The sequence below is a fragment of the Eulemur rufifrons genome, chromosome 24 (assembly GCF_041146395.1).
Source record: "Eulemur rufifrons isolate Redbay chromosome 24, OSU_ERuf_1, whole genome shotgun sequence".
Classification (NCBI taxonomy): domain Eukaryota; kingdom Metazoa; phylum Chordata; class Mammalia; order Primates; family Lemuridae; genus Eulemur; species Eulemur rufifrons.
In genome coordinates, this window is record NC_091006.1 from 13,703,899 (window position 1) to 13,806,754 (window position 102,856).

Sequence of the window (102,856 nt, forward strand, 5' to 3'; positions counted from 1 at the left end):
CTCATCCTCCACCCGCGCCGCTTGCATCACCCAGTCCCAACTTCTTCACCTCAAGTCAAGTGGTTTGTGAGACGCCTTGACTGCAAATTCCCAAATGGCCACACGGTGGTGGTGTGGACCTATTTTCCCAGCCCAAATCCCCCCCGCGACCCCCCTCCGCCCACCCCGCGCCCCAGCCGCACCCCCTATTTCCAGAGCTGAACTCCTAGAACACATCAGGCCGTTTCCAGCTTCCCTGCTTTTGCTCAAGCGGTTTCCGATGCCTCTCGTCACTCGATGGTAATAGGAGCACAACAAATGCTTCATCCCTGACCGCCCCTGCCCAAGCTCGCTGGGGGGTGTCCTCCGGAACACAGCCGGCAAATTGGGCTTGGATCGCCCCTAGCTTGTCGCCTGTTTGTGCTCAGGACACTCTCGAGGGAGGGCTCAGGCCCGACCCTTTTCTGGGTCCCCAGAATCGCCCAACAATCCTTCCCGAGGCCTTAGGATGCCCACGACCATTTTATTAATCGTCTAACCTAGTAAGAGAGGGATCATCGCCCACATTTTACGGGAGGATTGAGGGGACTGAGGTGCAGGGGAGGAAAGTGCAGGCAGCTCTGGTGCACTAGGAGAGGATTTGAATTCGGCTCTGGAAGCTCCAGACAAGAACCAACCAACAAAATGCCACGCCTTCTCTCGCCGCCGTAGTACTTTTACTATCGTTCCATTGGTTGGAACCCCATCACGTGATCGCACCTAGCAGCAAGGGCTCCTGGAAAATGTAGTTCAGTTGTGTGTCCAAGGGCAAGAGACTGAGTGAATGCTCAGCCAGTCGGTCAAATCCGGCCCACAAGGCCTCGCGATGGGACCCGCGTTCCTTCTATGATCTTATCTCGCACCTTCTCCTCCTCTTCACTCAGCTTCAGGCATGCTAGCTTCCTTGCTGCTCTTTGAATATGCCAACATTATTCCTACCGCCGGGACTTTGCACTGGGTGTTCCCTCTGCCTGGAACGCCTTTCTTTCCTCCAAATGTCCTTATGTATTCTTCCCTCACATCCTTTATGAAAGGGGCGGCCTTGCAAAAATAACAGGAAAATACCTAATCTCACATAGGAAAATCCCTAATCCCACAATTTCCCCAGTAACGGTTAAAGAGCAATCCTACGAGTTCTCTCATTAAACAGGTACCCTGCAGGAGTTCTGTTTTGCACAACTTCTGAAAAGAGCTGAATGAACGGAAAAGAGATGCAAATCTCTCTCTTTCAATTTTTTTTTTTTTTTTTTTTTTTTTTTTGAGAATCTGCTTTTACAGAGTTCCTGAGTAAACAGCAGGAGAAGGAACTACACCCTCAACTATATCTCCAGGAGAGAGTCACATCTCCTGTGATAATCCCTTCTCCAAGGGAAGGAAACCAAGTCTTGGACTTTGACATCCTTGCGGTGTTTGGTATCTACCTGCTGCTGCTTGTGTTATCAACTGACAGCGTGGCTATTTTTTTTTTTTCCTCTTCATCCCTTTTAAATTCAGCGAACCACTTGGCTTTGCTGCTGGCATCTCCCTTCTCTTTCTTTGGGATGTCATGTTGTCTCTCTGCTCTCTTCCACCACCCCCTTTCTCTGTCTCTCTTTCTCTCTCTCTCTTTCACTCTCTCTGTCCTTCTGAGAGGATAAAATAAACTTCTTTTTACTTTTATATTTGTTAATCTCTGTGTGAGAAATCTTTCTCCACCTGCTCCGTGAGCATCTACTAGCTTTTCCATCCTAGCACTTTATGTCTGGAAGTTTTATTCAGGAGAGAGGTATTTTATTTCCACAATAACTAAGAGTAGATGCTATCATTGACTGGACTTGCAGCCTACTCTCTTTTATATAAAATTGCAACTGGGCCAGGTGCAGTGGCTCACATCTGTAATCCTATCTCTTGAGTTCAGGAGTTTGAGACCAGCCTGAGCAAGAGAGACCCTGTCTCTACCAAAACCGGAAAAATTAGCCAGGAGCTGTGGTGTGCGCCAGCTACTCGGGAGGCTGAGGCAGGAGGATCACTTGAGCTCAGGAGTTTGAGGTTGCTGTGAGCTATGATGACATCACTGCATTCTAGCTGGGGCAACAGAACAAGACTCTGTCTTAAAAAAAGTAAAATAAAATAAAATAAAATAGTAATTTCTAGCAGGATTTTAATATACCCTGAATTTTCCTGAGGTGCAACTCATATTATATACATATATATATATAATATGTAATTATAGTTTGTCTTATTGACAACTTCATTAAACTGGACCACAATTTTGGAAAAATTGCATTATCTACAGCAATGCTGCCTAAGGTGTTTGAGGCCATGATATAGCACTCCTGTATCAGACTGCATGGTAGCTGTCAAATTTACAATAATACATTTCAAGTAAAATCTGGGTGCCATTTTGTGTATTTTGTGTACTTATGTTGAAAGACTTATCACTTTATTACAAATTAGTTTCCATTTATTCATTCTTTGTATTACAGTTGGTGAAGTAAAATATTTTGTTGTGGTTATAGATGGCTTATATTATCTCTGGATTTCATTCAGAATCATAAAGGCAGAATTACATATTATGAATTATTTGTGATAAAAAGAAATAAACTCAGCCATCTGGAAAGTGCAAATTATAACCACAATAAAATATCATTTCACATCTAGAATGGCTGTAATAAAAAAAATAACAAATGTTGGGGAATCTTCATTATGAGGGTTCCCCATGTATACACATTAAAATAAATTTGTAACTTTTCCTCGTTAAAAAAAAGAAAGAGGCCGGGCGCGGTGGCTCACGCCTGTAATCCTAGCACTCTGGGAGGCCGAGGTGGGCGGATCATTTGAGCTCAGGAGTTCGAGACCAGCCTGAGCAAGAGCGAGACCCCACGTCTACTAAAAATAGAAAGAAATTATATGGACAGCTAAAAATATATATAGAAAAAATTAGCCGGGCATGGGGGCGCATGCCTGTAGTCCCAGCTACTCGGGAGGCTGAGACAGGAGGATCCCTTGAGCTCAGGAGTTTGAGGTTGCTGTGAGCTAGGCTGACGCCACGGCACTCACTCTAGCCTGGGCAACAGAGTGAGACTCTGTCTCAAAAAAAAAAAAAAAGAAAGAAAGAAAAAAATGAATAACAAATCTTGGTAAGAATGTAGAGATATTGAAGCCATCATATATTGCTGGTGAGAAGGTAAAATGGTGCATGCAGTCTAGCAGTTACTAGAGTTACTGTATCACACAGCAATACCCAAGAAAAATGAAAACAAATGTCTTCACAAAAACTTGTACATGAATGTTCATAGCAGCATTGTAGCCAAAAATAGAAACATCCTAAATGCCCATCAACTGATTAATGGATTAATAAAATGTGGTATGTCCACACAATGGAATATTAGCCACAAACAGAAATGAAATACTGATACAGGATACAACATAGATGAACCTGGAAAACATTATGCCAAGTGGAAGATACCACGTACAAAGAAACACATATTCTTTGATTTCATTTATAGGAAATGCTGGGAATAGGCACATTTCATAGAGGCAAAGGTAGATTGATGGTTGCCTAGGGCTAGAGGAAAGAGATGGGAAAATTGGAGGTAACTGCTAAGGGGTATTGGGTTTCTTTTGGTGTGACAAAGATGTCCTAAAATTTATTATGATGATGATGTGAATATACTGAAAACCATTGAATTATACGTTTATTTATTTATTTATTTTGGAGACAGTGTCTCGTTTTGTTGCCCAGGCTAGAGTGAGTGCCGTGGCGTCAGCCTAGCTCACAGCAACCTCAAACTCCTGGACTTAAGCGATCCTATTGCCTCAGCCTCCCGAGTAGCTGGGACTACAGGCAGGTGCCACCATGCCCAGCTAATTTTTTGTATATATATATTTTAGTTGGCCAGATAATTTCTTTCTATTTTTAGTAGAGACGGGGGGTCTCACTGTTGCTCAGGCTGGTCTCGAACTCCTGACCTCGAGCGATCCACCCGCCTCAGCCTCCCAGAGTGCTAGGATTACAGGCGTGAGCGCCCAGCCTGAATTATACTTTTAAGTGAGTGAATTGTATAGTGTGTGAATTCTATCTCAATAAAGCTGTTACAAAAAAACACTAGGGCACACTTAAAACTTTGACTCAAATGGTACGAAAGCAATTTATGTAACCAAAACGTTTCTACCTCCGTAAGATTCTGAAATAAAATAATAATAATAAAAAAAAATCTAGGGGATGTTGTGTCAGTTACAAATGAGAACACTGGTCCACAACTGGGTTCAGATAATGAAACTGCCACTGACTGAATACTAATATATGCTAGGCACTGCACTTCCTGAATCCTCACATCCTTCATAAAAAATAAGAATTAATTTCCCCTCTTTTACAGGTAGGCCAACTGGTAGCCTATTTCAGGATTTTGCACATTTGTAAGAGTGGAAAGTTAGAAACAACTTTACCATCCACAAGAATAAATATAGCGCCAACATATCAGGCTCCTCATTTGGGCCCAGCCTTGTTCATGCTTTTTTACTTCATTTAATCATAAGGACAATGCAATGAAGTCAGCACACTTCTCATTCCCAGTTTGCAGACAAGGCAACTGAGGTGCAGGGACGTTAAGTAACTTGGCTCAGCATCACACAGCCAGGAAGTGTCAGCGACACCAGGTTCTGCCAGCCCCTATTGCTCATGTTAACTAACCACTCCCTTTACCTCTAACATCCTTGGGTGGAAAATTCCACAGCTTCAAAGGCTGGGGCGGAGTGGACAAAACAAGTTACAAGAGCTTATGGATCATATATTCCCGTTAAGATTAAAAAAAAAAAAAAAGCATCTGTAAATGCTCAATAAAGGCCTGATTGTTCTCGAGGCAAAGGCTTTGGAACAATTTTCATCTTTTACCTGTTCAAGTGTTCTGATTTTTCTTGAAAAGTTATTATTTTTACCTTTTTGGTAAGGAGGACTAGGTTTTTTTAATTCTTCCAATCACCACATTATGTTTTTAAAAATATTATTTTCCGGATCCAGGTTTGTAATTTAACTTATTTAAACCCAACAAATAGTGCGCCTCCACAATCAGAACATTTCTAATAACTCAGAAAGGGCAAACATGCTTTAAAATCAGTCATGTACAAAAAGCAGTTATAGCAGGAGAGATTTATGTCGATTATATCTTTGGCCGTGGGCCCAGAGAAGCACATGAATGGGCTAAAGCCACAAAGCGCTGGGCTGGAATGTTCGGAACCCGCCACGCTCCTCTCCAGGGCAACATTTGATTAAATGGGTCCGGAACTCTTTTGTCGAGCCCCAGTGGATCCACCCGGTAAAGTAAACTTCCGGTGAGCTCATTACTTTCGAGCGGGGCAGCGGATTCAGCTAGCGCTAAGCGAACCGGAAGTCTGTCAACTTACACTCTCCGCCCCATTCCGGATGTGACGCACGGGCGGGGTTGCCGGAAGAAGTGGCGAAGTTACTTTTGAGGGGACTCGAGTAGCGGCGGCTTGTCAGGGGCTACAGAGGAGGAGGAAGAGAAACAGAGTGAGGGGACGGAGACAGGTGCACCCGACAGTTGGGAGACGCGGAAGGCCAAACTCGGGGCTTCTTGGCGTTCTCCGTGTTTTTCCGCTGAGCCCACTTTTCTTCCATTCCCTTCCCTCCGTAGCTCGCGACTCCCCGGCTGTTTCCAGGGCAACAGGAGTAGGAGACCCCGCGAGACGCTGCCCACGAGACCCCCGCGCGCAGCCATGAGCCCCGCCCCCCACTGGTGCTCGGAGAGGGGCGGGACCTGGAGCGAGGTGTGGGGGCGGAGCATGAGGAAGGAGATGGGGCGGGACCTGGAGCGAGATTATGGGGGCGAGGCTTGGGGAGAGGGGTGCAGATGGGGTAAGGCAAGGTGTTGGTTGGGGAGCCCTGATGGGGGCAGTGGGGAAAAGACCTGGAAGGGATGGGGCAGGACCAAGGAGAAAATGAGGGGAGGGGGAGCATAATTGGAGGAGGCGGGGTCAGAATGAGAAATAGGGGCGATTCCTCGGCTAGGTGAGGTGAAGTTTTAGAGTAGTTGGCGTAAAACTTGATGGGAGGGAGGACGTGAGGGCAGAGCATGACTGGAGGAGAAGTGGCCGTGTCTGAAGAGAGCAGATGGGTGGGACCCGGAGGGGGTGGGTCCTAGAGGAGGGGCGGGGCTTAAGACCAAGCTGAAGGCTAGCCGGGAGCAGAAGGGGGCGGTACCTTTTAGAAGGGTAAGGAGGGTTTGTAGGAGGACTGGGCTGGGACCTGGGCTGGGGTCTCTGTGCAATATAAAGAATCTAGGAGAAATGGAAGAAAGCAGGGCACCCGCATGACGACCGGTAACTGGCCTGACCAGACCCTTCCTTGCCCCACAAAGCTTTCAATTCCCTGTATTCTGCAGGTTGCTGTGTGACCCTACCATGTCCTCCCCCACCATGAGTTCCCTGGACACCCCCCTGCCTGGTGAGTGACCCTGTTCCCTACCCAGTCCTTATCACACACTGGCAAGAGAAGCTCACTGTACCCCTCTTGTTTGCCTCCCTCTCCCAGAAAATGGCCCCCCTCAGCCTGGCGCCCCCTCTTCTTCACCCACTGTTAAGGAGGAGGGTCCTGAACTGTGGCCTGGGGGTTCAGACCCTGATGTCCCAGGCACTGATGAGTCTGGCTCAGCCTACATCGTGGGTGAGACGGGGCCCAGGGTCAGGGGTCTGGGAGTTGATATGTGGGGCTTGGAGAGGAATTTAGGAAGGGAGAGAGAAACAGGGATGGGGAGATGGGAGGCCCCTGTTTCTTGTTGATTCTTTTCCTTCATTTCTCCTTGATACCTCTTAACTTTGTTCATTCTTTGGAATCTACTGACATATACACATTTCTCTCTGAATTACAATCTCCCTGGGTGTGAGCATTTCTTCCATCCTCTGCCTCGGGATCTCTCATGGGCCTGTCCCTCTGGCTGCTGTTTCTCTCTGTGGCTCACTCTCATGGCCTCTGTGTACCCACCCCAGTCATCCTAGACCCAGATGAGGAGCCAGAGCGCAAGCGAAAGAGGGGCCCAGCCCCGAAGATGCTGGGTGACGAGCTTTGCCGTGTGTGCGGGGACAAGGCCTCCGGCTTCCACTACAACGTACTCAGCTGTGAAGGTTGCAAGGGCTTCTTTCGGCGCAGTGTGGTCCGCGGCGGGGCTGGGCGTTATGCCTGCCGGGGCGGTGGAACCTGCCAGATGGACGCTTTCATGCGGCGCAAGTGCCAGCAGTGCCGGCTGCGCAAGTGCAAGGAGGCAGGGATGAGGGAGCAGTGTGAGTGCTGGGGGAGAGGGTGGTGCCAGCCTGGCTCCTGTCCAGCCCGGGCCTCTACTGAGGCCTGTATCCCCGAAACAGGCGTCCTCTCTGAAGAACAGATCCGGAAGAAGAAGATTCAGAAGCAGCAGCAGCAGCAGCAACAGTCCTTGCAGTCACCTGTGGGGCCGGGGGGCAGCAGCAGCTCAGCCTCTGGGCCTGGGGCATGCCCTGGAGGATCTGAGGCAGGTGGCCAGGGCTCTGGGGAAGGCGAGAGTGTCCAGTTAACGGCGGCTCAGGAACTAATGATCCAGCAGTTGGTGGCAGCCCAGCTGCAGTGCAACAAACGCTCCTTCTCTGACCAGCCCAAAGTCACGGTACTGCCCCTTCCACACTCTTGAGGGGTGACGGTCCCAGTGGGATAGAGCTAGCCAGGCCATGGCCCTGGGTGTGGGAGGGAATGAGGTTCCAGAAGGCAGGGCTTTGGGAGGAGGTCCCCCAGGCTGCAGGCTTTGCCTCAAGGTGCTCCTGTGGACTCAGGGTTACATGTGGAGTCTTGGGAGTGACCCTGGTGTCCTGTGTCCCAGCCCTGGCCCCTAGGCGCTGACCCCCAGTCCCGAGATGCCCGCCAGCAGCGCTTTGCCCACTTTACGGAGCTGGCCATCATCTCAGTGCAGGAGATTGTGGACTTTGCCAAGCAGGTGCCTGGCTTCCTGCAGCTGGGCCGCGAGGACCAGATCGCCCTCCTGAAGGCGTCTACCATTGAGGTAATGGCCAGGCTGGCTGTCCTCAGCAAGGCCCTTCCCTTCATCCCACAGAGGACTCCTGAGATAGCTCCAGGACAGATGCTGGCATCGGAGCGATGAGCAGGACCAGTCCTCACCCTCATTGGGATGACATTCCTCAGGGGAATGTCCAAACACTAAACTTAGATAGTCAGAGCCTCCCATAAGCTGAGGAGAGAAAGGGAAAAGGGGCTGAGGCTGAGAGTAATTGAGGATTGGCCTGGAGGGGCTGCTTTAGAGAAAAGGTGCCAAAAAGCCTTTTCAGAGGAGTTGGCATTTGAATCCAGGATAACAAATAACATATTGAGTGCCTACTGTATGTCAGGCTCCATTCCAAGTGCTAGTATACGGCAGAAAACAAAGCAGATAAAACTCCTTGCCCCCGTGCCTTGTAACCATTTGCTGAAAGAGTGTCCTAAAGTTGGGGAGTGGGCAGCGTGTGCTGAAGCCAGGAGGGGGGAAGCGCTTGGCATGTCCGATGTGCTGACCGCACATTGATGTGGCTGAGAGAACAGAGTGGGCGAAGGATGATCCTGGTGAGATTGGACCCCCATTAGGGCCAGGTGGGGAGGGACTAGCAGCTAAAGCATCACAGGGGACCCCTCAAGCTCTTTCCACCTTCATCCTTCAGATCATGCTGCTGGAGACGGCCAGGCGCTACAACCATGAGACAGAGTGTATCACCTTCCTGAAGGACTTCACCTACAGCAAGGACGACTTCCACCGTGCAGGTAGGGCCAAGGTGGGGGTTGGGGGTCAGGGGGAGGGTTGGCACCCTGCCTGGCTGGGAGACCTCAGGCCATGTCATCCCTGTCTGAGCCTGTGTTTCTTTATCTCCAAAGTAGGATGGAGTGGGGGTTGAGCCAACCTGAGAGCAAGAATAAGAGTGCATTTATTCAGCACCAGCTCTGTACAGAGGGACGCAGTAGGGGTCTCTGCTGTCACATTGGGCATCTTGGTGGGGGTTAGGGAAAAGCACCCCCACCCCCGCCACCCAACCTGGTCTCACCGGAGGGAGGCAGGCTGGATCTTAGTCGATTGTGAAGTGTACAACCTGCCCAGCTGTATATGGCAGCACGGTCTCCTGCCTTCCAAGAGTACTTACCTGGGGATGTCACCTGGGCTTCTGGAAGAAGTGCAGGTGAGGTGAGGCCTAGGGGGTAAGAGGCATCATCAGTGAAAAGCGGGTGGGAACCCGCCGTAAGCATGTACAGAGGCCTGGCTCCCTCATCCTTCGGGCTTTCTCAGTGAGTCCCGCCCTCTCCCACCATTTCCCTCTCCGTATTCCCAGATATCCACTCCTAACCCCGTCGTCTTCCCTTCCTGTAACCCTGGCCCTCCCAGCACCCATGATGGCCCCTGTAACCTTTTTAGTGTGACCTTAGCAGGGCAGAACTGGAGGGAAGAGTGTTTCTGGCAGGGGGACCAGCATGTGCAAAGGCCCTGAGGTGGAGGAAAGCCCGAGGGTTTTGAGAAACTACCAGGAGGTCCAGGCAGCCAGAGCACAGGGAGATGTGGCTGGAGAGGAGGTTGGGAATCCCACCACTTCCCACCCATCCTCTGTGACTGCCCCAGCCCAGGTTTCAGTCATCTCTCCCTGGGACATTGCAGAGGGCGCTCACTGGGCTCCCTGCCTCCACCTCTGCCTGATGTGTCTGCTCACACGGTAGTCAGAAGGATCCTGCCAGCTCAGCACCAAGTCAGCTCACATTCCTCCTCTGCTCAGAACCCTCCGCAGCTTCCATCCCACCGGGACAAGAGCCAAAGTCCTCCCTGTGGTCCACAAAGCCCTTCAGGATCTGTTCCTTGTTCCCTCTCTACCCTCAGCTCTTGTCCTCTCCCTCTTATTCACCTTCCCAAAGCCACACTGGCCTCTTGGCTGTTAGTTGAACCCACCAAACTTGTTTCAGCCAGAGGGCCTTTGTATTTGCTGGTCCCTCTGCCCAGAACCCGGGTGACCGACTGGTCCTGGTTTGCCCAGGACCTTCCCAGTTTTAACACTGAAAGTCTTGTGACCCAGGAATCCACCCCCAGCCCAGTCCCAGGCAGAACAGATGGTTGGTCACCCTATTCAGAACACTCACACAGCCTTGTAACTCAATCCCTTACTTCCTTTGGGTTGGTCATTGCTCAAATGTCACCCTACAGTGAGGGCTTCCCTGCCCACCTGGTATAAAATGTGAACGTGATTCTCAGTAATTTAGAATACCCTTCCCTGTGTTATCTTGCTCCTTAGAATTCATCACCATCTGACAGGCTGGGTATTTTACTGATGTGTTTGTCTGTCATCTGGCCCCTTGACCCTCAAATGTAAGTTCTATAAGAGCAGGGACTTTGTCTTGTAAACAGCTCTGCCTTGGGCCTGGCACATAGTAGGTGCTCAGTAAAGTTTGATGAATGAAAGAGGCAGTCTTGGGGATGAATTTGAGCTTTACCTCAAAAGCAGTGGAAGCCACCAAAGGAACTGACATGATACGAGCTAGCTTTTAACAACTTCTCTCTGCCTTCATGACAAGGATTGATCCCGGGAAACTAGGCAGGAGCTGCAACCACCACCCGGGCAGGCAGTGAGGGTGGTGATAAGATAGAAAACACCAAATAGATGTTTGCCTTAGTTATCCGTTTCATCACTTAGGCAAGGCTTGTGGCACACCTACTGCGTGCCAGGCACTCTCACAGGCATGGGACCCAGAGGTGAGCAGAAATGATGAGAACGCTGTAATTACTGCTGTTTTCCTCACCCCATTGACTGTGGGTGGCGCCAGGGGCCAGGGCTCCCGCAGGTTTCAGCCAAGGGAGTCATGGCTGCCTCCGCCCTGCAGGCCTGCAGGTGGAGTTCATCAACCCCATCTTCGAGTTCTCCAGAGCTATGCGGCGGCTGGGCCTGGATGATGCCGAGTACGCCCTCCTCATTGCCATCAACATCTTCTCAGCAGACCGGCCCAACGTGCAGGAGCCAAGCCGAGTGGAGGCCCTGCAGCAGCCCTACGTGGAGGCGCTGCTCTCCTACACGCGCATCAAAAGGCCGCAGGTACCGGGGCCTGGAGCTCCCCAGAGCCTGGCTGCTCCTGACACAGCCTCTCCAGCCCCTCTGGGCAAAGCAGACTCAGTCCTGAGGCCTAGGTAGGGTCAGGGTGTCCAGGCCCACGTGCGTCAGTCTTAGGCTGGGGTCTGTCCTGAGGAGCCAGGCCCAGTGCAGGCACTGGGGCAGGCCGCATCCCCTGCCCAGACGCTCCCCGTGCCAACTCTGCCAGCTCACCTGGGGAGGGAGGCCCTCCTTTCAGTTCAGGTGGGCTGACCAGAGCCTTGCAGGACAGGGGCTCGGCCAGCGCCCACCTCCCTCCTGTCCACCCACAGGACCAGCTGCGCTTCCCACGCATGCTGATGAAGCTCGTGAGCCTGCGCACGTTGAGTTCTGTCCACTCGGAGCAGGTCTTTGCCCTGCGGCTCCAGGACAAGAAGCTACCACCTCTGCTGTCTGAGATCTGGGATGTCCACGAGTGAGGGGTTGGCCACTCAGCCCCACAGCCTTGCCTGAACACCCTCTAACAAATGACGCTGTCACCCCTTCCTCCGCCTGGGGTGGCAAGGGGCCCCAGGCCGGGCCTGCAGTCCCACCTTGCTCCCGGCCTCACCAGCCCTCAGTTCTGGGATGATCCCCAGTCAGGGCCCATGAGGCTTCCTCCCTACCCATGGAGTCTTCCAGAAGGTGTGGAAGGGGTCACAGGTCCCAACCTCTGGCCCTTCCCAGCAACTCTCCTCACCCAGCTTACACCTCAAGCCCACCATGCAATGCACCTTGAACAGAGGGAGGGGAGGGCCTATGGCTCTGTCCCACAGCCTGAGAGACCATCGGTCCTCCTCTTCCTCTGCTCCTTTTATTTAATAAAAACTAAAAACAAAACAAAAACAGGAAAATAAAATATGAATACAAGCTAGCCCTGAGCCAGAGTGCAAGAAATGGAGAGGGGGTGGTCTTTATTGACATGGCCCCAAATCTGATTCAGTAGGCGGGACCTGGGGCCTTCCCAGGCTGGTGGGGGGTGGCCTGGACGGTCCTGGTGCAGGGTGATGTGCTCTGGCTGCTGTGGGGGTCCAGGACAGGGGCCTGACAGCCTCAGGGCCACCTCCCTAGACGAGGGGAATCAGAACCTGCTTTTCAAGGATAAATAGATTTGTGTGAACTTTTGTCCTGTCAACAAGTGTCTGCTGAGGCCCCTCGTGGGAGGCACTGTTGGCCATTCTGGAGACGCAGACATCATGCATCCAACAAATGTACGTGGAGCATTTACTAGATCAAACAATTTTGGGCACTGAAAGGATCAGTCAGCAAGATAAAGACCTTCGTACCAGACAGAGCGGGGTCAGATGGGGACAGAACAGAAGGGAACGGGGCTTCAAAGGCAGCACATTGCAGTGAGAGAGCTAGAGGAAGTGAGGCAAGGTGTCACAAAGGAGATGTCTTTGCTGGGACCTAAAACAAAAACCAAGGAGGGCTGGGCCTCCAAGTTGTGGGCCGCACGTGCTAAGCCTGGAAGATGAGAGATCCTGGTGAATTCAGAATAGGGGAAGCCACGAAATTCTTCCAACTCCTACCCTGGGCCAGGCCCTGATGGATGCATAAATGGAAATGGATGGACAGCCCCGGTCAAGGGCGAAGGGGGTGTTGCACGGAAGCATGGGCTGGGTATTGAAAGGTACATTTATTTGGGGTGGGGGATGGGACGGCGGAAATGAGAATAGTTACAAACGATCAGCCTATTCCAAGTAGTGTACTGGACGCCCCACAGGTGTCCCCCTCCCCCGCCCCGCCCGTGCGCTGAGTTTAGTTTACAGATGGAGAAACTGAGGCCGAGAGACAGGAGAACAGATCAGACCAGGACCTGACCGGGTATCGGCCAGCCTCTGCGGGGAGGGTGGGCGTCCGGCCGCCGGCCAACTGGTGGGCAGCGCTCAGGTGGTCCTCGGTGCAGAACGGGTAGGGAGGTGGCGGGTGCGCGCGCAGCGCTCAAGGCCGGGAGGCCAGGCCCACTGCGCGCCGGGCGCAGCGAGGCAGCCAATGCGGCTGCGAGGAGGGGCGTGGCCTTGGGCCTGCACGTCATGAGGAGGTGGGGTTAGCGATAATTTATCAGCCAGGGGGAGAGGCCGCTTCCCAAATTGAGCAGAGGGGGCGTGGCCTTGCTCGCACTCGGGCGGCAGGGGGCGTGGCCCGGCTCGGCGCGCGGCGGCACTGGGCTTGCGCGCGTCAGAGTCAGGGGTCACGGCGGCGTAGGCTGTGGCGGGAAACGCTGTTTTGAAGTGGGTGAGTAGAGGAAGAAGGGGAATTGGGGGGACTCGGCCGGTCCGGGAAGGGGCCTTGAGGAGACCGGCACGTAGGCCTGAGAGAGGGTTGCGAGGGGTCGCGTGGGACGGGGCGGCAGCCGGGATCCCCCTGGCCCGGGGGCGCACAGAAGAGGGGCCGAGGCCAGAGGTCTCCCGGGCGAGTGCGCGGAGACGCGCGGAAAATGACGGGGCCGGGGGCTTCCTCGGAGGGCAGGGGGCTCATGTGCTGGGCGCGGGGCCTCGGGGGCGGGACGGGGCCTGGGAGGCCTTGCGGGACTGAATAGTGCACGTGCGGGCTTAGTGTCACCCTTTATTCGCTAGATATTTATTGAGTAGTCTGTGACAGGCACTGTTGTAGAAACAGGAATTGCAGCAGGAATGAGTCAGAGAAGGTCCCTGCTTCAGGGGAAGACAAGAAAGACAAGTAATAAGTAATGGTAATACTAAAGCAATGCTCTCACGCTGTGATATGTTGTCTGAAGTGAAATAAGACACGGTAACATGATCAGGACCAAGGGGCAGCCTGCTTCTTTAGCTGGAGAGATTAGGAATCGACCTCTCTGGAGAAGTGATGAGATGTCAGCCTCGTAAGGAAAGATCTGGGCGGAGGGACCCTCAAGTGCAATGGCCCTGAGGTAGGAAGGAGCTTGGCATATTTGTAGCTGGAACCGAGGGAACAAGAGAGAAATGCACATGAAGTCAGAGTCGTAGTTGGGGACCAGATCCCACAGGGCCCTGTAAACCTTGGTATGGGATTTGGCCTTTCTCTATTCTGGGGTTCACTGGAGAGCCTTGGGAGGGTTTGAGCTTGGGAGCAATGTGATCTGCCCAGTATTTTGAAAATCTCACTGGCCGCTGAGTGGAGATTGGATTGCAGTAGGAGTAGGAATGGAAGGAGGGAGAGCAGTTAGGAGGCGGGAGCCGGTGGTGGGTGGCTCTGCCTGCGCTGGAGAGAATCCACCAGGCTCAGGCTGTCTTTGGGGCTGGGACCGGCAGGACTGGCAGACAGACTGGGCCTGTGTGTGCGGGGAAGAGGAGCCCAGGATGACTCCTGGGTTTGTGGTTTGAGCAACAAGCCAGATAGGGAAAGGTGAGGGAGAAGCAGGTTTGGGGGTGGCACTTTGAAGGCAGAGCTTACATGGGGGAATGAAGGGGCAGGGTTAAGAAGGGAGCATGGGAGGGGACAGGGTGATATCAGTGCCTCAGCCTCAGTCCTGCCTACTCTGGGAACCTATTGTCTCCTCCTCCTTCCAGCACTTCCCCCACCCAGCTCCCTTTAAGGGAACCTTAGAGAGGTTCCTTCCCCACTCAGGGCCTTGGCCACGCCCTTCCCCCCTCCTGAAATGCTCTTCCTTCTCTTCAGCTGCTCTTGTGGCAGGCAGCCCTTTGCTGGGCCCTGGGGAGCCAGTGATAATCCAGTTTGGTTGAGGAAAGCACGGGAGCTTTGGATCCAGGTGCTGTGAGCTATGAGAGGCAGCACTAGTCTTCCGGAGCTGGGAGAAGAATCTGGGGCTCAGGGAGGATGCGCCAGAGTTGGTGCTACCTGAAGGGAGTTTAAACTCACATGTCCTGCAGTGGCCAGGCACCATGCTGGGTGATGCTGGGGACCTCAGTGTGGGCCAGGAGCTCACAGGCTGACACATTCCCAGCTCAGTGTGCGTGTGATAAGGGAAGTAAGTAGTCCAAGTCATTGTGAGAGCCCAGACGGGGAGCTGGTTGGCCTGAAGGAGTCGAGCTGAGTGCCGAGGATGGAGCAGAGCTAGGGAGCCGAGGGTGAGGGCGATTTCATCCAAGCAGATGCTTCCTGAGGCACCCCAGGGCTGGGCCCGGTGCTGGTTGGTGCCGGGGACCGAGAGAAGAGACAGGCCTTGCTCTACCCTCCAGAGGCCCCTGGCTGGTGAGCGAGGCAGACACACTCATACAGTCCAAGGACATCAGCAGTCAGAAAGGCCAGGGGAGGGACAAGGCCAAAGCTGGAAAAGTGTGAAGATGTTTTCTGGGTGGCAAAACTGAATAGTTACATTTGTAATCATTTAACCATCTCCTTAACAGATGTGTGTGAGCCAGGATACAGCTGTGAACAAGCAGACAATCCATCTTCAAAGTTGTCTCCCCCACTGGGCAGAGGGTAGGTCATTGCTGTATTTCCACTGTCATGGGCCTGGCCACAGAGGCTGGCAGTGTGGAGTGCCACTTAACAGTGGCTCTGGAGCCAGACTGCCTGAGTTTGAACCTGTCTCTCTGCCATTGGGCTAGCTGTGCCACCTTGGACAGGTAGCTTCACCTCTCTGGGCCTCAGTTCCAGCCATTATAAAATGAGGTAGTAGCAGCACCTACCTGAGAGAGTTTTGTGAGGGTTCTTTGAGTTCTTTTATTCATTCTTCATTCAAAAAATGTTTTATGAGGGCTGAGCGTGGTGGCTCACACCTGTAATCCTAGCACTCTGGGAGGCCGAGGTGGGAGGATTGCTTGAGCTCAGGAGTTCGAGACCAGCCTAAGCAAGAGTGAGACCCCCGTCTCTACTAAAAATAGAAAGAAATTATATGGACAACTAAAAATATATATAGAAAAAATTAGCCAGGCATGGTGGCGCATGCCTGTAGTCCCAGCTACTCGGGAGACTGAGGCAGAAGGATCGCTTGAGCCCAGGAGTTTGAGGTTGCTGTGAGCTAGGCTGACGCCACGGCACTCTAGCCTGGGCAACAGAGTGAGACTCTGTCTCAAAAAAAGAAAAAAATTCAGTCATAAAAAGGAATGAAGCACAGATACATGCTACAGCACAATGAACCTTGAACACATTGAGTGAAAGAAGCCAGACACGAAAGGGCCACATATTCTAAGATCCCATTTATAGGAAATGCCCAGAGTAGGCAAATCCATGGAGACAGGAAGTAAGATTAGTGGTTGCCAGGGGTGAGGGGCAGATGGGCTGAATGGGGGGTGATAGCTAAAGGATACGGGCTTTCTTTTCAGGGTGATGAAAGGGTTCTAAAATTGTGGTGATGGTTACGTAACTCTGAATATACTAAAACTCATTAAACATTTAAGGTATATATACCTTAAATGGGTGAATTGTGTAGTATGTGAATTATATCTCAATAAAGCTGTGACCAAATGAAGTCTACCCACCCCGTCCCCCAGGAAACCAGTGTCACCAGTTTCTTACCTCTCCTAGGAAAAAAAAAAAAAAAAGCAAATATATTTATACATATTCTCCCACCTACCTTGTAAAAACGTTACTATTTTTATTTTTTATGTATTTCCCCTCAACTTACGTTGAAAAGTTTCAAACCTGCAAAGAAGTTGCAAGTACAGCGTTGCAAGTACCTTTGCTGAGATTCACTGGTCATTAGCATGACACTTCATTTGCTTTATCTAAACACACATACCCATGCACCTTTTTTTTTTTTTCCTTTTTTGGCTGAACTATTTGAAAGTTGTCATCATGATAATTCACCTCCAAAAACTCCAGCAGGTATCTCTTGAGAACAGGATGTCTGCCTACATAAGTACATAATTATCATAATCAGACAATTTAAGGTGAGACAATACTATTATCAAATAGACAATCCTTATTTAGATCTACCCGGTTCTCCCTGTAATATTCTTCAGAGCCAATTTCCTTTTTTTAGTCCAAGTTTCAGACTAGAATCATACACCTTTAGTTACCATGACTTTTTCTTTCATGCCATGAACAGCTTTAAAGATTCTAGACCAGCAGTTGTCACCCTTCACTTTGTTTTTGTTTGATTGTTTCCTTGTGACTAGAATCAGGATAAACATTTATCTTAGACATTTTTTTTTTCAACACAAATGATAAAATTCTTAGTATACACCATTCTGCACCTTGCTTTTTTTACTAAACAATGCCTCTCTTGAGAGCCTTCCATATCAGCACACAAAGAGCTTCCTCATTCCTTTATACAGCTGCCTAATATTCCATTGAGCGGACTTAACGTATTTGAACAATCCCCTAGGGGAGGACATTTAGGTGGTTTCCAGTCTTTTGGGATTTCAAACAATGCTGCCGGAAATAACCTTGTAAATGCAGTTTTTCATATGTGATAGCATATCTGGAGCATGAATCCGTAGATGTAGAATCACAGCCTCCGAAGTTTTATGTTTTTAATTGAGGTGTAATTTACGTTCAGTGTAATGCGCAGGTGTCAGGTGTGCAGCACTCCCTCCTACCCCTTCCCCGTCGGGCTCTCCCGTCCTAGAAACAGCCACTAATCCAACTTCTGGCACCACAGATAAGTTTTGTCAGTTGTACAACTTTGTGTAAATAGCATCATATAATGTATACTGGGGTTTTTTTTTTAACCAAGATGAAATTAACCATTTTAAAGCAGACAATTCAGTGGCATTTGGTACATTCACAATATTGTGCCACCATCACCTCTATCTAGTTCTAAAATATTTCATCACCCCAGAAGAAAACCCCGTACTCGTTAAGCAGTCACTCTCCATTTCCCCAATATATACTTTTTTGTGTCTGGCTTCCTTTGTACAGCTTGGTTTTGAGATTCATCCATGCTGTGTGTGTATCCGTAGCTGACTCCTTTTAATGCCGAGTAGTATTCGTGGTATAGCATGTCTGAACGTTTGGGAAAACATGTCCCCCGTCAGGTCAGAGTTTTTCAGTGTGGGTATTTGTTAAGGCCCAGACTAAGCTGCTATAACAAGGGGCTGCCAAAACTCTGTGGCCTGGCCAGGCGCGGTGGCTCATGCCTGTAATCCTAGCACTCTGGGAGGCCGAGGCGGGAGGATTGCTTGAGCTCAGGAGTTCGAGACCAGCCTAAGCAAGAGTGAGACCCCGTCTCTACTAAAAATAGAAAAAAATTAGCCAAACAACTAAAAATAGAAAAAAAAGAAATTAGCCGGGCATGGTGGCACGTGCCTGTGGTCCCAGCTACCCGGGAGGCTGAGGCAGGAGAATCGCTTGAGCCCAGGAGTTTGAGGTTGCTGTGAGCTGGGCTGGCGCCACTGCACTCTAGCCCAGGCAAGGGAGTGAGACTCTGTCTCAAAAAAAAAAAAAAAAAAAAACCAACTCTGTGGCCCAAGGAAGATCCAAGTTGATTTCTCCACTTAAGTGTTCAGAGATAGGCAGTTGTGCAAGGTGGGTAGGCAGCTTTGCTCCGGAAGGTTGTGGAGCAAATGTTGCCACAAACTGATGATTGGAGGATCTGCAGGAAGGGTGTTCAGAAGTTCTAAGAGTTTGAAATTATTTTAGAGTAAAAAGGATTTTTAAGGCAATGGGGAGCCTCAGCAGTGTTTTGAGCTGGAAAGGAAACTGACCAAACTCGTGTTTCAGGGCCCTCCCTGGCACCTGACACAGCGACGGGCCCGAGGCTGGTGTCCCCCAGCTGCTCACTGAATGAAGGCCAGGCAGAGCGGGTGGTGCATAGGTGCGAATGTTCCAGACAGAAGTTTATGGGAAAGAAAGAGGTGCTAAGGTCCAAGTCTGATGGGGAGAGAGGGTAGAGGGTGTGCAGGGAAGGTGATGAGGGGCCTATAAGGGGCGAGGAAATGGGGAGAAGGATGTGGGGCTTGAGCACACTAGGAAAGGGTTAAGTGGAGGTAGGAAGTAGAATGGGGTGTAATTGTATGAACTAACAGCTGAGCATCTGGACTGTGCCATCCAACCCATTAGCTTGCAGGGTGGAGAGTTATGTTACCCTTCAGCCACTCCAGAATATTAAAAGGCTCACAGTCGTGGTGGGTGCATGGGAGGCCGTGGAGAAGACAGGGAAAGGGGTGTCTGTGGTCAGAACTCCCACCAAGCCCCAACTGGCCGGCAGGATGGATGGCAAGCGACGGCCAGGCCCAGGGCCTGGGGTGCCCCCAAAGCGGGCCCGTGGGGGCCTCTGGGACGAGGACGAGCCAACGCAGCCATCCCAGTTTGAAGAGGAGCTGGCAATGATGGAGGAGATGGAGGCGGAGCACAGGCTGCAGGAACAGGAGGAGGAGGAGCTGCAGGCGGCCCTGGAGGGGGCCACAGAGGGTGAGACTTGGAGTGGGAGCCCCCAGCTGTGCCCCTGCCCCAGTCACCCTTGGTCTTGCCTCTGGGCGAGAGTCAGCCTCAGTCTGACTTATGACCCCCATCTGGCCCACTTGAAGTCCTCCATAGGGCTGACCTTTGACCCTCATTCTCTCCGGAGTTTCCTGCCTGACGGGGACACCATCTCCACCTGACTCCTTTCATAATTGCACATCCCGGTCCCAGGGGTTATTATTTCCAAGGCAGGACCATGACTCCATATAGCCCCACTTCCTTCCCTCCCCACCAGGGCAGTTGTCCTTGTCAGCCATAGATCCTCGCTGGCTTCGGCCCACCCCACCGCCCCTGGACCCCCAGGAGGAGCCTCTCATCTTCCAGCAGTTGGAGATCGACCATTATGTGGGTGAGTTTGGGGGGGTAGAGGCAGGGTCGGGGAAGGGGCCCTGGGCTCCTTTGGGCTCTGCCCCTCTGGTGGTGACAGTCTGTGGGAGGAGATGGACACAGGCAGTCCCACCCCAGTGACCAGGGCTGTGAGAGGAAGGGCAGAGGTCTGGGAAGGCTTCCTGGAGGTGGCGAGCATCTTCTAGCTGATCCCTGAGGGTGAGAAGAGCTGGCTCCTTGCAGAGGGGAGAGACGTATGTTTTTACATCCTTCCATCCATCCATTCACTCATTCATTCATTCTTCCATGTAATTAGTGACTTCCAAGCATCCATGTTGAGCCAGGCCCTGTCCCAGGCAGGAAGGTCCCTGCCCTTGTAGGCTCACATTCTAGAAGGAAAGAGAATAAACAAAGATATGTAACGCCAGGTGGCAGTGAGGGTTAAGGAGGAAGGAGAAGCAGGGTGGAGGGTACCAGACTGTGTCACAGAGGTCGGGGAAGGCCTGGGAGGAGGTAACTGGGAGCCGTGGGGATGTCTGGGAAAGAGGGGTTCCTGGCAAGGGTCCTGAGGAGGGACACGTCTGAGATATTTAAGGAGGAGACCAATGTGGCGGGAGTAGGTGCCAGAGGTGAAGATGAAGGCAGGGAGGTCACTGAGGTCTTGTGGGCCCAGGCAAGGACCTCAAGGAGCCCTCCGGGCTTCCGTCCCACACGAGCTGGCGAGCGTTTGGTATTGGAGCGACTCCAGCTTGTGTACAGGGCTCCCCGCGGAGAATGAGAAGACAAGCCACGTTCACAAGCCACACAGCTGACCAAGCACTGGTGTTGCGAGTATGTAAAGACCACTCGGATCTCGACAGTAAGAAAACAAACAACCCAGTTCAGAAGTGGACAAAAGACTTGAACAGATGGTTCACCCATGGGGACGGATCTGGTGGCAAATAAGCCCTTGAAATGGTGCTCATCCGCCATTAGGGAAAGGCAAATAAAGGCCCCAGGGAGGGACAGCACCCCTGTTAGAATGGCTGCGGTAAAATAAATTGACAACACCAAGTGCTGGTGATGACGCAGAGCAACTGGAATGCTCAGACACTGCTGGTGGGAAGGCGACATGGCGTGGCCTCTCTGGAAGACGGCTTCGTGGTTTCTTTCTGTTGTTGAGTTTGTTTTTTTTTATTTTTTTTTTTTTTAAGACAAGGTCTTACTGTGTCGCCCAGGCTGGAGTGCAGTGACATGATCATAGCTTGCTGCAGCCCTGAACTCCTGGGCTCAGCGATCCTCCTGCCTCAGCTTCCCAAGTAGCTAGGAATGCAGGCGTGCACCACCACGTCTGGCTAATTTTTCTTTTTTTTTTGTAGAGATGGGGTCTTGCTGTGTTGTCTAGGCTGGTCTGGAACTCCTGGCCTCAAGTGATCCTCCCACATCAGCCTCCCGAAGTGCTAGGATTACAGGTGTGCGCCACAACGCACAGCCTGCTGGTCTCTTAGGGTTTGAAACCTACTTTTACCATAGGACTGGCAATTCCACTCCTAGCAAAACAACAACTAAGGTTCAAACAAACCTTGTACGTGGGTGTTAATGGCAGCTCTGTTCATAACCACCAAAACTGGGAGCGACCCAGGTGTCCCGCAGTGGACGAATAGATAAAACAAACTGCGGTTCGTCTGCAGCGCCTGACACTGCTCCACAGTAAAGAGGAACGGACTGTTGACACACGCAGCGATGCCGGTGACTCTCAAAGCCGTCACACTGAGTGAAAGAAGCCAGGCTTGCAAGGTTATGTTACTGGATGGTTCTGTTCGTGTGGACAGCCTCAAGAAGACAAAAAACCGTAGTGACCGAGAACAAGATCAGCGGGTGCCAGGGGGCGGAATTACAGAGGGCCGCTCGAGGGAGGTGCTTGGGGCGATGGAACCGTTTTGCACCCCAGTTTTAGTGGTGGTTGCCTGAACCTCTACGTGCATTAAAGTTCATAACACTGGACACACACAGCAAAAGCCGATTTGACTTTTTGCAGGATTTTTTTTTTAATGTAGTAAACAGAAGGAGATCCGCATCTGGCTGCGCTGCGGGAGGTGTCCTAGGAGGACAGGGGTGCAAGTGGGGACCAGGGAGGAGGCGGATGTACACAGTGAACAGCACAGCCAGCCCAGGGGGCTGTTTGGAGCCTCAGGGGTCTGGGAGATCGGCCTTCAAGGAACCCAGGGAGGGTGGGGAGTGGCCCCTGTCTTATCCTGTGACTTCCTACCCAGGCCCAGCACAGCCCCTGCCTGGAGGGCCCCCTCCATCTCCCGCCTCCGTGCCTGTGCTCCGCGCCTTTGGCGTCACTGATGAGGGCGTCTCCGTCTGCTGCCACATCCACGGCTTTGCGCCCTACTTCTACAGCCCGGCGCCCCCCGGTGAGTGGCCCCCTCCCCGGAGACCCTACCCTGTGCACCAGAGGCCCCTGCACCTCTGACCGGGCCTCTCACACCAGGTTTTGGACCCGAGCACCTGAGCGACCTGCAGCGAGAGCTGAGTGCGGCCATCAGCAGGGACCAGCGCGGGGGCAAGGAGCTTACGGGGCCGGCGGTGCTGGCCGTGGAGCTGTGCTCTCGAGAAAGTGAGTGATGTCCCGGGGCCCAGCGGGTGGGGCCCCGCTGAGCCAGTCCCAGCCTCCTCTGTCCGCAGGCATGTTCGGGTACCACGGGCACGGCCCTTCCCCGTTTCTGCGAATCACCCTGGCGCTGCCCCGCCTCGTGGCCCCCGCCCGCCGCCTGCTGGAGCAGGGCATCCGAGTGCCAGGCCTGGGCACCCCCAGCTTCGCACCCTATGAGACCAATGTCGACTTTGAGATCCGGTACAGCCTCTGCCTCACTTCTCAGACCTCTGTCCCCACCCGACGGCCCGCCCTCAGGCAGCCTTTGCCCACTGACCTTCAGCCCCACCCCCACCCCCAGGTTCATGGTGGACACGGACATCGTGGGCTGCAACTGGCTGGAACTCCCGGCTGGGAAATACGTCCTGAGGGCAAAGGAGAAGGTGCGTGGCTCCCTGGGTCCGGGCGGGGAGCCGGGGCCCTGCTGGCCCTGACACACCCATCCCCACAGGCTACTACACTGTGTCAGCTGGAGGCGGATGTGCTGTGGTCAGACGTGGTCAGTCACCCCCCAGAAGGGCCGTGGCAGCGCATCGCACCCCTGCGCATGCTCAGTTTCGACATTGAGTGTGCTGGCCGCAAAGGTCTGTCTGCAGGGCCTGGGGCGCCTCCCTCCCTTTGGATGTCACTGATGCACCAGGTGGCATGTGGGGAGAGCAGGCCTGGCAGAGGGGACAGCAAGTGCAAAGGCCCTGAGACAGGATTGAGGGAGGGGAAGGGGCCTGGCGGTGACGGCAGAGCAGGAACCAGGGGTGAGTCTTGTAGCTCTGCAGGCAGTGGGGACGGACAGGTGTGGACAGGCTGGAAGAGGGAGGGAGATGCGGCCACGTTGGTGTGTCGTAGACAGACGCAGGAGTCAGGTCCCATGTGTCCCCCTCCTCCTCCCTCTGCAGGCATCTTTCCTGAGCCCGAGCGCGACCCCGTGATCCAGATCTGCTCTCTGGGCCTGCGCTGGGGCGAGCCGGAGCCCTTCCTGCGCCTGGCGCTCACCCTGCGGCCCTGCGCCCCGATCCTGGGTGCCAAGGTGCAGAGCTACGAGAAGGAAGAGGACCTGCTCCAGGTGGCTCTCGTTGCACATCCCCCGACCCCATTTTCCTCAGTGCCCCCCACCCCGACCTCCACATCCCAAGCCACCCCAGGCGGGGCCCCTGGATGCTGGGACGCCTGTGTCTGGGTTTGGTCGGATCCCTGTGCTCTGAGGGCTAAACGTTTCCCTCCAGGTCCTGCAGTATTTCAGATGTGCAGGAGGTAGGGGTGGGCTTCCAGACCATTCCTGGAGTAGGGGGATCCGAGGCCAAGGGATGAGCAGGGTGACCCCGTGTGCTCCCACCGCCAGGCCTGGTCCACCTTCATCCGCATCATGGACCCTGACGTGATCACCGGCTACAACATCCAGAACTTCGACCTTCCGTACCTCATCTCTCGGGCCCAGACCCTCAAGGTGAGGGCAGGGTGGGTGGAACAGTTCCGCAAAGGTGCCCAGCCGGAGGTGGGGCCCCGGGCACCTTCCTGCTCCCTTCTGTGTGGCTCCGTCCCCTCTGGCTATCCCTCTTCTGTGTTTCTGCAGCCCGTCACCCCCAGCAGCTCCAGGGGCATCCTGGGCCCAGCCCTGTCCTGCTCAAAGCCCACAGCGTTACGGTGGCTTTTGTCAGAGGCAAAGAGGGCGTGACGGTTATGTGGGAGGAGGCCTGTGTATTCACAGCTGTAGACTGAAGCTTAGAGGGGTTCAGCGAGCCGTCGAACTAGCCCTTGAATCTGGTCCTTGCTTTAGCATAGGACAGAATTAGGCCGGGCGTGGTGGCTCACGCGGATAATCCCAGTGCTTTGGAGGCTGAGGTGGAAGGATCGCTTGAGGCCAGGGGTTCTAGACCAGCCTGGGCAACATAGTGAGACCCTGTCTCTACAAAATATTTAATATTAAAAACATTAGCCGAGTGTGCTGGTGCGTGCTTGCTGTCCCAGCTACCCAGGAGACAGAGGAAGGATCACTGGAGCCTGGGAGTTCAAGGCTGCAGCACTGCTGCGCCACTCCAGCCCGGGGGGCAGCAAGACCCCGTCTCTCAAAAAAAAAAAAAAAAAAAGACAGAATAAGGGAAACCATAATAGTAACAATGAAGAAAAAGGAAAAGGTGGAGTTCGCTGAAGATCGTGACGATCTGGGTGCGTGTGTCGTCTGGTGTGAGTGTGTAATGGTGTGTTGGTTTCCTCGAGCTGCTGTTACAAAGTACCGCAGACCATGCGTGTGGCTTAAAACAACAGAAGTTGGTTGTGTCATGGCTCTTGAGGCTGGAAAGGCCGAGGAACAGGTGTTGGCAGGGCTGGTTCCTCAGTGACGCGAGGGCTGTGAGGGAAGGGCCTGTCCCCGGCCTCCCCTTGGCTGGCAGATAGATGGCCGTCTCCTCCCTGGGTCTCTTCACGTTGTCCTCCGTCTGTACACAGCTCTGTGTCCCAGTTTCCCCTTGTTATAAGGACACAGTCGTATCATGTTAGGGCCCACCCCTAACGTGGTCTCATCTTAACTTTATCCCCTGTGAAGACATGTTTCCAAATGAGGTCACATTCTGAGGTGCTGGGGCTTTGGACTTCAGCATCTCTGGGGAGGACACGATTCAGCCCCAAACGGGGTATGTTGTGTTATGGTACATATGTTGTATATGTTTGGCCAATTTGGCAGTGAAAAAACAAAACAGACTCTCATGATTCCCAGCAGCTCCAGAGAGAAGTCCCCCCACCAGCCTGGCATTGACACTGAGGCCACTGGACGCCTCCCTTCCTTTCCCCTTCCCTCGGCGCACCCTGTGCTCTGCTCTGGGCCCAGCTCAGCCCTCCTCGCTGCCTCAGTCTCCCCTCCAGGCTGGGCCCGACAGCCTGCAAGGCCCTTCCGCCTGTGTGCTCCCCGGTGCCCTCAGCCCAGCTCTCCCCCTGCCTCTGCTTCCCCAGCTAGGCCACCCGATCTGCTCACTGCATCCCCACCGAGCGTAGCGTCATTCCCCAAATCTGCTCCTCCTCCTGTTCCCCACCTAGGTGCAGCCCGCAGCCCCTGGGCACCATGCTTGGCCCCCCCAGCCCACAGGCCCCCCGACTGCAGCTTTGTCCTCCCCCTGGACTCCCCACACTCCCCGGCCTCCAGCCCCCATGCCCAGCCCCAGAGCATCTTTGATCCAGGGCTGCCCCTATTCCTGGTCCCCCAAGGTCGCACACAGAGATATTGTGTTTGGTCTCAGTCCCCTCCTGTCCTGTGACCCCACGGCCCCTGAATCAGGAACCAGTTGTCCCACGCCACAGCCTTTCCCTGCCCACATGGCTGTCCCAACCCCCTAGGTACAGACATTCCCTTTCTTGGGCCGTGTGGCCGGTCTCCGCTCCAACATCCGGGACTCGTCGTTCCAGTCCAAGCAGATGGGCCGGCGGGAGAGCAAGGTGGTCAGCATGGTGGGCCGCGTGCAGATGGACATGCTGCAGGTACGGCTGGGTCGGGCCGGGAGGGTCCCCAGCCTTGTGAGAGGCCACTGCCCAGGCCCGTGCCCAGCCCGGTTCTGCCCCCCGCAGGTGCTGCTGCGAGAGTACAAGCTCCGCTCCTACACGCTCAACGCCGTGAGCTTCCACTTCCTGGGCGAGCAGAAGGAGGACGTGCAGCACAGCATCATCACCGACCTGCAGGTGCCCGCTGGCCTTGACCCCGCCAGGCACGCCGCCTCCACCTGCTGCCTTCCTGACCTCTCATCTGACCTCCCGCACCTTGTTCTGACCCCTGACCTTTACCTTCCCTGACCTCTGACCTCAACTTTGTGCCCCAATCTCTGACTTTCTACTTGTGTGACCTGGGACCTCACCTGCCACCCACCTGTTTCTGACCTCTGACTAGATTTTTGCCCATTCCTGTGACCTCTGTCACTGTGACCTTTGCTCTGCAGTCCTGACCCCTAGTCCACATTGGGACTGTTCAGACTGTTCCCCACCCTCTGACCCTGTCGACTCCCCAGCCTCTCACTGCTGAGCCCACCCAGACCCTCGCCTGCTCTCTGACCATTCAGCATCTGGCCCTGCCTCGTCCCACCTCCCAAGCCCGCCAGGCCACCTTGTCCCAACCCTGGAGCCCCGGGGCCTCCACTGACCCGTCGGTGCCTGTCCACAGAATGGGAACGACCAGACCCGCCGCCGCCTGGCCGTGTACTGCCTCAAGGACGCCTACCTGCCGCTGCGGCTGCTCGAGCGGCTCATGGTGCTGGTGAACGCCGTGGAGATGGCGCGGGTCACGGGTGTGCCCCTCAGCTACCTGCTCAGCCGCGGCCAGCAGGTCAAGGTCGTGTCCCAGCTGCTGCGGCAGGTCAGTGTGTTGCGGAGCCCAGGCTGGGTGCCGTCCACACCGCTGCCTAACAAGGGGCCTTGCCAGGCTTGTCCCCACCTCTAGGCTCTGGTCAGTCACCCTGGCCCCCTCCGGGCCACGTGTCCTGGACCCACTTTCTTCCCCCACCTTCTATTCTGCGTGGCCTGTCCGCGCCCACTCCTCCATCTCCTCCCTTCTCCCCTCCCAGGCCATGCGTGAGGGGCTGGTGATGCCCGTGGTGAAGTCGGAGGGCGGCGAGGACTACACGGGAGCCACTGTCATTGAGCCCCTGAAAGGGTGAGGCCCTGAGGCAGGGCAGGGGGCAGGGGTGTGGGGGGCGGGGAGCAGGGTGGTGTTTGGGGGCTCCCAGCCCTGATTCCTCGAGGCTCCTCCCCTCCCAGGTACTATGACGTCCCCATCGCCACCCTGGACTTCTCCTCGCTGTACCCGTCCATCATGATGGCCCACAACCTATGCTACACCACGCTCCTGCGGCCCGGGGCTGCCCAGAAATTGGGGTACGGCGCCCACATCAGCACATGTCCCCCAAGGCCGACCTGGGCTCTACCTTCCGGGGCTCCCAGGCTGGTGGGGCAACAGGCACAGGCCCAGAAATAGCAGGGAGAGGAGGGGGTGCATGGGGGCCTGCGTGTGCCCACGGCCAAACCTCGGACAGCAGGACAGAGGTGGGGCAGGAGGAGGAGAGGCGGCCGGGCAGTCACCGCCTCCGCCTCCCACCCCAGCCTGACCGAGGATCAGTTCATCAAGACGCCCACTGGGGACGAGTTTGTGAAGACGTCGGTGCGGAAGGGGCTGCTGCCCCAGATCCTAGAGAACCTGCTCAGCGCCCGGAAGAGGTGAGCTCTTGGGACCCCTCCTTGAGGCCTCTCAGCAATCCCCGGCCCTCGCTGGGTCACCCGGGGCTGCCCACTCCAGGCAGCTGCCACGCGCCCTTGGCCGGAAGCCCCATGCAGTACACAGCTCACCCAGCTCCGTGTGGCTTCCCTCTCTGGAAAGACGCCCTGACCAGTGCCCAGGCCCAGGCCCCTCCCCAAGCCTCCGGTCTTCCCCTGAGACCTGGGGCCCTGCCTGAGTGGCCTTTACCGCTGTCCCCTCCCAGGGCCAAGGCCGAGCTGGCCAAGGAGACAGACCCACTGCGGCGGCAGGTCCTGGATGGGCGGCAGCTGGCGCTGAAGGTGAGCGCCAACTCTGTCTATGGCTTCACCGGCGCCCAGGTGGGCAAGTTACCATGCCTGGAGATCTCACAGGTGAGCACTCAGGCCCCTGGCAGGCACGCAGGGGGCGGGCGGGCCCCCTGTGTAAGTGACCAGGGCTCCGTATGGTGGAACCGCATCCAGAGGCCAGGGCCTGGGCACCCAACTCGCTGGCCTTTTGGAGAGAGGATGCCAATGCGGGGTTGGTTCATTCGCTGTATGAACAAACACTGAGCATGTGCTGTGGTCAGGCCTTGCTCTGCACTCCGGGGGTATAGAGGTGACAAGACTGATGAGAGCTCCGGTCCTTGTATGGCTCACAGCCTAGTGTGACGTGGACAGGGACAGCAATAAACGTGTCTAGGAGGCAAGTGGGGTGCTAAGGGCTCTGCAGACAGACAAAGCAGGGGCTGGGCAGGGCCTGCCACTCTGAGGCAGCGATGCTCACGCAGAGTCACCCATCACACGGTCCCCTACGGACCCCCCACCCCAGCACGCTGCGCCCCAGCTCACCTCGTCCCTTGTTCCTGCGAGGGGAAGGGGAAGGAGGTAGATTCCTCTCTCACCGATGGGCAAATAGGGAACGGGGCCATGTCTCTGCTCAAGGGGACTGGGGCAGGGCTGGGGGACGCCCGACAGCACAACCAGGCTCTGACGCTTGATTGCTGTGTGTCCTCGATCACCGCTATGGTGGGTGTTTGGTCAGTGCCTGGCTCTGAGAGGGATCGTAGGCAAAAAGCCCACTGTCTCGCTCACCATCTACAGCAGCATGGACAGAAACAGATTCGCAGTGAGACCACAGAGGGTCTGAGTTTCTGAGATTCCCCCAGGCTGGAATCAGTGCCTCAGCCCCTGGCCTAAGAGAGCCTCAAAAGAGTCTTCCTGTCCAGTCTTGTCTCCTGGGGTTTGGGTCCTGGCACATTCCAGACTAGCAAAACAAGTACATCTCTGCTTGGTTACCTCCAGCCATGGGGAGCTCCCTTCCTACCTGGGCACTGCGTCAGTTTTCACGTGGCTCTTGGCGGAAGGCTTGGGAGAATTGCCAGTGGGCAGGCCTGCTGGTAGGAGGGGCCTGTGCACACACCCACCACCTGCAGTTCTGGAGCTTCCGAGACTGCTCTCAGACTCAGTAGCACTAGAAGCACTCACAGTAATGATTTAACACAGCAAAAGGAGACAAGTTAAAACCAGCAAAAGGAAGAGGTGTAGAAGGCAGAGTCCAGGAAAGACCAGGCATGTAACCTCCAGTTGTCCTCTCTTCAGGAGAGTCACACAGACAGCACTTATTTCTGGAAGATTGATGCATGACGACACACATGGAGTGTTGCCAACTAGGGAATGTCACCCTAGCTTTGGTCTTTGGTATCCATGGTTTTTACTGGGTGTCATATAGGCCTGGAGCACCCATGTGACTGACCTTAGTTACTCAGTCTCCAGCCCCCTCCTCCCATAGGGCCAACTGATAACATGGCCCAAGGTCCCCACCATAAACCACGTTGTTAGCATAAACTACCTGGTGTGGCTCAAGGTCTCAGGTAAATAGAGATACTCTGTATCAGGCAGGAGATTCCAAGGGCTTAGAGGTCCCCTTCTAAAAGCCAGACCTTTCTCTGGGCAAGGTGGACCCCTTACTGCACGCCACCCTTACTCCCCTGTTTGGCCTTTCATAATCCTTGGCTGCCTCCCCAGCCTCCTTGGTGGAAAGGGATGAATGTGTGGACATCAGTCTCCGGCCCCTAAGCAAAAGGTGGACCAGGAGAAGAAGATAAGAAAGAAAAGGAACATAGAACAGGCAGAACAAGTAAAAGGCAGATAATAGATTTAAGCCCAAATACATTAGTAATTACACTAAATGTAAATAGACTAAATGCTCAAGTTAAAAGATAAAGATCTTCTGACTGGATCCACACAAAAACAAAAGAAATACACCCATCTCTTCTTGGTGCTTTTGCCCCCCAGCCTCAGTTTCCTTAATTGTAAAAGAAGACAATTAGAAAGGAACGGTTTCTCAGTGGGGGTGGTACTATCCCCTACACTGGGGGGCATTTGTCAGTGTGTAGGTAGGGTCATTTCTGATGTCACAGGTACAGGGTGGCACTGCTGGCTTTCAAGGAGGGGACCAGGAATGTCGGTCCTATACCTCAAAGAGCTGCCGAGAATATCACAGTGTCAGAGAAATTCTGAGCCAGTGGCCTCTTTAGGCTACACTTGTTTGATGTCATCAATTCCTCATCTGTGCCCAGAGCTCTGGGCCGGAGAACCCACTTCTTTCCAGCGGACCACTGAAGAGCAGCCTAGTAGCCTCATTTTGCAGATTTGGAAGCTGAGGCCTGGGTGGGCAGCGTGGTTCATCCAAGCCCATGCTGCAAGGAAGTGGCAGAGGCGGGACCCCTCCAGCCTATGGCCACTGCAAATGACCTCTGGGCCTTCACTCTGCATGATTCTCCACCCCGCAGAGTGTCACCGGGTTCGGGCGTCAGATGATTGAGAAAACCAAGCAACTGGTCGAGTCTAAGTATACAGTGGAGAATGGCTACAGCACCAGTGCCAAGGTCAGGGCCTGCTCCGCGCGCTGCCCTGAGATGGGCCGGGGGCAGGTGGGGGACTGCTGGATGCCCAGGCCCGTCTGTCCCCATGCCTCCTGGTCTCACCCTGTCCCGCTCTCCTGCATCCGTGGGCTTCCCTCAGCACTGGGCACCCTCCAGGGTTGGCAGGAGGTACCCTCCCTCACGCACACACCCTCCCCAGGTTGTATATGGTGACACTGACTCCGTCATGTGCCGATTCGGTGTGTCCTCTGTGGCTGAGGCGATGGCCCTGGGGCGAGAGGCCGCAGACTGGGTGTCTGGTCACTTCCCATCGCCCATCCGGCTTGAGTTTGAAAAGGTACTTGGACCCCCCCACCTCCCACGCTCAGGACTCAGTGGAAACTAACGTGGGTCTTGCCAATTTAGGGGCTTCTAAAGCCACGGGGTGCCTGCAGGGCTTGAGTATGTACTGAGTTGGGGATCCTGTGGTGTGTCAGGGTTGACATTTTGGGGTACTCTGAGTATCCATTCTTTGGGGTCACCAGCCCCAATGTCGAGGTATTTTGCTGCCTGGATTCTCTTGAGTTTGGGGCTTTGAGCTTTGTTATACAAAGACGGCATCTGTTTTTTGAAAAGCCTGTCACAATGTCTGTGGTTTTGAGGTTTCTCGGCACCTGTCAGATGTGGAGGCTGCCCTCAGCAGTGGGGACCCTGCCGAGGGGGTATCTTGGATCTGTGCACCCTTGTCCAGTCCTCCCAGCTCCCATGGCATGTTGTGCTTGGCTCCAGGAGATGTCATGCCATAGTGTTTTTTTTTTTTTTTTTAAGAGACGAGGTCTCGCTGTGTTGCCCAGGCTGGAGCACAGCGGCTACTCCCAGCTGCGGTCATAGCTCACTGCAGCCTCGCACTCCTGAGCTCGAGTGCTTCTCCTGACAGGCTCCGAGTAGCTGGCACTGCAGGCGTGTGCCCCCGTGCCTGGTCCTCAAGCTGCTTTTCTCCGAGGTTCAAACGTGCATCTCTGGGCGCCTCGGATCTGACTTGGAGCCTTCCGGTTTGGGGAAGTCTCTGCCTTAGAGCTCTGCGCTGGGCCTAGTCTCGTCTGTCTTGGAGGGGAAGCCTCGTCGCATCCCCTGTCATGTTGCAGGGCCATGTCTAGGTTGATCCCAGTCCCTGTTTCAGATCGGGGGTCCCTGGAGTGCTGAGGGTGCTGAGGGGCCACCTAACAGCAGCACGCCAGGCTTGCAGGGTCCCGGCGTCCCTGCGAGGTTCGGGCTTGTCTCCTCAAGTATCCGAATCCTGCGTCTCCCGGCCCATCCCTGTCTGCCCTCGTTTTCTGGAAGGAGTCCCAGGACTGGGGACCAGACATCACGGTCTTGGGGTCTCAGCCACGGGTCACTCCCAGGTCTACTTCCCCTACCTGCTCATCAGCAAGAAGCGCTACGCGGGTCTTCTCTTCTCCTCCCGGCCTGACGCCCATGACCGAATGGACTGCAAGGGCCTGGAGGCCGTGCGCAGGGACAACTGCCCCCTTGTGGCCAACCTCGTCACTGCCTCGCTGCGCCGCCTGCTCATCGACCGGTATGCGGGACCCTCATCCCAGCCCCTCCTCCCTCAGACCCAGGGGTCCAGGCCCCCAGCCCCTCCTCTCCTAGGGACGCAGGTGTCAGGCCAGCACTTCCCCAGTGGGGAGGCAGCGGGAGGAGTCACCTTGGACAACTGTGGGTTCCGGCCTCGCCTCTGCCACCTTGCAGCCTGTGGCTGGGCAGGACCCTCCCCAGCCCAGGAAGCAGTGGAGGTGCCAGCCTGGCCCTCAGTAGCGATTTGTGACACCAGCCTGTCTGGCCCCCCTTCCCCACAGAGACCCGGAGGGCGCCGTGGCCCACGCGCAGGAAGTCATCTCGGACCTGCTGTGCAACCGCATTGACATCTCCCAGCTGGTCATCACCAAGGAGCTGACCCGCGCGGCCGCGGACTACGCCGGCAAGCAGGCCCACGTGGAGCTGGCCGAGAGGTCCGCGGGTGGGCGGGGCGGGGCCGTCCAGAAATAGCCCCCTCCTTCCTGCCAGCTGGGCTCACCACTTCCTATGCCGCCCCCCGCCGGCCCTCACCCACCCACCGCTTGGTCTCCACGCAGGATGAGGAAGCGGGACCCCGGGAGTGCGCCCAACCTGGGCGACCGCGTCCCCTACGTGATCATCGGTGCTGCTAAGGGCGTGGCCGCCTACATGAAGTCTGAGGTCAGGCCCACCTGGGCTGCCCGCACCCTCCCAGGCCCCTCCACTCTCACTTCTGCTTTCCAAGATGGGCGGGCGGGCGGGGAGGGGCGTGTGCCTCCGTGGGCCCCACGGGGCCTGAGAACCACCCCTGTCCCCTCCCCCCAGAGTCAGTCTCTCGGCCCCTCTGGAATTATTCTGACACCTCCCTTGCTCCCTGCTTTAGAAAGAGGCCGTCCTGGCCAGGCGCGGCAGCTCCCGCCTGTAATCCTAGCACTCAGGGAGGCCAAGGCGGGAGGATCGCTTGAGGTCAGGAGTTCGAGACCAGCCTGAGCAAGAGCAAGACCCTGTGTCTACTAAAAATAGAAAAATTAGCCAGGCATGGTGGCGCATGCCTGTAGTCCCAGCTACTCGGGAGGCTGAGGCAGGAGGATCGCTTGAGCTCAGGAGTTTGAGGTTGCTGTGAGCTAGGCTGATGCCGCAGCACTCTAGCCGGGGCAACAGAGTGAGACTCTGTCTCAAAACAAACAGAAAGAAAGAAAGGAGGCCCCAGTCCCTGCTCTGGCCAGCCCTGACTCCCCTGGCTTCACAGCGCTCCCATCCTCCCCAGACTCCTGTGACCCACATCTCAGGCCCTGTGACCTCTGACCCAGACTCCTTCCTTGTCCTTGCTTCCCCCTGTGAACTCTGAGCCTTCCTTGGTGACCCGAGGGTCCCCAGCATGGGTCACAGAGCCTGTGGCCCAGAGACTCCTCCATGACCTCTGACCCCATTCAGACCCAGGCCCATGTCACAGTCTGCAGGGCAGCGCTCACGCCCAGACACTGTCACACCATCGTCCTCCTGCCACCAGTGGTTCCCAGGGCCCCTGCCCTCGGCCACCTGGTGGGTGACGTGTGCTCGTGTGGCCGCAGGACCCGCTGTTCGTGCTGGAGCACAGCCTGCCCATCGACACGCAGTACTACCTGGAGCAGCAGCTCGCCAAGCCGCTGCTGCGCATCTTCGAGCCCATCCTGGGCGAGGGCCGCGCCGAGGCCGTGCTGCTGCGTAAGGGCGGGCCGGGTGGGGGCGAGGGGGCTCCCCCGGCGGGGAAGGGGAAAGGCAGCAGCCCACCCCCTGCCCTCCCCTCCTGCAGGGGGTGACCACACGCGCTGCAAGACGGTGCTCACGGGCAAGGTGGGCGGCCTCCTGGCCTTCGCCAAACGTCGCGACTGCTGCATCGGCTGCCGCACTGTGCTCAGCCACCAGGGTGAGCGCCCGCCGGCCACCCGGGCCCCAGCCCCAGCTGTCTTCCCCTATCGCCCCAGGCCCCACACACCCCCCACAAGCAGTCACTGCGCCAACAGGCCTGGGGCCCTGGGTGGGGGGCTCCCCTCTGGCTGCACCCCCCACAGGAGGGTCCTCACCCCCGCCCCGGGAGTTCCCCAGGGGAGTTTTCCCCACACACGGGCTCCCTTGTTCTCTGGCCTCCGGGGACTTTTGGAAGCCGGGATGGGCCCTGGGCAGGGAAGGGGCAGGGATGCGGTGGCCAGGCCCTGGCTGAGCCCCAGCACCCCGTGCTGACCCAGCCCCGCCCCCCGCCAGGAGCCGTGTGCAAGTTCTGCCAGCCGCGGGAGTCGGAGCTGTATCAGAAAGAGGTGAGAGGCCGGGAGGCTGGGCAGGGGTGTGGGAGGGGGGGAGGCTGCGGCACCTGCTCAGTCCCTGCTGTCCCCAGGTGTCCCACCTGAATGCCCTGGAGGAGCGCTTTTCGCGCCTCTGGACGCAGTGCCAGCGATGTCAGGGCAGCCTGCATGAGGATGTCATCTGCACCAGGTGTGTGCCCCGCCAGGCCCCTCGCCCCTGCCTCGCCCCTCCCAGCTCCCGGCCTTGGGTCGTGGGCCAAACCTCCCTCTCCAGGGTCTTTTCCTGCACGCCCTCCCCGCCCTGCCCCTCTGGCTGTGAGGCCTCCTGAGCCTCAGTGTTCTCGCCTGCAAAGTGGGCCCATCCCAGCCCCCCAGAAGGTGGGTGCTCGGGGCAGCAGGGCTGGGCGCCTAGTATCTGCCGGGGAATGGCACACCCAGCTGTTCTGGCCCCCTCCCCCAGGGAGGGGCTGGGCTTTCCCCAGGGAACAGGCAGGCGGGGCGGGTTCCCACGCCAGGTGACAGGTGATATACGGCCGTGGCCCGCTCCTCACCGGGTACCCGCTGTTATCGGCCCCCCCTTCGTGCCCACTGAGCAAACAGCCTGCCGTGGGAGGCGGGTGGGCAGCAGGCAGGGGCCAAAGTCCTGGGAACAGCCCCTGCCCCGGGGACGGGTACTCACTGCCCCCACCCCATCCCCGGGCTGGGCATGGGCCGGGCCTGACCCCGCCGCCCGCCCGCAGCCGGGACTGTCCCATCTTCTACATGCGCAAGAAGGTGCGGAAGGACTTGGAGGACCAGGAGCAACTTCTGCGACGCTTCGGGCCCCCTGGCCCTGAGACCTGGTGACCTCGGAAGCATCCTTGAGGGCTGGGGCGGGAGTGAGAGTTAATAAAGTTCAGGCCTTTTGCTACCTGGTGTTTTGTGGTCTCTTGGGGGGAAAGGTTGTATCCCATAAGCCCGGACGAGACCTCTGAGGCCCCCAACTGGGCTTCCTTCCCCTCGGTGCTGAGGTTTCTGCTGCCAGGCCCATGCAGGCCAAGCCTGCCTCAGTTTCCCTTTTGACTCCTCCCATGCAGCTGTGAGTAAATGTCTCCACGCATGCTCTCCTCTGCCCTGCTCAGGGCACCCGGGCGCCCACCTTCCCTGGGGCCGCCCTGCCCGCCAGGTGCTGACCTGTTTTCTCCAGGCCCCGGGGCAGCCCCTGGCACAGAGGCTTCCACTCCCCGGCATGACCAAGGGGACCCCCCTGCCACATCACACACCCACGGATGTTTCCATGTCGGGGTCCTGGCGATCAGCTTCTGGTCTGGTTTCCCCGCAGCCCCTGTCCACTTATGAGACCCCCTGGTGATCCCCTTCTCTGTCCCCGAGGTCCCTCACTGCCTCCTGACACCGACCTGTACGTCCCTCAGGGACAGAGTCCTGCTGCCGCCCCCACCCCACCCATGGCCTGGCCCCTCCTGCTGCAATGTGGCTCCCGGGTCCAGACCCCGCGTTCCTGCTCCCCTCTTCACTGACCTCCCTGGTCCTTTGCTTTTTTGGGGTCCCCCAATCCAGCTCCTCTCCCATCCCCACCCCGTGTGGGGATCCCCAAATCCAGACAGCCCCTGGCCGGCCCGCCCTCCCTGCCACGTGACCACGGGGTTGTGCAATCCAGCCCCCTCCCTGACCCCCTCCCTGAGGGGATTTTTGAGGAGGGCCGAGCTGTGCCCCCCCCAGGGGGCTGGGCCAAGGTATAAATAGGGTGGCGGCCACAGGCGGCAAGCTCCAGCCCTGCACCACCATGCTCGCCCTGGAGGCTGCACAGTAAGTGTGGTCCCCCTTGCCTGCACTCAGGACCCCCACCCCTCTCCGGCCCCTCACTCGTGGGCAGTGGTCTCTGCCCCGCCCAGTGCAGGTGGGTGGGAGGGGAGGGGTCCACACTGTCCCTTGCCCCGCTGGTTCTCTTCCCGATCCACCTCGGGCTCTTTCCTCCCATCTCTGTCCTTCCTGGCCCCCAAATATCTCATTTCCCCGGGACACTTGCTTCTGTCCCCTCCGGCTGATGTCCTCTGTGGCGCTCACGCTGCCCATCTTCGCCTCTCCCTGGGTCTCACTGTATCATCCTCGCTGTGTTGGAGTCGCACTCCGTGTCTGGCTGTATCTGTGTTTCTGGCTCTGTTTCTGTCTCTTGCTATCTCTGTCTCTGTCTCTGTCTCTCTGTCACCTGTTTCTCCTCCCTCACCCCCCCCACCCCACCTCTCTATCCCCGGGGCTCAAGAAATGCTCTCTGCCTGGGTGCGTGACTGTCTCTTTGCACACCCCTGTCCCCCCATCGCCTCTGTTTCCTGTCTCTGCCCAGACATCTCTCCATCCCTCTCCTCCAGTCCAAGGTGAACCCATTTAACCGACTTGCCACCCAGGCCAGCTTGGCCCAGACCCCTCCCCCCAACCTCCTCTCCGGGGACTTTCTCTCCCTCACTTTCCCTGCCCCCCCCAGCCTGTGTCTATGCAAATCCCGGGGGGGGGGGACATTTGCCTGGCCCCCGCCTCCCACTTCCTGTCCGGGTGGGGAGTGGGGTGAATGTGGTGGGGCAGATCTCACGCAGGGACACCAAGCCCCATTGCAGAGCCAGGCGGGCACAGCTGCTGCCGCCTCCCCTATCAACCCCCAACCACTTGGAGACTCAGGTGGCCGCAGGCAGCCCTGACATGCCCGTGTGTCTCTCCCCTTCCAGGCTCGACGGGCCACACTTCAGCTGTCTGGTGAGTCGGGGCCCCTGGGGGCCAGGGAGGGGCGGCCCACCAGTGACCTCCCTCAGAGAGGTCACTTGCTCCCTGCCTCAGTTTCCCCTTCCATCCCTTCCTGACACCTTGTCTTTCTGAACTCCCCCTTGGTATCTCCCGCCACCCCCATCCCATCACAGCCATATTTCTGACGTCTGTCCTACGCTCAGACTCTGAGTCCACTTTCCTGCGACTCTGTGCGTCTTGTCCCCTGCCCGCCCCGTGTTCAGCAAATATACGTACATGTCTCTTCTTTCCCTTCCTCCTTTTTTGTTTTGTATTTTTAAAAATTTGATTCCGTAATAGTTCAGACACAAGAAAACTATGCCCACCACCCTCGCACCCACAGCCCAGTCTGAGGACTGAAACCTGACGGCTGCGGCCGAAAGAACCCCTCCCCCACCCCGTCCCCTCCTCCAGTTTTGTTTTGTTTTTTAATTGAGGTGTAACTTACAGATCAGTGAAGTGACAAGTCCCGAGGACACTGCAATGAGTTTTCACATGGCGCATACACCTGTGTCACCACAAACCAGATCAAGACATAGAACACTTCCATCATTCCAGAACATTCACTCATGTCCCTTCCCAGTCAACACTCGATATTTTCCACCATCGATTAGCGTTACCTGTTTTTGAACTTCATATTAAGTGAACCCTGCAGTGTGTCCGCCGTGGGGTCTGGCTTCCTTCGCGCAGCGTGAAGTGTGTCGGGCGTTTGTTCTGTGTCCCGGCTGTGTCGTGCTCCACCACCGGGCGCCGCCGCGGCTTGCACCCCTGTACCTGCTGATGGACACCTGGGCTATTTCCAGCTGGGGGCTATTAACCAAGCTTCTCTGATTATTCTTGAACAAGGCTATTTTGTGGACGTACATTTTCCATTTTCTGGGGTAAAATTCCTAGGAGTGAGATTGCTGGGTCATAGGAACGGGGTATTGTCCCCAGTTGCTAAAGCAACACATGATTCTTGCGACAATGGAAGAAATATGGAGGTGGGCTGGAGAAGTGTTGAGCTCCTGCCTCTGCAAAAACACTTCCTTCCACCTGCTCTCCCCCATGCCTCCCGCCCCCAGGAAGGCAAGGCCGAGGGGTCCTCCCACCCCTCCCCCGGGCGCTATGTGTGCTGCCGGTACACCAGCAAGGTGCCAGGGGTCTTGGGAGCCCACAGTCCCAGCAGGAGCCGGCTGCCCTACGTCCGTCTTGCATCTGTGTCTGTCTCTACTGTCTGTATCTCTGTATGTCTCTCTCTTTGCCTCTTCTCTGTTGCCTAGTCTCCGTGTCTCTCCCTTTCACTGTCTCTTTCTGTCTCTGTGTTCTCTGCAGTGTCGCCTCTTCTCTCCCCTGTCTGTGTTGGAGTCTCCCAAGGGTCCAGAGTGGGGGTGGGGCTCCCCAGAAGCCTGCGATGACCCCTCTTCCCTCCCCACCCCATCAGTACCCAGACGGCGTCTTCTATGACCTGGACAGCTGCAAGCACTCCAGCTACCCCGACTCAGACGGGGCTCCTGGTGAGTGACCCCGGCCCCTTCCCCACCCAGGCCTCGGGCCCATTTCACAGATGGAGGAGCTGAGGCCCAGGGGAGGGTGTGACCTAGCACAGCGGGATAAGGGTAGCCCAGGCCTCCAGACCGCCTCCCCTTCTCTCTCCCACCCGGCTGCTCCCCCATGCAAATCCTGGGGTCAGATATTTGCACAACCCACAATGGCCTCTCTGTGCTGGGGGCTTCAAGGAGGAGGAGGCCTCAGCCAGACCGTCCAGCTTCTGACTCAGTGCCCTTCCCCCAGATCCCCTGTGGGACTGGACCGGGTCCCCACCTGTCCCGGCTGCCCCATATGAAACCTTCGACCCGGCAGCAGCCGCCTTTGGCCACCCCCAGGCCGTGCAGCTGTGCTACGGACCCTCGGCCTACAGCTCTACAGGGAGCCTCGACCCGGCCCCCAGCCTGGAGGCCACAGGGCCCGGCCTCCCAGCGTACCCCACAGAGGACTTCACCAGCCAGGTGAGTGGCAGGGAGCTAGTTAAGAACAAGCCCTGTCATCTGATTGAGGTTTACCAGGTGCCAGGCCCTGCGTTAAAACCCATGCGCATAGTAACCCCGTTAGCAACCTCCGAGGGTTATACGGGCAAGTACGGCCATTACTGCACCGCATGACTGGGCCGGGCAGAGACAAAGCAAGGGACAGCACGGACTGGGGTTACTGTGTTGGGAAGGCTTCAACAGACACGGCTCAGGTGTCCGCTGGCCACGACAGAGTCCACGATGTCCGCAAAGTTAGGGCAAAGTAGGGAAGGCCACAGTGGAGGGTTGAGTGGAGGAAGTGGAGGGAGAGAAGGGGGCCCCTGGATGTGCAGGTGACCCTGACCTTCCGCAGACTCTGGGTCCCCCGGCGTACGCCCCGTACCCCAGCCCCGTGCTGTCGGAGGAGGAAGATCTCCTGCTGGACAGCCCCGCCCTGGAGGTTTCGGACAGCGAGTCGGACGAGGCCCTCATGACTGGCCCCGAGGGGAGGGGATCTGAGGCAGGTATGTGGGAGTGGATGGGGTGGGGACGCCAACTGGAGACGAGGGAGGGGGCTAAAGGAACCGTGGCTTCCCAAGCACCTACTGTATACCCCAGTGCTGAGGGCAGTTCCCAGATCCACACCAGCTGCTAGCTGTGTGACGTTGGGCAAGTGCCTCTACCTCTCTGTGCCTTGGTTTCCTGTCTGTGCAGTGGGGATGGCAGTGATAGTGTCTACCCTCGTGAGGTCATTAGGAGGATAAGACGGGATCACACGTGTAGATGGGACAGCAGTACTTGGCACAGAGCGAGCACTCAATAAGTCAACATCTTCACCGTCATTATCCACACAGTGGTAACAAAAATAACCACGAGATCAACCCCCAATAGTCAACCTCTGCTCTGCCCCATGTGCCCAACATCCATTATGCTCAACCATGAGAAGTCAGGGTCATGAGTGACTTTCTGTATCTGGGCCTCGATTTCCCCTCTGTAAGCTGGGCATCCTCCTCCTCCCATGTCATGGGTCGGGTCCTTCCTCCCGGAGGGCAATTGTACAGCAACTAGCAAAGCACCTGGCACCAAATGCTCCCCAGGGCTTTGTAAAAGTCACACACACACACACTGGCCTCCTTTATGGCTGAAGAGACTCTGACGCAGAGAGGTTAAGTCACCTGTTTTAATGTAGGATCTCTGAGATGGAGAGTGCTCCCCTGTGGTTAGGACAGACACAACGTGGAAATAAAGATTGTATCACTTACAGGTCCTGAGCGGTATGTGGCATTCATGGAGGCCAGGGAGCACAGGCAGGGGGAGAGAGAGCGCGACCCGTGGGCCAACCCCCTTATTGGGGTCAGGGCGTTATCCAAACCGGTTTCCTGCAGGGAGTTTTAATTGGTGGGTTTAGAGCAAGTAGGCTCCAGTTCCACGAGGACATGCTGTGCCTGAGAGGTGGTCGCTGAGACCCCCCGATCTGGGGCGTGGGGGCCAGCAGGGCCGTCAAGGAGGCTGCGACTAGCTGCCCCGTAGCGAGGTGGGTCACCAGGAGGCAACTGTATAAGGCAGGTATCTGGGATCCACCACATTTAGGACCTGGTCTTCAGTGGGGTGGGGAGGGGAGTGTAGGTAGAACTGGAAACTGTCGGGGTGACTGAGCCCTGATTCTGGTACGAGAAAGTCCAGCTTATGTTTAAAATGGGGACCGAGAAAACATAAAGTGATAGAAATCACTACATCACCACCTCATGTTCACACAGCTGGGAAATGACAGAAAGTTCTTTTTTTTTTAATCTTTTTTTTTTTTTGAGATAGAGTTTCACTCTGTTGCCCGGGCTAGAGTGCTGTGGTGTCAGCCTAGCTCACAGCAACCTCAAACTCCTGGGGTCAAGCGATCCTCCTGCCTCAGCCTCCTGAGTAGGTGGGACTACAGGCATGTGCCATCATGCCCGGCTAATTTCTATATATGTATATATATATATATATATATATATATTTAGCTGTCTGTATAATTTCTTTCTATTTTTAGTAGAGACGGTGTCTCGCTCTTGCTCAGGCTGGTCTTGAACCCCTGAGCTCAAAAGATCCACCCACCTTGGCCTCCAAGAGTGCTAGGATCACAGGCGTGAGCCACCGCGCCTGGCGGACAGGTTCTTATACTCAATGCCCTGCTTTGAAAGCCCAAGTTCTGTGGGGTCCTTGCTGGTTGTAGGAGCCCAGGAGTCAGGTGCCTCGGCCTCTCCAGGGACCCCATCCCGTCTGGGCTGAGCGGCTGGGAGACCAGGAGCTGGAGAAATGGCCAGGCCCGTTCAAACCGACCCCAGATCCATTCGCGGCCAGTCAGCTCCGCTATCAATAATATGAGCCCTTGAGGAGCGCTGTCAACCCATTTCACAGATTCCTTCACTCACGGGCTCAACAAACACGTGGACTATGTGCTGGCCGCGGAGCAGGAGACAGGACAGACGCAAATCCCAAAAACTGAAGCGCGGAAGGGGGATGGAGTTCCGGGGTTAACAGGGAGCGAGGGAGTGACTTGCCCAGGACGGGACTGCGGGCGGGATGGGCACAGAGTCAGGTGTATCCAACAGGCAGCTCCCTCGCCCCACTTCTCTGGATGGGGAGACTGAGGCTGGGGTGGAAAGAAGCTGAGTGGGCGTGAGGACGGGGCCTGAGGACCCCCTTCTAACGCGTCCCTCTACCCCCCAGCAGGGGCCCGCAAGAAGCTGCGCCTGTACCAGTTCCTGCTGGGGCTGCTGACCCGCGGCGACATGCGCGAGTGCGTGTGGTGGGTGGAGCCGGGCGCCGGTGTCTTCCAGTTCTCCTCCAAGCACAAGGAGCTCCTGGCGCGCCGCTGGGGCCAGCAGAAGGGCAACCGCAAGCGCATGACCTACCAGAAGCTGGCGCGCGCCCTGCGCAACTACGCCAAGACCGGCGAGATCCGCAAGGTGAAGCGCAAGCTCACCTACCAGTTCGACAGCGCGCTGCTGCCCGGCGCCCGCCGCGCCTGAGCCCAGCTTGGGCTCGCGGGGGGTCCGCACCCTGCCTGGGCAGCCCCGGGAGCCCCAACCCGCCTGTGGAGCCGCTTGGGGACCTCACGGCCCAGCCAGGACTCCTCTGGGGTCCCCGTGGCACGTTGGCGTCGCCACACCCTAGGTCATAGGACCTGTGGGACCCACACTCGAGGTGGGGGAGTGTTGCCATAATTCCTCAGCCCTGCCCAGGGCCCCCGTGGCATTCCTCCGCCACGTACAGGATCCCCGGATGCTCGTGCTTTGGGGCACAGGATCCGTAGACCACTATACTGTGGGGGGCTGGAGGAGGGTAGTGCTTCCGGAATCCCAGTTTCTCTGGGGTCCCCCTGCCAGGCCCGGGACCTCCCTAAGATCCTTTGTAAACCCTCAAGTCTCATCCAGGGGAGCACACAGGTCATCACACCAGGAGGGGGGCCCTGCCAGCAACCCTGACACTTGTCCAGGGGCACCTCTGGGGTCCCTTCCTCATGTCTGAGTCCCTCTTGTCAGATCTGAGCTCGCCTAGTCCTTTATCGTGTCTCAGATCTCTGTGCCACATCTGTCCCCTCAAGTCCCTTTGCCATCTTTGAGACCCCCTGCTTCTCTGGAACCTTCTACTGTCACTTTCTTGTGTCTGGGATGCTCCAATCACACCTAGGGCTCCTCTGGGATCCTTTGTCATGTCTGAAATCACTCTGGTCGGGTCTGGGGTGGGGGGTTCAGTGAACTGGGTCATATCTGGGCCCCCACTGGGATACCCTTGTCATATCTGGGGTTCTCCTATCATATCTGAGGGCCCCCTAGGATCCCCGTCTGATATGCCCCTTTAGGGACCCCACAGCAACCATAAGTTCTCATGGGGACCCTACCTGTCCTGGGGTACCCTCCCTATGGCCACACTGAGGATCATTCTGGCCACTCAACCGATTTCTGGGTGATCTTGGCAGCTTCCCCTGTCATCTCTAACCAGAGGTATCAAGCTGGCCGTCCTCCACAATCTAGGCAAACTAGGTCCCTGGTGGTGGTTTCTTTAGTTCACTGCAGCATTTGGGGGTTTGGGTGCGTGGGTGGGGGGTCCACAGTAACAGCTTACCTTTCAAAATGGGGAGATTTTACATAATCCAGGTTTCTGCCTTCACTTAAAACTTGGGGCGCTCTCGTGACAGTGAGCCAGCTTTTCAGTCTGGGGAGGCTAGAACAGGATGTGGCCTCCTCCTAACAGGCATTTCTTCTCCAGTTTGGCCCGGTCTCTGCCTCCCCTGGTTGTCTTACCACAGCGGCTTCTGTCAGCTGCCTGTTGGGCCCCAACCATTTGTGTCTCGACCCCTGGGTAAGCCCAGCTGGAGCTGAAGCCTGGATGACTGTGGAGCTCTGACTGGGACCCCTGGGGGGAGTCACAGCTGTGGTCCAAGAGGCCAGAGGTCCAGGTCCTTGATCCTGGGTGGGCTGGGGGATCTAAGGGGAAATGACTTCTAGGCTTCAGTTTGTCCCTTCGGTGAAAGGCGGAGAGGAGGAGGAGGAAGATCTCAAAAAGTACTTGGAACCCTATTGTGCCTTTGACACATCTGAAACCCACCCCACTCCCCACTGACGGCAAGGAGGAGAAGGAGGAGGAGGAGGAGGATCATCATCATCATCATCATCATCAAGGACCCAGAGAGGCAAGAAGTCCACGTGGGGACACACAGCAGCTGGCCGCAGAGTCTAGGCTGGGACCTGCCCTCGAGAGGAGTGGGGAGGGGAAGGAGGGAGGCACGTGCAAAACGTCCTCCCAAAGGCCTCCTCCTACAAAGAAGGTACTTTTTACAAAAGCAATCACTGTCATCCTAAATGAATAAAAGAAAATAAAGCAAAAGAAATCAAGGTAGACCTCCTGGGACACTCTGTCAGGGATTGCAATCCTGCCCCCCCCCCCCCAACTGGGGCCACTGGGTCTCGGAGACACCGCGACAACAAGGGGGAAAAGGAGACCGGAGTTCAAAGAGGCAGTTACAGCCAGCCCTGGCTGAGCTTTGAGTGCCGAAATAAAGGGCTTGAGGTGCAGGCACTGAGGTTCCGTTTAATTTTTATATCTTCTCTCTTCCTGCCAATTAGAGCTCTCCCCCACCTCCTTCATGGTTCCCCTTCCGTCTGGGTCTCTATTTCAAGCACCCCCGCCTCTGGGTTGAGCCCTCAGGTTGGTGGCGAGGGATGCGAGGCTCCAGGTGGCAGCGCCACTCCTCACACCGCCCCGCCACAACTTTACTGGCTTCTCGGAAGCGGCGTGGCAGTCTGCCTGACAACTCGTGACGACACATGCAGGCTGCTGCCTGGTTGGCTTAGCGCTCCCCGGAGGCGGGGAAGTTTCCGGCTCATAGGGGGTTTTGGAAAAGGGGTGGGGGGAGATGGGGTGGAATAAAAAGGGGAGGAGCTTATCTTCCCGCACTCTGGGTCACTCACACTGCGTTACTTCCCCGGCGGTTCCCCGCCTTAGCTCCAAATCCCTCACACCCTTTCCCTCCCTCTCACACCCACCTCGCCCTCCTCCCCTAAACACCTGCTCCTCTCCAAGCCCCGCCCTCCCCAAGCCCCGCCCCCTTACCGCCTTCACCTCCCCCCACCCCACGTCCAGCCACCACCCCATTCAGAAAGTCACAGGTCCCCCTGCCGGGAAGGGCGCCAACGTCCTGGCAGCCCTCCAGGGCCTTCCCAGCCTCCCACCCCCGGCGGGGACACCCACCCCCTCCCCCGCGTCTGGTGCCCGCCGCGCCCGCTCCGGGAACAGTCGCGGGGAGCGGCCGGGTACCGTCCCAGGAGGGGCCCAGGCCTTCGGGTCTACCCACGCCTAGGGCTCTGAAGTCCCAGAGCCCCAGTGCCCTCCCTGGAGGCACAGAGACCGCCTCCCCCCTACAGCCGTCCTGCCTACGCTGGGAAACCCGACCCTCCCTCCGGGCTCCGGTTTCCCGAAAACTCCTGACTTGCAGATACTAAGAATGGCTTTCTAGACCCTGTCTCCCCGCCCCCCTGCGTGCCCGAGTCCTGGCTCTCCGCCCTTACCCACTTTAGACCTCCAGTCTCTTCCTCTCCCTCCGAGGACCCAGGCGTCCAGGCCCTCATCCTTTCTTCAGGACCCAAGAGTCTGGGCCCCGCTTTCTTCTGCCCCCAGACTCAGGAGTCCCAGAGCCCAGCCCCCTCCTCCCCGAGACCCTGGCGTCCCCGCCTCCAGCACCTCCTCGCTCAGACCCCGGTGTCCGAGCCCCCAGGCCCTTTCCTCCCTGGGGGCCTGGCATCCAGCCACCTCTCTCTGTCCAGCTGTTATTTCTCGCCCTTTAGAGCACGCGGGTGGAATGTGGGGCGGCCCATCTGCCGAGGCCTCCCTGGGCCTTCTGGGAGTCTCCGGACTCCTTAAAGGGCTCCCCCTTGGGGGCCCACCTGGCCTCCCCAGGGCCTAGCCAGACACAGCTGCGGTCAGAGGAGTGGGAGGAGGTCCACCGACATGCCTGAGGCAAAACCAGGTGGCTGCCACAACCCCTTCCCTGTGTGGTCTTCTTTTCTGAATGAGGTTTTGGGGCTCCTCTCTTTGTGGGGTTGGGAGAATGGGGTGCCTTCTCTGTGTGCGGAGGCGCTCCCTTCCCTGCATGGCGAGGAGCGGCGCAGTTCCCTTTGTAAGCAGAGGTGTTGCCTTCCTTGGGCGAGATGGGGGTTCCACATCTGTGTAGGGTGGGGGACCGCTTCCTTCTCCAGTGAGGGGGTTCTTTTCTCTGTAGGCGATTGGGAGGCCCATTCTGGTGGAGGTGACGATTCTCTGTAAATTGGGGTCCCTTTTTCTCGGTGGGGATGGGGGGTCCTGTGTGTGTAGATTTGGGAGTGTTTGCATGGTGACTGAGGTCCTCGACATTTGGGGGTGGCATCTTCCACATGGGGACTGGGCCACCTCTCTGAGAGAAGATTGGGGCCTTTCTATGTAGGATATGGGGTGCTTGTGTGTATAAAGATTAGGGGTTCCCACCTGCGTGGAGTCACAGGAAATTATTCTCTGTATAAGGATGGGGGAACCTCCCTTCTTTGGGAATTGGGGGTCCCATGTGTAGGAATTAGGGGGCCTTCTTCATAGAGGGGCTGGGGTCCTTTCTTTGTGTAGAATTTGAGGGTCCTTTGAATGGGCCTGGGGGGTACTCTGTATGGGGATGGGCTTCCTCTTGATGAATAAGTCAGCGTGGGAGACATAAGCCCCTGGGAGGGGACCCTCTCCTGGGCTGTCCTGTCCGCCAGCCTCAGGCCAACCAGGCTGTGGGTGGGGGTCTAGCCCCGTGTGTAGCTGGGGGCCTGGCGGGCCAGGAGCCAGCAGGCAGGGCAGGTGAAGGATCCTGTGGTCAGCACGAGGTGTCCAGTTTCCAGCCCGGAGGTAGAGCTAATTATACTCCCAGGCCCCGAAAGGTCAGGGCCTGGTGGCCTGGGTGGATGGGGCATGGCCGGCCTGGGGCAAGGGAAACGTGATCCCATAGAGTCTCAGGGGGAGAGATAGATTTACACATAGGATGGGGGCCCGGATGCCTGGGTCTGAGGGAGGAGGGACTGGGGCCCGGATGTCTGGGTCTAAGGGAGGAGGGGCTGGGGGCTGGGACCCCTGGGTCTGAGGGAGGAGGGGCTGGGGGCTGGGACCCCTGGGTCTGAGGGAGGAGGGGCTGGGGGCTGGGACCCCTGGGTCTGAGGGAGGAGGGAGCTGGGTACATGCTCAAATGTGAACTTCTCCTGTTTTGCAGCGGCCAAAAAGGCCCCCAAAGGCAAAGATGCCCCCAAAGGGGCTCCCCCTAAGGAGGCTCCTGCAGAGGCCCCCAAAGGTGAGACGGTGTTTCCTCGGGCTCAGCCGGCCTGGCATCTCACCTCCCCCACACTCCCCTCTTCACGCTCGCCCCAGCCTGCTCCTGGTCTCCATCCTTTGATCTGTCCCCACGGTCAGAGCTGACCGCCCTGCTCACAACCCCCTGGGCTCCCTGGTGCTGGGACAGAGCCTCCTCTCACCTGGCTGACGGATCCCAGAATCCTGCCCAGCTTTGAACGCCCCAGTCTATCTTCAAACCTCTCTTACCCCAAAGCCCATTCGGGACCCTCCAGTCCACAAATGGGGAAACTGAGGCTCAAAAGGGTGGGGGAGCTGGCCAAAGCCACATAGCCACTTGGGTGATGTGGTCTGTCCCAAGTCAGGAAAAGCCATTTCACCCTCATGGTCATTGTATTCTGAGCAGAGGGTGCCTCAGTGTCTGTAACCCCTCCCCCAAAGTGGCCCACGGCCCCTCCGCCCCCACCTCAGACCTCCTCATCCTTTCTCCCGAGCAGAAGCCCCCCCTGAGGATCAGTCACCCACTGCTGAGGAGCCCACTGGCATTTTCCTGAAGAAGCCGGACTCTGTATCAGTGGAGACTGGTGAGGGGGCCTGAGGGGAGGGCTGGGAGCCCTGGACCCCTGGGTCTGAGGGAGGAGGGGCTGGGGTGCCACAGTGTCACAGCCTCTCTGGAGAGTTTAGGTTCCTGACTGGGCCCTCCCTCCCCCCCCCCCCCCCCCCCCCCCCGCCCAGGAAAGGACACGGTGATCGTGGCCAAGGTGAACGGGAAGGAGCTCCAGGGCCCACCGACCATCAAGTGGTTCAAGGGCAAGTGGCTGGAGCTGGGCAGCAAGAGCGGGGCCCGATTCTCCTTCAAGGAGTCCCACGACTCTGCCAGCAACGTGAGGACACTGTGGGACGAGGGGGCGCGGGCCGGGACTGGAGGTTGTGCAGGCCCTGCTTCTCAGAAGGCCCGCTGCCTGAGGCGTGGTCCTAGGCCTGGAGCCCCCGAGGTGGGGCATGGAGGTTGTTCTGGGTAGGAGCGGGATTGCTGGGGCCGGAGCCACGTGCACTCCCAGGAAGGTCTTAGGGAGTCGGGAACATGGCCCCTGGGGTGGAGACTGGCCAGGTGTGAGGGGGACAGAGCTGGCCACCAGGTGCTAAGCACCCCCATTCTAGATCTCCACTGGCCCCTCTTGTGGGTTGGGGTGAGGACTTGGAGACAGAGTTATGATGTGGGCTCTGGGGGACATGGGGTGGTGCTGGGGGGTGGTCACCTGCACCCACACCCTGGCCCCGGCCCCCAGGTGTACACCGTGGAGCTGCACATTGGGAAGGTGGTTCTGGGGGACCGTGGGGATTACCGCCTCGAGGTCAAAACCAAGGATGCCTGCGACAGCTGTGGTTTCAACATCGATGTGGAGGGTGCGCTGGCAGGGAGTGGGGGGCTGAGGGGTATGGGTCTGGGTGGGGGACAGAGGCAGCAGCCAGGTGTAGGGAGAGGGTAGAGATGTCAGGGGAGGCGGGTACAGGTGTTTGGAGGAGGCTGTAGAGGTTCAGGGGTCAGGGCATTCAAGACTGGGAGACAACCTACAGGCTTAGAGTAGGCAGAGGTATAGATTTGGGGGAGAAAGTGTTCAGGGTCTTGGGGTGCGCATGCGAAGGCTTAGGAGGCCAGTTATGTAGATTCCGGGTTCGAGAATGTAGGAGTAAAGGCTGGGAAGTGCGGGTGTCCAGGTCTAGAGTACAAGGGTGTGCGGGTTTAGATGAGGACGTGCAGGATTAACAGGAGGTTGCACAGATTTGGGGGCACGAGGATGGGGGCCTGAGGGTGAACAGGCTGTGGGGGTCTGCAGCCCAGGCTGCCAGAGGGCACAGGGAATGAGACTGCCCAGGCCCGGGTGCAGGGGGCACAGGCTGCTGAGAGCGGGTGTGTGTGGCAGCCAGGGAAGTGTGAGCCACCCTAGGAGTGGCGGATGTCCAGACCTAAGTGAGGGGGTGTGCTGCTCCAAGAGGTGGAGGAAAGGGGGTCTGGAAGAGGTTGTGCAGGCCTGGGGAAGAGCTCTTGGTCTTAGATCAGCCCTCGCTCTGGCTCACTTTCCCTTTCCCTGTTGCCTCCCCCAGCGCCCCGCCAGGACGCCTCTGGGCAGAGTCTAGAAAGCTTCAAGCGTTCGTAAGTGACCCTGGACCTGGGGAGGCCAAGAAATGTCAGAGGCTCTCTCTTGGGAGGGGGAGAAGGGAGAATTGGGGGAGGCAAGGAGTGGGGACCCTGGGGTGAGTCTGAGGGGACAGGACCCCAGTGGGGTTCACACACCCTCTTGATGGCCACAGGGGTGAAGGCAAGTCAGAGACCGGGGGTGAGCTGGATTTCAGCGGCCTGTTGAAGAAGAGGTGAGCTGTCCCCCGGGGAACAGAGAGTGGAGGGGGGTGGTGGGTGAAGCTCCATGGCCGCTGCTTCCCCACCGTCATCTCTGGACTCCCTGCCCACCCCGTAGTCAACCCACCAACCTGTCTGGCCACTTGTCCATCCACTTACCTACCCATTCACTCAGACCCTGACCCACAGCCCCACCTGATCAACCACCTGCCATGAGTTCACCCACCCACTCACCCTTTAATCCACCAGCCTCACATCCACTCTCCTGTTCACTCAGGCTCCAGTCTACCTACTCACCCTCCCATCCATCCATCCATCCACTCATCCATCCATCCACACATCCATCCATCCATCCATGCATCCACCATCCAACCAGATACCTATTTATCCACCTATTAACCCATCCATCCACCTACCTGCCTACTTGCCAATCTATCCACCCACATATCCATCCATCTACCCACCATCTTCCCACCTGTCTAGCCACCCACCTGCCATTATGCTCAGCCTGGCTACATGGGTGGGTAGACAAGTCAACGGGTGGATGGGATGGTAGATTCAGTTGGGAGAGAGATGCAGATGTGGGTGGGTGGACGGTGGAGAGGCAGGTAGATGGGTGCCCCAATAGGTGGTAATTGGGGGATGGGATGGAGCAGGTGAGAGCTGAACAGTCTATGCACTCATCCGCCAGGCTAGCTCTCTGTTGGATTGAACTATATGAGACTGATGTTCTGTGGGTCAAGAATGACTGAATACCGGCAATTCCACATCGTTTAACATAATGCTTGTCCACTTACTCATCTGTTCATTATCACTAGTCCACCTCTCCTAACTTCGCTCACCCACCTATCCCCATAGCCGAATCCCTGACAACCTCATGCACTAATACGTTCATCTGTTTCCAGCCAGCCAACCACTGACCTGCCACCTCCTGTCAACGTATCCACCCACCTCCTGCCCAGCCATTTCCCACTGACCCGTCGGTCCACTGAGCCAAGCATCTGTCACCAACCCGTCCACCTGCCTCCCCACCCAGCCCTCCGTCACCCACCTGCCTACTCATCTGTCCACTCACTCACTGTCCCCACATTCACCCACCCAGCTGTCCTCTCTTTGCTCCCTTCCCTTCCTTTCTTCTTTCCAAAGACCCATCCATGCATTTGTTCACTCTCTCACTCATCAAACGTCTGAGGCCTCCTGTCCACCAGGTCCTGGGCTGAAGTCAGGGGACAGAGGGCAGTTGGACTGGGTCCCCGATGTTGAGTCACTCCTTGCCGTGGGAAGATGGGTCTGGTCCAACAGACTTGGACGCAGAAGGGTCCTATGTGGTGTGATCAGAGAGAGGCCCTGTGAGGGCCTGTGAGAGCCGGAGCAAGAGCAATGCACTGTCATGGAGGACAGGGAGTGCCTCACGGAGAAGGGAACTTTGGCCTAGGTCTTGTAGGATGAAGAGGAGTCCATCAGGAAGAGGAGGTGGGGAGAGGTCATGAAGGCAGGGAGACAGTTTGTGCACAGGCTGGGAGGCAGGAAAGAGCCTGGCGTGTTCAGGAAAAGGCAAGTAGATTGGTTTGGAGGGTCGAGGGGTGGTGATGGGGACAGGCGGGGCTGTGATCGCCAGGCTGAGGAGGGGGGTTTCCCCCTGAGGGTCATGGGAGCCATGGAAATGTCTGGAACAGGGAGGGGATGGCATCTGATGTGGGTGTCAGAAATGTCCCTCGAGGGCATGTGGGGAACAGAGCAGAGGCCAGGAGACCCCGGAAGGAGGCTGGGTTGGTGGCCAGGGGGGGAAGAATGAGGCCCAGAGACAGCGGGTGGTGTTTGAGTGCAGGAGGCCGAGTGAAGTCCTCTCTTCCTCACCCCTGGTGGCCCGGCCTGTCCCCCCACCCTCAGGGAGGTGGTTGAGGAGGAGAAGAAGAAAAAGAAAGATGACGATGACCTGGGCATCCCCCCGGAGATTTGGGAGCTCCTGAAAGGGGCAAAGAAGAGCGAGTACGAGAGAATTGCCTTCCAGTACGGCATCACCGACCTCCGTGGCATGCTCAAGCGGCTCAAGAAGGCCAAGGTCGAGGTCAAGAAGAGTTCAGGTCAGTGCTGGCCGAGGGGGGAGGGGCCTCGCACAGGGACCCCGCATTCTGGGCAACTGATGCTTGGGCCCTGGACCTATGTCTGGGAGGCCCCAAACTGAGCAGCAATTGAACCTTGTTTTTGGGGATGTCTGAGTTCATAGGAGGCCTCTTGACCTTGACCTTGGAGAACCCATGGTCTGGGGAGGGAAACTTGGCGTCTCTGGGGATGACCAGGGCAGTGAGTGCCTCTCACCTCCGTCCCCTCCGCACCCCTCAATCCCCAGCCTTCACGAAGAAGCTGGATCCGGCCTACCAGGTGGACAAAGGCAACAAGGTCAAGTTGGTGGTAGAGATCAGCGACCCGGACCTTCCCCTCAAGTGGTTCAAGAATGGCCAGGAGATCAAACCAAGCAGCAAGTATGTGTGGGGCAGCCCCCAAGTGGGGGGTCCTAGTCCAGAGAGAACACCCAGGAACAAGGCCAGTAACTCTTAACCCAGAAAGGGCACTTCCACGCCTATATCAATGTTACAAACACTGCCAGGTGCGGTGCTGCACTCCCGTTATCCCAGCGACTCAGGAGGCTGAGGTGGGAGGATCGCTTGAGGACAGGAGACCAGCCTGGGCAACATAGCAAGACTCTATCTCTAAAAAAAATGAAAAAAATTAGCCGGACGTGGTGGCACACACCTGCAGCCCCAGTGACTCAGGAGGCTAAGGAGGCTAAGGTGGGAGGATCGCATGAGCCCAGGAGTTGGAGGCTGCAGTGGGCTATGATTGTACCACTGCACTCCAGCCTGGGTGACAGAGCAAGATCCCATCTCTAAACAAACAAACAAACAAACAAAAAGTACAAATACTTCACTAGAAAAAAAGACAAGAGCAAGGAAAGGCAGGGATTCAGCTGGGAAGAAACTCAAATGGCCAATAAACCATGCAGTACACCTTCGACCTTGCAAATAATAATGATAAAAATGCAAATGAAGACAGCAGTGTTTCTGCTCTCCAAACGGGCAAAAGCTTTACAAAACCAGAAAGCCCAGTGCTGGCGAAGACATAGGGAAATGGGTACATGGATGCTGCTGGTGGGAATGTAAGACTGGTAAGTCTCCAAAGGGCGACATATTAAAAAGCCTTTAAGTTGCGCAATTGTGGGTATTTGTTGTGAAGGAATTATCACGGCTGTATATATTTAGCTACGAGGATGTTCACTGAAGCATTTGCTATTGTTGCAAAAAATAGAAAACCACCAAAATATACAGTTCCATACTAAGGGGATCTGCAGTCACTAAAACAGAGATTCTAGAACATACACTAACATGGGAGCCGTTCAAAATTACTACGTTCAGAAATGTATTACCTGCTTCACAGAGTATTAATCTACATTTTATTTATATATAATAAAAAAGATTGGAAAGACAAGGGCCAAAATATTTGCAGCAGTTATCTTTTGGTGGGACAGTTATGGATGGGTTTTAAAAGAAAAATTTTTTTCCTTGGTTGTGTTTGCTAAATTCCCCATAATGAGCATTTTTGATAAGATAAAATGCTATGTTGGTCTGGCGCGGTGGCTCACGCCTGTAATCCTAGCAGTCTGGGAGGCCGAGGCAAGAGGATCGCTTCAGCTCAGGAGTTTGAGACCAGCCTGAGCAAGAGTGAGACCCCATCTCTACTAAAAATTGAAAAACTTAGCCAGGCAACTAAAAATAGAAACAAAAACTTAGCCGGGGCGCACACCTGTAGTCCCAGCTACTCGGGAGGCTGAGGCAGGAGGATCGTTTGAGCCCAGGAGTTTGAGGTTGCTGTGAGCTAGGCTGACGACATGGCACTCTAGCCTGGGCAACAGAGCAAGACTCTGTCTCAAAAAGAAAAAAAGATAAAATGCTGTGTCAGTGAAGATACAGGCTAATTCGCTATAACAAAGAATCCTCACAGTACATGTAGGGTAGAGAGCTGTGTATTTCCAGCGGGTTGAGGCTGGGGGGCCAGCTCTCCTCTACGAGATTATTTGGGGACCCAGCTTCTGTCTATATTGTTAGTTGTATCGTCACCTGCGGTGGTATCCCCATCTGTATTACTGATGGGCACATCTGGGTTCCAACAAGGAGGAGGGGGAAGGGGAGGAGTGCAGGGCAAGCACTCATCTCAGAGTCCAAGATGGCCTGGAAGCACGTGCTTCACCTCCACCCGCTTTCCCCTGGGCCACCTCAGGCCTAGCTGCAAGGGAGGCTGGGAAATGTAGTTCTCTAGGTGGGCGGCCGTGTGCCCGCTGCTAAAAGGAGGAGAGGATGGACGTGGGTGGACAGTTGGCATTTCCGCCGTGGTTATTCAAATAATAGAAACTGGACGCTCAGTCCCCTCCCACGCATTTGGCTCCGAGAGGAAGAGACTTGCCCCGAGAACGGGTGAGCAGATGTACCCCGGGGCTGGGCGAATGCTCCACACCCCGGGCTGATGGGAGACTTTGGCGCCAGGTACGTGTTTGAGAATGTCGGTAAGAAGCGGATTCTCACCATCAACAAGTGCACGCTGGCCGACGACTCCGCCTACGAAGCGGCCGTCAAGGACGAGAAGTGCTTCACCGAGCTCTTCGTGAGAGGTGAGTTTGCAGCTCGGGCCTGAGTGTGGGGAGGGAACGGAACTCTGGAGGGGGTCCTGAAACCGCTGATCGGTCTCCTGTCCCCCTGCCCCCCCCAGAGCCCCCAGTCCTGATTGTCACACCCCTTGAGGACCAGCAGGTGTTTGTGGGCGACCGCGTGGAAATGATGGTCGAGGTGTCGGAAGAGGGTGCCCAGGTCATGTGGTGAGTGACCCCCGATCCCCGACCTCCCTATGTCCACAGCTTGGTTGCCTCAGCCCTGACCTTTATGGGACCCTCTGACCTTTAGTCAGCCTTTCTCTATAAATCCCCTCCTCCCCTGTGACTTCTTTCTAGAACTTCTACCCATCCCGTCCTCTGCAGGGTCCTTTTCCTGATTCCTGCTGATTCATTAAATATTTATTCATCCATCTACCCGATCATCCGCCCTTTGGTCCATGCACCCATGCGTCCACCCACCCACCTGTGCCCCCGTCCTTTCATCCACCCATATGTCTATGCACCTGTCCAGCGAACACTTACCCATCACGTGGTGGCGCTCTCCTGCACATCAGAGAGCTAATGGGGAGGAAAACATATCCCCATGGTACCCGCCTTCATGGCGTTTATAATCTGGAAATTTGGTGGTGTGTGTGTAGGAGACAGAGACAGGCATTAGTCAAGTCTTTTCGCAAACACATAGAGAAGTTATATTTTGAAAAGTGTTTGAAAGCAGCAGCAGCAGATGCTGAAGCAGCTTTTCATTTGGAGAAAGGGATTCAGGAGGTCAGGGAAGGCTCCCTGGAGGAGGTGACAATCTGATTGCTCTGCGATCTGAATGCTGGGGAGGCATAAGTGAAGTGAGAGGGAAAGTGCCCTGGGCAGGGGACATGTCATTTACAGAAGCCACAATATTCACCATTTCTCTGAGACTCTACAGCTTCCTCTGTGCTCTGACCTCTCCCTGTGGCATCTCACTGTGTCCCTGACTTCCAGCCAGTACCTGGAGGCATCTCCTTGTGGCCTGTGACTTTGTCCCTCCCCTTCTCTCCCCCGACCCCACCTGTGACCCACCTACCACTCAAGATGCCTCTGCCACCCTCTCTCCTTTCTCTCATGACCTCCTCTGCCCCCCTGTTTGGGCCCCTGACTCCCCCTCAGAGACCCAGACCCAGAGCCACGCTGACAGCTCACATGCCCCTGTCCCCTCCGCCCAGGATGAAAGACGGCGTGGAGTTGACTCGGGAGGAGTCCTACTCGGCCCGATACCGCTTCAAGAAGGACGGGAAGCGCCACATTCTCATCTATTCGGATGTGACCCTGGAGGACAGGGGGCACTATCAGGTCATGACCAACGGCGGCCAGTGTGAGGCCGAGCTCAGTGTGGAAGGTACGGGGCCGGGTGGGGCGGGGGCCGCGCTGTGCCTCTCCTCGCAGCTCAAAGCCACAGGCCCCAAATCTCAGAGTTGTCCCTGATTCCTATCAATGGAAAAGAACCCAAACGCTGTAAAATAATCTAAAGAAGGTTTATTTAAATTTAAAGAGCTGAATGTGTGTGACCATGGCCCGGAGAGTCACAGCCAAGAAGTCTTGAACACGTGGTCCCGCCGTGGTTGGGTGACAGTTTGGTTTGATACATTTTGGGGAGACAGGAATTATTCATAAAGTCACAGATCAGTACATGGAAGGTGTATACTGGTCTGTCCCCAAAAGGCAGGACTTCCAGGAGGACGTACAGGTTATAGATGGGTTTAGAGATTCTTTTTCTTTTTCTTTTTTTTTTTTTTTTTTTTTTTGAGACAGAGTCTCACTCTGTTGCCCAGGCTAGAGTGAGTGCCGTGGCGTCAGTCTAGCTCACAGCAACCTCAAACTCCTGGGCTCAAGCGATCCTCCTGTCTCAGCCTCCCGAGTAGCTGGGACTACAGGCATGCGCCACCATGCCCGGCTAATTTTTTCTATATATATTTTTAGCTGTCCATATAATTTCTTTCTATTTTTAGTAGAGGTGGGGTCTCGCTCTTGCTCAGGCTGGTCTCGAACTCCTGAGCTCAAACGATCCGCCCACCTCGGCCTCCCAGAGTGCTAGGATTACAGGCGTGAGCCACCGCGCCCGGCCCTTTTTCTTTTTTTTTAATAAAAAAATCTTTTATTTTTGCTCTGACATCATGATATCTGCCAAAACCATGAATTTCCATAAAGATTCTTTGATTTGCAATTGGTTTAAGTAATGAAGCTTTGTCTAAGGCTTGGAACATTTTAAATTGAGATAAGGAAATCTGTTGATCAGAGATAAGCCCATGGGACATATCCCAGACTCAAGTCATCTCCTAAGTAAGTTGATGACCTGCAGGTGTGGTTTAACCTTTGTCTCACGTGACCTTAGGCTTGTTTATGATTTGTGTCTTTTTTTTTTTTTTCCTGAGTCAGAGTCTCACTCTGTTGCCCGGGCTACAGTGCTGTGGCATCAGCCTAGCTCACAGCAACCTCAAACTCCTGGGCTCAAGCAATCCTCCTGCCTCAGCCTCCCAAGTAGCTGGGACTACAGGCATGTGCCACCATGCCCGGCTAATTTTTTCTATCTATCTATCTATCTATATATATATTTAGATGTCCATATAATTTCTTTCTATTTTTATTAGAGACAGGGTCTCGCTCTTGCTCAGGCTGGTCTCCAACTCCTGACCTCGAGCGGTCCACCCGCCTCGGCCTCCCAGAGTGCTAGGATTACAGGCGTGAGCCACTGAGCCCGGCCAACATAGCATTTTATCTTATCAAAAATGCTCATTATGGGGAATTTAGCAAACACAACCAAGGAAAAAAAATTTTCTTTTAAAACCCATCCATAACTGTCCCACCAAAAAATAACCAGTTTATCCTTTTGTTTTAAACTATGTAAATGCAGGATCTTATTGAAAATAAAATGCAAGTCTGAGTGTAAGATCTCATCCCCAGCTCACTTAGAGCCAACCTGGAGTCCTCTCTGTGGCCGGCAAGGCCTATGACCTGGGCCTGTCGGTCTCTGTCCACTTTGCCGGACCATGTCCACCTCCCACACCCACACCAGCCTCCTGTGGCTCTTGATTCCAGCAAGCCTGCCGTGTCCCAGGGCCTTTGCACAGCCGCTCGCCGCTCCTGGGAGGCTCCTCGGCGTCCTCCTGTGGATTCTCCCTCCTTCCTCATGCCGCCTTGCTCCATCTTGTTGACTTTCCTCTTCACTGCCTTCCCGCTAGAGCGTCAGCTCTCCGAGGCCAGTGGAATGTTTCTGGGTTGTCCACGGCCGTGTCCCCAGTGCCTAGAACAGCGCCTGGCATGTAGTGGGTGCTCACAAGCACTTGTGGACCAACCGGAGTAGTGACGGCCCCATCTCCTTCCCTCCCTGCCCAGAGAAACAGCTGGAGGTCCTGCAGGACATCGCCGACCTGACGGTGAAGGCCTCGGAACAGGCCGTGTTCAAGTGCGAGGTGTCTGACGAGAAGGTGACGGGCAAGTGGTACAAGAACGGGATCGAGGTGCGGCCCAGCAAGAGGATCACCATCTCCCACGTGGGGAGGTGAGGCGTGGGCTGCAGAGGTGGCGGGGGCTGGTGGTGCGTGTGTATCAGTTAGCTATAGCTGCGTAACAAAGCACCCCCAGACTTGGCGGTTTGAAAAAACAAGGCTTGATTTCAGTGTGCGGGTTGGTGGGGGCCGGGTGGGCAAGGACGGCTGTGCCTCTGCGGTCGGCTGAACGTTGGCCCTGCTGCCCGTGCCTGGGCTCCGAGTGGCAGCTCATCCCCCAGCAGGCTGGCAGTGAACACGGTCGCTGTGGCCTAGGCTGGGAACAGTCCCAGTGGCACTTCCACCATATTCTACTGGGCAAAGAAAGTCACAGGCCAGCCCAGATTCAAGGGGTGGGGAACAGACGCCAGCACTTGGTGGAGGAGGGAGGGCACTGCAGGGTCTCACTGCAAGGGCACCGACACAGGGAGGGGAACAACTCTGGCCCTATCTGTCAAACGTCTACACAGCGGGGGGGCGGGGGGTCCAGCCAGAGAAACAAGAGGCTGGAATTCGAGGAGCCACCAGGACTCCCGTGAGTTTCCGGGCTGCAGCTCCTGGCGGGATGTGAGCTTTCCCTGTGTTCTGTGGAAGGAGCGTGCCGCTGGTGTGTCAATGAGGATGATGACACATCCTGACGCTCACAGGGCACTTACTGTGTGCCGGGTACTTTCTAGATGCTTTACGACAGCCTTGACGTAGATTGGTATCATAACCCATGTTTTATAGATGAGAAATGGAGGCACAGAGAGGTTAAGTAACTTGCCCAAGGTCACACAGCTACTAAGTGGGATCTGAATATAGGCCATAGCATTCCAAAGCCCCGAATAAAAATGGTGGGCATGTATTGATAGATCACATTGAGGAGGGTGCTTCTCAAGGTGGCATTAAGGGAAGCAGATGGGGACAGTTTGGCTCTGTGGTGGCCCCCAGGGTGACTTGGCCGACCCCTACCCTGCTGCCCGACCGTTTAGGTTCCACAAGCTGGTGATTGATGACGTCCGGCCCGAGGATGAGGGAGACTACACGTTCGTGCCTGATGGCTACGCGCTGTCACTCTCTGCCAAGCTCAACTTCCTGGGTGAAGACGCCCCTTCCTTCCCCTGTGCACTGTAGCACCCATCCTCCCAGCCCCCGGGCCCGGGGCGCCCCCTTCAGGATTGTGTCCCTGATTGAACAAGGAGGATGACAGCAAGGGTCTGTCGAGTTCCTGGGTGGAGGCAGAAAATGGAGGGAGGGAGGGCGTCATCTGCGCCGGAGTGTGTCCACGAGGGGACAGGGGTGGGTCATGGGCCTGAGCCTTGGCCCTGGCACCCCAGCTCCTGGGGACGCTGCCAGACCTCTCCCCTGCCTCTGGGCTGTGCCTGCTGGGTGTAGACCTAACTGTCCAGTTTCCTTTGTCTTCCAGAAATCAAAGTGGAGTATGTGCCCAAGCAAGGTGAGCCACGGGGCTGTCTGGGAGCTGGGGCCCCCGGGTCGGGGGGAGGAAGGGCTGTGGGCCCAGACCCTTGGGATTGGAACCCAGCTCCCTGGGAGATCCCCTAGTCGGGGTTGGGCAGGCCCCACTGCCCACACCCCTCAGTTCCCCAGTCACCGTTCTGTGCCACCAGAGCCACCGAAGATCCACCTGGACTGCTCGGGGAAGACCTCAGAGAATTCGATTGTGGTTGTGGCTGGAAACAAGCTGAGGATGGATGTGGCCATCACAGGGGAGCCCCCTCCCGTGGCCACCTGGCTGAAGGGAGATGAGGTAGGCTGGGGCTTCCCCTCTGCCGAGTTCCTCTTCCCCTCAGTGCTGCTGGGTGACTTTAGGCAAGTTGCTTTCCCTCTCTGAGCCACAATTTCATCCTCTGTAAAATGAGGATGACGAGTCCTTCTTCATAAGGTTGTTCTGAAGACTGGAGATTGTATTTGTCAGCCACAGGTATGGGCCTAGCACATGGTGTGTGTTCCATCCCCCCTCCGTCAGTTAATTAATCAGTCAGTTGACCAAACCAGCTTTCCAGCCACCTAGCAACTCATCCGTTCATCCGTGCATCTTTTCATTCATCAGCTAATTCATTAATTCACTCAGCCATCCACCCATCCGCTAATTAATCCATTTGTCCATTTATCCAGCAAGCAATCCAGTTATCTACCCATCCAGAAATACATCTACCCATTTATCTATGTATTCATATATCCACCCATCCATCCAGCGATCCAACAAATATTTTAACCGTGTATGTTCCAGGCCCTGGGACGCTTCAGTTTCCTCTTCTGTGAAATGTACAAGCTTGAGTCAATCTCCTCTCACGCACTCACTCAGCAGGCGTCCCCAGGGTTCCCCGCGTGCCAGGCTGTGTGTAGGCTCCCAGGACCCAGCCATGAGTCAGATACAGCTCCTGCCTCCCAGGAGCCTCGGGAGAGGCAGACACCTGCCCACAGTCACAGTCTAGGGCGCTCGGGGCTGAGATAGAAGGAGGTTCAGAAGCTCTGAGAATCTGGGGGATGGAGCTGTCACTGCCTGCTGGGGGCATCCAAGCCAGGAATGCTTCCTGGAAGAGGCAGCTTCTGGGTGGGCCCTAAAGGATGAGCAAGAGCTCAGCATTGCATGCACAGGGACAGTACTGCAAATCACAGGGACAAGACAATGCGGTGTGTTTAATGAATGCGGGTGTTTAGAGGGCAAGGGGGCAGTGGAGAGGAAGGATGAGGCTGGTCGTAGACCCGAAAGGGCCTCTTGGGCTGAGGCTGGAGCACGTGTGTCACGTGGCGATGGGGAGCCACTGCAGGGTTTTGGGCAGGGGAGTGGCGGAGGCAGTCCAAGCCGTCTGGTGGCTGTGTCCAGGTATTCTCGGTCACCGAGGGCAGGACCCGTATCGAGAAGAGAGTGGACAGCAGCAGCTTCGTGATCGAGAGTGCGGAGCGGGCAGACGAGGGCCACTACACCATCAAGGTCACCAACCCGGCCGGCGAGGACGTGGCCTCCATCTTCCTGCGGGTTGTGGGTGAGCAGAGAGTGCTGAGGTGGTGGGGCAAGGGGGCCTGAGGCCACGAGGGCCCCGGCTGACTTTCCTGTGCCCACAGATGTCCCGGACCCCCCAGAGGCTGTGCGCGTCACCTCGGTGGGGGAGGATTGGGCCGTCCTTGTCTGGGAGCCACCCAAATACGATGGGGGGCAGCCGGTCACTGGTGAGTGCCTGTGGCCCTCCGTCCTCATGACTTCCGACCCTCACTGCCTTCTGACTTCTCCCTGACCTCCCAGAGCTGTTAGTACTTCAGTGACCTCCCTCCGACACCCCGTTTTCCATCGCTGACACCTCACCATCCCTTTGGTCTTGCCCTATCCTTCTCCAATCCCCAACAGCCTGGGGATTCTCACTTCAGCCAATAGCCTGGGGTTTTCTGTGACCCCTGGGCCCCTGACCCATGACCTGTGACCCCTGTCGATTCCTGACCCCAGGAGATAGCCTCTGAGTGCTCCGTGGCCCCTGAGATCAACCCAAGATTCATGGTCCCAGACTTCTCGGGGTCACATGATGCTTCAGGGGTGACCCTCACTGCCCCAGCTGACCTATGTCCCCATGCCCTCCCGTGACCTCTGCTCCTCCCTGCCTGGGGGCCTCCAGGGTACCTCCTGGAGCGCAAGAAGAAGGGCTCTCAGCGCTGGATGAAGCTGAACTTTGAGGTCTTTACGGAGTTGACCTATGAGTCCACCAAGATGATTGAGGGCGTCCTCTACGAGATGCGGGTGTTCGCTGTCAATGCCATCGGAGTGTCCCAGCCCAGCATGAACACCAAGCCCTTTATGCCTATCGGTAACACCCCCAGACCCCTCACTCTGACCCATCCACCCCCATCAGCCTCTGACCCACGCTCTGCCTGTCATTGACCTCTGACCCTACACCCTGGCCTTTGACCCCACAGACCGCTGACTTTTGATCCCTCCCACCCAACACCCCAGCACGCTGGCCCCAGCCCCACCCATCATCTGGTCTCCTGACCTGATACATCCAGCACTGACCTCTGGCCCGCCAGGCTAACACCTACCCTGACTCGGGGACCTCTCCGTCCTGCCTTGCTATTGGGTTGCTTTAATGACCCTTGGTGACATGCTCTGGCTCGTCGACCTTGGCCCAGCATACTGATCCCTTTCCTGACCAGTGACACTACCGCCGACCCCTGCCCCTTCCTGCCCCTGACCCCTGATGTCCCCCCGTGTCCTCTTTGCCCGGGCCCTGCAGCACCCACGAGCGAACCCCTGCACCTGGTGGTGGAGGACGTGACAGACACCACCACCACACTCAAGTGGAGGCCTCCCAACAGGATCGGGGCAGGCGGCATCGACGGGTACCTGGTGGAGTACTGCCTGGAAGGCTGTGAGTGACCCTGGCGGGCTGGGGCGGGTGGCGGCCCACACAGAGCTCCGCTGGGGGTCCTGTCCGGGGACCCGAACACCAGTGGTGCAGGGAGCGAGATCTGGTGCAACGGCTGCCCGCGTGTCGTGTCTGTGCTGCCGCGAATCCCTGGGATGGGATGGGTCCGGCCAGACCCCCAGGGACCAGCTTGTCCTCTCTCCCTCCCTCCCTTCCCTGCATCCATCCTCCCTGCAGCTATGACTTTTCATCCATCCATCCGTCCCTCCATCCATCATTGAGCTACTGCCTGTGTGCCTTCCTCCTGCCTTCTGCTCCTTTACCCATCCAACCATCTCTCATCCATCCCTCTTAACATCCATCCATCCATCCATCCATGTTTCCCTCCCTCCTTTTCCGTGTATTTCTCCCTCTTCCCCTCCCCGCTTCCCCCCGCCTGCCATCCACTTGCCTACCCACCATCTCTCATCCCTCCGTCTGTCCAGCGGGGAGTCTAGTGGATCGTGCAGCTGCCCATCCATCCCGTAGCACTGTTTGCATCCGGTCTGTCTCTTGACCACCGTCTTCGCTTCCTTCCTTCTTCCACCCACCTGTATGACCACCCGGCCACCTGTCTGTGTAACTCGCAAATGTCTCCCCACCTGTCCATCCACCACCCGCATTTCCATACACCCAGCCCTCCACCCTCCAGTGAAGCACACATTCACTGGGCGCTGTGTGCCCGGCCCGGCACCGTGGCTATGGAGGTGTCTCCAGCGCGGTCATCTCCCTGGGAGGACAGACGGGATCACCTCGACACCATATCCCAGGTCACTCCCTACACGTGCTAACCGTGTGGCCTTGGGCAAGTGTCCGAGCCTCAGTATCTTCATGTAAAGATGGCGAAGATGGTTCCCATCTTGGCAGGGTGCAGTGACGGCTGCGTTGGACGGTGCACGGAGTCGATGGGTGGCTGGTCCCTGGTCAGCTCCTCCCTCTGTCCCGTCCCAGTGCTCTCCCCACCGCCCCTCCCTGGCCGACCGTCCCCACACCCCATGGAGCCTCACGTTCCAGAACCAATGGTTAGAGTCCACCCTGTGATTGTTGGGTTGACCCACATTGGTTCACCAGCCCATGGCCATGAACCCAGACAGAAAGGCGTGTAAAAAAGGGCAGGCAAGCCGATGAGCTCTGACTGCCACCCTCGATGAACCCTCCCGGATGTGCCTGGGTGCTGGCCTCCCGCTGTGCCCTCGGACAGAGCCACCATCCCTGTTCCTCTGTGCCAACCTTGGCAGAGTTTAAGAGTGTTCTGGAGTCAGACAGACCTGGGTTTAACTTCCTAGTCCATCACATCTGAGCTGGGTCACCTTGGCAAGTTCCTTAACCTCTCTGGGCCTCAATTTCCTCATCCTTAAAATGGGGATAACAGAAGGCTGAGGCAAGAATTAATGAGCTAACACACGTGCCACCCACCCTTACAGCCCGGCCGCAGTAAATGTTTAACAAAGGTGAGCTGCTCTGCTACAGCTGCCGAGGATTTACTCAGTATTCATAGCGGTGGGGCCCAAGTCACCGGGGGACAGTGAGCTGAGGGCTGCAGGGGGCCGGGAGGAAGGCCATGGGATCCACCAGCATGGCTCTTCTCTCTAGCCGACGAATGGGTCCCGGCTAACACCGAGCCCGTGGAGCGGTGTGGCTTCACCGTCAAGAATCTCCCCACGGGAGCAAGAATCCTCTTCCGGGTTGTTGGGGTCAACATCGCAGGCCGTAGCGAGCCGGCCACTCTGGCCCAGCCGGTCACCATCCGGGAGATTGCAGGTGAGTGACCCCTGGCCCCTGACCCTGGTCTTCCAAAGGCCAAGTTGGACTCCTCCGACCTGCCCTTTCCCTGTCATCAGTAGAACCCCAGAAAAACCTCATCGCCATTGTCTCTTGTCCCTCGAATGGCCCCCCAGCCCAGTGCTGAGCCCCCTCGCTGTGTTTGTGCCCTCAGAGCCACCCAAGATCCGTCTGCCCCGCCATCTCCGCCAGACTTACATCCGTAAAGTGGGAGAAGCTCTCAACCTTGTCATCCCCTTCCAGGTACGGGGAGCTGGGCTCAGGGCTCAGGGGACAGGGGTCAGGGGCGGCTACTGCGACAAGACTCCTCTGCCCCACCGGCCTCACCCTGCTGTCTTCCCCCAGGGAAAGCCCCGGCCCCAGGTGGTGTGGACGAAGGGTGGGGCCCCCGTGGACACCTCCCGTGTGAACGTGCGGACCAGTGACTTCGACACCGTATTCTTCGTGCGCCAGGCAGCCCGCTCGGACTCCGGGGAGTATGAGCTGAAAGTGCAGATCGAGAACATGCAGGACACGGCCACCATCCGCATCCGGGTTGTGGGTGCGCAGCCGGCCAGGAGGGGAAGGGAGGAGGAGATGAGAGGAGGGGTGGGGAGGAGGTGAGGTGGGGGAGCCCTGGGGGAGAGAGATTGGGGTGGAGGCAGGAAGTGGGGCAACACGGGGCAGGGGGCATCCGGGGACCCGCGGGCTGGCCCACAACGCCACCCCCTTCCAGAAAAGGCAGGGCCGCCGATGAACGTGACGGTGAAGGAGGTGTGGGGCACCAACGCACTGGTGGAGTGGCAGCCCCCCAGAGATGACGGGAACAGTGAGGTCACCGGGTATCTGGTCCAGAAGGCCGACAAGAAGACGATGGTGAGTGAGGGAGGAGGGGCCGGCGGTGGGGACGGTGGGGGAGAGCCGGCCAGGTCAGCAGTGCGGGTGCGGATGCTCCCGTCCCACAGCTGGGGGGACTGAGGCCCAGAGAGTGGGTTGGGGCCTTTTAGCTGAGATTTGTGCATGACGGGTTTTCTTTTGCTTTTTTTATTGAGGTAAAAGTCACACAACAGAATGAACCAATAGCCATTTTAAAGCGAACAATTCAGCAGCTTTTAGTACATTCACAGTGTTTTGCAACGCCCACTTCTGTCAACTTCCAAACATTTTCATCCCCCTAAAAGGAAACCCCACACCCATTAGCGGTCACCTCCCGTCCTCCCCGGACCCAGCCCCTGGCAACCCCAGCCTGCTTTCCGTCTCTATGGATGTGCTCACTCCGAACATTTCACACGGAGAGAGGCCTCCCTCGTGCCTGGCCTCTGTCGCTAGCATAACGTCTTCAAGGGTCACCCGTGACTCAGTGCCTCATTCCTTTTCCTGGCTGAGTAACATTCCACCGTCCGGATGGACCACGTTATCCACCCATCCGCCGCACACCACCATCTGTTTGGTGATTTCGAATACTGCTGCGAGGAGTGACGGGTTCTCCTAACGCTTGGATGTGCTTCTCTAACCCCTGGCCCTTCTTGTGTCTGGGTCCACTTGTGTGTGTTCCCCTTGTGTCCCCGACTCGCCCCGTCCCTCCCTGTCCTCACACCAGGAGTGGTTCAACGTCTATGAACGCAACCGGCACACTTCGTGTACTGTACCCGAACTCATCATAGGCAATGAATACTACTTCCGTGTTTTCACCGAGAACATCTGCGGGCTCAGTGACTCCCCTGGTGTCTCCAAGAACACGGCCCGGATCCTCAAGACAGGTGCAGCCCTCCCTCCCAGTCCCACCCCCACTGCGCTCTTGGCTGGGGTCCCACCTGGACTCCTCCGGCCCGACCCCCTGGCCACGGAGGAGAGGTGGTCAGGGTTCAATCCCTGGTTGGGGCTGGGGGACAGTCCAGGTCCGTCACCTTACAGATGTATCTCCCCTCTCCAGGAATCACCTTAAAACCATTCGAGTACCAGGAGCATGACTTCCGGATGCCTCCCAAGTTCCTGACGCCGCTCATAGACCGGGTGGTAGTGGCTGGGTACACCGCGGCTCTCAACTGCGCCGTCAGAGGCCACCCAAAGGTGCCTGGGGCGGGGCCCAGATCTGCGTGTGTGTCGCATGTGGGACCCTGGTGGGAATCTCCCACACGGTGAAGCCCCCAATCCCCAGCACACCGGCTCTTCTTCCCTGAGTTCTCTGTTTCATGGCATTTGCTCACTTTTAACCCACTTCCTGTTTCTCTCCTCCTCTGGCCAGAGGCCAAGTCTCAGACAATCGGCCCCTGTCCCCGTCTTCCTGTCTTTTCCTTTGCCTAACGACTGCCAGGCGACAGCTCATCCCGGCAGCCTAAGGAGCGGGCCATTCGGTCTCTCTTGCCCTGTCCAAGGACAAGCGCCAGTCCCTCTGGGGGCAGGGGCAGTCTAAACCTCCACGGCTGCCAGGGCCTTCCTGCTCCATCCCGGTTTCCAGACTGCTGTTTGGGAGTATGGACGCTTGCAACCTTGAGCTTGAGTGGCTCATCTAGAACAGGGGTTGGCAAACTATGGCCCACAGGCCAAATCCACCTACCATCCGTTTCTCTCAATAAAGTTTTATTGGAACATGGGCCACACACATTTGTTGACATTTTGCAGGCAGAGTTGAATAGTTGCCACAGAGACTGTAGCTCCTGCAAAACCTGAAAGTGGCCCTTTATGGGAACAGTTTGCCGACTGCTGGTCTAGGCTCCGGGTTTTTCGCTTTAGCAGCTTTAGGCACACTGTGGATTGTCTCTGTCTACTCACGAACTCCACTGACCCCACTCGTTCATTCTGCTCATTTACTCACCTACCATCCACTCATTTACTCAGTTCATTCATTCACTCCATTTGCTTATTGACATCATTCATTCATTCACTCATTCATTTGTTCACTTCATTTATTCTTCCACCAAACACTTTCAGAGGCTTTCTATGCGCTGGGTGAATTGAACAAGAAGTTTTCGGTATGTTGGGGGAGACGCACATTAACCTAAAGTCACACAAATAAAATAAAACTAAAAAGGGAGCGAAGAGTGCTAGAGAAACGCAGGCAGTTATGAGAGTGTAAAATAGGAGTTCCTGTCCCAGTCTAGGGGCCAGGAAAGGACGTGGGAGCTGAGACCTGAAGGGGAGGCAGGTGCTAGTTAGGTAAAAAAGGAAGGGACGAGGGTAGTGGAAGAGGGAACAGCCAGTGCCAAGGTCCTGAGGTGGGAGCCTGTCTGGTCTGTTCTGAGGAACAGCGACGTGGCCAGTGTGGCCGGGCGGTGGCGGGGAGGTGAGTGCAGAGGAGTAACGGGGCCAAATCATATAGGGCCCGGTGGGCTGCTATGAGAGGTGAGCTCTCGATTGGGAGAGCCATGGGAAGCCGTCAGCATGACACTGTGAGGTAGGGACTATCAACCTGCTTTCACAGAAGAGACTGAGGGTCAGAGAGTAGAAATAACTAGTGCATGGATATCCAGCAAGGAGGTGGCACAGCCTAGAACCCACATGTTCCTCCTGAGCCCCACTTCGCCATTGCCCAGGGGACCCTCTCTAAGTTGGCTTCCTCTCCTGCTCCCTTCAACAGCCAAAGGTTTCCTGGATGAAGAACCAGATGGAAATCCGAGAAGACCCCAAGTTCCTGATGACCAACTACCAGGGGGTCCTGACACTGAACATCCGCCGCCCCTCACCCTTCGATGCTGGGACTTACACCTGCCGGGCCGTCAACGAGCTGGGCGAGGCGCTGGCCGAGTGCAAGCTGGAAGTCCGAGGTGAGATCTAGGAAGGAGTCGGACGGGGCCCTCTAGCGTGACTGGGAAGCCAGGTCTGGACCCAAACAAGACAGATGCAGTGACATGTGCTGAAACGAGGGCAGCACGGGGCACTGGGGGAGCCCCTGACCCAGCCCGGGCAGGAGGAGCCCCAGAGGGTTTTTCCAAAGGAGTTGAAGGGCAAAGAAGAGGGACATGAGTTGGGGAGAAGACCTCAGCGAATGTTCCCAAGGCCTCTGGTGCTCCTGGACCCACGTGGGTAGAGGAGGTGCCTCAGAGAAGCAGACAGGGATAACGGCAGAGGACCGGGCCTGTGGGAGCCCAAAACAGACCCCCTCCCCAGCCTGTCCCCAAGCTCCTTCCTCTCTGCTCCTGCCTCTTCCTGCCCCGCCCCCTCCTCTCTGCCCCATGGCTCTGGCCCCCACTCAAGCGTCATCCTTTTCCTCCTGATCCTCTTCCCAGCCCCGTCCCCAGCCCCCTGCCTCTAGTCCCTCCCTCCTGTCTGTCCCCACATGGCCCTAGAGGGGTTCTCTGTGTCCAGAGCCGACCTGCCCTTCCCCTGCTCCCAGCCCTCCCGGGGCTCCCCGGTGCCCCCGCAGCCCCTCAGCCTGGTGCTCACCGCCTGCTCCAGCCCCAGCCCCGCCTGCCTCATGTTCTCCCTGCGCACTGCGTGCCAGCCACCCCGAGCTGCTGGCTGTTGGACAAACTGCCCATGCTTTCTCCTGTTGCTGGGACTTTGCACATGCTGTTCCCTCTACCTGGAGCCCACTTCCTCGCCTCCTTTGCCTCAGGCTCCGGCCCCTCCGACATCAGCCAGTTCAGGCTCAGGAGGCGGCCACTCCCCAAGACCCCCGGAGCAGGCTGACACCAATATGGACCTCTGGAGTCCCTCCCCGCCCATGACTTCTGACCACTTAGACCTCCCCTGGCCCTGAGGACAGTGCAGCAGACAGAAGTGGCTGGGGACCCTTAACAAGGGCTCTGAGAGGACACTTTCCAAACCTGTCTGTCATTCTAGATCACTGCCCTTCCAGACTGACTCGATTTCTAACACTGTCTGTCCCCTTATCCGCTATTGAATCAGTTCAGAAATACTTCGACGTCAGGATTCCAGTGACTGCTCACAGCCAGCACCTGCTCAGGGCGCCCCAGGGACAGTAACCAGGGCACCCTGATGCTGGGTTGGGTGAAGTATCACCTCGCTCCCCTGCTGCTCACAGGGACACAGCAGGAGGAGGAGACGGGGAGGGCGCAAGACTTCAGGACGAGGCATGCCTCACCCACCCTTTTCTCATTGCCCCCACAGTGCCGCAGTGAAACTTCTCCCGCCGTCAAGACGATCAGCTGCTGTCCCAACCCCAATCCTACACCTCCTGGGACTGTGTTCTTCCCAGAGTTCTCATTGAGAGCAAAACAGGCTTGTCTCGGACTCTCGCGTGTCTGTCCTTCTTGAATCTGTAGCTCCGCCTTCCTCCTCCTGTGGGGCATCAGTCACATTCAAACAGACCAAAGTGGGGCCATCTTGGAACAGCTACTTTAGTCGGGGCGGGGGGGGGGGGCCGGGGGGACCACGTTGCCATGGCAACTGCAGTGTGGCTGGTGAACCCAAGCCCGGGGCAGCAGTTCTGGGACTAGCTGCTGGGAGCAGGGAGGACGCAGGCTGGCTGCAGGGGCAAAGACAGTGAGTCAAAGATGAACCCCAGGCCAGACTGAGAAGGCCGTTCCACTGAGGCAGCCGCGTCTGCGTGGTGGGCACCAGGTCTCAGTGGTGGCCCAGGGAGCGAGACACAGCGAACCGAAGACCAGGTGGAAGAGGCCGTACCGGAAAAGCTACTGCCAGGCAGCCATGTTGAATTGGTGACAGTGGTGGAACTGCTCATGACCTGGTTGTTGGTTCTTAAGTGGCCGATCTTTATTAACTTTAATAATTCATCTCTCTGGCCTGAGGCAAGGTACTTTGATCTCTAGTCCTCTGGTGACCTCAAAGGATGCTGGAAGAATCAGAGTCCCCATAGTTCAGAGGCCTGCGGGTCGAGTCTGGCTTCCATGGCTTGGAGCTGGGTGGAAGGGAGAGCTGGTTTCAGAGGAGTGACCAGCAGACAGAGCTGTGCTGGGGGTGGAGGGGGGGATTTTAAAAGGCAGAGGCCCCCAGGTTCCAGTGCCCCCACCTTCTGGGACTGGCTCCCCTGGGGGCCTCACAGGCTCGCACTACCCCTTCAGATCCCACTGCAGCAGGTCAAGGTGCGGGCGGGTGTGTGTGTTTCCAATTAGGACACTATGGCCACCTTAGCTAAGGGCCGCTCTCAGACACAGGCAGCCGGGCCCCAGCCTCTCCTCCCCGAGTCCCGCATCCCCTCACCCCCTCCTCCCCTCACCTCCTCGCACTCCAGCTGGGCCTCTGCGTCATCTTCCTCGTCGCTGTCAAGGTCCTCCAGTGCCGAGTCCTCCTGGGTGAAGGGCACGGCTCCCTGGGCCGAGTGGAAGCGCAGGCGGTAGAGCAGCCGCACCCACTGGCCGAACTCGCGGTCCCGGGTCTCCGGCGGGGCCCGCAGCTGCAAGTAGAAGGCGCGGCCGGTACGGAACTTGACCTTGAGCTGGCAGCGGCTTTCATCGTGGATGAAGAGCTGGACCAACTGCAAGGGGAACAGCCTGGGCGGACGAAAGGGGCGGCCTCAGGTGCTGCCCCACTGACTCAGCCTTCCAGGCCCCTGGCGCCCTTGGGGGCGGGCGTCCCGCCATGCCACCCCTCCCCCGGCCCAGAGGAATCCTTTTTCACTTTCATTGCCTTTTGAATTTAAGTCCATCCTCAACTCTCTTCCAGCCACACATCCCCTTTTTGCTCCCACTGGTCCTCTCTCCTAAACGCCAGACTCGAATATGCAGCTGCCTGCTTGACATTTCCATCTGCAAGTTGGGTCGACCACCTGACATAACTTGTCCAACAACCGAATTCCTGATCCCCCGGCTCCACCCCCAACCTACTCCTCTCGGACTTCCCCATCCTAGCTACATCCCCCAATTTGCTCGGTCAAGAATCTTGGCGTCGCCCGATTCGACGATCTCTCTCACACCCTCATCCAATCATGCCACCAAATTCTGGTGGCTCCACCTTTAAAATGTATCCACAATCCAGCAACTTCTCACTCCCTTCCTGGTCCAGCCACTAATTTCCGCCCTGGGCTCAATGCCTCAGCCCTTGGCTCCTACGGTCTGCGCCCCACCAAGCCGCCAGAGGGCGGTGGTTAGCACCTCGGACAGCTCAGTTCCTTCCCGTTGCTCCCAGCTCACTCTTAACTGCAAAGCCCTCACCAAGGCCCTGTGGGATCTACTCTTTGTTCCCTCTGCCTCATCGCCCGCACCTGCAGCCACACTGGCCTCCTCGCTGTTCCATAAACACGCCAGGCTCACTCCTACCCCAGGACCTTTGCACAAGCCATTCCCATCACCTGAAAAACTTTCTCCTGCCACTCCCATGACTCACCCCCTTCATCTCCCTTGCATCCTTCTCAGGAAGTACCTTCTCAGGGAGGTCTCCCCCAGCCTATCTGCAACCACACCCACCCTGGCAGACCTCCCCATGGCCCTTCCCGGTCTTATATGGCCCCATAGGTCTCTCCCCATCTGATGACTTATCATTTATTCTGTCTGTCTTCCCAGTAGAAGAAAGTGAGCTCCTTGGGGGCAGGAATTTGGGCCCAATTTTGTCCAGTGCTGTTCTCTGGTACCCAGAGCTGACACACAGCAGGTGTTCAGCCCATGCATAGCAATATTACTTCTAGGAATGGATCGCACACACTCCCTCACACCTGGTCACAGATTTACACAACACGGATTTCCCTGCCACACTGGTTGTAACCCCAAGACAATGGACAACCTCAGTGTCACTTAGCAGGTGACTTGATTATTGACCCCCAAATGGAAGAATAAGAGCTGATGTTTACGGAGCACTTATTCTGTGCCAGGTGCTGTTCCAAGCACTTTGCATTTACTCAGTTTATCCCCTGACAGCCCCGGGAGGTGGGCTCTCCTCTTATCCCCACTTTCCAGATGAGGAAACCGAGGCATAGGCAGGTAGGGGAAGCCTGGCCAAAGCCAGTGAACAAGTGAAGCCACGAGCTGAACCCAGGCCATCTGAAGGCAGACAGCTGTTCAGGGACATCCCCTCCTATACTAAGAGCAAGAGGCTGGCACAAGCTTGATGTCCAGGACCCCAGAGCTCACTCAATTGTGTATGTCCAAACAAGTCTGTTGGTTGTACCCATGGCCAGATGTGCAGGGACACAGTGCTGATGATGGAGTGGGCACTGCAGAGAGGTGGCATATAGCTTGTGTCCACTGCTGTTTTTAAAGAAAGGGTGGGCCCACATGTGTGCCTGTTGGAAACTGCTTCGGAATAGCTCAGGGCTGCAAGTTGGTTAGACAGAAGTGAGGGGCCAGGGGATGAGTCTTGTGGCCAAGTCTGCAGAGCAAGTGCAATGTTTTCACTTCACTTCGGGAGGCGGGGGTCAAAGCCACCACTCAGCACAGTCATTAGTGTTCTTCTAACTGCAGGTCATGGCTCAGTGATTGGTAAGGTCAACTGGTGGAACAATTAGCATTTAAGGTAAAAGAAATAGTGTAGAAGAGGAAACATCCCAGCGTACCATCCCAGCCTCAGAATACTGCTTTGTGAAAAGTTTTTAACTTGGGGGCAGAGGCGGGGAGATACATAAAGGCTGTAAGTAGCCTCCAGCACTTTCAGATCTGAAGCTGATTCCGCCACAGAGTTACAAAAAACCTTTTGGATTTCAGACCTGCAAAGGATTGTGGACCTGTGTGTGTGTGAGACAATGTGAGTTTGTCCTTCCTTCATTCCTTCCCTTCTTCCCATCCTTCTTTGCTCCCTCTCCCTTTTCTTTTCTCCCTCTCTCTCTTTCACTGTGAGATGTTGTCAAAAAAGTGAAAGCTGCCGGCAGAATATTTCTGTAAATATACTACAAGCATGTAAATGTTTCAGTGTTTGCAGCTGGAGTTGGGGGTAGGAGTCTGGGATGGGCAAGGGTATACCTTGCACTGTGTTTGTTTTCCCTGTGGGTTTGCATTACTTCTTCAATGAAAAACTGAGACCCAGAGGGACAGTGTGTAGCAAGGCGTGGGGGCTCAATAGTCCTAAGATAGGAAATCACAGGGAGCTTGAGGTTCCAATTCCAGCCCATTCCTGACCCATTGTGGGAACCTGGGCAACTGGCTCCCTGCTCGAAGCCTCAGTTTACCTCTTTGGAGAATGGAGCTAGGGAGCGCACCTGATGAGGATATGAGGTCAGAGATGAGAGCATGTGCATGGCCCCGGGTGCATGTGGCACGCAGCAGACACTACGTAAGTGGTCATTCTCCTGACCCCTGCCGGGGTATAGCTGAGGACTGCCCCCTTCATGTCTGTCTAGTCCCTGTTTTCTGGCCCCTGAGGGTTGACCTGTCCTTGTTCTCCCAGGTGGACCCCAGCCCAGAGAGGGCTGGCAGCCCATCCAAACTCCTGGCCCTGGGCGTGGTCTGGATGCCCAGAGCTTAGGGAGGAGGAGGTCTGGGCTCGGTGGGGGCAGTCACCCGAACAGCTGCAGGTGTCCGTTCTCCTTGGCAGGGCCTGCCAGCAGCAACAGGTCGGGGAGTTCCAGGGCTGGACTGGAGGCTGCCACCCCCATGGTGACCTTGTTGGCAACTTCTCCTAAGCGGGTCACCTGGGGCCATAGGTCAGCGGTTAGAAGCAGGACAGATGGGGGGGGGACAGAACTGGGAAGGGATCAGAGGTCAAGAATCTTGGCAGGGTAAAAGGTCATGAACCAGGTAAGTTGAAAATCAGGTTGGGGGGCCAAATATCTTGGGATTAAAGCTCAAGAATCATGTGGGTGTGAAGTCAGGGAAACTGAGGCAAGGGAATTAAAATCCGGGATTCATAGAGACGCTAAAGGGCTGGAGGTATGGGGAGGGGTCAGAGGTCACACAGAAGCTGGAAGTCAGGAATCCCACGAGGTGGCCATCATGGGGAAATGGTCAGAAGTAGGGAGAGCAGGGGTTTCCTATGTCAGGAGGGCAAGGGTCAGGCTGAGGCTCTGGGGTCCTGGGGCTCCACACCTGCACGAAGTTGCTCTCAAAGATGGGGAAGTCTCGCAGCTGGTCGAACTCGCCGCTCTGGAGGTGGCGTTGGAGCCGTCCGGGACGGCCCGTGGGATAGGCTGGAACCAGGGGGCGTTCTAGAGGGTTGAGGTTCGGGGGTCTATCCCAGGAGGCTGGGCTTGACCCCCGCAGCAGGTAGGGGCCGGAGCCGTCCCGCTCTGAGGAAAAGGGTATCTGATGTCTCCGAATTGCTGGCCCCATCCCTTACATGGTCCCCTCACTGATTCCCTCACCAGGTCCAACCCCTCCTGGTCTGGCTCTGCCTCTCACCTGCCATCCCACCTGGTGCCGCCTCACCTGCTCCACCGAGGGCCGGCCTAGGCTCACGCCCCCGCTTCATCGCAATGCTCCCGCCCCTGGAGCCGAACGTAGGGAGGAGCCGGCGGAGAAAACAGAAGGCGGGGCTGCGGGCACTGTGACATCACAACGCGGTGGACCGGGCTGAATGACGTCACCGAGACGCTGACGCCAGTGGTGGGGACGTCACCGGAGGGGCGGCCCTGGGAACCTGGGCGATTGCCCTGCAGACGCCTGGCCGCCAGAGCGGACGGACGGCAGTGCGCAGGCGCAAACAGCCAGCGCCGGCAGCGCCGGCGCACAGGCGCCAGGAGGAGGCCCGTTCCTCCCGGCGTGCTCCGCGGCTCTCGGCTTACACCGGCCCCTGGGCTGGTGGAGGGGGCTGCGATGGCGGCCGGTGCTGGGGCAACTCGGCTGCTTCTGCTCTTGCTGTTGGCGGTAGCAGCGCCTAGTCGGGCCCGAGGCAGCGGCTGCCGGGCCGGGGCCGCTGCGCGGGGGGTGAGTGCTCATTAGCTCTGTACAGCGGCCGAGGTCGACGGAAGCTGTGGGTCTTGGGGCTTTAGGTGGGTTAAGGTGGGGACGAGGTTGCGCAGGGCCGAGAAGGACGAGGTGAGAGAACCGCGGAAAGCCAGGCTGCAGCCACGCGCGCGCAGCGGAGCCGCGACCGGACCAGAGGCCGCGGCGACTGGGAGAGAAAAACCAGAAAACAGTTCTGAAGGCTTTTGTCGTGCATATGTATGAGGGGGCGGGGCTCGGATGGAATCTTGGCGAATCGGACGTCGGGGCGGTTAAAATGAAAAAGACGTGGCGAGGGGCGCTTCAGGGATTGGAGAGGAGTTCTGTCCTTAATATGCATGAGGGGGCGGGATCTTGAGCTTGCACTTAACCTTTAATGTGGAAATGGGGTCAAAGGTGTGAGGGCGAGGGTAGGTTTTGCAGAGGCGGGAGTAGTTTGGCGAGCTGGAGGTCTTGAATGTGCTTGGTAGGGGCTGAACTCAGGCTGGGCTGTTAAGGTGAAAACGAGGCATTTTGGATCTTAGCATGGAAAGGAAGCCCTGGGAGAGAGAGGGTGTGTTTTAAGTTATGATTATTTATAGCACAGGGTGTGAAAGTGACCTGGGGATAGTTGCCTTGGGAAGGAGGTTAGGGGAGTTTGTAGAGTCTGGTTTTCTCGGGATCAAAGAGCCCGGATTATGAATATTCATGAAATGGGGTGGTTCCCTTGCGAATGGGGGCAAGTGTCAAGTGTTTTGGGTTTTTTCTTCCTGCCTCTGGTGCTTGAATCAGGAAGGCATCAGTGATTGAACGTGAATATGAACATAAGACTCCACCCTCAGCCTGCCAGTCTGTCCTGGGGTCTGTGGGTCCTGCCCTGCTGAGGGCTTGGGTGGTCCTCACCTATGCCCTTCTCTCTTGCAGGCTGGGGCAGAAGGCCGAGAGGGCGAGGGCTGTGGCCCGGTGGGACTGCTGCTGGAGCACTCGTTTGAGATTGGTGAGTCCAGCAATTTCCTTTTCAACTGGATACTTACCTGGTGCCCTGTGAAATCAAGACTTGGGGTCTGGGTGCTGTCTGGTGTGAGGCACACCATCCATTTACTAACAGCTTTGCCCATGGTGGGGTGTGGGAGGGGGACATGGCGAAGAGAAACACTGCCTTTAATGCCTCCAGACCTGTAAGACAAATCCCGGTTTCAGAACGGTCAGTGAAGCGATAATAATTTCCGAGCAGACTTTTCCAGGCCTGTGGGGTTGGGCCCTGGCGTCTGCACCATGAACAGCTCCGCTGATTCTGACACAGCCGGGCTTTTGGGAGCTCCTGAGCTCTGCAGCCTTCATATTTTGGGGAAACCGAGGCTCAGGGAGGTTACGTGACTGCCCTTGGGTCACCTGGCAAGGCAGAGGCAGGACTTGAGCTTTGGGGTTCATGCATCTGCCATGGGCTGCCTTGTGAGGTGAGAAGGCAGGACATGGTAGGGTTGTCCCCAGTTTGCAGATGTGAAAATGGGGGCTCAGGTTGGGGAAGGAACCTGGTCACTCTTGGTGGATTTGACCAGACCAAGATTTGAATCCAGGGCTCCTGGCTCCTGCCCGGGTTGAAGGACGCATTTGGGGGTGGTCTCTGAGCCCAGGCTCCCCACAGATGACAGTGCCAACTTCCGGAAGCGGGGCTCACTGCTCTGGAACCAGCAGGATGGCACCTTGTCCCTGTCGCAGCGGCAGCTCAGTGAGGAGGAGAGGGGCCGACTCCGGGTGAGGTGGGGACCCCAGGGCTGGGCCGGGGGTGGGGGTGTCTGGTTATCTCTCCAGCTGCCCTGCTCTGGTCCCCTGCAGCTCACCCCCTAGGTCTAGGTGGGGCCCAGCGCCTCCTGCTGCCCTCACTCTCTGTCCCCCGATGACTGCCCCAGGCTGAGTGGTGCTGTGGCTGGCCTTAGTGTCAAAAATGTGAGGTGCCTGCCTCGGGGCCTGTGCCTATGCTGTTCCCTCTGCCTGGCACACCTTCTTCCCCCACAGGGGTCACACAGCTGGCTTCTCCCGTCTTCCAGAGTCAGCCGAGATGTTTCATGATCACTTAGGGCAAGATTTACTCATGAGGGGAAAGAGATCCTCAAAATAGCTGTGGTTAGACAAGAGGTCACTTCTGTCACCTGCTTTGTGGCCTCCTCAAAGGCCCGGGCTCCTCCCAGGCCCAGCCTGAGCCTCCCTGGGGTGGTGCAGGGAGGCCCCAGGGCTCTGGGCCATAGGACAGAGGGGGAGAAGGAGGGGCAGGGGACAGCATCTTTTAGGGACAGTTTGCAAAGCCTGCACAGTCTGTTTCCACTTCTGCCCTGTTGGCTGATGTAGCTACGAGGGAGGCTGGGAAACGGGGGCTTTATTCTGAGAGCCGTGTGCCTGTGGGCACTCTCCCCGCGGAAGGCATCATAGTGAGGTTTGCCTGACCAGCCTTTCTGCATGGTCCCATGTGATTTTGTCACAGGTGTCCCCAAAGAGAGTTTATTGCTTGCGTACTGGCAAATCCAGGTGTGGGGCAGACGCCAGGTGTGGCTAGATCCAAGTATAGAGAGGGTGTCCTCAGGACTCACTCCATCACTGGGCTGGGCTCTACTCTCCTTATCCCTCCAGGTAGGGTGGCCCCTGGTGCTCACGGCCTCACCCACCAACTGGGCCACCCAGTGCATCAACTGGGCCACCCAGTGAGAAGAGGCCTGGGCAGACCCAGGGCAGCCAGGCAGGGAGTGAGATGCCAGTGGGTGAGACTGGGGAAGGCCTTCCTCGCTGCAGCTTGTGGGGGTCACAGCCTGGCAGGGGTCAGCACCGTCCCTCGCACCAGCACCCCCTACCCGCCCTGCAGGATGTGGCAGCCCTGAATGGCCTGTACCGTGTCCGGGTCCCGCGGAGGCCTGGGGCCCTTGATGGCCCAGAAGCCGGTGGCTACGTCTCTTCCTTTGTCCCTGCGGTGAGTTGGGGATGCGGACTAGCCCCCCATCCTCGCCCCTGCCACCCGCCTCAGCCTGCTTCCACCGCTGAGCCCCTCGAGGCTCTGGTGGCTGCAGAGGCTGGGAAGACGCAGACCCGACCTTGCCCAGTCTCCTGGTCCGGAGGGGTGGGCCTGGAGGTGGGTGCTTCAACGTGAGGACCCTGGGGAGGCTGTTGAGCCTGGGCTTGTGCCTGAGGGTGGCAGGGAGCCATGGAAAGGTTTGGAAAGATGCTTTGGGGGTCCTGTGGTGGGGGCAGGAAGCTGGGGGGGCCTGGGCAGCAGCCCCTGCTCTCCCCCTCACCCCACACCTCCCCACAGTGCTCCCTGGTGGAGTCGCACCTCTCAGACCAGCTGACCCTGCACGTGGACGTGGCCGGCAACGTGGTGGGCGTGTCGGTGGTGACGCACCCTGGGGGCTGCCGGGGCCACGAGGTGGAGGATGTGGACCTGGAGCTGTTCAATACCTCGGTGCACCTGCAGCCGCCGGTCACGGCCCCGGGGTGAGGACGTGTGGGGCATTGGGGGTTCCTCTGCCTTTGCGGGTGTCTGCTGGCTGCCGCCTGGCCCTGGCCCCTTCCCCTGCAAGTCCTGGTGGCCTCAGGGTATGCAAGTCCCTGGACTCGAGCTGCTCCTCTCTTGCCCCAGCCCAGAGACAGCGGCCTTCATCGAGCGCCTAGAGATGGAGCAGGCCCAGAAGGCCAAGAACCCCCAGGAGCAGAAGTCCTTTTTCGCCAAATACGTGAGTGGGGCTCCCCCGGCCTCCCTGCCCCCTTCCTGCCAGGCCCCTGGGGCGCGGTCCTCCCTGTCCCTGTCCACAGTCCCCCACCCAGCTCCTCTCTGTTCCTTGTCCTCTGGGCCTCCTACGCATGGGGCCTCTTAAACTCCCAGTGCCTCTGTGCGTGTCCCTCTGTGCATGCCCCTCTGCACCTGGGCTGAGCCCGGGCCCGGACGTGGGGGGCTGAGGGCCGTGGAGTGCCTACCCCGCCGCTGCCAGCTGGAGGGAGTGGTCCTGGGACCCGGCGTGCTGGGCAGGCACAGGCACAGGAGTTAGAGTCCTGCTTGTGACAGACAAGAGGCTCGTTTGGAGGAAGAGAGTGAGGAGGAATGGGCCGGCTCTGGGGAGCAGGCCCGAGCCAGGCTGGAGGGAAAGGGAAGGGACAGAGGTTCAAAGGAACAAGGGAGGCGGCAGGTCCTGTGGGAGGTTGCGCAGGGAGGCAGAGAGAAGCAGCTGTGAGGCACGTGGCCCTGGGGACAAGCATGGGGGCGGGTGGCAGCAGGGTGCCCGGAGGGCTGGCATGGAGCTCGGGAGGGAAGGGCCCATGCGGCCGGAGCCCGAGGCCAGGCAGGGAGGCTGGGGGTGCTGGAGGGGCGGCTCTGTGGGGAAGGCCACTTCCACCCGAGCCTCCAGTCTGCCCTCGTCTGGAGACTGGTGCTAGGTCATGGCACGGGCCCAGGGCAAGCCAGGGCGCCACAGGGAGGCCGGTGTGGCCTGAGGGGGAAGGGTGCTGGCAGCCGGTGGTGCGAGCCCGGCTCTGCCGAGCGCCGTGCCTGGAGGGCCCAGTGCTGCTGACGTCAGCACAGTCTAACAGCCGCAGGGAAACTGAGGCCCAGAGAGGCTGAGGCCTTGCCTGCCCTGGCTCTGCCCTGCCGCTCGCTGGGGGGTCCTCCTGCCCTGCCAGCCCTGACCTGCGTCCCCTCCCTCCTCAGTGGCACCTCATCCTGGGGGGGGCCGTGTTGCTCACAGCCCTGCGTCCTGCTGCCCCAGGGCCCGCGCCGCCGCCGCAGGAGGCTTGAGTGAGGACCGAGACCCCCTCCCGCCTCCGCCCCTCCCGCGCCCACAGCCCTCCCCCACCCGTAGTGACGTAGTGGACCTGGGCCCCCTCCCTTCACTTGGCCTCCCCTTGTGCTGGCTCTACCTCCCCCCACCACCCCGGGCAGGTGACACCCACGCTCATCCCCTCTCTCTGTCTCTGTGTGTGTCTGTCTGTCGTCCGCAGTGGATGTACATCATTCCTGTCGTCCTGTTCCTCATGATGTCAGGAGCGCCGGATGCCGGGGGCCAGGGCGGGGGTGGGGGTGGAGGTGGCAGCGGGGGCAGTGGCCGGTGAGGGGCTGGGGCCGGTCAGTGCCCCTCTGTCGCCCAGAGGCCTTCCTCCCTGCTGGAGTCTCCCATGTCCTTGGCCATCCCAGGAAGGATTTGCCAGCCCCGCCTGTGTGTCCGTCCCACGAGGGGAGGACAGCCCCCACCAGGAGACAGCATGCCGCCTGCACGAGCCCCTTGCCCTCTCTGGGCCTCTGCATTCCTGTTGACAGAGCAGTGGCTGGATTCTGGGCCCTTGGGCAGGGACACCCAAGTCCCTGCCTCCCCTGTGTCCCCGCTGTGGCCCCAGAGGCTTCCCTTTGCCCTCAGGATAGCGTCCCGCCTCCTGGGCCACTGGCGGCTCCAGCCTCTCCGACTTCGTGCCCGCCCCACCCAAGCCCGCGCAGTCTGGGAACATGCCGAGTCCTCTCCAGCCTCCGTGCCTTTGTTCGGGGTGGTCTCACCCTCCCGCCCCTGGCCAGGTAGATGGCCCTGTCCAGGCTTTCCCCCGGCGCCCCCCTCGCTCGTCTGACACTGGTCTGGGCCCCTCGAGAGCACGAGGGGCACTGGCTCGACTCCTGCCCCCGCCTCTCCCCGGTGCAGATAGAGCCCTGCCCTCAGGACGCCAGGCCCTAGGTGGCCTCTGGGCTGGAAGGAAAATGTTTAACGTAAAAAAGAAGCAAAGCAAAACCGACACTCAGTGGAGTCAAGGGCCACGTGTTGTACAAGAACCCTTCCCAGCTGTCCCCTTCCCAGCTGTCCCCTTCCCGGCTGTCCCCTTCCCTGCTGTCCCCTTCCCCGGCTGTCTGCTCTCAGCAGGGTCTGAGCAGCCCACCTGGAGCGCGGCCTCTGCGAGTCATCGCCCTCCCTTTTAAATCTATTTCAAAACATTGACAACATACTGAAATACGTGAACGTTTTGAAAAGTTACAGCTTCCGACAGCCAAATGCAACTGTAGTTTTGGCTCGAGACGGCCGTGGTGTGCAGGCTTGACTGAAATCCACTGTTCATTTCATATGTTACTAAGGAACAAGAAAATGGCCGTCCTTGTCGTCGTCCTCGCCATGTAACGCTCAGCTGTGTCGTGTGGCAGTTTATTATTAAACTGTTTCCCAAATGTGCGACATTCCGCTTGCTTCCTGCTTTATATGGTTATAAATAGTACCACAGAGAATGTTGTCATCTAATCTCTCTTTGGTGGGAGTCTGAATGGTTTCCTTGGGACGAGGGACTAAAAGTAGAATTGCTCGGGCAGACTGGAGACGTTTTTACGAACAGGTAATACATTCACGTGGCTCCGCCGAGCAGGTAGGTGCGTGGCAGAACGTCACGTTCCCTCCTGCACTTGTATTTGCTTTTTGTTCTCCCTCCTAGAGCGGCTGTTTGCCAGCCCAAACCGCAGTGTGCCAGCCAGCCCAAACCGCAGTGTGCGGTATTCACCCGTTTGTAACACAAACGCAGCTAATTTGCGTGGGCGTGGGCCTTCCTTGCCAGAGCCCAGCAAGTGTCCTCGTTCTCCACCCGCCGGGAAGATGGGTCATGTTCGCCACCGGCCAACTCTGCCACGTCCCATGGACGTAGATAAACTAGGATAAAACTGGACTGGAATGGCCGGGCACAGGCAAAGGGCGCTGGCAAACTTGGTACGTGTTGCCAAGTGACCCTCCATGGTGACCTGCCTTGCTGCGGTCCTAGAATAGCGAACCTGTTTCCCCATGGTCCCACCAGAAGACCGCACTCTCAAGCTCTTGGGTTTTGGCCAGTCCGATGTGTTCAAAATGGTATCGTGGTGCGATGCTCCGCACTTCAGAGAACAGGTTGAACGTGCTTGAGCTGCAGGTATTTCCTGAGAACTGTGTCAAGGATCACTTGAGCTCAGGAGTTCGAGACCACCCTGAGCAAGTGCAAGACCCCGTCTCTACTAAAAACAGAAAAATTAGCTGGGCATGGTGGTACACACTTGTAGTCCCAGCTACTTGGTGAGACTGAGGCAGGAGGATCGCATGAAACCAGGAGTTTGAGTTTGCTGTGAGCTAGGCTGACGCCACAGCACTGTAGCCCAGGTGACAGAGCAAGACTCTTTCTCAGGGGGGGAAAAAAGGTGTATGTGTGATTTTGGTGAATGCTGCCCCATTGCTACTCCAGGTCTCAGCCACCCTCTCTCCGGACTGGAGGTTCTAAACAGCCCCTCTTCACCAGTGGTACCCAAATCCATCTCTGGCTCCAACCCCCTCCTGCTCCCCAGACCCAGGGCCCCATCTGCCTCCAGGGCTCCTTTCCAGAATGCCTCAGGGTCCACTGAAGATGTCAGTGCCTCCCACCTACCCGGGTCGGGTGCTCCTCCACAGATCCTCGTTCCAGTGAGTGGTGCCACCGCCTCCCCAACCTCACAGACCACAGTGCTGCCCTGCCCAGTTCTGTCCCCCAACGAACCACCGTCCCAACCCCTAAAGTTCTTGGCCTCATCCCTTCACCTCTGTCCGCATGGTCTCAGCCCTAGCTCCAGCCTCATCCTTTCCAAGGAGGACCATCCGCCTCCTTCTTGGCCTCCCAGCCTCCAGCATCCTTCTCCAGTCCCTCCCCCTCACGGGGGGGGGGGATTTCTGACACCAGAGCTGACCCCACTGCTCCCCTGCTCACAGCCCTCCCATGGCCCTCCACTGCCCACAGGACAAAGTCCCAGAACCTCTTTCTGCCATGTTCCCTCTCCGTTGCCACTGTCCTGACCCCAGCTCAGCCTGTATTCTCTCCCTCCTGGATGCTCACCCCAGTCACCTGACTTTTGGTCTAAGATGTGAGAGCGCCTTCGAGGTACATGCCCAGTGAAGGGATTGCCCCCCCTTTCCCCCCTCGCCCCTTGGATGCCCTTCTTTGCCCCACAAAATGTCCCTTGCTCCCCGGCATTGAGAAAGCATCCCCTTTCCCAGCCTGGGGTTTCATATTGGCATTTAGTTGTTCTCAGCACATAGTTGTATGACAAGCAATCTTTTAAAATGCAAAAGGCTATATTTAGAGTTTTGTAAAACTTTTTAGTACACCCAAATTGTGGCTTCTGGAAACAATTCCATATGCTTGTTTATTTAACCTGTCAGAGAGACTCCGTGGTGAGGAGCAGGGGCTAATTATTGAGACCTCTTTAGCTGTCAGTCCATCCACCTTTGCTTCCACCCACCTGCCAATTAGCAAGGCATGACAATGTCCCTATAAAGGAAAGAAACACAGTTTGGCCCCATTCCTGGAAATGCAGTCTCCCAAACAAGCTTGTGTAAACCAAATCCCATTTCTTTTGTCTCTCTTAGTAAAGTCCCACTTACATTTCCATGGTAATGCAGGAGAGAATTCACCCTTAGAATGACTTGAAAAGTTCAGAGGTTTAAATTGGCATACCAAGAAGTTTGCTGGGTACGATGTTTATACATAGATTAGGAGCAAAATTTTTATTTTTACAGAATTTGCAAATTATCCCTCTCCACTACCCCCCACCCAACAGCCCCTATCCCTGCCCCAGGCATTCAAATCATTGTTCATTTTGTTGGGACCATTCTCAGTGTCTAATACAGCTTGGTTGCAGTTCCATCCTGTGCCAGTTGGTGGCGATAGAGGATCCCACGCGCTCAGAATGCCTCAGGCAGATCCCTGTGGCTGCTCGCAATGGAGAGAAGTTCCCTGCAGGGGGCACTGTTGGTCCTTCAGGCAAGGTCGGTTCCCTGGAAGCCTAGCAGTGGCTGGTTTTCGGAAACACTGGGTGCCGATGTTCTCATCTGTGAAATGGACGTCGGGTGAGGTCCTCCCAGCACTGGGGTGTTCCATGCTGCCTGAGGAAGAGAAGATGGTGGAGGGTTGGGGAGGAGAACAGAGCAGAAAGAAAGTCCTCATCCGCTTCTCCCCAAGCTCAGGAGCCCAGGAGCCGGTTCCTGCAACCCCAGGGGAGCCCACCCGGTCCTGGCGCTGCCACTTACATGCTGTGTGTCTTTAGGCAATGTGCTTCCTGTCTCTGGGCCTGTTTCTTGCTTCCTCCTTCCTGAGCTTGGGCAGGCCTGACTCCTCCAGGCAGTGTCCAGAGTCCAGGACAAACAGAAAAGAGAGACCGGTGTCACACCGGTCCCTCTACACCCGGGCCTCTGGCTCAGTGGCTCTGCTCCGGGCTGGCCTCCTGCCACAGAGCCTGTGTGGCCTCCTGGTCAGGACCTGGAAGCCTCAGAGCACCAGGGCAGGAGAGGAGCCTCAGGGCCAGGGTGCAGGGTGCAGGGGCCTCCCTGAGAGGAGGGCAGGAGGCCAGTGGGAATGCGGACTTGGGGAGGAGGATGGGGGGTGGAGGGAGAGGGAGAGAGAAGGAGACAGGTTCAGAGAAGAGAGGAAGGAAAGAAAAGGGGAGAGAGGGAGAGATGCAGAGGAGAGACCAAAGAGAGAGAAGAAAGAGAGAAGGGAGATGGAAGGCAGGGAGGGGGAAGGAAGAGGGAGATGGGAAGAGACATTGAGAGGAGAGAGGAGGAGGAGAGAAAAGAGGTAGAAATTGGAGGGAGAGAGCGCAAGGCCACAGGAGAAAAGGGACCACATGGGGAAGGGAGAGAGAGGAGCAGACCTTGAGAAAGAAGGGAGAGGTGACAGAGAAGGGAGAAAAGGAGGGGAGAGGGAGAGGCGGGACTGAGGGAAGAGTCAGAAATGGAAGGAAAAGAAGGAGGAGAGGGTGGGAAAAGGGACAGGAAGGAGAAATAAGAGAGACCCAGAGCCTTGGGGGGGGGGGGTGGCTCATATGGCAAACAGGCCAGGAAGGAGGGAAGAGGAGGGGAGGGCTCCAGCCAGGGAAGAGAGAAAGAGGAGAGAGTGAGGCCAGGGGAGAGAATCAGGAGGGACAGGCCATGAGACAGAGGATGGAAATCAGGGAGGAGAAGGAGGGGAAGAGGAAGGACGACGGGAGGGAGAGAGGGGATGAAGGCCAGAGGAGCTGAGAGCAGGGAGAAGAGACAGGACAGAGCCGGGAGGGAGAGAGCAAGAGAAGTCGAGAAACAGGAAAGAGTGAGAAAAGGGAAAGAGGGACAGGGGAGAAAGTACAGCGAGATCACGCCTGTAATCCTAGCACTGTAGGAGGCCGAGGCAGGAGGATCCTTGAGGCCAGGAGTTCGAGACCAGTCTCAGCAAGACTGAGACCCGTCTCTACAAAAAATACAAGAATTATCGGGGCGGGGTGGCGCAGGCCTGTGGTCCCAGCTACTCAGGAGGCCGAGGCAGGAGGCTGCTGTGAGCTATGTTGACACCACTGCCCTCTAGTGGGCGACAGAGTGAGAAGTTGTCTTAAAAAAGAAAATGAAAAAGAAAAAGGGAGGAGAGAAAGAACAGAGAAAGAAGATAGAGAGAGAATCAGGAGGGAGACGGGCTGGGGAGAGGGCAGGAGGATGAGAGAGAAGACGGAGACAGAGGGGAGGAGGGGAGGGAGGGAGAGAGGGAAAGGGACGCCAGGAAGGGTAGACAGAAGAGAACAAAAGGGGAAAGATGGGGAGCAAGTGTGTCATGAGGGAGGAGGGAGAGAGGAAGAGGGAGGGAGAGAGAGATAGAAGTGGGGAGGGCCGTGGTGTGGGGGGAGGATGGGGGACGCCCTCAGGGTGTCAGCGGGAGGCCAGGGAAGGAGGCACCGTGAGGCCAGGATGGAAGCCAGGTCACAGCACGGCCTGCCACGGGGCTGGGCTCTCTGGGAATGCAACATTGCAGCAGAAATGTCTCTGAGCCTCAAGCCTGGCAGAGAATGCTCTCTGCCCCGACGGGGCGAAGGCCAGCCCGTGGCCATCTGTGTGGCTATGGGAGAGAAAAGTATGACAAGTGTGAAAAAAGGAGGAGGAAAAAGTACAAAGCAAAAGGCATGCCAGAGAAAGGCGCTGGGGAGAACAGAGGAAGAAGGACAGGATGGGCCTGGGAAAGCAGGAGAGAGACCAGAGAGAGGGACAGAACAGGGCAGAGAACACAGGTGACACGAACGTGGGGAGTGGAGGAAGAGCAAAGTTCAAAGGTGGGAAGAGGCAGTAGAGAGAAACTAAGGGGAAGCGGAGCTGGGGAACAGCCTGAGAAACAAAGGACGGCAAGGGCACGTGTGGGGAAACAGAGAGCGCCAGCGCCAGCGGCAGGGCAGAAATGGCAAAGAAGGTAAAGACCTGGACTCTTGCATCAGTAGCGTTGGGTCAGGAGCTGAAAACAACCAGGGGCCTAAAATCTTAAAAGCATCAAACACTGACATAGACCACGAAGAAGACGTGGGTCAACGTGGAGGGACACTGCAACCCGTGGGAACCCTTGGGGAGAACAAGCAGGTCCCTGTCCTTTCCCCAGGATCTGCCGGCCTGGCAGATTTAGGCTTCCACTTGGATGGCCCTGATGGGGGACACCAGGCCACAGGGAGCTCCCCCGGGGGAGGGGCCGGCCCACATCTGGCAGGACAACAGGGAATCGTTTGTAGAGGAACTCGCCCTCAGCCCTGTCGCCTAGATCATTTTTCTAATGCAACAAACAGAGGGTCGAGGGCGGCAAGTCACCAGGCATGCACGGGAGGAGGGGCCACGAGCACAGACACGCCGAGGACCCACAGAGGCCTTGGCTAGCGGAAAAGTCAGACACAGACGACAGAACACCTGTGCTCACTGTTAAAAAAAAAAAAAGGCAAAAAACAAGCTCACGGATATGGACGAGAACAGGGTACATGAGACAGAGACAGAGAGGAGACGTGAGGTGGGGAGGCAGAGGAGGACAGAGAGTGAGGTTAGGTTTCCTGCCGTCCTTCCAAGTCATGGGATGACGCCCCGTGTCCCGGTTAATGAGGGACAGACAGACGGGAATGCGCAGCTGCGGAGACAGAGACGCGCTCGCTGGCGGTCCCAGGACCTGGCGGGACATGAAACGAGTTTCGTCAACGGTGAAACACGAGGCAGGATGAAAATATCACCAGCACGTGGAGGAGCCGTCCCTGCCGCCTGGGTCATCAGGGTCACCAGACAGGGCGGGGAGGGGGCGGCGGGGGGGCTCAGCAGCTGCAGCTGTCGGAGTCAGACCCACGGGGGAGGGGCGGGGGCCGGAAACCGCGAGGGGCGGCGGGGCTGCCAGCACCGGGTTCCAGAACCCGACGGCGGGAGACGCAGAGGCCACAGCAGGGAAGCGAGCGGTCGAGCGACCGCAGCGGAGGCGTCGTGAGGGCAGCGGGGCGCCGACGACAGCCGTCTAGGAGAGGAAGGGAGGGGGCTTGGAGAGGTGGGGACCGGACGGCGGGAGCGGGCCGAGGCAGAAATAGTACACTGCAAGTAAGGCCACGAAAGCACGACTGCGGTGAGGACAGAAAGAGCACAGCGGGGCCCCACGGAGGGGCGTGGGAGAAACAAACAGCGCTGAGAGACAGGGACAGGGACGGAGAGACAGAGGGAGGAGCCAATGGCGAGAAGCGCAAAGGCAAAGTTGTGCTCACTGAGCACAACCCGGAGAGGAAGGAGTTCGGGAGAGGGCGTGAGAGGAAACGGGAAAAGCAAAAATAAGGAGAGAAACTGGAGGCGAAGGAGACGGGAGCAGAGAAGAAGAGCGCTCAGAGGAAGGCGGCGGGCAGGGGCGGGGCCAAGAGCAAGGCCCCGCCCCGCCCCGCCAGACCCCGCCCATCGCCCCGCCCCCGCTCCCGAACGCCGGCCGAGCCGAGGAGCCAGCGCTGAGGAGACCTCCCAGCCACCCGCGGGGTGGAAACGCCCGCTGTCTGACCTGCCGTCTGATCTCCCGGGGTCGGCACCTCCTCTGGGGGAGGGGCGCAGACAATAGGAAATGAGGGGCGGGGCGGGGATGAGGGTGCGGGTCCAGCGCCCAGGAAGCGGGAGGGCAGAGGAGGTGTGTGTGGGGTGAGGATCTGGAGGAAAAAGGAAGAGTCCAGAAAGGCTTAGAGCCAAAGGGCGGGGCAGTCGGGGAAAAGGTGGGGTTGGGGTGGAAGAAGGCGAAGAACAGCAAAAACATCCCTTAAGGAAGAGAAATGGGGAGAAGCAGGAGCGTGTGTGTGTGTGTGTGTGTGTGTGAAATAAAGAGAGAAAAAACTCTGAGGATCAGGGTGAAAAAAAGGAGGTCTCCTGTGTGTGGAGAGAGGGAAGAAGGAGGAGGAGGAGGAAAAGGAGGAAGAAGAGGAGGAGAGGAAGTAAAAGAGGAAGAGGAGAAGGAGGAAGAGGAAGGAGGAGGAGGGAGGAAGAAGCGGAGAAAGAGGAAAAGGAGGAAGTAAAAGAGGAAGAGAAGGAGAAAGAAGAAGAGGAGGAGGAAGAGGAAGGAGAGAAAAGGAGTAGGAGAGAGGAGAAAGGGAAGGAGAGAAGGGAGGAGGAGGAGGGAGGAGGAAGAGGAAAGAGAGAAAGGAGGAGGAGGAGGGAGGAGGAAGAGGAAAGAGAGAAAGGAGGAGGAGGAGGGAGGAGGAAGAGGAAAGAGAGAAAGGAGGAGGAGGAGGGAGGAGGAAGAGGAAGGAGAGAAGAGAGGAGCAAGAGGAAGGAGAGAAAGGAGGAGGAAGAGGAAGGAGAGAAAGGAGAAGGAGGGAGGAGGAAGAGGAAACAGAGAAAGGAGGAGGAGGGAGGAGGAAGAGGAAGGAGAGAAGAGAGGAGGAAGAGGAAGGAGAGAAAGGAGAAGGAGGGAGGAGGAAGAGGAAACAGAGAAAGGAGGAGGAGGAGGGAGGAGGAAGAGGAAGGAGAGAAGAGAGGAGGAAGAGGAAGGAGAGAAAGGAGAAGGAGGGAGGAGGAAGAGGAAACAGAGAAAGGAGGAGGAGGAGGGAGGAGAGAAAGGAGGAGGAGGGGGGAGGAGGAAGAGGAAGGAAAGGAGGAGGAGGAGGGAGAGAGGAGAGAAAGGAGGAGGACGGGGGAGGAGGAAGAGGAAGAGGAAGGAAAGAAAGGAGGAGGAGGAAGAAGAGGAAGGGGAGAAAGGAGGAGGGGGGAGGAGGAAGTGGAGGAGAGACATCACATGGAGAGGAATGAAAAAGGTGTGATGAGGAAGGTATGAGCAAAGGAAACTAGAATGTAGTGCCCGGGAGTTAGTGGGTGGAGGAAAGTTCGGTTGTGTCAAAGAGACTTGGAGGGTGCAGAGACAGAGGCCCAGAGAAGAGAGAGGAGTGTGTGTGTGCTTGTGTGTGTGTGTGTGTGTGTGTGTGAGAGAGAGAGACAGAGAGAGAGAGAGACAGAGAGCACGATCCAGAGACTGAGGAGCAGGGTCAGGGACAGACCCCGGTAGAGGAGAGGGAGGGAGTGTGACAGCCCGCAAGTCCTCTCCTCTTCCCTGCCTGAGCCTCAGTTTCCTCATCTGCCCTCCCAAGGTGGGGGGAGTCTGGGGAGCTGCCCTGCCACGCCCACCTCTGGGGAGGCCTGGGGAGGGGAGGGAGGGGCGGGGGAAGCAGCGGTAGGATCGCCCCCCTCCGTGGGCATGTGCTGCCTCTCAGGTTCTGTTCTAGCACTTTCTTTCCTACTTTTCCTCATGACCTCCTCAGTGCCCCCCCCACAGGAGGGCGTGGCCATAATCATACACAAGTTTCTCCAATGGAGAAATCGCATTGGCTCCGATCTGCCCAGCACCCTGAGGCGAAGCGACCTGCCCCTTCTACAGGTGTGGCCTAGAAGACACCCAAACCCCTTCTGTCTGGAAAGTTTGGTGCTTCCACTGCTGAGAAGGAAGAAACAGAGAAAGAGAGGGAGTCGGTAGAGTGTAAGGAGCAGGAGAAAAGGAGGGTCTAAAGAGGGCATCAGTGAGTGCCAATTACCTGACACACAGTTGGTGACCAACTGGTGCCCCTTCCCTTTCCTGGGGCAAAGCACAGAGAGCAGGAAGGAAGAGAGGGGCTGGCAGAGACGGAGGGAAAGGGGGGGTAGACTATGAGGAGGGAGGCAGTGCATATAAAGAGCCTGGCACACAGTAGGCACTCAATAAATGCCCACTCCCTTCAGGAGAGAGAAGACAGGTGAGAAAGGGAGAGAAGGAACCACTACAGAGGAAAAACAGGGGAGGAAAGACACTCTGAGGCGAGGGGGCCATGTGTGGAAATTGTTAGGTATACAGTAGGTGCTTCTTGAGAGTTCTTTCTTTTCCCTAGGAGAAAGGAGAAAGAGGAGGAGGAGGAGGAGGAGGAGGAGGAGGAGGAGGAGGAGGAAACTCCAGCCGAGAGAATAGAAGAGACTGTTGTGTGGGAAGGAGATAATGTGTGTAAAGTGGCTAGCACACAGTAGGTACTTAATAAATGCCCATTCCTCTCCCTGGTAGCCAGCACAGAGAAAGCAGCCAAAAGGAAGAAGGCAAGCAGAGAGGAAGAGAGAAGGGAGAACAGGCATGTGAGGCATGCAGACAGGGTATATGAAAGCAGCAGCACACAGCAGGCGCTCAATACATGCCTGTTTCCTCCCCTAGGAAAGAGCTGGCAGGGCAAAGAGGAGGGGGTGAAGCTGGAGGAGAGAAGGAGCCAGGGAGAAGAGAGGAAACGGGAGCAAGTGTGTGGACGAGGCAGTGGGCACACAGTAGGTATTCAGTAAGTGCACATTGTTTTCCACCGAGTGGAGAGAACAAGAGGAAAACAGAGGCACAGACACGAGAGCCAAAGGAAAAGAAGGTGTTGGCTGAGGAGGTCTCCGTAGGGCTGGAGGAGCATGGGGAGGAGGTGACAACCTGAAAGTCTGGCAGAGGAGAGGACGCACAGGGAGAGACAGTGCAGGCAAACAGTGGGCACACAGGAGGTGCTCAGCACATGCCTCTGTCCTTCCCCAGAAGAGGACCCAGAGGACAGAGGGAGGGACAACCTGGCAGAGCAAGAGGGGCAGAAAGAAAGAGGCAAGAGGAGATGAGGTGGTATGTTAATTGCCTGGCATACAGTAGATGCTCCATAATTACTTGTTTTCTTCCCTGAGAAAGAGCAGATGGAACAGAAAGCACAAATCAGGGATGAGGGGACCGAGAGAAGCAAAGCGGGGTGGGTCAGAACTGACACATAGTAGGTGCTCAGTAAATGCCCCTTTCCTTCCCTGGCAGAGAGCAGAAGCAGAGGCCAGCAGCGACCACAGGGCAGTGCAGACTGGAGGCAAGAGGAGAGAAAGGACAGGATCGCTTGGCATACCAGAAGTGCTCAATGTGTTCCTTGCCTTGGAAGAGGGCAGAGAGCCCAGAAAGACAAGGAAAAGACAGAGGGACAGGGGAGGAATAGGGTGTGAGGAGAAGACAGAAGGTAAGGAAAGTGCCTGGAACACAGTAGGTGCTCAAAATATGTCTGTTCCCTCCTCTAGGAGACAGCAGGTGGTCAGAAAGGAGAGGAAGCCAGTAGAGAGGAAAGAAAGGAAATTGTGAGGAGGGAGTGTAGTAAGACAGGAGACAGTGTGTGTAAATTCTCTGGCACACAGCAGGTGCTCAATAGATGCCTATTTCCCTCCCAAGAGAGATTAGGCACATCAAAAAGAGAAAGGAATCAGGGTGGAAGGCACAGGAAAACAAAAAGGGTAGAAGGCACAGAGACAGTGTATGGAAATTGCCTGCCAAACATTAGGTACTTAATAATGCCCATTTCCTCCGTGGAAGGAGCCGGAAGCACAGGAAGAACTAGCAGAGGACACAGAGGAAGGGACAGGAGAAGTGGAAGGGTGTGAATAGGGACATTTCAGGTGCATACAGAAAGTGCTCCATAAATGCCTTCCCCTGACAGAGCAGAAAGCAGGCTGGGAACAGGCAGAGACCCGGGAGGGGAGCCCAGAAGAGGGGTAGTCTGGGGTGGGGACTGCGGGCCTTCTGGCCCCTCCCCCATGGCCCATCCACTGGCCGCCCCCAGCTGCCCCTGGATGGCGACAAGGGCTCCTTGTCCTGGGCCTGGCACAGCCTGGCCTGGCCCTTGTCCCCTGTGGCGGGTGGGGGTGGGTGGTGCTGCCTGGGCTCTCTGAGTCTCTCAGTGTCTGTGTTTCTGTGTCCTGCTGTCTCTCCTGTCTTCATGTTTGTGGCCCCACCTTGTCTCTGTCCCCCTCAGTCTCCCTTTCTTGGGTCCTCCCTCTCTTTCTCTGTCCCTGTCCCTAGTTCTTGCTCCACACCCATCCCTCTGTCTCTCCAGTCTCTCAGCCTGTCTCTTGCTGAGACTGGGAGGGAGGCCCCCACCCACCAGGGGGTCCCACCCTTCCCGACCCAGGATGGGACTGGGGGCGCCGAGCTGAGAGGCAGAGGAGTGAGGAAGGAAAGAAGGAGGCTCAGGAGGGAGAGGTGAGAACAGAACAGCTTTATTCAGCGCGGCGGGCACAGGCCGGGGAGGGCTTCGTCCCAGACTGGGGAGAGAGGGGGAGTCGAGAGACAGAGCCCGAGAGGGAGACATGGCAGAAACAGGAAGGAGAAAGCTGGGGAGAGGCAGGGGAGGAAGGGACAGAGAGAATCAGAGAGGGACCCAGAGACTGGGAGGCAACTGGAGGAGGAGACAGAGACACAGAGAGAGACAGGGACAGAGAGAGTCAGGGAGTGACAAAGAGATGGAAAGAGAGGGAGAAAGAGAGACAGACAGAGAAAGACAGGAACAGAGATGGGCTGCGGAGGAAAAGGAGAGGAGAGAAAAGAGACACAAGAAGGGCAGAAAGTCAGAAATAGGGAGTTTCCTTCTGGGTCTGTCCTCCCACCCCTGTCCTTTGCCACTCCCTCCCCCACTAGAAGGAGAGAGGGGGAGAGAGACAGAGCGAGGAGGGAGAGGGAAGAGACCAAGACGAAGGCGCTGTGGGGATGTCGAGGAAGGAGCGGCCCCTCTCACCTGGCATCAGCGGCGGCCGCCCCCTGGGACCAACTGCACAATTTAAGGGGTGCCCTGGGGGCGGGACTGTTCCCCGCATTGCCTTATCTGGCCAGACCTGGGCTTTGTGAGCTAGGCCAGACCTGGGCTTTGTGAGCTAAATTGGGCCTCAGCTGTCAGCACCCGACATGGGGGGGGGGTGTGGGGACAGCTGTCACCCCCCACCTGCCCAGCACCTGCCACATGACCACAGCCCTTCCCCTCCTGCAGCCTGGCTGTGCTGGGAGGCCCCTGAGAGTCTGCGTGGGGTGCCTCCAGCTCTGGGACCCCCAGGAGTCCCGCCAGCTCTGGGACGGGCCTGCCTGGGCACCCTAGGGCAAAGGGCAGCCATTTCAGTCCCAGAAGCCCCCCTGAGAGGTGGGGGCCGCAGGCGGGGAGAGGGCACTGAGGGTGCATGGGGTCTTGTGCACTATAACGGGCAAACAGTAAGTGCTCAATCGGTGCCCCGCCTCCCTGTGCTCCTCACCCGGACCTTATTTGGCCACAGCTGAGCACGCACCTGGGGAGGCCACAGCCCCGCCTGCCACTCAGGCCAAGAATGGAAACACTCAGGGAGACCGCCAGGCTGTCTGGGAGACGGGACAGGCAACAGGCACAGGGCGGGAGGTGAGAGTCACAGAGAGATACGGGGGAAGAGACAGAGTTGAGAGGAGACGCTTAGAGAGATAAAAGGAGCTGGAGAGTCAGAGGCTCCGAGAGACAGACAGAGACAGTGGGACACAGAGAGACAGGAAGGCAGAGATGGGGACCCAGTGAGAGAGACAGTGAGATGGAGATAGGAGACCTGGTGAGGACAGAGGGCGGACAGGCCAGGGAGAGGCCCAGGCGGAGGATGCGGGGCAGGAAGGAGGCGCAGGGGCCTGGGTAGGGCTGGGTGGGGCCTGCCCGGGAGAGTCCAGTCGGGGTGTCCCCTCCTGTGCTGTTTGGCTTTTCACTTTACAACCTGCCCTTTGACCTCAGGGGAAACTCGCAAACCAGAACCCACCACGCCCAAGTCCCTGCATCACCAGGGCTTTTACGAGTGCGTCGTGTCCTGTGGTGGCATCTGCTCCCCGCCCTGCTTTGGGTGCCAGGGTGTCACTCCTGTGGTCCTGGGGCGAACTCTCTGCCAGAGCAGATCCCTGCCCACGGCTGCGTCCCCAAGCCAGGACCTTCCTGCCCCTCCCCATCCCCGGCCTCCCGTGCCTCTGAGTCCCCAACTTCTGCCCCACACCTAACGGAGGCCCCCAGGTTCAGCCAGACCCTGGGCACCCTCTTCACTTCCTCCGCTCCTCACCCCCAGGACCCATCAGGCTCAGACTGTCCTCCCAACTCTCTTTGTCACTTGCCTCCCTCAGAATTCTGCCGCAAGTCTCCTCCTCTCCCCTCTGGACTGTCCTCCCAGCCTCCTCTGGTCTCTCCCCCAGTCTGTCCCCACAGCCCCAGAGGGGTCTTTCTGCACCCTGAGCTGGCCTGCCCTCGGGGGTCCTGCCTGGGTTGGTTCTGGCCAGGACCCACCCTTATCTCTCCTCACCTCCGGAAGTAACTACGGGTCCTGGAAAGCGCTGCCCGCCCACCAGCCTTCCGGACAACTCTCCTCAGCCTTCCACGGCATTCTTGTCTCTGGGCCATTTTACGTGGCCTGCCCTTCACCATCCTCTGGGCCCACAGCGCCTTGTGGGACCCTGGGACTGGGGGTCTTGCCATCCTCTTTTGCCTCCCCCCAGCTTGGGGGCTGGGAGGGTGGGCCGACTGCTCCAGTCCTGGGCATCCCTCGGCACCGGCCAGGCCCAGAGGAGGGACTTGGATGGGGCGAGGGACCAGGGACACACAGCAGGAGGTCCAAGGGTGAGCCTGGCCTGGGCGAGACTGTGGCGCGAAAACATTTAGTTAAAGTCTCCCCTCTGCTCACAATCCCCCAGGGCTCTGGCCCAGCCAGAGTCAAAGCCAAGTCCTCACTGTGGCCCGTAGGCCCTGTGCCAGCAGTCCCCGGTGCCCACCCTCCATGCCCTCTCTCCTGCCCTTTTGCCTGCTGCTCACGGGGCTGCAGCCACACCAGCCTCTGGAGCATGCCCGATGCCACCTGCCTCCTCTGCAGGGCCGTGCTGTGTCTGCACGCTTCTTCCCCATAGCCCCCGTCACCTTCAGTCTTTGCTTAAAGGACATCTTCTCACGGGGGCCCAGCTCCCTGAGTCATTTGCAACAACGCTGTGTTCATCCCCGATGGCTGCTGTAACTTATTACCGCAAACTCCGTGGGTTCAAACCCACATTTATTCTCTAAGTCTGAGATGGGCCTCGCGGGCTGCCTCTGCCTTCCAACTTAAGGACCCTTGTGAGCACACTGGGCCCCTCGGGGGTCCAGGACAGCGGCCTGTCTCAAGGTCAGCTGACTGGCAGCCTCAGTTCAACCTGCAACTTCACTTCCCCTTGGCCGAGTAACCTATCGTATTCACAGGCGCCAGGGATCAGGACGTGGGCCTCCCTAGGGCCACTGTTCTGCCACCTCCCAATCAATGGAGAAGAACAGAGTCAAGAAATAAGCCCCTGCCACCTGCTTTGCACTCCTCCCGCCGGACACACCAGGTCATGCCAGTTGGTTTGTCCCGGTCCCTCTCCCGCTGCAGAACATGGGCCTCACATGCGCAGGGACTTGTGCTGTTTTCTCTTGTGCCCAGAGGAGGAAACTGAGGCCCAGAGAGGTGCGTGACTGGCCGGAGGCGGCAGGAAGCCGGGATTTGTGCTGAGACGGGCTGGCTCCCGGGCTCTGAGGCAAAGGGCCCAGCGAGGGCTGGGTCAGTCACGCCAGGCCAGGCCCGAGCAAATGAGATTTATTGAGGCAGCAGCGGCACTGGGGGTGGGGGTGTGGGAGGGGCCGGGGCTCCCTCAGGGTCCATGAAGCGCAGCCCCCTTCCTTGCACTCGGAGCCCGACGTGGTCGAGCAGGGACAGCACTAGGCAGTGGCGACAGTCAGCCGTGGGGTCAGTCTGTCCGCAGCCAGCAGCCCTTCTCCTCCACCTCCTTGGTCACCACCAGCAGCACCTCACACAGGCCCTGGGCCAGCGCAGCCGCCAGGAAGGCCCTGGGCAGGAGAGACGGGGAGACTGAGGCCCCGCCAGCCTCGCCGCTCCCTTCTGGGCAGTGGAGCTCCTGCGAGCCGCGGCCTCGGAGCAGCCTCTGCCTGGCTCACCTGACGCCGTCCTCGTCCCCCAGGGCCTCGGGCGCCCGCAGCTTGGAGTCCAGGTTGTAGTAGACGCCGTCCACCTGGCGCAGAGCCACCCAGTGCCGCCGGCGCAGTGGTAGGGACAGCAGCCCCAGCGACACGGGTGAGGGCAGGTTCAGGATCAGCCCCAGCACCTGGGGCAGGGCCAGCTGGGACAGGGGCCTGTGTCGGGGAGGGTGGGGGTGAGGGTTGGGCTGTGGTCAGGGACTGCTCCGCCCAGAGTGCTCCCGAGCAGGTGGGGCCCAGGCTGAGCCCACCCAAGGACGCTCCTTAGCCAGCACCCCCCACTCCCCGCTTCCCTGCGCTCCGTTCACCCACCCGACCCCATCACCCTTCACCAGCCCCTGCCCAACGCCTTAACTGCTCTTCATCCAGCCATGGCGCCCCCATTATCCAGCCAGCCCCCCAACCTCCCTGTACCACCTACAATTCACAGCTCACCACTGACCAGCCCTTACACACCACCCACCCTCCCACCTCCTTGCCAGCCACCGTCCACTGGCTGTTCACCCAAATACCACCCACCCGCCAGCCACCGCCACTCCCCCCTCCCCCACTGCTCCATCTGTCCAGCCCTTACCCACCTGCCACATGTCACAACTTCCCTCTGTCCATCCAGCAGCCCCCGCCTGTTTGCTCTCCTCTGCCCACCAACTGTCTATCTTTGAACTGCTTGACCACCCACCCACTCACAGTCCCTCCCCCAATGTGTCCAACTGCCCACTGGCCATCCTCTTGTTTGTCCAGCTACCACCCTCCATCCGTCAGCGTGCCCCATCCCACCTGGCCACCTGCTCACCCCACCTACTGGCCAGCAGGCTGCCGGCCTCCACCCCCCATGTAGACCCCCCCCACCGTCCCCACCCTCTCCATTACCCTGCACCCTGAGTGCCCAGCCCAGCATGTGACCGGGCACTCTGGGGCCTACCTCCTCCGGTCCCACCACACGGCGGCCAGACCCAGTCCTTGCAGGGCGGCCATGATCACATTGACGTCATAGTTGCCAGTGCCCAGGAGGCTGCGATGGGGGTTCAGCCGGGAGTCTGGAGCCAACCTGGTGGGGGGGTGGCCGGAGCCTGAGTCGGGGACGCTTGGAAAAGCCTTGCCCTTCCCACAAAGCAGGCGGTGCCAGAGTCTACCGGTTACCCCAGGCTTTGACTCTTCCCTCTTCCACCCATAACTCATCAGCCCCAAGTCCCGTCGCTCCTGTCCCGACTGGCCCTGTCCCTGAGGCTCAAGCTTTGTCTTCTTGCACCTGGACCCTCCCCATCCTCCGGCTCCAGCCCATCCCCCAACCTGGGCCTGGAGCTGCCCCCTCAACCCCACCATGGCTCCCCAGTGCCCCTGGACAAAGTCCCTGTCCCTCGGTCTTTCTCATCATGCCCAATCCCTTCCTCTGTCCTTCAAGACCCACCTCAGATGTAATTTCCCCTGGGAGGAGTCTCCTGAGCTCCAGGCTGGGTCTGGGGCCCTCTCTGGCTCCCCCATGCACTGAGCCACCTCCATTAGGACCAACCCTGTTTTAACACCAGGTGCTTCCCCTGTCCCTCCCTGGCACCCCGTCACCCCCGGGACAAAGTCCCATGAGGACCTGCTGGCCTCTGAGCCTCAGCCCCTCCCTTTCTGGCCACTTGTCCCCGGTCATGTCCCCTGTGCCTCCAGCCCTTCCCCCAGCCCAGGAGGCCCACCTGTCACCACTTGCCTCCCTGGGCCCTGCCTCCTTTGAGCAACTGTACCTGTGTCCACACCTGGGCCTTTGGTAGGCAGGGCAGGGGGAGGGAAGAGCGTGTATTATTTTTCTGTGTGCCTGTTTCCTTCGCCTCTCCCAGGATAGGGCTCGTGTATGAGTGTCTCTGGGTCTCCAGCACAGCCTTGGCGTGAGAGTTGCCAGATTCTTGTTGTGAGTGACAGAGATGAATAAATCCCATAACAATCACTCTGAGGGGCTGGCCTCTGTCTGGGGAGGCAAGGGGGCCCCAGGAGGCTGGGAGCAGGGGGCCAGGGGGAGGGAGATAGGGTCATGTCTGGGTGTGGGAAGATCCCTTGCGGGTCACTGACTGGAGGCTGCAAAGGAGGCTAGGTGGGGGGTCCAGGCAGGGGAGGACTGGGCCTGGGCTGGGGCCAGGGCTGTGCGGCCAGAGAAGAGGGAGTGAGGCAGAGAGATTATAAAGAAGAGATGTTTGAAATCTGGAATAGTGGGGAGGTATATTCCAGGCTGCCAAGAGGAGCACACCATGCCAGACGAAAGAAGAGCCCGTGCAAAGGCCCAGAGGCCTCACAGTATGGCCCATCCGGGGACTGGAGAGAGGTCTGGTGTGAGCAGAGCAGTGAGAGCTGCAGGGCCATGATATCAGGCGGAGGGGCAGGGGACGGGACAGGGTTGGCTCTCAGGCTCTGTGCAGGACGTTCTGGAGGGAAAACACCAGCAGCTGGAAGGCTGTGATAAGGCCCGGATAAGAGAGGGAGGCCTTGGCTGGGCTGAGGCCCGGGACAGGCAGACGGAGGGAACAACATCTCAGTCTGAGCCCCAGAGTCCGGCTCAGGTGGTGAGCAGGCAGAAGAAACCCTAGGCTCTGCCCCTGACTCGCTGTGAGACCCAGGTGGGTTGCTCTGCCTCTTGGAGCCCTGCTGCTCCAGGGGTTAAGGTGGGTGACAGTAACCTCTTGCAGATCTCATCGGCAGCCTCCTGGCTAAAGAGCTGCTGCTGCAGAACGTTGTTGAGGGCGTGGACGGCACACAGTTCCAGGCGTTGCCGTTCGTGGTACACAGACGGCTGGTTCGGCTGGGCTCCTGGGGCCTGGGACATGCCGTCCTTGGCTCCTGCTGGGGGTTGGGAAGGGGAGAAGGTACTCAGGGGCCCAGGATCTTGAGCCCAGCCTCCCAGCAGGCCCCTTAGGGCAATGCCATTGAGGTGGGGGCTCAGAGAAGTCTGGGAGGACGTTGGGCCTCTGATCCTATTTCCTGTACTGTCTCCTGGCAACAGAGGTACCGTCATTCCCTGTTCCTAAGTAAAACGCTCTCTCTTCTGCTCACCTAGCAACAGAGAACCACCCCCTCCACATCTCTAAGTAAAAGGGTCATGGTCACCTAGAAACAGAGGAACCCTCCTCCTCTGTCCCTAGGTAACAGGATCCCTCTCTGGTTTCTGAGCAACAGAGGACCCCAACCCACTAGGTAACAAAGTCTCTCTTCTGATTACCTAGCAAAAGGAATCCTCCTCCTCTGTCTCTAGGTAACAGGGTCTCTTTGGTCTCCTAGCAACAGAAGACTCCCCTTCTCCTGCCATTAAATAGCAAGGTTCTCTCCTCTTGTCACCTGGCAACAGGGCCCCCTCCCCAGTCACTAGGCAACAGGATCCCCTCTTCCTATCACCTGGCAACTAGGCCCCCTCCCCCGACACCAAGTAACAGAGCCCTTTCCCCGACCCGTACCCCAAACACGGCGCTCGCCCTTTGCCAGGCAACGCCCCTCACCCCGCCTGCCTCTCCGCTCCCCCGAGCCAGGGGCTCCCGCATCCCCCTGGGCGGCGGCTCTGGCTCCGAGTGCGGGGCGGGCAGCACCGCGCTGACTGGGCAGGCGGGACGGACTACAGCTCCCGGCGGTCCCGGCGTGCCGGACTACGACTCCCGGGGGGCCCCCGCGGTACGCTTGCCCCACACGGCACAAGCGGGCCTCCTGGCCCGGAAGTCCGCTGTCGCCCACAGAAAACGTAGGACTACAACTTCCGTCGGTCCCCGCCGCAAACCCCGGAAATGCGACCCAGAGGCCCTCCCCGTCGTGTACTACACGCCCACTGCTGCTCAGAGGATTCTGGGAAATGTAGTGGGTAGGCTCTCGCGATAGCTTCCAGACAATTCGCTCTCGTGTGTGCTCGCCCCCTGCGATGGCGTCACGCATTGAGTGCAGACGCGGCGTGACGTCACAGGAGGGAAACAAGGGACCAGAGATGCCAGATAATGAAGGGCGAAGAATCTGTGATCTTTACTGAGACAGGCGGGAGATCCCGGGAAAGTGATGCCAGGGCAGGAGTGGGACGGTGGCGGTGGCGGTGGGAAGGGAAATCAGATGAGGATGTCCTCTCGGGCAGGAGGCTTCTCAGCAGAGATGGATCCCGGGCCTGGAGGGGAGCTGGCAGCAGCCTGCGAGGGAGAGATGGGGAAGGAACGACTGAGACAGAGGGAGAGGGAGAGACAGTGATGGGAGGAAGGGACAGGTCAAGGTGGGGGTGGAGGAAAACCCAGAGAGAGAAGGACAGAGACCCAGAGAGATAAAGACATAGACCTGGGGGTGGACAGACAGACAGACACACATGCAGAGGTAGAGTCCCAGAGAGAGGGGGGCTTAGTGTCAGAGATTGGAGACATGGACAGAAATAGAGACATACACAGTACAAAGATTCAAATTCGTGGAGTAAACAGGTTAAGGAGATTCAGAAATAAATATCAATGAAGACAGAATCAGAACTGCAGAACCAGACAGAGTCCAAGATCCCAGGGCTGGGGGAGAGGGGCCACTAGTACTGGGGAGGGGCCTGGCCGCACTCAGGAGGCTGCGCCAGAAGGCTGTGACAGTGGCAGACCCCGTGACGGCGCCTGGCTCGGCAGGGTTCTCTCTGTGGGTGTGCACAGCAAAGCTTCGGCCTGTGGGGCCTGGGGGTCCTCTCAGCTCCACATCCACCACGTGCATGTCTGTGAGGCTGAGGCAAGCAGGGGCAATCAGTCTGGTTAGCCTGAACCCAGCCCACCCCCCATGCTCAGCTCTGCTCACCTGAGATCGGCCACAAGCACCCCAATCACGCGGTCGAAGCCTAGGCTGGGGGCAGCCAGGGCAGCGGCTGCCATGGTGTTGGAGTTTCGGGGGGCAAAGGGGCAGAGCCCACGGACAGGGCCTTCATAGAGCACACTGCGAGGCCTGGTGCTGTGGGCTGCAGCCAGGGGTCCCTCTAGCCGGAAGCCATCGGGGTGTGTGGCCATGGTGACACGAAGGCTCTGGAAGCAAGAGCCAGGGTCAGGGGCAACGGGGTCTTTGCAGGATCCCTCCAGTTCCTGGGGAGTCCAGCAGGCCCTCACCTGGAGGCCCCCGGCTGCATCCAACCTGGTGATGTCCTCAGTGCCCCACAGGGCCCCTCGGGCCACAAACACGGCGTGGTCCCAGTGGTGCGAGGCCTCCAGGAGCTGTTGCTCTGTGGTCTGGTCAGCTAGGGCTGAGGGGGACCCCACCTGGGGTGGACAGAGGTGGAGAGGGATCACCGCTTTAGGGTGAGTGATGGGGTCGTGACAGAAGGGGTAGGGGGCCTGCGTTATGGGTTGGGGTGGGACTTACCAGGAGATTGGCATGGTGCAGGATTTGTGCCCCAAATTCATGGATTATTTTGGGATGGGCCACTTCCACCACAAGATCAGGGTGCCTGGGAGAGGGGAGAGATGGGGGAGGCCTTGGAGAGGTATTAGCCCTCCCCTCCCCAGGGTTCTCTCAGAGTCTGTGGAGGGCTGTCAGTCTTCACCCTGGTCTGGGAGGGGAAATGAGGTGAATGGGCTTCTCCCATTTCACATTTGTGGGAACTAAGGCCCAGAGAGGGCAAGGGACTTGCCTGAGATCACACAGCAGCCAAGGGAGGCCAGAACAGGAGCTTCAGGGAGCCCCATTCTCCTATGGCAAGGTCACTGACCTTTCTCCCAGGGCAGCAAGGTTCTGGAGCTGTAGGGAGGGAGGCACGCTCCCTGCCATTCGTCCTGGGTCCCGATTCCAGACAAAAACAAGTTCTAGGCCCAGTTCCGGTCCCTGAGCTAGCAGGTGGGAGACGAGGGACTGTCCTGGGGAGAGGGAAAGGAAGGGGCTAGAGACCCAGAGAGAGGGGGACAGAGACCAGGGGTGGGGGCGTAGAAGATAGTCCGGTAGGCAGAACCAGAGACACAGCCAGGGGCACAGATAAAGACAGATGAAAGGTGTGTTTGTGGAGAGCAGAGGGGCTTGGGGGGCTTTAGGACAGGGCCTGGGGAAGGAGGCCCAAGATGGCCAGGGACTCACCAAGGCGGCCGTAGCCTACCACCCCCACCCTCCGTGGGACCTTGTCGAGGGCCATGCCCCTGAGTCTGGTTGGTGGCTGCGGCTCGAGCTCCCTTGGCTGCTCACTGTCCCCTGCACAAGGCCTGGGCAGTCACTGCTCTTTGGACATTTGACCCTTGAGCTCAACTTCCCCTTTCCCCCAGCAGCACAGAGTTGGGGGGTGGTTTGTGGGGATGGAGGCGGGTGAAAACCCTTCTCTGCATTCTCTCCACTTTCACCAGGGCTGGGGGCTGCGAGCATGGTGATTTGGGGGTCCAGGGACCCTGAGTTCCCCCCCCAACCCCTGCTTTCCCCGGGGCTGTTCCTTCCTCTGCAACACACCCTCCTCCCTTCCTGCTGATGTGGAAAATTTCCTCTGCAGTCCCCTGCCCCCCTTTCTGGCCGGCCAGGTTGTCATGGAAACTACATCCTGCTTGGGGTGGGAAGAGGAGATGGTGACAGGGACTCTGGGCTCTGTCCCCTTGCTCCCAGGTCCTCTCTGCCCCCCGTTTTTGTCCTCAGGTGGCGAAGGTCTGAAGGGGGTTTCTGCCTGGTCATGCCCCCTCCTCTCCCAGAAGGCAACAGATGCTTGAGTTCAGCTTATCTTAGCTGTGCCCTTGCCTCAGTGGGTCCACTCTCCCCTGGCCCCATAGAGGGTGTCCCCTTCTCACATTCCTCAGCCTTCAACCAGAACCTGCCGCCCTCCGTCTCTGAACCTTCAGTTCACCTTGACTTCCCACCTCTCCTCCCCCTCAGCCGTGATGCCACTAGTCCCCCCGCCCCATGTCGTGTTCTCACTGCCATGTCCTTTCTTCCCTCTCCCTAACTTGCATCAGCCAAAGAGTAGCCTGCGAGGCCTGGGGAGTCCGAGTGCCCCCGGAATGAATCTCAGCCCCTGCGCCTTGCGGGTGCCTGGCATCGGAAATGGCAGAGGCTGCTGCAGTGCCAGCTCCCTGCCCCCAGCCACCACCTGGTACCCGCTGCAGTGTTACCATGGCAACCAGGATTGGCACTGGAAGAGACTGGAGAGAAAGAGCATGAAAGGGAGCATGGGGGGGAGGCATCGGGCAAGACTGGGATGGACCGAGATAGAGGGCCAGACCCCAGACACGTTGGCCAGAGGCCACCGGAGGCTGCCACTGCTGATAAAGAAGGAATTTGCTTCAAGAGCCAGGAGCCGGGGTGGGGGAGAGATAAGATGCTGACAGTCACAGGGACCCTGTCAGCCACTCATGGGGCAGGGGCGGGGACTCGCTGCCTTCCCCCACCTTTTGACTGTTGTCAACTCCTTTGGGGCTGGAGTGTCCCCAGAGTGCCCAGAGCTGCCCCGGCCCAGACCTGTGTGTCCTCGGGGCTGTCTGCCCAGGTGGCCCCCTCCTCAGTGCAGGAAGGCGCCATAACCACTCCCTCTGCTTCTGTCACCATGTTGACTGCACGAGATGGCAGCCCTGGTCCACGGCAGCCCTCTGGAGGCTGAAACTCAGGCAC

General features: G+C 57.6%; 8 protein-coding genes across 17 annotated transcripts; 5 read left to right on the forward strand and 3 right to left on the reverse strand.

The window, feature by feature from the left end:
* The first annotated feature begins 5,443 nt into the window (after positions 1–5,443).
* Positions 5,444–11,922, forward strand: NR1H2 (nuclear receptor subfamily 1 group H member 2). Its single transcript, XM_069457428.1, has 9 exons — positions 5,444–5,784; positions 6,399–6,460; positions 6,548–6,679; positions 7,003–7,293; positions 7,375–7,649; positions 7,860–8,039; positions 8,689–8,788; positions 10,880–11,088; positions 11,415–11,922. Exons 2-9 carry the CDS (start codon positions 6,418–6,420, stop codon positions 11,559–11,561), a joined length of 1,377 nt encoding a protein of 458 aa, XP_069313529.1. The 5' UTR covers positions 5,444–5,784; positions 6,399–6,417; the 3' UTR covers positions 11,562–11,922.
* A 1,420-nt stretch (positions 11,923–13,342) lies between these two features.
* POLD1 (DNA polymerase delta 1, catalytic subunit) lies at positions 13,343–35,196 on the forward strand. The gene is made up of 28 exons (XM_069456806.1): positions 13,343–13,359; positions 15,432–15,507; positions 19,181–19,383; positions 19,670–19,783; positions 22,014–22,160; positions 22,238–22,363; positions 22,432–22,600; positions 22,701–22,782; positions 22,851–22,983; positions 23,293–23,459; positions 23,736–23,840; positions 25,721–25,861; positions 25,949–26,059; positions 26,535–26,726; positions 26,935–27,023; positions 27,128–27,244; positions 27,470–27,583; positions 27,847–27,994; positions 30,397–30,492; positions 30,689–30,826; positions 31,872–32,047; positions 32,328–32,480; positions 32,604–32,706; positions 33,597–33,729; positions 33,818–33,931; positions 34,267–34,319; positions 34,397–34,494; positions 35,045–35,196. Exons 3-28 carry the CDS (start codon positions 19,182–19,184, stop codon positions 35,148–35,150), a joined length of 3,327 nt encoding a protein of 1,108 aa, XP_069312907.1. The 5' UTR covers positions 13,343–13,359; positions 15,432–15,507; position 19,181; the 3' UTR covers positions 35,151–35,196.
* An 891-nt stretch (positions 35,197–36,087) lies between these two features.
* On the forward strand, positions 36,088–42,072 carry SPIB (Spi-B transcription factor). The gene is made up of 6 exons (XM_069456807.1): positions 36,088–36,110; positions 37,022–37,049; positions 38,500–38,572; positions 38,850–39,064; positions 39,438–39,588; positions 41,774–42,072. The coding sequence occupies exons 1-6, from the start codon at positions 36,088–36,090 to the stop codon at positions 42,070–42,072; spliced, it is 789 nt and encodes a 262-aa protein (XP_069312908.1).
* Positions 42,073–45,490: 3,418 nt separating this feature from the next.
* Positions 45,491–68,218, forward strand: MYBPC2 (myosin binding protein C2). Its single transcript, XM_069456919.1, has 29 exons — positions 45,491–45,569; positions 46,818–46,895; positions 47,392–47,478; positions 47,630–47,778; positions 48,184–48,301; positions 49,001–49,049; positions 49,208–49,267; positions 51,144–51,337; positions 51,604–51,736; positions 53,792–53,916; positions 54,015–54,120; positions 55,113–55,285; positions 57,280–57,445; positions 58,406–58,512; positions 58,840–58,869; positions 59,042–59,181; positions 60,262–60,421; positions 60,501–60,605; positions 61,043–61,231; positions 61,658–61,792; positions 63,422–63,589; positions 63,765–63,853; positions 63,956–64,151; positions 64,326–64,465; positions 65,190–65,349; positions 65,523–65,659; positions 67,167–67,353; positions 67,876–68,049; positions 68,145–68,218. Exons 1-29 carry the CDS (start codon positions 45,551–45,553, stop codon positions 68,216–68,218), a joined length of 3,648 nt encoding a protein of 1,215 aa, XP_069313020.1. The 5' UTR covers positions 45,491–45,550.
* Positions 68,219–69,203: 985 nt separating this feature from the next.
* On the reverse strand, positions 69,204–74,025 carry GARIN5A (golgi associated RAB2 interactor 5A). 2 transcript variants are annotated; one of them, XM_069457399.1, is made up of 5 exons: positions 73,774–74,025; positions 73,462–73,562; positions 72,937–73,067; positions 69,729–70,002; positions 69,204–69,410 (listed from the first exon to the last, which is right to left on the reverse strand). In XM_069457399.1, exons 1-5 carry the CDS (start codon positions 73,841–73,843, stop codon positions 69,354–69,356), a joined length of 633 nt encoding a protein of 210 aa, XP_069313500.1. In that variant the 5' UTR covers positions 73,844–74,025; the 3' UTR covers positions 69,204–69,353. The 2 variants fall into 2 exon arrangements, with proteins under 2 accessions (XP_069313500.1, XP_069313499.1); XM_069457398.1 differs by having other exon boundaries at positions 73,462–73,661.
* Positions 74,026–74,118: 93 nt separating this feature from the next.
* EMC10 (ER membrane protein complex subunit 10) lies at positions 74,119–80,528 on the forward strand. 2 transcript variants are annotated; one of them, XM_069457397.1, is made up of 8 exons: positions 74,119–74,298; positions 75,220–75,292; positions 75,941–76,050; positions 77,150–77,254; positions 77,594–77,775; positions 77,921–78,014; positions 78,983–79,069; positions 79,273–79,338. In XM_069457397.1, the coding sequence occupies exons 1-7, from the start codon at positions 74,188–74,190 to the stop codon at positions 79,067–79,069; spliced, it is 762 nt and encodes a 253-aa protein (XP_069313498.1). In that variant the 5' UTR covers positions 74,119–74,187; the 3' UTR covers positions 79,273–79,338. The 2 variants fall into 2 exon arrangements, with proteins under 2 accessions (XP_069313498.1, XP_069313497.1); XM_069457396.1 differs by lacking the exon at positions 78,983–79,069 and having other exon boundaries at positions 79,273–80,528.
* A 14,391-nt stretch (positions 80,529–94,919) lies between these two features.
* Positions 94,920–99,360, reverse strand: JOSD2 (Josephin domain containing 2). Of its 7 annotated transcripts, none has more exons than XM_069457242.1 (5): positions 98,797–99,237; positions 97,984–98,143; positions 96,252–96,377; positions 95,291–95,485; positions 94,920–95,182 (listed from the first exon to the last, which is right to left on the reverse strand). In XM_069457242.1, the coding sequence occupies exons 1-5, from the start codon at positions 99,218–99,220 to the stop codon at positions 95,083–95,085; spliced, it is 1,005 nt and encodes a 334-aa protein (XP_069313343.1). In that variant the 5' UTR covers positions 99,221–99,237; the 3' UTR covers positions 94,920–95,082. The 7 variants fall into 7 exon arrangements, with proteins under 7 accessions (XP_069313343.1, XP_069313342.1, XP_069313341.1 ...); XM_069457241.1 differs by having other exon boundaries at positions 97,984–98,146; XM_069457240.1 differs by having other exon boundaries at positions 98,755–99,237.
* Positions 99,278–101,498, reverse strand: ASPDH (aspartate dehydrogenase domain containing). 2 transcript variants are annotated; one of them, XM_069457248.1, is made up of 7 exons: positions 101,351–101,498; positions 100,992–101,136; positions 100,646–100,730; positions 100,393–100,542; positions 100,091–100,311; positions 99,865–100,019; positions 99,278–99,462 (listed from the first exon to the last, which is right to left on the reverse strand). In XM_069457248.1, exons 1-7 carry the CDS (start codon positions 101,403–101,405, stop codon positions 99,419–99,421), a joined length of 855 nt encoding a protein of 284 aa, XP_069313349.1. In that variant the 5' UTR covers positions 101,406–101,498; the 3' UTR covers positions 99,278–99,418. The 2 variants fall into 2 exon arrangements, with proteins under 2 accessions (XP_069313349.1, XP_069313348.1); XM_069457247.1 differs by having other exon boundaries at positions 99,844–100,019; positions 101,351–101,455.
* Between the last annotated feature and the right edge of the window lie 1,358 nt (positions 101,499–102,856).

Coding starts and splice junctions, on each gene's coding strand:
- POLD1 (XM_069456806.1), top strand. CDS start 19,182: ATGGATGGCAAGCGACGGCCAGGCCCAGGGCCTGGGGTGCCCCCAAAG. Junction 22,364..22,431: donor GGAGCTGTGCTCTCGAGAAA/GTGAGTGATGTC, acceptor CTCTGTCCGCAG/GCATGTTCGGGTACCACGGG. Junction 27,024..27,127: donor GTCATTGAGCCCCTGAAAGG/GTGAGGCCCTGA, acceptor CTCCCCTCCCAG/GTACTATGACGTCCCCATCG.
- JOSD2 (XM_069457239.1), bottom strand. CDS start 99,220: ATGCGTGACGCCATCGCAGGGGGCGAGCACACACGAGAGCGAATTGTC. Junction 96,378..97,983: donor GCCGATGAGATCTGCAAGAG/GTTACTGTCACC, acceptor CCCCCCCACCAG/GTTGGCTCCAGACTCCCGGC. Junction 95,486..96,251: donor GTGTGGTGGGACCGGAGGAG/GTAGGCCCCAGA, acceptor TCCCCGACACAG/GCCCCTGTCCCAGCTGGCCC.
- SPIB (XM_069456807.1), top strand. CDS start 36,088: ATGCTCGCCCTGGAGGCTGCACA. Junction 37,050..38,499: donor GGCCACACTTCAGCTGTCTG/GTGAGTCGGGGC, acceptor CCACCCCATCAG/TACCCAGACGGCGTCTTCTA. Junction 39,589..41,773: donor GGGGAGGGGATCTGAGGCAG/GTATGTGGGAGT, acceptor ACCCCCCAGCAG/GGGCCCGCAAGAAGCTGCGC.
- EMC10 (XM_069457396.1), top strand. CDS start 74,188: ATGGCGGCCGGTGCTGGGGCAACTCGGCTGCTTCTGCTCTTGCTGTTG. Junction 76,051..77,149: donor AGGAGAGGGGCCGACTCCGG/GTGAGGTGGGGA, acceptor CCCGCCCTGCAG/GATGTGGCAGCCCTGAATGG. Junction 77,255..77,593: donor TCTCTTCCTTTGTCCCTGCG/GTGAGTTGGGGA, acceptor ACCTCCCCACAG/TGCTCCCTGGTGGAGTCGCA.
- NR1H2 (XM_069457428.1), top strand. CDS start 6,418: ATGTCCTCCCCCACCATGAGTTCCCTGGACACCCCCCTGCCTG. Junction 6,461..6,547: donor CCTGGACACCCCCCTGCCTG/GTGAGTGACCCT, acceptor TCCCTCTCCCAG/AAAATGGCCCCCCTCAGCCT. Junction 6,680..7,002: donor TGGCTCAGCCTACATCGTGG/GTGAGACGGGGC, acceptor TACCCACCCCAG/TCATCCTAGACCCAGATGAG.
- ASPDH (XM_069457247.1), bottom strand. CDS start 101,405: ATGGCCCTCGACAAGGTCCCACGGAGGGTGGGGGTGGTAGGCTACGGC. Junction 100,731..100,991: donor CTTGCTGCCCTGGGAGAAAG/GTCAGTGACCTT, acceptor CCCCTCTCCCAG/GCACCCTGATCTTGTGGTGG. Junction 100,020..100,090: donor GTGCTTGTGGCCGATCTCAG/GTGAGCAGAGCT, acceptor TGCTTGCCTCAG/CCTCACAGACATGCACGTGG.
- GARIN5A (XM_069457398.1), bottom strand. CDS start 73,843: ATGAAGCGGGGGCGTGAGCCTAGGCCGGCCCTCGGTGGAGCAGGTGAG. Junction 70,003..72,936: donor GGACACCTGCAGCTGTTCGG/GTGACTGCCCCC, acceptor TCGTCCGCCCAG/GCTGTTCCCCTTGCAGTTGG. Junction 69,411..69,728: donor CCCAGCTGGAGTGCGAGGAG/GTGAGGGGAGGA, acceptor CCTTCCACCCAG/CTCCAAGCCATGGAAGCCAG.
- MYBPC2 (XM_069456919.1), top strand. Junction 47,779..48,183: donor CCCACGACTCTGCCAGCAAC/GTGAGGACACTG, acceptor CCCGGCCCCCAG/GTGTACACCGTGGAGCTGCA. Junction 58,870..59,041: donor GGAGTATGTGCCCAAGCAAG/GTGAGCCACGGG, acceptor CTGTGCCACCAG/AGCCACCGAAGATCCACCTG.